Genomic DNA, 144179 nt, shown 5'->3' with positions numbered 1-144179 from the left:
AATATTCATAATGTGGGCCAGACTTTGTGCCGACAATCAAAAGTTTGGCTACGCAAGAATAATCTTGCTTCCAGATTTTGAGAATCTCTCGGGCAAGGGTTTTCAGTCCTTCTCCTGGAAAGCTTCTGTCCCGCAGAGTTTATCTCCAACCCCATTCAAACACACCTAAAGCAGCTGATCAAGGTATTCAGGGTTACTTGAGGATTACGGGCAGGTGTGTTGAAGCAGAGTTGGGACTGAAGTCTACAGGAAGGTACTGTAACCCTCTAGGAGCAGGGTTGGAGACCCCTGGGGAAAGGGTAAACAGATAATCTTTAAAAGGCACTCAATAACAAGTGAACTTGATTTCTTGAGGAGAAACACATTCTCTGCTTGTATGTATGAGAAGTTATCTCTATTTATTAATTGTGGCCTGACACCTTCCATCCATTTTCCAAACCACTTGTCCTATTTAGGGTCTATCCCAGCAACTTGGCCTGTAGGCAGGGAGACACCCTGGATCATGGGGTGTCCAATCTCGTTGCCGGAGGGCCAATGTCCTATAGAGTTTAACTCCAAACTGCCCAAACACACTTGCCTGAAAGTTTCTAGTTATCTTGAAAACCATGATTAGCTGGTTACAGTTTAATTAGGGTTAGTTTAACGAGTTCACACTTATATATAATTAGATGGAGTAAAGCTTTATGCGTATTTGGCGTGATGTCCGGGGGGGATTTAGCCCGAACCCAGAGTACTCCACCTGTGGTCGGACTAGTTTGAACTAAAGGTGTGGAGAAGGGGTGGTGGAGGGATGCTGATAAACGGTCAGCGAACAGAGGTAAGTCTGCTGTATATATACCTCTTATCGTTGATTAAAGCATCACTAAAGAAGATTTTTTACCTTATAATAATGTTTCCAAAATCGTTTCAGCGGTTCATCAAGTCGTAAGAGGGTGAAAGGCACTTCTGCCTTCGCTTTGCGGTCCTATATCTGGTATAACCACACTATGTAAGTTTGCCAGATCAGGTCGCGTTTCTGCAGTTCGAATAAGACATAAGCAAACTACAAATTTGGCTTGCTTTACGTCAAGCGTTACAATAGTCATTATTTAGTTTTTCTTCGTTTATGATGTCGGAATACATCATACTTTCATGAAATCATGCAACATACTCTACCTTGTCTGTGGACATCGTTAAACTGCGAGACTGCGTGCGACAGTAGGCTGCGGTTGGCTAAATTAGTTACGACAGCGGTAATGAACAATTCCGCTTCAAACCTGTAGGGCGACCGAACAGGAAAAGTTCTTTAGTGAATGCTCTCCACTCGTGTTAATTATGTTAATTGTCTAAACGTGGTCCTCCCGAACTTTGTTAATAAAACATCATTAATTTAAACTCTGAGGATAGTGGCCCTCCAAGAGCAGGATTGGACACCCCTGCCCGAGATGCACTTGACCAGTATGTCTTTGGATTGTGGGGGAAACCAAAGCACCTGGTCAACGCCAACACACGCAAACCTCACACAGAAAGACCTCTTGGCTCAGACGGGACTCAAACTGTTGCTCTGCTGCAACAGTGCCACCCACTGAGCCACCTGAATCGTGACTGAATATAATGACACAAACCAGCTGTACATTATTTTTAGTCAGATGGCCTATTCCTGTGGGAAGTTCTTCATCAGAATTTGATGTTGTTGGTTGTCGTTCAAGCCCTGAGAATGACCGGCCAATCATCCAATGTGTTTCCCTGCCTACAGCCCCTAGAAGTTGGGATAGGCTCCAGCATTCTGTGACCCTACATGGGACAGAAAATGGATGGATGGATGATTCTCATTGACATTCCTGGACTACCCTAGAACTGTACATATTGAATGTTTCCCTAACCTGACAGACAGTTTGTGGCTTGAGTCTCACAATTTGGCTTTATTACAACAGATTGCTCTAATAAATTGGGGTTAGAGATACAACACTTAGAATCCCTTGATTTCAGCTTTTTATATGTTTAAATGACTTTACTGTCATCTTTATGCAATCATCACCAAAGCCCTAATGCTCCCATGGGAATTTCACAAACATCTCTTTACTCCTTCTGTGTCATTCATCCATTTGAAACCATTAATATAGTGTCCAGACTTTGGCTGTACGAAGCAATAATATATCAGAGTGTTGCTCAGATTCAGATAGCGTTGATTAATAAAGCAGAGCGCTTAACTTTGTGTGGGTAAACACACTTTGTAACCTACACTTACATTTCTCTGTTGGATCAATAATTCATCGCCGGCGATGATTCTTTCATGAGACTTGCTGCACATTATTCATGCTGGGCTGCAGAAAGTAGGACACATATAGAGTGAGTGAGCTAGTGCTGCTAGCATAAGGATGAGAGTATCGCTGGAAACTCACAGGCTTCAATCGAGGGGGGAGGGGAACGCTCAAAGACGTCTAAATTAGAGAGTTAGCAGGTTTGTGGCTGACACAAAGATGGAGCGGGGTAGTTGGAGAACCTTGGTGCCCTACATTTGCGGTAGTCGGGTAGAGGAATCTTCTGTGTGTGGGATGAAGACATCTCAGGTGTCGAATAAATGTTCAGGCAGCAGTTTTCTTTGCCGTCGTTAGCTCAAGGGCAGTGTGTTTTCAGGAAGGTAACGGCACACACAGTGTGCTCTCGGGAGGGTGTGTGTTCGATGGAGGGAGAGAGAGTGATAGGATGCAATGTTTTCAGGCTGGAACAAGTGTCAGAAACCATCTGGTTTTATAGTTTGTGGCATATATATATATATATATATATATATACTGTATTTTCTTCAAGATAAATATATATATGACAACCATGACAGGGTCAAACATTTCAGCAGGCTTTTGGTTCCCTTGACATGATACAGAAGACGGGAGAAGACAAGTCTAACAGAATACATTGACATTCCAAAGGCATTTTTTGTTGTGGCCTCACAGCGACCATGTAATTGTTGCTGTACAGTACGTAGCCTGAATTACAATCACCATGTGCTTATTGTTATGAATTTACTTTGTGTTCCTCTAGACCAGACGGCATGCCCACAGTCTGTGCACTGCCGCCTGGTGCATATTGCTCAGAAAAACTGGCAAGAAATAGCGAATATTCACAAGCTTCAATCAGACTACCCAAATCACTCTTAACTCTTTCCTAGCCAGCGTTTTTTTTTTTTTTTTAAGTTGCCGGCCACCGCCAGTGTTTTTGGTCATTTTCACAAAAATGTCATGGCCCTCGGAATATTTTGTTGTATGAAAATCTGAACAATGCAATATGTAAAAAGAAAGAACATAGCCTTTTTTTTATCAACACTTGGTAAATTCCGTAAAAAAAACACAAAAAAAAAACATTTTGAGCGAAAAGCTGAGAAAATCATGTTTTTTCATCCAGATCAGATTCAGGACGATGAATAAAACACATATGGAGTAAATCGAGCTTCACAGTCCTATAGCTCGTCCCGGGCCGACATTTCATTCAGTAACATTAGGCAGTTTTGATTTAAATGCTGTTTAATATTGATGATCGCATTGTTTTTCGATCGATTTCTGCTTCTTCTTCGCCTGTGTTTTGATCAGGAGATTCAGTAATCTTTCAGAAGATGTGTAATACCCCCTACCGTATAACAGTGAAAAAACAGAAAGCCGTAAAAACAGCGACAGGGTTTGAGTTCAAATAACATATAGTTTGTTTTAAAATCACAGTTTATTCACCATTTTAGGATGTCTATGTTTCAGCTGTAATAACGGATGGTAATATTCTAGTTGTCCATTAAGAGCTGAAAGGTCAGCTCTCTCTCTCTCTCTCTCTCTCTCCGTGAATGCACTTGTTTCAGTCATAAACCATGATACTAGCGATGAATGCACTTTTTGCTTTCAGAAAGAGAACATATTTCAGGCTTTTGTGTATTGTAACAGGCTTTTACCATTGTTTCAGGTTTTAAAGAGTTTATTTGGTCGTTTTGATGCGATTTTTTCTTTGGAAATGTTTATTTGTGGTTTTAAATATATCCGGAGACATCGATTTTGTTGCCAGTTACTGAACTTTTTACTGGGTCAAGCGAAGAAGGCGATATATGACAATAGAAAAATAAGAATTGAACATCAATTCAAGTGTTAATTTGCAAATTGTGTTTCTTAACCTAGTAAAATCCAGAATTTTTATTGACTTTCGGTATTAAGGCTATGGGGGATCTTATTGAATTGATTTGGTGTTATAAGGGGGCTCTGTGTGAAATAATTAATGAGAGTTTACAGTTTGCATATGTTTTGGAATGATTTTTTATGGGTATTTATTTGGATATTTGATTTAATGAATGTTTATTTTTTTGTACTCGTGTAGGCAGTACTGAATGTATTAGTTTAGGTTATTTGTAATAAAGGTGTGTTAAAATTAAACTCTCTCTCTCTCTCTCTCTCCCAATGGAAGTGAAGAAATATGTTTCAGGTGAAAAACACAAGAGGTTAGTCTGCTTGATAGCTGGGAATAAACACAATCTCTTTCTTATGTATTGTATAGTGTGGTCCATTGTTGGCACACCTGGACTTTGTTATCAAGGACAGGTTTGTTCTTTCCTTCACCTCGATAACTGTGAGGACATGTTTTCATTCTTATCTATATTGAATGTCCCCTCATTGTGGTCCAGACGAAGTCCAACCTTTGCACAGGACAACAAGGCATTGATATCGCATGTGTTCTGTGATAAAGCGTCCCATGTCTGGTTTATGTTTGCGGAGACAATTGAAAGTCACGTTACTTATAAAATAGCCAATTATGAATTGTTAATGAGTTGCGTCAATACAATAGATTTCTCAACATTGATCATAATAAACAGAAATGTTTCTTGAGCATCAAATCATCATTTTAGAATGATTTCTGAAGGATCATGTGACACTGAAGACTGAAGGAATAATGCTGAAAATTCAGCTTTGATCACAGGAATACATTTTATATGGTAATAATATTTTGTAGTATTACTAATTACTGTATTTTTAATCAAATAAATTCAGCTTTGGTGAGCGTAAAATACTTTTTTACATCGTACCGACCCCAGACGTGTTTATCTTTACAGTTCTAATGACCACAGTTATATTCTTACAACATTTTACAGCCAAATGATCTATGCCGTCTTGTCAAATAAGATGTACAATATCTTAATAGTACAACCTTGTTTGTACGGTACATCGTGTTTGCAGAGCCTCCCAGAAAATCAAGCCATAAAAACAGAGGAAGTATCAGTTTATCATGATCAGATTACTCTTATGGCGTTTACAAGATGATAACAATCGTCTCCGTATCGACATGCACTCAGACGGTCTGATGACCGGGAATATATTATATGATGAAATAATTGTTTTCATAAACAAATTAGTCCCTTGAAATGGATACGGTCCCAAAGTGGACAACACGCTTTTACTGTAACCGGCTGCTTACCTCATTACAAAATTATATATTTATATTCATAAATGTATTATAAGCTAAAGGAGACTTTATCCATTCTGATAAGCCGGTAAAGCACATTTACTGCTTACCTTTTTTTTTTTTTTTTTTTGGCACCAAAGCGATTTTTGCTCTTTGTACTCTTTTTTTTTTTCTGCCTGAGGACAAGTTCAAAGTTTCCTCCTAAAGCTCCATTTATCACTATGTCTACTTTAGAGGTCAGAGAGCCCTTCAGAAAAGAAAACACCCCCCTCCCCGATGATATGCTATGAGGTAATGGATGATTTGAAGGCAAAAGTTGAGCTCGCTATCAGCGATTCGGCGAGGTATTTGACAGATAAGAAGTGTGTAGTGGTCATTAGCGCGTGAAGAAAAGGACGTACACAGAGCATGATGCAATCACACACCTGTGATGATAGACACATGCAAATAGCCGCGGCCGACCTTGCAAGGCGAGCTCTTTCAGGATCACTTGTATGTTTTCAGCTCATAGCATCTGTAATATGTATGAATGTCTAATCATAAATCTGCCGTCGCATTTTAAGATGCTTTGAATGCAGATACTGACCTTGTTCATGTGTCTATGGGAGTGCAGAGGGTCGTTCGCACGCCTCATTGGACTTCAAGGAGGAATTTCAGCCAATTTCCATTCATTGCAGAGCAAGTGAAGCGTTTTATCCAGTCTGTGCAGATTACTGTATGTTGTGAAAAAAAGAGTCGGATTTCAGATAGCTAAGATATTATCAAACCGTTTATTTTAAGAAAGATAGTGCAAGTATACATTTTAAGCACACGTAAATAAATACATTTAGGATTTTTTTAGAAAATGAAGTTTAGGAGTTTGTTACCAATTTAAATCTGTAAGACATGCACTGTATAATGATTTGTAATGCTACAATTAAATAAAATGAAAATGTGTACTGGTTCTTTATTTATGTTACCAGCCTGACATATTAAATTATAGTCAAAAAAAATACATAATCTTAAAAAAAAATGTTTTTATGTTTTTGTTGAGTAAAATGTAATCATATACTTTTAATAATCTCAGTGTGATATGAGAATATGGAAAAACAAGAAAAATGAGCACTTTGGTGCAGTTGTTCATATTTATATGTAATGGCCAAAAGGTAATTAAATTATTATAGCTTGTAATGTAAATAAATGAGATCTTTATAACTGTATTATATATGTATTATAAAATATTACGTACATAAATGCATATCATTATCAATTTCATACTTCACTCAATAATATGTCTCAATAAGATATTTAATTCTTAGGTTTATGATCAATGATGGATCATATTTGATACTCACAATTGATTGTTTATTTGGATAATCAAGTAAACAAGTTGCTTCAAACTGGAAGAGTTCAACATGAAATATCACTACAATATAAACGTTAGTCTTCTGTTTGCTTCATAAAAATCAATACATATTTCACAGTGAAAAGACACATCAAACATACAATTGCACTAAAAGTATTTTTCTTGCTATTTTTTTAAAAATAAACTATCAATCAGATGTGGTAGATTGTACAACATTTTTTTTTTACATTTTACTTATTTAGAGAAACTTGCATATAAAATGTAATTGAGTTCAAATACTTTCTTCTTCCCCAAATTCACTGTAAAAAAATATTTTCACGATTTGTTATCACAACTTTTTATCTTTTGTCAAATTAGCTTCGATAACTAATGTGTGAAGATAACATACTATTTTGAGTTTCTGTTTATTAAACCATTCTTCTCCATTGTATTAACTCACATTTTTTAATCACAACGAACTCAAAATAGTAAGGTAACAAGGTAACATTAAAAAATTTTTTACAGTGTTGTAACCCAAGTATAACTACAGCTATAAGTACCGTATGTTTGACTCACATTATTATTCTGTTTGTTGGTCACAACTTTTGGAAAGTGTAACGGATTAAAACAATATGCAATACAAAAATGTATTCGGCACTGCTCAAAAACAATTTACAAATGTACCGCTCAATACAATTAAGTAATATATTTTTTTATATACATGCGTTTTGTTTAATTTCCTGCACCAAATATCTCATTCCGTGGCCAATAAAGTGGATCTAATGTGTGCGTGGAGCCCTGCAGCTGAACTTTAGATGTGTGTAACAGGATTCGGGCCGTATGCGCGGGGCTAATCACTTCACAGTGAAACCCAGCGGTCGCATGGGGCGAGAAACCGCCTTTGATGTCCTGTGTGTGCATTGGGGTCAATTGACATCACACTCCCACAATTCTGCGCTAGTCCAAATGGCAAAGCTGGGGAACACACAGCAATTCAGCCCTTCGCTTTTAATAAAGCTGTCAGAGATGACACAGCCAGCCGGGGTCTGTGTGCGTGCCCTAACTCTCTCTCTCTCTCTCTCTCTCTCTCTCTCTCTCTCTCTCTCTCTCTCTCTCTCTCTCTCTCTCTCTCTCTCTCTCTCTCTCTCTCTCTCTCTCTCTCTCTCTCTCTCTCTCTCTCTCTCTCGTTCGGGATGAGGGGGATTATGGAGATGAGGCTGTCCATTGTTATAGACTGGGGAGCATTGTCTTTTTTCCACACGGAGCAGTCTGCAGATTTCCTCCGGTTTCATAAATGCCCTGCACTGATGAGCTGTCTCTTTGGGCTAAAAAGCACCTAACAAAGCTATTTAGCTCAGCTGTTAACTAGATGTGGCAGGCTTTGGCAGGAGGAAACCATGGCGTTTTTTTTTTTTTTTTTTTTTTTTACAACTTCCTCTTCTTTCTGCCCTTTCAAGTTTTAATTGCCCTTGTCCTGCCAAGTGCAGCCAGATCTTTCACCAGTGTCACGAAAATAGCAATTACGCAGCATGAACACGCATTTTGCGTATCAATTAAAATAATATCTGAGTTTGCGTTTTTTTATTTATTGGGAAGTGTAACACATTTAAAAATATGTAATAAAAAAATTACACAATTGCATAGAACGATCAAACAAGTCATGACTTAGAGCTGGATATACTCTTAAGAGATAATTTTAAAATCTAATGTATGGTAATATTACCATATAAAGTAATATAAAGAGTCCTTGTTTCAGTGTAATTAAGTACCATTAAATAGCTACATGTACTTACTTTAGGGTTAGGGTTAGATTAGAGTTTGGTTTAGGGTTAGGCTTTTAAATAGAGTTTGGTTTAGGGTTAGGCTTTTAAATAGAGTTTGGTTTAGGGTTAGGCTTTTAAATAGAGTTTGGTTTAGGGTTAGGCTTTTAAATAGAGTTTGGTTTAGGGTTAGGCTTTTAAATAGAGTTTGGTTTAGGGTTAGGCTTTTAAATAGAGTTTGGTTTAGGGTTAGGGTCAGAATAGAGTTTGGTTTAGGGTTAGGGTTAGATTAGAGTTTGGTTTAGGGTTAGGCTTTTAAATAGAGTTTGGTTTAGGGTTAGGGTCAGAATAGAGTTTGGTTTAGGGTTAGGGTCAGAATAGAGTTTGGTTTAGGGTTAGGGTTAGATTAGAGTTTGGTTTAGGGTTAGGCTTTTAAATAGAGTTTGGTTTAGGGTTAGGCTTTTAAATAGAGTTTGGTTTAGGGTTAGGCTTTTAAATAGAGTTTGGTTTAGGGTTAGGCTTTTAAATAGAGTTTGGTTTAGGGTTACGCTTTTAAATAGAGTTTGGTTTAGGGTTAGGGTCAGAATAGAGTTTGGTTTAGGGTTAGGCTTTTAAATAGAGTTTGGTTTAGGGTTAGGGTCAGAATAGAGTTTGGTTTAGGGTTAGGCTTTTAAATAGAGTTTGGTTTAGGGTTAGATTAGAGTTTGGTTTAGGGTTAGGCTTTTAAATAGAGTTTGGTTTAGGGTTACGCTTTTAAATAGAGTTTGGTTTAGGGTTAGGGTCAGAATAGAGTTTGGTTTAGGGTTAGGCTTTTAAATAGAGTTTGGTTTAGGGTTAGGGTCAGAATAGAGTTTGGTTTAGGGTTAGGCTTTTAAATAGAGTTTGGTTTAGGGTTAGGCTTTTAAATAGAGTTTGGTTTAGGGTTAGGCTTTTAAATAGAGTTTGGTTTAGGGTTACGCTTTTAAATAGAGTTTGGTTTAGGGTTAGGGTCAGAATAGATTTTGGTTTAGGGTTAGGGTTAGATTAGAGTTTGGTTTAGGGTTAGGCTTTTAAATAGAGTTTGGTTTAGGGTTAGGGTCAGAATAGAGTTTGGTTTAGGGTTAGGGTCAGAATAGAGTTTGGTTTAGGGTTAGGGTTAGATTAGAGTTTGGTTTAGGGTTAGGCTTTTAAATAGAGTTTGGTTTAGGGTTAGGCTTTTAAATAGAGTTTGGTTTAGGGTTAGGCTTTTAAATAGAGTTTGGTTTAGGGTTAGGCTTTTAAATAGAGTTTGGTTTAGGGTTACGCTTTTAAATAGAGTTTGGTTTAGGGTTAGGGTCAGAATAGAGTTTGGTTTAGGGTTAGGCTTTTAAATAGAGTTTGGTTTAGGGTTAGGGTCAGAATAGAGTTTGGTTTAGGGTTAGGCTTTTAAATAGAGTTTGGTTTAGGGTTAGATTAGAGTTTGGTTTAGGGTTAGGCTTTTAAATAGAGTTTGGTTTAGGGTTACGCTTTTAAATAGAGTTTGGTTTAGGGTTAGGGTCAGAATAGAGTTTGGTTTAGGGTTAGGCTTTTAAATAGAGTTTGGTTTAGGGTTAGGGTCAGAATAGAGTTTGGTTTAGGGTTAGGCTTTTAAATAGAGTTTGGTTTAGGGTTAGGGTTAGAGTTTGGTTTAGGGTTATGTTTTTGAATAGAGTTTGGTTTAGGCTTTTGCATAGAGTTTGGTTTAGGGTTAGGGTTAGAGTTTGGTTTAGGGTTAGGGTTAGAGTTTGGTTTAGGGTTATGTTTTTGAATAGAGTTTGGTTTAGGGTTAGGCTTTTGCATAGAGTTTGGTTTAGGGTTAGGGTTAGAGTTTGGTTTAGGGTTATGTTTTTGAATTGAGTTTGGTTTAGGGTTAGGCTTTTGCATAGAGTTTGGTTTAGGGTTAGGGTTAGAGTTTGGTTTAGGGTTATGTTTTTGAATAGAGTTTGGTTTAGGGTTAGGCTTTTGCACAGAGTTTGGTTTAGGGTTAGGGTTAGAGTTTGGTTTAGGGTTATGTTTTTGAATACAGTTTGGTTTAGGGTTAGGCTTTTGCATAGAGTTTGGTTTAGGGTTAGTTGCGTGTATTTATGGATTCTTTATACAGTAGTTATTACGTTAACACTTTATTTTTTACAATGTCCTTTGCACATTTTACATGTACTTATAATAATAGTAAATTATGCACAATTAAAAATTAAATATGGTAACACTTTATTTTGATTTTGATGGTCCGCTTTAGACATTCTACAAGTAACTTTGCAACTACATGTCAACTAACTGTCATTAGAGTATTAGTAGACGTCTGCTTAATATCTAACTCTTTATTGTGATGCTCCTCAACAGACAGTATACAATATATTATTGCAACTTTGCAACTAAATGACCATTTATTCCCGAAACTAACAGTTTACTAATACTCTGAGAGTTAGTTGACATGTAATCGCAAAGTTTTTTAGTATAATTTCTAAAGTGGAGCATCAAAATAAAGTGTAACCCATCTAAATTGTAGCATTGTGCAATTTAGCATTCTTCTTCTTATAGTTATTATTATATTTAACACGCATTTTAAAAATGCAACAAGAAAATGTAGCATACGACTGTTTGAAACCTAATTTGTGCATAGTTTGTACCGCTTCAGACACTATTTTTAATATACAACTTAATTTAGCATACACACTGCAATATGCAGTGAGCAGCAGCCCTCGAAACTATTCTGAACATAAGCCTTACAATAAAAACATGAGGATTAATTGAAAATAACAAATAAAATCTACATGAAAATGCTTTTGTATCATTGTATTTTTAAGCAATATGAACAAGATTAAACCATAACATGTGTGTCTAGTTTTTAATACAAATGAAATGTTGTTATACAATATTAATAACACAGTTATTACATTGTTATACCATCAACTTAAATATGTCCCTTGCATACTCCCAACTACGGGTAAAAACAATGGTGCTCCAAATGCCTTGTGAACATCACCGTGGATTTACATCGCAGAGCGCTTCCTCATTTCAGAAGTTCACCACTAATGACATTGTAAGTATCTAGACAGGATGAACCTCTATGCAAAGCAAGTGATGAATAAACTCATCAGCCAAGCCTCCTCCTGTTACTCTCCCGAAATCCCTGAGGTCCAATCAGTGTTGTGGGTTGTGTGATCAGAAGTGTATATGCATGTGCGACCTCGACAGCCACACGCCGGCCAGTGTAACCAGGATCAGAATACTGGTTTCTCTGTGCAGCCCTAAACTGTCAGTGTGATCAGAGGATAAATCCGAGTTTTACCGGTTTTCCGTGCACTGTGGAGACAGGGATGTTTCTATGTGAGATACTTGCACATGCACGGTAACAGACGGGCTTGCAATTTTAACAACCCACTCTTCTCCTCCCCCTCCCTTTGGACTAAGAAGATTTGTGGTTCAGACAGCTGGGCCTGGCAGTTCATGGCCCAAACCAACCCTCCTCAGTATTTAACAGCGACCCCAGACGCGTTTCTGAGTAATTATCAGTTGATAGATTGGTATAATATGCAAATATCTGCTCACATTCATGATGAATGAACTTTAGAGCTACATTTTGAAAATCCTAATGCAATAATATGTAGAATGATGCAATAATTGCGGCACACTGTAGTGAGAATTTCACCATGTCTTTGTGACAAAATGCATATCTGTGCCATATAATGATTATCCACAGCCACTAGTCCAAAGATGACACGCCGAGTGCTGTCGAGATCTATTATTCATTTCCACCCTGCATGTGTTATGATGGTTTTAATTAGAGACAGAACTTCTTTCTGACAATGTTTTGGAATAATGAAGCTCTGGATGACTCTGGTGTTAAATGTGGCAAGTTGCAGGCTGCAGTTTTTATAAGTAGTTAAACTACAGTAAAGATTTTCCAACGTGACATGAGTAATACAAAATTCAGTCACACCATGTGACTGACGTATACATTGTCAAAACATGTACACAATAAGCACATTCTCTCAAATTATTCATTTAAATGTTAGTACGTAGGTAAAGACACTTAATATAAAGTGGGACAAGCTTAGTAACATTACATTAGGGATGTAACGAAATTAAATCAAGTCATTCATTTCCAATAATAGCTGCTGATTTTAAATGATATTGCAATTTTTCAATGGGCAATTTTTTTTTTTAACCTATATTAATATTGTAATATAAGTAATTGCATGTATTCTTTCTTCAGTTGGCATGACTACATGTATGGAACCTCAAAAACAACCTGATCTCATGAGAAAACATAATTCTATTACAAGATGGTGATCTCGTATGAATTCACACCATTTTTAATTTGTACAAAAGCATATGGCCTAGCCCTCAGTGGGGGATGAGATTGTACCAAAATGTATGATTGACATCCTTTGAATTGATACAAATTTGCCTCCATTTTGTTACACAAATAGTTACGAATAACGAAAGGGTGTGTTGTCTATAACGTAATATTTTGCAGAAAAATACAATCAAGAGAGTTATAAAAATAACTTTTTGACCACAATAGGCTGTCATTAACAGGACTGTGTTTTTTTTGGTTGTTTAAATCTCTTCAGTCTCATCACACACTGAAAAACTGGACAAAAGATAGATATAAAACTTAAAATAGTTAACCCCATTAAGCACTGCAAATAACGTAATCATTTTAAATAATTGCATATTTAAATTCTAGATTAAATACACATCTCTTTAGCCAAGCATTCACATAACGCATCTCATAACATTACACTCCATTTATATAAAATGCAGATGACTATGTATAGCTTGAAATGTTATGAACAGCTAATGTTATGTATGCTAATTATTTCCCATTTGCTTTTCTGTTCGGTAACAAGAGATTACACCAGCTCCTGTATGGATCCCGCCTCTTATGAGGACTTCAGATGACACACACTCTGAATCAATGTGTACTTCTGCCAAATCTTCTATATATTATAATCACTATGATCACAAATGCTTTATTGAGCTCATTGTTTGTCTAAATGAATACATGATGTTAGCTAACTGCTTGATTTGTATTATATTATACCTTTTGTTAATTTTGACACAGCCACCTCTGATAACAGATTAATCTAAATTGTAATATAGAAAGATGCATTTTCTGATAAGCCGTTATGTATTGTGAAAAGTGCAGAGCAAATAAATGTGAATTGAACTGAATTGATCAAACCAGGAACATTGGTATAATATAAAACTGCGGCTGATTGATGGTGATTGATTATAAGTATTACAAAGTTTAAAAAGGAACATTTGTGCCGAGTACCGATCCAAACAAATGCTACAAATGTAATTTATAACAAATGTACATTTATTGCAAAATACGTGTCAATACACAAATTTTGGTAGTTTGAGATAGTAGTTATATATGCCATTTAAAAATATTTTCCACGCAGATTTCACAGTCGGTTTGATGTTGGTCATGTGGATTTGTCACAATGAACGACATGAACCTTTGTGGTTTGCTTCATATATTGCTACACTATTGACAATTGACCCTTCACTTGATTGACAGGTGATCTGACCAATCATACTTCGCCATCCGCCATTTTGTCGGACAAAGCAGTCATGAGAGTTAGTAGATTAACGTAGGAGGATTTGAACTTGAGAAGCGGAGTGTACTGACGGCTTTCCGCGGTTAAAACAACATTCCTTCTGATGTTCATTCATGTTTATTTGATGCTATAAATGAACTAGAAGGAAGAGATGATCGGTTCACGAGCAGCTTTAACTGAGGCGACACAGCGATCTGACACACACATTAAAGAGCCACAAAACGGTATTTATTGTTTAAATTTCTTTAAAAAATTTACCAAATTTGAAAGGTGAGACTTTGTTTAATATGTTTAATATAAAAAATAACCGAAAAGTAAGCTGGTCTGTCCTGTCTGTCTCCTCTCTGCTCTGCAATGTATTTTTCACTGCGTGAGAACATGGTGTGTGTGTGAGAGAGGTGTGCCTTGTCGGACATAGCGACAGTAACTAAGGGGGGCGGGTCTTTGCGAACGGTCAATTGACAATTTTTTGCCAGAGAAAACAAAAAGTTGAAAGGAATAAAATCATATCTTAAACTGAATAGAGGAAACCTAAAAGCACAAATATCCAAAGAGTCTGAAGTCATGTGGTTTGACTAGTTTGCTAGCATTGGTGTTGTATAACATCACAGGAACATGTTAGCCGAACCTCACCACGGGGGGTTAAGCCTTTCACCCACAATCCAGACAGCAAGTGGGATTTAGCAAATTGCATCTGATGAGTTGACTTGTAACGAAGAATCAGATTATGCAATTTGTGTAATAAAAAGTTTGCATTCAGCATAACGTCTTTCCATGTGAGTGAATCGCATCTGGCAGCGGTGTCACAGAGAGACGCAGTGTAGCAGACGTCTGGTCTGCTCGTATGCAGCTCACACACTCGCCATATGCTTGAGTTTCACAGTGTTACCTCAGGAGCCTCGAACATGCTCAAGGACTGGCTTAAAAACACAAGCGATGGATTGCTCTCAATATCTCTTTCAGGTTATTTTGAGATATATGTGAAGACAGTCATTGACTGTTGTGAGATCAGCTTAAAGCACGCACACACACACACACACACATTCTTTTTTTTCTTTTCTTTTTTTTTAGGTAGATTTTCAGTATATTTTATATAATATTTTATATAATATGTTTTGAGGCAAGTGTCTCTATTACTCTGAGGAGAAACTCATAGAGACCCTACAGAATGGTGAACGCAAGGGCAGAATGAAAAGGTGCTGCCGAAATGCAGGATAGTCCCGTCAAAACCAAATGTATTCACATAAATGTAGTGCAGAAACAATGTCTACTCAGAAATTCAGAGTAAATTACATAATTACAAATAAATAACACTTTTCAATAAACGTACAAGTTTAAAACTGAAACAGTGTTTTCTTCTTAAACATTATTATCCAATATTTTGTTTTATTTACAACTTTAAAAAGTCTTTTTTTTTTACATTTTATGTGAAGAGGGAAAAATGTTAGACCATCATCATTTAAACACTCAAGTATCAGCGAAGCTCAAGTGCTTTAAAAAGGGAATAAGTAAACTAATATCCATCAAAAAAGGTCTCTTCAATAGAAAGAATCAATAAAATAACGTTAAGTCAAATGAAATAGTCAAAGCCTAATGCACTGGATGTGCTGGTTCCGGCTGCGGTCACGTCCTCGTCTCATACATGCAAACCTGCTAATGCACTCGCATTCACGTAAAGCAGCCATGTTGACAAGTGTGGGTGAGTGAGGGCAAAACACAATATTTAGTACCTTTAATGTCCTGTAGATGGCGATATCACTTCTTCTGTAGCAGAAATAAACTGCTGCAGGAAAAGTTAGCTGCCCTGCAAAATGTAAGGAGTAACTGCATCACTCTTCACTCGTCACAAATGTACTGGAGTAAAGAGTATATATACTCATTCAAAAATGTAGTCAAGTAGAGAGTAAAAGTTGCTAATATTTTGATACTCAGTAAAACTACAAAGTAGCAAAAAAGGATACTTAAGTACGCCAGCGATAAGGTAAGAGAGGCTGCGCTGTATCATGAATAAGTCACGGCTGAAGGGCGCTGTTAGGCACGACGCGAAGCCAATAGATTTAATTAGCCAATAGATTGCGGCAAAGACTGTCTTTATGAGTGAGTCAGTCGGTAGAGAAGACTTTTACATTGAAAGGACTCAAACTTGTGATCACGGAGAAGGAAGACGCAACTGACGTACTATAGGTACGGAAAACCCCTTAACTGTTAAAAGGACAAGATATCGCAGCGGACATTCAAACGGATTTTTTTATTATGAATATAGGACTGACCTGAAGGAAAATGCTAGCCTAGAAATCTAGACGCACCCTAGCGGCAGCAAAATGTACTTTGCAGCCAGGGCAGTCTAGCAACTCTCCATAGACCTTCTAGCTGCAAAAACCTAAATTGGGTCAGGCCAATCACGTCGTGTATAGAGTAGGCCGGGGCGGGCTAACATATGACGACAGAGTTGCGACGGCTGCCACTTGAAAACAAAGAATGGCGGCTGCGGATGGAGAACAGCGGTCTTTCGAATCAGACTCTGGAAGCCTTGGAGTTAAGTTTTTCTTTAAGAAAAGAGCAAAGAACGGCACGGAGTTTTGCTGGACCGGATCTTTGCCGCTCTGACAACGTCACCTTCTTCGTTGCTCTGGTTGGTTGTAGCGCTATCCTATTGCGTGCAGAGGGATTTTGAGAGACAACCGATTATCCCGCCCCTCGGATTGAGCCGCGTCTATGGAGAGTTGCCAGACTAAACATCTTGATGTAAGTCTGGCTTGCCAGGCTAGGAAAATGCTATATCTACTGTAAATGCAGGTACACTTGTTTACTCGATCTCTCACAATACTCTACAATGAACAATACCAATGAGATCAAACATGTGTTTACGTTGCTAAGAGTGGTTGCTAGGGGTGTTGTGTAGTGATACACAGAACCGTTGGGTGAAGCGGTCATAGTCGTGTTTTATCGTGAATAAAACACAGCTATTGACCAATCAGAATCAAGGATTGGAATTTACCATTTTATAATGTAACTTATAGCATTAAAGGGATAGTTCACCCAAAAATGAAAATTCTGTCATCATTTACTCACCTTCAACTTGTTTCAAACCTGTATGAGTTTCTTTCTTCTGTTGAACACAGAAGAATATATTTTGAAGAATGTTGGTGACCAGACAGTTGCTGGACCCCATTGACTTCCATAGTAGGAAAAAAAGACACTATGGAAGTCAATGGGGTCCAGCAACTGTCTGGTCACCAACATTCTTCAAAATATATTCTTCTGTGTTCAACAGAAGAAAGAAACTCATACAGGGTTAAAACAACCTGAGGGTGAGTAAATGATGACAGAATTTTCATTTTTGGGTGAACTATCCCTTTAAGTAATTTACTTTACACCACTGGTTAACTGGTTAAAAAGGTTAGAGAGAAAACTAAAGCACCATGGTACAACAGTGCTACGCATGTTATCAAGAGAGAAACTCGTAACTTAGAGCGCAAATGGAAACAAACTAATTTAGAGGTCTTTAGAATCGCGTGGAAAGACAGTATGTCACGTTATAAAAAGGCTCTAAAAGCAGCCAGGGCTGAGCATCTCCGCAAACTAATAGAAAATAACCAAAACAATCCAAGGTTTTTATTTAACACTGTGGCTAGATTAACAAATAAACAGACATCACCTGAACAAAATATTCCGTTACATCTTAATAGTAATGATTTCATGAATTTCTTCACTGAGAAAATAGAAAGCATCAGAAACACAATTGTAAATGTACAATCTTTGACAGCGTCTTATGATTCAGCCTCAATTATCGCCCCTCAAGAACAACTACAGCGCTTTACAACTATAGGACAGGAAGAGCTAAATAAACTTATCACTGCATCTAAACCAACAACATGTTTATTAGATCCAATACCCACTAAACTACTGAAAGAAGTGTTACCTGTAGTGGAAGAGCCTCTTCTCAATATTATTAACTCGTCTTTATCTTTAGGACATGTTCCAAAAACATTCAAGCTAGCAGTTATAAAACCTCTTATTAAGAAACCACAATTAGATCCAAATAACCTAGCAAATTACAGACCCATTTCAAATCTTCCATTTATGTCTAAAATACTTGAAAAAGTTGTGTCCGCTCAATTGTGCTCTTTCTTGCAAGAAAACGATATCTATGAAAAGTTTCAGTCTGGATTCAGGCCACATCATAGCACAGAAACTGCGCTGGTTAAAATTACAAATGATTTACTTTTAGCTTCTGACCAAGGCTGTATCTCAATACTAGTTTTACTCGATCTTAGCGCTGCGTTTGACACTATAGATCATAAAATACTCTTAGATCGACTTCAAAATTACACTGGTGTTCAGGGACAGGCATTAAGCTGGTTTAGATCGTACCTATCAGACCGTTACCATTTTGTCCATTTAAATGGGGAAAAATCAAAGATAACGTCAGTAAATTATGGAGTGCCGCAAGGATCTGTATTAGGCCCCCTGCTATTCTCAATTTATATGCTGCCACTTGGTAATATTATAAGAAAACATGGAATAAGTTTCCACTGTTATGCTGATGACACTCAATTATATATTTCATCTAGACCAGATGATAACACTAAATTATCTAAAATGACAGAGTGTGTTAAAGATATAAAATATTGGATGACGTGTAATTTTCTTCTATTAAATTCAGATAAAACGGAGGTATTACTGATTGGTCCAAAAAACTGCCCACAAAACCTCTTACAATACAACCTTAATCTAGATGGACGTCCTGTTACTTTATCCTCTACAGTAAAAGACCTGGGTGTTATACTAGACCGCAACTTGTCTTTTGAAAATCATATTTCAAATGTCACAAGAACAGCCTTTTTCCACCTTAGAAACATTGCTAAGCTACGTAACATGCTATCAGTTTCTGATGCAGAAAAGTTAGTTCATGCATTCATGACCTCGAGACTAGATTACTGTAATGCTTTATTAGCTGGTTGTCCTGCATCCTCAATAAACAAGCTACAGTTAGTCCAAAATGCAGCCGCTAGAGTTCTTACTAGGTCAAGAAAATATGATCATATAACACCAATTTTATCATCTCTACACTGGTTACCTATTAAGTTCCGTATCAATTACAAAGTATTGTTACTGACCTATAAAGCCCTAAATGGTTTAGCTCCTGTGTATTTAAGAGATCTTCTATCGCCATATAATCCATCGCGCTCTTTAAGATCACTAAATTCGAGGCTTCTGGTCGTACCTAGGATATCTAAGTCCACTAAAGGAGGGAGGGCGTTTTCACATCTAGCTCCTAAACTCTGGAATAGCCTTCCTGATATTGTCCGAGGCTCAGACTCGCTCTACCAGTTTAAAACTAGATTAAAGACGCATCTCTTTAGCCAAGCATTCACATGATGCATCTCATACCTTTTATACTACAGTTAAATCAGATCAAATGCATTCATATTATGAACAGCAGCTACGCTAATTATTTCCCATCTGCCTTTTTTGTTGTTATCTCGGGACGCCTGTCCCGAGATAACTCAAATAGAGTCCGTCAGCTCCAGTTATGTATCCAGCCTCTCATGGAGACTTCAGATGCCCCAACGCCTGTGATGAGACGACTCGACGCCTGTGAAGAGACGACCCAACGCCGGCGATATGTTATGCCCTAAATTTCATGATTAACTAACTGTATTTTTGTATGTATATTTTTGAAATGCATTTTCTGTAAAGCTGCTTTGAAACAATGTGTATTGTGAAAAGCGCTATACAAATAAACTTGAATTGAATTGAATTGAATTAACCTTATTTGACACCCAGTCCAGTTATTTCTGCAACTGTTTTACGAGACGGCATATGCTTTCTTTTTGAAAAAAAAATCTATAAATAGAGTATCTGAGCAAATATAATGAAGACTTCAGGGTGTAATATTTACACTCAAGGCCCATTCACATCAAAGACGATAACGATAATGATAATTATAGTATCGACGACACCATCAACCCCCCTTAGCAACTAGTATTTACCTAGCGACATCCCCTCAGAACACCCTAGCCACCGCATAGCACACTGCAAACCAACTTTTACATGGACAAGCACCATTCACATTGCTTTTAAAAAATAAAAATAAATGTGTTTTTAAGTAATCCTCTTAGTTTCATTGAAAGACAAAATCCCCTTTGGATATGGAAGGAATTGAAAGCTTCCAAACGGCTTTTGTTTTCATCGTTAATGGAATCATGTTATGTGTAACAATGGGGTGATCAATCACTGCTATTCGTCACTGTCTCACTGTCAAGCTTTATGAAAAGAAAAGTGACCAGTGAGTCAGTGTGCCTCATGTTTGTGGAAAAGAGACACAAAGTGAAATGCACAATTAGCGACTTTAATGCCACTTGCTAAGTTTACAAAAGTCAGAAGTAAACTTAGTAATCAAAACATTAATATTGCTGTATGCATCCATGTCCTGTTACACAAAACTAGGTAGCACTTTATTTCAATGGTCCACTTTAGACATTGTACTAACCTAACAGTCTACTAATACTCTAATGAGAGTTAGGTGACATGTAGTTGGAAATAGGACTTATAGTTAGTGGAATGTCTGAAAAATGGACCATTGAAATAAAGTGTTACCCAAATCTAATTTAAAAACTCTTTAGACCTGAGAAAACCAAACAAATCCAGTCCAGTTTAGATTGTTTCTATCAGGTTCAACAGGTTCACAATACTTGCTATACACATTTTCTTTCAACTCAGCGTGTGCACCTTAAAGTGTGACATCTGAAGGGAAAAGCCACGAAACATGGAGAGTCGGTCAGCTTTATTCACTTCTTGTAAGAAAGTCTGTGTTTAACTAAATCTAAAACAATCCAATCCAATTTTATTTTAGTTTTAATTACTTTACATAAAATAAAATATAAAGAAATGACAGCTTTAGCGTAGGTTCTGCCAGGAAGACTCAATCAGTGTGCCACGTATTACTTCTCTCCTAACCAATCATGTGCTAACACTCACAGTATAAAAGATCGGTACTTACATTCGTCTGAGTTCGCAGATGCTGACGCTGCCAAGTACCTCCATCCTCCCCAACCACCACCAAGATGGTACCTTCCCCTTCATCCTCCCCACCACCACCAGGATGGTCCCTTCCTTAACCTCCAGGGGGGGTCGGCTGCGCCCCTGCCTTTGTCTTCAGGCAGGATATGCAGATTCCGCTACCCTCGCATTGCTCTCTAAGGACGGGGCCTACGCCAAAGAACTTTATAAATTCATGCTTGCTGGGCTGTTAATAAATATACGCTGTTATATCAATTTATCTCCCGAGTCTTTCTGGTAGAACTGTCACGATAATGTTATTTTGATATTCTGTTTTATTTCCTTTAGTTCCCGTTTCCCTGCTCTGTTTAGTTTCGGTTGCCTTGGTTTAATTATTATGTCCTTGTTTGTTCCTATATTATCTGCACCTATCTGTCATTATGCTTGCCTTGCATTTATACTCCCTGTTATGTGTAGTCCCTTGTCAGTTGTCATTTACATTTGTGTGGTTGTGTTTCTTGTTACTCTGCGATCTCCAGTGTTTTCCTAATTTAATTTTAATTAAAGGTAATCTTTTCTTTGGTAATCTCCTTTGTTGTGTGATTTATACAGGCAGCTGTTATTGAAGAACCGACCCTCAAAACAAGTGAACAAAAAGATGGACTTACCAGCAGTGCTCTTCCTCGACCCAAGACCCCTATTTGAGTGTTTGTGGTGGGTGTTGCTGCACAGCAGTTCCCCATCACCACCTACAAGGCAGAGAAGGAGCCTAACCCTACCGCAGAACAACCGCTAGTCCCTGCCACCCGGGTCATTCTGGAGTTGAAGTGCGCTGCCCAGTATATCCATGAGCCAGGCATGGACCACTGCCTTACTGACTTGTGGTCCGCGAATCCAGTTCCCTTCTGAGTTCCCACCCTCGATTCATCACCTTCCTGGCTCCATCTCCTCCGCTGATTCTATCCAGTCCCTGGTCCCTGGATCCGGCATCTCGGCTGGTGTCGTCCAGCTCCTCAGCTCTGCCCCCGCCGCTAATGTGCAACTCTCGGCTCCACCTTGGGATTCCCGATCCCCAGTTGGCACAATGTCTTGGATTCCATGGCTTCACCTTAGGCCTCCAGGCCCATGTCTCCACCTCAGCCTGTCAGCCCATCGGCTCTGCGTGGTTATGTTTCTATATTGTCTCCTTCGTTATGGGATTTATACAGCCACCCATTACAAGAAATTAAACTTAATTTATTTCAGCTATAAGAACCAATCCCCTGGATCTGCCGTCTCCGGTGGTGTCGTCAAGCTCCTCTGCTCTTCCCCCGCCACTAACTCCGTGCAACTCTCCGGCTCTCCCTCTGACTTCCCGATCCTCAGCTCGGCATGGTGTCTTGGATTACTTGGCTTAAACTCAGGCCTTCAGGCCCGTATCTCCGCCTCAGCCTGTCAACCAGTCGGTTCCACCCCTTGCTCTGCGCTCCCTCTGCTCCACCGTGGTCCATCAGCCCTAGGACTCTTCCGGGCTCCCTCGTACCTCCGGCTCAACCTCAGTCAGTCATTTCTCTGCTTCCGACTTCTGGCTCTCCGGCTGCTCCTCGACCCTTCACCCCTTTGTTTCCACCGGGTTCCTTGACTCTCTGTGGTCATTAACAATCCCATGGCACTTCTCATAAAGAGTAGGAGTGTAACCCTGGTGTCCTGGCCACATTCCACCCATCGGCCATTGCCAATCATGGCCTCATAATAATCCCCATCCATTGAATTGGCTCTATCACTCTCTCTCCTCTCTCCACCTGTATCTGGTGTGTGGTGAGCACACTGGCGCCGATGTACTGTGGCTGCCGTCGCTTCATTCAAGTGGATGCTGCACATTGGTGGTGGTTGAGGAGAGATCCCCTGATATGATTGTAAAGCGCTTTGGGTGTACAGTAGTACATATACATATATATATATATATATATATATATATAAATGCCTCATTCTATTCTTCACTCCGGCTACCCCATCATCCTCACTTGCCCCGGTCTGCCAATCCCCAGTCTCTGCCTTGGCCCCGCGAGCCAGTGGCTCCACCTTGGGCTTCCGGACCGGGCAGGGATGTCGCCTGGTCCGACGGCTTCTCAGCTCAGCCTAGGTCTCCATCACTTTTGGTTATGCCTCCGTCAGTCAGTCCTCAGGTGGTTCCGCCCCGGACCTTCAGTCAAAGTTCATGGCTCCTCCCGCCATCAGCTCCGCCATGGTGTTTCCCTCTACCGGCTCCTTCTGATCCCTGTCCATCACCTGCTTCACGCCCTCCTCCAAAGTCCCCTCCATCCCTCCACAGTTGGGTTAGCAGTTATGCCACAATGATGCGCCTTCCGGGAGGGGGAACTACTGGCACGTTTATGGACTCTTATTTTGATATTGTGTTTTGTTCTCTTTAGTTCCTGTTTCCCTGCTCTGTTTAGTTTTGGTTTCCTTTGTTTCTAATTATGTCCTCGTTATTTTCCTGTGGTTGCATATTATCTGCACATGTCTGTCATTATTTTCACCTTGTATTTATACTCCCTGTTATATTTAGTCGCTTTTTGTGTCTCATGTAAATTTGTGTGGTTGTGTTTCTACAGGTGAAACTCGAAAAATGTGAATATCGTGCAAAAGTTTATTTATTTCAGTAATTCAACTTAAAAGGTGAAACTAATATATTATACCGTTATTACTATTGTAAGTACATGTACTGTGCAACTACATCACTTTAAAATAGTGTTACCATTTATTATTTTAAAGCATTTTTTTCTGTAATAAGTACTCTTTTTAATAGTTTGCTAAACTGTACTTCTTTTCCACGAGGGGATTGACCAATCAGAATCACATATTTCAGAGAGCTATTATAAAACCTGTTAAGGTTAACCTTACATCATTTTTTTTTTAGTGTGTTAATGGTTATTTGAAGTGTCCTCTTATGTCTAACCATATTATAGTTTGCATTTTATCAGTCATGACTACCCACTGGCTTCTGAGTCACCCTACATCCCACAATGCACCAGTGTGCTGCTCTGAGATTGTGTGTGCTGACTCTTGGATTGTTCCTCTTCCTGTACTTTTGTCCAAGTCCTCTCTCTCTTAAATGCCAGGACACGATTATCAGTAGTGACAGCTCAGCTGTGTCTGCCTAAACCAAGCCTCCGCTCTGAGTGTGGTGGCAAAGACCCTGCTGTTTTAGGATCAGACAGCGTGGGTCTTTGCTGAAGCCTATGACAAGTCCAGTTCACTCTGCAGCTTCAGTAGAGTTGGGATTGCAATTATGAACGAACTTGAATTTGGATGCTCTCAGGTGGACTTACTCGAACTTGTCATTGACTCAGGCATTTAGAATTTTTGGGAATACAGCCGATGTAAGGTAAAAATAAATAAAAAAGTAAAAACAAAAAATTAAGATAACAAGAGTTTCCCACGTCTCCCACTCAAACCCAATTGGTTCAGGACTTGGACTCAGACCCACATTGGAACCATTTTTGACAACAACTGCCCTTAAGATTCACTACTTTAAAAAATATGCTTAAAAAAGTCTATGTTTTTAAAAGATGTTTCTTATGCTCACCAATGTTGTATTTCTTTGATAAAAAAAAAATATATATATTGTAAAATATTATTACAATTAAAAATAACTGTTTTATATTTACAATTTTTTTTATTCCTGTGATGAAAGCTGAATTTTCAGCATTACAATCACATTATCCTTCAGAAATCATTCAAATATGCTGATTTGCTGCAATTGTTATTATCAATGTTGAAAACAGTTGTTCTGAGTCATATGTTTGTGGAAACCGTGATATATATATTTTCAGGATTCTTGAATGAATATAAAGTTCAAAAGAACAGCATTTATTTTTTTATCGAATTTTAGCAATTTAAAAATATATATCTTTTTTTTTATTGTCACTTGTGGGCAATTTAAAACATTTAATACATTCTTGCTGAATAAAAGTATCAATTTCTTAAAACAATTAAATAAAATAATAAAAAAATATATTTAACTAAATATGTGAACCTGGACCACAAAACCAGTCACATGTGTATTTTTTTTTACATTTTTTATTGAGATAAATTAGTTTTCCATTGATGTATGGTTTATTATGATATGAAATATTTGGCTTAGATATAACTATTGAAAATCTGGAATCTGAGGGTGCAAAAAAAATTAAACATTGAAATTTGTACATTTATGTTCAGGATTGTGCTGCATTCACTCACACAAATATTTTTTTTTTATATATTTATGGTAGGAAATTTACAAAATATCTTCATGGAAAATGATCTTTACTTAATATCCTAATAATTTTTGGCATAAAAGAAAAATCTATAATTTTGCCCCATACAATGTATTGTTGGCTATTGCCAAAAATATACCCGTGCGACTTGTGACTGGTTTTGTGATCCAGGGTCACACACACACACACACACACACACACACACACACACACACACACACACACACACACACACACACACACACACACACACACACCCTTAAACGTACATTGAAGGAAGGACATGAGACTTTGAGGTGCCCAGTAAGCACCTTATAGCAACCATTTATCAATGACTCAGCAATGCATATCGTAACATCTTAGATTAGATCAATATTTCTTTAACACATTTAACCAGATTTAAATACGTTTGCACTTGTCTGGCCATTATTTTTTTTATTGTGCTCTGTTCTTTATTGTGTGATGTCACGTGCAACAGAAACAATGATGCTGTAACCCAACTCTTTCCTTCCCTGTTTTTGTTGACATCTGAAGACAAAGCCACGGTTGATGTTCTTCAGTTTGTGATTTTGAACTCAGGATCCGAGTCTGATGTTGGCTGCCGAAGAGTGTGTGTTGAATGAGGATGTTGAGGAGCGTGGGATGTGTCAGGAGGGCACGGCACGGGAATATGTATAATCATGCAGATGAAAGAGATTGAGCTGCAGTCATGGAGCCACATTTATCTTGTGGGTGGAAGTGCTGCTTCGGCTAAAATTTGGATTTTAAGAATGCAGTGAAAAATACAGCTAAAGATAAAAAGGCCATGCAAGCTTAAATCACATTTGTTTGGTGAATTCAGACTTTCTTTTGGAAATCGTTACATGTTCACGTTGCAGAAGCTTGTTGATTTAAATGGATAGTTTAATGTAGGTCACATAAGACAAATTACTATGCCATATTTTTACTGTTTTACTTTACATGGTTTTCTTACAAAACTGCATGTGCATATATATTGTAAACACAATGTAATTATCACATTTAAAAAAAAGTACAACTTATGCATTATCATTGCCACTAACATTTGACCTATTATTACAATTGTTCATATTTCATGAATGAATTGTATGTCCTCATTATAGATACATAACCACTATGCAACGGTTTTCCAAATAACCAGAAAATAGTTGTTTGTAGAAAGTTGGCATTGAACTGTCAAACCCTTTTGGTTTTAAATAGAACAATTATCACAGTATTATTAGATAGATAGATAGATAGATAGATAGATAGATAGATAGATAGATAGATAGATAGATAGATAGATAGATAGATAGATAGATAGATAGATAGATAGATAGATAGATAGATAGATAGATAGATAATATACACTAAAAAATGATGGGTTGTTTTAACCAAAGTTTGGGTCAAATATGGACAAACCCAACCGGTTAAATTTTTAAATTGCATTTTTAATCCAATGTTTGGGTTTGTCCATGTTTGACCCAAAATTGGGTTAAAACAACCCAGCATTTTTTTTAGAGTGAGGCTACTAAATATTAAACTATGAATAGGTATATTAGCCTACGTAGTTAATTATTTGGGCTTCAGGCATTTTATATAGAGGATACAACAATGCTTCATGGATTCATATAAAGTGCAAATATATCATCGTTACCTTTATAATGTAGGCTATCTAAACAGCAAGCGTTTCTTCATTAATCTCATTAAGGAAATTGGCGAGTTTTGGCGAATCAGTCAAACACGATCAATACTGACACGACGTGCACATAGATGTCATTTTTGAACATTATTCGTCTGACTTACACCTTCATTAGTCTAGATGAGTCTCATGTCATGAGCAGGCATTGATGTCTATTGGAGAGCTGTAATCGTTTACTCCTCCTCCTCTTCCTCGTACTGTCGGCTGTGTGCGTGTGTGTGTGTGTCTGACAGCTCCGCGTCCGCGACTCTCAAACACTCACCGCAACGTGCGCGCCGCTTCTCTCCGCTCAAATGTGTGTTTCTCCCCGCGTGTCTTCGGTCAGCGGTCCTCATGTCCCCCGGAACTCTCGCAGGATCGTTCCAGTGCTGATGTGATTTCAGTACGTTCATTCATTTCGACACATTTCTTCAGTCGACGAGTATGCGTTCACGGTGGAGTTACATCGCCTGGATTTGCGTCTTCAGTCTCGGCGCGTTCAGGACTTTCTGCATTCCTAGTAATGAAGGTAAGGATTGGGGAAATCTGGGAAAGGTGGTGTATTTGCAGGGATATGATGGTTGACGGGATTCCGCAAGGAGAACATACAGTTCTGGAAGTAAAGGTGCTTCAATGGTTCAGCAAAGAACGCTTTTCTTATTCAAAGCCATTTTTGGATCCATTGGGTTATTGGGTGGCTCTATGGTTGAGACAAAAACAAAAGTTCTTGATGTTTCATTAAAGGTTCCTCAGATTAGTGAGTTGTCTCAGATTTGGTGTCTGTATTACTGGTACACACTGGTTACTAAATTACCAGAACATATTTTTTTTAAAGTTGTTTGTAGAACTTAAAAAGGTTCTCCAATGATATCAGATTGTCAAACCCTTTTGGTTTTGAATAGAACCATTTTTTTAAAAGCTATATTATAACCAGGGTGCATATGAAATGCATCAAACCCGCATCTGATCTTCTCCAGAACATGTTTTATGGGTATTTTATGGTATAGACACGGGTACATGTGGGTCTCTAACATAATATTATCTACACAGGTTGAAATGTTGAAGCATTATGTAATATATTGTCCATAAAGCCAGCCATGATTTCACACCAGAGCAGAAGTTCCTGAACATCAGTGCTTACAGTTCACCAAACTCCCAGCCAGGTGTTGTTTAAAAGTCTCGTTCACTGCCTCACGTTCACTGAAAACACGGAGAGAAGTCATAAAGTGTATTGTGAATCGCTTCGTTTCCTTTGAACACGTTCAACGGGGCTTTTTAAAGACTTTATGAATCGTGCTGTTCAATATGAACATCCATTCAGATGATCAGAATGAAAGCACTATTCTTCAATAGTCTATTTTAAGACCTGTTGTAGGACACAGATCTTAAATGCTGGGATGAAAAGGAATGGATATGTAATGATTTCTACAGTGCACGGAGACAAAGCATGACATTTTTAAATATAAATGGTCTTTTCAGAGGTTAAACATGTGCTAAAAAGATAAAAAAAACATATCTAATGCATTGGACCACAATGACACGTTTGGTATAAATATGACGTCTTATTTTTGTGATATCTGAAGTGTACACGTGGGATGGCGAATTTGCATTAGAGGCGAAGAGACAAAGGAAACATAGAGACGGCGTGCATCAAAGTTCCCTAAATTTGCTTTGTAGTGGTCAGAGAACAATAAGCACCGTTCCATAATTTTACAGCTTTATTTCCCAGGATGCAGCAGTATATTTGCATGAAAACCCTTCCAAGCTTTTTGGACATTTTAACTAGTAAAAAAAAAAAAAAAGATTTCACCCGTGGTTATCATGGGAAATGTCAGCAAATTATCCGCAACTAGAATGAATGTGTTCCAATTTATCACTCGGGCTGAAGTGCGCGGACTATAGAATATGTAAATATTGTAATGAGCAGAAGTCAGCATATGGATAATGCGATGACAAGTGTGGGGATGAGTTGATTGATTGTACGCTGATGATGGCACAATAAAAACGAGAGCAGGATGGGGGGGGGTGGGCGCCGGGTGCCTACACAGACTGGCACAATGGCCCGGCAGACGCGCGAGGACAACGGACACTTGAACATCACAATGGCTGCAAGTATGGCAGGATTGGAACGAACCTGTCGATTCTGAGAGCCGAGACCTGCGGTGAACTGTGGTCTGTAGGGCAGAGTGCTTTAAAAACACTTGAAATGAACATGAACCATCATACCCGATGTATTCAGACTCTTTAACCTTGAGTAGTCCAAAGCAGAAAGGCAACAAATCAGAATATTTGCCTTAAATATTCTGCAAGAAAACGTCCCGCCAGTGTTTCTTGAGAATCTTTCTTTCATGGTTTACTTTGTTCAGTTGTAAAAATGTGTTTTCTTCCCCTCTCAGAGTTAGATTTCCATATATCGCTCCTCTTTAAATGCTTGTATTTGCCTAAGGATGGACATAACCTCTCTTTTATCTAGTTCAGAACTGTACTTCTTCATGCTAATTAGATTTATGGGATTCTCCCCAGGATATTTTCTTTCAGTTTAAGTAGGACAATGCACATCGGCGTCTGTCATTCAAACAAAAGACATTTAGACCTCATTTAGAGAGATTTAAATGCGCCACACAGACTAGTTCATTTGGTGTTAAAAGCAGGTTAAATGTAATTCAGTTTTTTTTTTCCCTTAGCAGATTTGTTTTAATGTGTATGAGTGAGAATACGTTTACACGACAACGATACGCTTAAAACTGAGAAGTTTTTCCTTTGTTTCCTTGACGCCACCATTGTCGAAACGATCCCCGTTCACGCGGATCCGCGAAAACGACTAAAAACGCTGTTTTCTGCTGCCAGGCCAGTAGATGGCGATGAAACACTATAGACTGAACGCGTAATACGCATGTGGATGACGTCAACATCATCATAGATGCGTGTTTGTGTTGTTCACATGGAGACCGTTTTCAAAAACGTGCACTTTGAAACCCGTTTTCAAAAGTTTGCGTTTTCCGGCGCCCAAAACGCAGTTGTCGACGCATAAAAAGTTTTACGTTTTTAGTTGAAAACGGTGTCATGTAAACAGCCCCTGAGTCTCAAATTTTGTGTTACATAACATGTAAAATCAATAATCTCTGTCTCCCATCAACTGTTGGCCTTATTGATAACGACGTGAAGTGAAATTATATATTTTTTAACTTTTGACTAATGTTTCTGATATGTTTTAAGCATCATTGTGTCATTTGTGTTGGTTTCTTAGTCCTTATAGCTTGTTGTTTTGGAGCCAAAAAGGATATGTCTATTGTGAGTCATCTCACACATGCTAAATAGTCTCGCCACACAACCTTTGATCAACACAAGGTCAAATTAAAATTCAGCCCATATCGGGCTGTGAATGTAAAGGTCATCTAATTAGCTGTGGCGGTACTCATTGGTAAAAGGTTCCAGCAGATAAAAAAAGGACCTGTGACCTACTCTGCGTATCAAATACTGGCACAGTAATATAAAAAAAGAAAGGATTGTTTTATAGACCGCTCGCATAGAATATGCACTCAATTTAAATAAGGGCAAAGATTAGGAAAGACATTATTTTCCACTTTCTATTATACTTCCTATAGGGTATATTTTCTATGATTGGTCTCTGTGTTCAGGCAGATTTTGATCAATATTGTAACAAGCCAATTTGATTTTGTAGGTATTCGGATGCTAAGTGTCTGGATAATATTTTCCATCTGGGATTGATTTTCAGGTGTGTTTTCACCTTTCTGAGGGGTTTCCCCCCCAAAAAAAACATACGAGACACTGTCATTTTAGTTTATCCATTGCAATGCACTCTCCCATCTGAATATTTAAAACATGAAATATAATATTATTTTGAATTTCACTTACATTTTTATGACACTTGTGGTTTCAATTTTGACCAAATCCTCATACATTTTTGATGATATTACATTATCAACATACTGACAGCATCTACAAGACTTTTACATGTGTGCAGATTTCCTTTAAGGGTTTATATGATTGCATTCATTGAATTCAGTGATTTTATTGTATGAGATTAAATACATTTTTAATAGCTTGACACTTCAACTCTATTTTATACACATGTGCATTCTTTCTTTACATATTAATGCCTATGAAAACAAATGGACTCAAAGGCTATTCTCAGACTGCAGATCTTTTCTCAGACTGTACCCGCTATATTAATTGCAAGTGATCAAATATTATTTGTGTGTCCAGAGACATAAGCACCTGCATGGGCTGCTTATATATAATAATGAATAATAATGAACTAATAATTAATAAAAAACATTTATAAAAAAAAAAAAAAAGTTCTGTCATGAAACTCTAGATGGCGCTGGCTGACGGGTCCTTTACTCAATCTGCTTACAATTACATCATTCTCTATAGGGAACAGCTGATTGGTTCCTGCTGTCTCAGTAGCCAATGAGCTCGCTGCTCAACCTTCAAATACTTGGTCAGAAACCCTCCAAACCTCCCCCTTCCCCAGCTCCACCTGTCAAGATCTGCTATGGGTAATTCATGTGCGCTATATTGTACAGCAGCAGCGTTTCTTGCTCACGGCAGCGTGTCGTGTGTGTATTGGCAGTAGCAAGTCCCGTACTTGCTCTGGACGTTGTATTAGTCATTATACTTGATTACTAAATTAGTAACTTAATTAAATGATCAATCACTTCAACTAATAATACAATCCTACCAGCCCTTTATTTAGACTAAAACTCTTCTCATTTATGTGGTGTGGATGGCGTTTTGAGCAGTATTTACACACCCTGTCATGCTGTTGGCTATATAACCCACTGCAGAGGACGCATATTGCAGCATTAAGGCTAATGATGAATCCATTAATTGATCGTCGCTTTAAACGACGATTGATCATGGGAATTTGTGTGAATTGACATCCCTACTGTGAAGTAAAGCAATCTGCATATAAATGTTCTTTTTATACTACTTTTACAGCTCCAGATCATTGACTTGTCCCCGTTTCTTGTTCTCCTGCAGTGAACTTGCTGGACTCTCGCTCTGTAATTGGTGACCTGGGGTGGGTCGCCTACCCGAAGAATGGGGTGAGTTCCACACACACATCTCCCGGTCTCTCTGCACTTTGAGTTAAGAGCTGGCTTAGGAGAACATCTCAAGGTCTCCAATTCCCTCGATGGCAGAAAAGACAGTTTCAAAGTGAAAAATAATAGAACGTGGCGAGCGTAGCACAGAGAGAGAGAGGTAGTACGAGAGGTCAGAGACAAACGGAGAAGAAGGGAAGCCCGTTTGTTCTAAAAGAGGCACAAAGACACTAAACCTGCTGTTCTAATTTCTTTGTGACACTCAGAATGCAACTTATTTCTGTCGAGCCAGCCGATTGGGAAACCCTTGCGAACAATGTGTTGAATTTTAATGACAAATGGCCAACTTTATATATATCTTTGTTTTCTATTTCCTTCTGTTGTTTGGCATATAACACGTTGAGAATACCAAAGTGAAGAAAGCTGAAGTTAGATGAAATGGGTTTGTCAGCAGAAAAGGAGCATAGGTGTTGAGTATCTAGGTTGTTTTTGACAGGCTGTCGAATGAATAAGCAGTTACAAACTTGTACAGAACGGGACAATAAATATCCCAGTGTTCTTTTAGGTCTGTCAGTATCGTGCTGTTTTTCTGCCCCCCCCCCCAAAAAAAAATATCTTAAAGGGATAGTTCACCCAAAAATGAAAATTAGCCCATGATTTAATCACCCTGAAGGCATCCTAGGTTTATATGACATTCTTCTCTCCGACGAATACAATCAGAGTTATATAAAAAAATCCATCATAAAAGTGCATCTATCCATCATAAAAGTGCATCTATCCATCATAAAAGTGCATCTATCCATCATAAAAGTGCATCTATCCATCATAAAAGTGCATCTCTCCATCATAAAAGTGCATCTATCCATGATAAGAGTGCATCTATCCGTGATAAAAATATCAATCCATCATAAAAGTGCATCCATCATAAAAGTGCATCTATCCGTGATAAAAGTGCATCTATCCGTGATAAAAGTGCATCTATCCATCATAAAAGTGCATCTCTCCATCATAAAAGTGCATCTATCCGTGATAAAAGTGCATCTATCCATGATAAAAGTGTGTCTATCCATCATAAAAGTGCATCTATCCATGATAAGAGTGCATCTATCCGTGATAAAAGTGCATCTCTCCATCATAAAAGTGCATCTATCCGTGATAAAAATATCTATCCATCATAAAAGTGCATCTATCCATTATAAAAGTGCATCTATCCATCATAAAAGTGCATCTCTCCATCATAAAAGTGCATCTATCCGTGATAAAAGTGCATCTATCCATGATAAAAGTGCGTCTATCCATCATAAAAGTGCATCTATCCATGATAAGAGTGCATCTATCCATGATAAGAGTGCATCTATCCATGATAAGAGTGCATCTATCCATGATAAAAGTGCATCTCTCCATCATAAAAGTGCATCTATCCGTGATAAAAATATCTATCCATCATAAAAGTGCATCTACTGTATCCGTGATAAAAGTGCATCTATCCATGATAAAAGTGCATCTATCCATCATAAAATTGCTCCACATGGCTCTGGGGGGTTAATAAAGACCTTGAGCGATGAGTTTGTGTAAGAAAAATATTCTTATTTAACACGTTACAATGTAAAATTCTATCTTTCGGCCAAGCGAACATACGCCGTCTACTTATACCTAAAGCGCAACTTGTGACGTCGGAAATTAGAGTAGTGTGTCATGGCGTAACGTAAATATCAGCAGTACGTTGCATTACTCGCATAAGTTGCACTTTACATGTCGAATTTTAAGTGGAATCCATATACGTTTGGCCGGAAACTACTTTTTACTTTACAAAGTTTTAAATATGAATATTCTTCTTACCCGAACGCATTGCTTCACTTCAGAAGGCCTTTACTAACCCCCCGCAGCCATGTGGAGCACTTTAGTCATGGATAGATGCACTTTTATGATGGATAGATGCACTTTTATGATGGATATATGCACTTTTATGATGGATATATGCACTTTTATGATGGATAGATGCACTTTTATGATGGATATATGCACTGATGGATAGATGCACTTTTATGATGGATATATGCACTTTTATGATGGATAGATGCACTTTTATGATGGATAGATGCACTTTCATCATGGATAGACGCACTTTTATCATGGATAGTTGCACTTTTATAATGGATAGATGCAGTTTTATAATGGATAGATGCAGTTTTATAATGGATAGAATATATACACATTTTTTGTGATGGATGGATGCACTTTTATAATGGATAGATACACTTTCATCATGGATAGATGACCTTTTATGATGGATAGACACACTTTTATGATGGATAGACACACTTTTATGATGGATAGACACACTTTTATGATGGATAGACGCACTTTTATGATGGATAGACGCACTTTTATGATGGATAGTTGCACTTTTATGATGGATAGACACACTTTTATGATGGATAGATGCACTTTTATCATGGATAGTTGCACTTTTATGATGGATAGATGCACTTTTATAATGGATAGATGCACTTTTATAATGGATAGATGCACTTTTATAATGGATAGATACACTTTTATAATGGATAGATGCACTTTTATAATGGATAGATGCACTTTTATAATGGATAGATACACTTTTATAATGGATAGATACACTTTTAAAATGGATAGAATATATACACTTTTATGATGGATGCACTTTTATAATGGATAGATGCACTTTTATAATGGATAGATGCACTTTTATGATGGATAGATGGACTTTTATGATGGATAGATGCACTTTTATGATGGATATATACAGTTTTATGATGGATAGATGGACATTTTTATGATGGATAGATGCACTTTTATGATGGATAGATGGACTTTTATGATGGATAGATGCACTTTTATGATGGATATATACAGTTTTATGATGGATAGATACACTTTTATAATGGATAGAATATATACACTTTTATGATGGATGGATGCACTTTTATAATGGATAGATGCACTTTTATAATGGATAGATGCACTTTTATAATGGATAGATACACTTTTATAATGGATAGAATATATACACTTTTATGATGGATGCACTTTTATAATGGATAGATACACTTTTATGATGGATATATGCTCTTTTATGATGGATAGATACACTTTTATGATGGATAGATACACTTTTATGATGGATATATACAGTTTTATGATGGATAGATACACTTTTATGATGGATAGATGGACTTTTATGATGGATAGATGGACTTTTATGATGGATAGATGCACTTTTATGATGGATAGATGCACTTTTATGATGATAGATACACTTTTATGATGGATAGATGCACTTTTATGATGGATAGATGGACTTTTATGATGGATAGATGCACTTTTATGATGGATAGATGCACTTTTATGATGATAGATACACTTTTATAATGGATAGTTGCACTTTTATGATGGATAGATACTTTTATAATGGATAGATGCACTTTTATGATGGATAGATGCACTTTTATGATGGACAGATGCACTTTTATGATGGATAGATGCACTTTTTTGCTGGATAGATGCACTTTTATGATGGACAGATGCACTTTTATGATGGATAGATACTTTTATAATGTATAGATGCACTTTTATGATGGGTAGATGCACTTTTATGATGGATAGATACTTTTATGATGGGTAGATGCACTTTTATGATGGATAGATACTTTTATAATGGACAGATGCACTTTTATGATGGATAGATGCACTTTTATGATGGATAGATGCACTTTTATGATGGATAGATGCACTTTTATGATGGATAGATGCACTTTTATGGACTTCAAAACAGAAACAACCATTCACTGCCATTATAAAGCTTGGAAAGAGCCAGGAGATTTTTTTAATATAACTCCAATTGTGTTCGTCTGTAAGAAGAAAGTCATATATGCCTAGGATGGCTTGAGGGTGAGTAAATCATGGGCTAATTTCCATTTTTGGGTGAACTATCCCTTTAACATCTTATCACGACATCACCTAGTTCAAGTTTGCTTATGCAAGAATAGTTCAGCGATCCCGCGCTTGATTTTAGTGTTGGGTCCCTGCTAAGCTATCGCTTGATTCTCAAGATTTTGATTAGAAAAGTGTATTTGCTGTGACTGTGCAAACACTGTGATTTCTCCATCCTCGATGCAGCTTGCTCGTCCCAGCTGCGGTTTAGAGCCTTTATTATTATCCAGCACGGCCTGCATCCAGTGTTTACAGTGTGCTGTTATAGCTTAATTCAGTTTCCTGTTGTGATGGTAAAAAAAAGAGGGCTTGCATTGTGCTTACCTGCACCTGCCCTCCAATGCAACAATACAGGCCGACAATAGATCCTAAAGTCTCCTGGCACGCTGAATAACACCTGTTATGAGAGACGATTATTCCTCCTTTGAGATGGAAATACAAACGTCCATGCGTGATATCCTGAATATGACGTGAGATCTAGGGGGCGATAAATCAATGTCAGATTCATCAGAGGGCTATTCAGATCCTTCTCAATGGCTATTGAGATTAAATGATTTTTGCTCTATTATTAGATGTTCACATTACTCAAGCGTGACACTTGCAGTTTATGAAGATTATGCCAACAAGGCCGGGACGCTAACTAGTCTTGCTATTATGCTAGAAGCATTGAGTTTTGATCGAACAGTTGATTTAAAAGGCTGACTGAATTGGTGTAGCTGTTATTTTCTTTCGTAAGTCAGATTTGTTTTGTGACACTGTTCATAAAGATATTCTATTATGTTACAAGAATCTTTTTTCAATACTTTCGATGGAAATGAATGTATACAAGGCCATTAGTGAAGTAGGACATTGTTAAGCCTCACAGTTTCAGACGATTAGGTAACGACTTTACTCATTTTTTAATCTATTAATTTTTCAAAACATGAAAAATGTAAGTTTGTATAATCAAATTAATTAAATGCACCTCTTCTATGATGAGCATGTTTTTATGAATTAAAATTAATTTATTTCAGTAACACTTTATTGCGATGGTCCACTTTAGACATAAGTAACTTTGCACGTACATGTCAACGTACTCTACTCACTTGACAGTTTACTAATACTCTAATGAGAGTTAGTTGACATGTAGTTGCAAAGTTACTTCTAGTCAGTAGAATGTCTAAAATGGACCATCAAAATAAATTGATTTAAATTGAGGGCGTAAAGTAAAAAAGTTAAAGATGATGGATTAGGGCTGTTAAACGATTAATCGCATCCAAAATAAAAGTTTGTGTTTACATAATAAATGTGTGTGTACGGTGTATAATTATTTTATATATATATAAATACACACACCTTCATGTATATATTTAAGAAAAATGTGTTCTTTATATATATAAAATATTTATAATTTATATATAATAGAAATTATATATAAATCTATATACAGTATATACATGCAAATATTTCTTAAATATATACAAGCATGTGTGTGTTTTTATATAAAATAATTATACATAAAATAACTATACACAGTACACACACATTTATTATGTAAATACAAACTTTTATTTTGGATGCGATTAATTGCGATTAATTGTTTAACAGCCCTAAGATGATACACTGACTACGTTTACATGCAGCCAATAACCCGTTCAAAACCGGAATATTAGCAATAACCCGGTCGCGCACGGCCATGTAAACACCGGCAAAAACCTGGATATGCTCATATCCCGGTTTTTAAAAACCGGGATATTATACCTGGGGTAACCCTTTTCTAACCCGAATATTTGGTCTTGTAAACGCGTTTCGGCATATCCCCATCAAAATGTGTGTTCTGCGCATGTTCTATTCACAAGGAATCTTGGTCTTTTGAGTAGAGACGGCGCATAAAAAAACCCGCGTGCAGTATAGCGGAAGTAAACAAGTCGAGGTTAACTTGGCGAGACGCAGCACAGCACCACACTTTTGGAGCGAGGAGGAGACCAATTTCTTTATTAGTGTGGTGAAAACCAAGAATATAATGTCTTTTATTGGATCAGTACCAGCGCCAAAGCGCAAACAAAGACTATCGCTATCTGCCCCAAACTATTCATTATCCGTGTACTGCTGCTGTTGTTGTTGTTGTCTTTCGATACAGGAAGAAGAATCGGAAATGACGCATAGTGTGTCTTAATGTTGTCCGTACGTCCAGACGCTAACCGTGCGTCTCCGTTTACATCGGGATATTGGCGACTGATTACACATTCCATGTATACAGGAGTAACTCTCTCTGCTCACGCATGTAAACGGGTTATCCCGAATGTTTCAGAAACCCGAATAGTGACCTTAACCCGACCATAACCCGAATTTTAACAACTTGTAAACGTAGTCAGTGTCTTGATATCATAGTGGAGAAAAAAAAGTATCATTGAAATAATTTATTTTCCAAAAGAAATCCTTAGAACTGATGTTTTATTATTATTTTCTAAAAAATAAAATAAAGTTAATAGCAAATTAATAAAAGTCCTTCAAATCAAAGTTTTGTGGTGCGATCAACATTCAGAAACCTGCAGAAAAAAATTTACAAAAAAAATAGAAAGTTAAAATAAAATAAAATAATTACATGATAAAGGAGACCCCTGTCAATGTCTCTTAAAATATCAGATAATTTAACATTTTATTAAATGGTTGTACTGTTATGTGCCCATAAACCTAATCATATTATTTTTGTTAAATTGTTCAGCTGTATGTACGTCCATTGTGTTTTTCAACATTGAAAAAAAAACTCTGTAGCTGATGATAATACAGTGACAATATCAGATGATAATATATTGATATGCACCATTATTCTGAATCATTGCCTTGTTCATCTACCATGGTACAAAAAAAAAGAAAAGTGGTGCGTGTGCAAGTGTACAGAGAGTGATGTTGAGTAGATCACCATTACAAAAAGGCGTTAGGCAAGGCAAGGGAAGGCAAGGCAAGTTTATTTATATAGCACATTTCATACACAATGGTTATTCAAAGTGCTTTACATAGAAGAAATTAAAATAATCAAAATAAATGAGAATAATTAAAACAGTTTAGAATAAAAAATGAAATAAAATACAGTGCAAACAGTCGGACGCACAGTGGCACAGTGCTCATTCAGTAAATGCTAAGCTAAACAGATGTGTTTTGAGTCTGGATTTGAATGTGGCTACTGTAGGAGCACACCTGATCTCTTCTGGAAGGTTTATACAAATTGCAGTTATAGAGAGAGAGTTCTCACATTAAATAAACCAGTTATATAATCCAATAGTTCTTTTGGACCCGAGGTTGGTGGTGAAGTGAGATTTGGGATTGATTATGTGAGTTAGGGAGGAGCCGCTGGTTTCTCGGAGGCTTGGGGTGTTTGTTATGCTGTTAGAGTTGACTACACTCACAATCATATTAATTCAACAGAGCATCTGGAGTGTGAGATGGATTTAGCAACAGCTCAGCAGTTTCAAGAGATTCAGTAAAGCCTGTCACTAATGAGGAATATGCCACATAAACCCTCTTAATTTATCTAGGTATTGGTTAACAGTTATTTGATGTTTTAACATAATATGGATAGTTCACCCAAAAATGAAAATTAGCCCATGATTGACTCACCCTGAAGTCATCCTAAGTGTATATGACATTCTTCTTTCAGACGAATACAATCGGAGTTATACTAAAAAACGGCCTTGCTCTTCCAAGCTTTATAATGGCAGTGAATGGGTGTCTGTCTTTGGAAGTCCAACGTTCAACGCGTCTCTGGGGGGTTAATAAAGGCCTTCTGAAGCCAAGCGATGTGTTCGTGTAAGAAACATATCCATATTTAAAACTTTATCGACTAAAATAACTAGCTTCTGGCAGACGACCGTACGCATCAATTTGCGGCAATAGAGTAACACTTGAACTTGAGGCACAACGTAACGTCAAATAAGCTTGTTATTTTAGTCATTTAAAGTTTTAAATATGGATATTTTAAATACACGAACGCATTGCTTCACTTCATAAGGCCTTTATTAACCCACGCAGAGCCCTGGAGCACTTTTATCATGAATGGATGTGCTTTGATGGACTTCCAAAGACAGACACCCATCCACTTCATTTATAAAGCTTGGAAGAGCCTGGACATTTTTTTATATAACTCCGATTGTATTCCTCTGAATGAAGAATATCATATATACCTAGATGACTTCAGGGTGAGTAAATCATGGGCTAATTTTCATTTTTGGATGAACTATCCCTTTAAGAGAAACCTAAACCACCGAAGGAATAGCATATTTTTACGTAAAACCTATATGGTCAGACATTTGCAATCTCCATCTTTGCTATATAACCTAGAGTCTCTGTATAGTCTAATGCAGCATCCTAATAGAAACTGAATAAAAGTGACTTATTTTGAACGCTCTTCATTGGCAGAAACTCCTCACTGAAAGCACTCCTTTTATGAAGAGCACATGTCTCACAGTTGAGGCCCAGATGTTAGCATGTTGCTAAGCTAACTACATCTCTCTGATATTGTGTCCTAACATGACCTGGACGATAATGCGAGTAATCAAAGTTATCTCTTCCATGTCAAGCCTCGTTTTTTTCTCAACCAACGGTGACCACAGAGAGCAACAAACCGTTTGGTCAGCTGTTTGGTTTCCGTTTATGCAGTGTTGCTCCAGGTAGCTCTGAACACACTGCAATCTTATTGAACCGAAGTAGTGCTCGTTATGTATATTAAACATGATAACGTGATTCAAGTATAGATGAGGAGAGACTTTTGAAGATAAGAATCAGATATTATATGACGCATCCTGTCAATTCCACAAGGAAACGTATGCAAATCATACCATCTTTTGAAGCATCATGGAAACATCACAAAAAGATTTGTAACAGTTGATGGACCCCATTGACTTCCATAGTAGGCTATGGAAAAAAGAAATACTATGTAAGTCATTGGAGTCAATCAACCGTTTGGCTACCCACATTCGTTATTTATATATATATATATATATATATATATATATATATATATATATATATATATATATATATATATATATATATATTAGGGCTGTCAAACGATTAAAATATTTAATCACATTAATGTCATAGTTAACTCGCGATAAATCGCACATTTTTATCTATTCTAAATGTCTCTTTAAAGTCCCATAATGTTTTTCTCATTTTAATGCTCTTATCAACATGAAAAAGTGGATCGGCTTGCTTTGTGCAAATGTTTTTTATTGAAAACAACATTGGCATCTATATTGTGTTCAATTTCACACTAACATTCTCACTTGGAGCAAATAATCTCTCACACAATGTAACACTGTCCATCAATAAAAGGGTGAAAGAAATACTGACGAGGTAATGTTACTGATATTGACGAGTGGGCGTAGAAACGCATCAGCTGTGTGTGTGTTTGACCATCATGTGGTATTTCAGACTGGACGTCCTGCGATGATAGCTCAGTTCACAACGACAAAACACACAGATCACGTTGGTCTTGTCAATTTAACCATTTGGCAACTTTTTAAAAGTAAACTTTCCATTCAGAATCTTATTGGCATCCATTTCGGCGTCTCGCGCTCATCATTCATCCACTAAAAAACATAACGATACGAGTTGTCCTAGACGTGGCTTGGCGCTGCGCTTCTCGTCCACTCTTTGGCCGGTTCGCAACCCCAAACAAGTGTGCGCCGTGCGTGCCTGTTGTTTTGTTTCTGGTCTAGCTTGTGTGGTGTTGTAGTTTTAATAACATTACTAGTTGTTGCAAAAGCATGTGAAAAAAACTGCAAGGTTTGCTAGGCGTTAATCTCGCGATAAAAAAATTGACGCCGTTAAAATGAGTTTGCGTTAACGCCGTTAATAACGCGTTTAACGGACAGCCCTAATATATATATATATATATATATATATATATAAATTAAGAATGTGGGTAGCCAAATGGTTGATTGACTCCAATGACTTCCATAGTATTTTTTTCTCTCCATAGCCTACTATGGAAGTCAATGGGGTCCATCAACTGTTCGCACATTCTTCAAAATATCTTCTTTAGTGTTCAACAGAATAAATAAATCCATAGGTTTGAAACAACTTGAGGGTGAGTAAATGATGACATAAGTATAATTTTTGGGTGAACTAACCCTTTAAGTTTTTGGAGTGCATTCTGGTTTTCTCTGGAAGTGGAGTTTGAGAGAAACGAGGCATAAAGAGATGGCACAATGTTTCTGCCTAAAATGCTGTGTAGGTAGGCAGCTCACTAGATTTCGGAACAGAACTTTTCTATAATAACGGTTTAAATTCTTGTTTGCATGGTTCACGTAGGGAACGCAATTGGGTTAGATGCTTGTTTTTGAAGACGCAGAGGCTTTTGGGGCTTTTGGATCTACAATCAGCAATCTGTACTGGCAGGTACATCACAAAATACCAGCGATTATCTTTTCTCCCCGGTTTGTTTGTTTTCAACCCTGGCTCCATGCTGCTTTCACCGCTGTCAGAACAGGCCAGATTTGCCAAGTCAACGAAGCGGTTTACAGGAGCTCAGCTAAATCCGGGCTTTGTGCAGGCCTAGGGCACCTCTGGCTCGCACCGCTGTCCTTTTTTCCACGTCTCTTACTGAAGGGGGAAACGCATTGACGTGATGCTCAACAGAGGAATCGCTTCACCCACCCTGAAAAGTCACATTCACATGTCCCACCACACTCTCACGCAAAGAGCCAAAATCATAGCAGGGAGTTGTTTTCCACCACGCTTGTCAGTCATGTTCAGCTCCGCCCCCCCGTGGACCCTGGGCGGCAATGACAGGGATGGCTGGGCGATGGTGATTGGTGGGTAATGAAGGGTTATTGTTTGAAAGTCAGCTGTGAAGCGTCAGTAAACAGCCGAGAAGGACGAGCTCTGGGAGTTGGGGTTTATGGGTAATGCATGCTTATGGCACATGCTAACTCACACTGGGAGAATTGAAGGTTTTAGGGGCAGAAAACATTGGTAAATAAGTGTGCTGTGATAGCGGAGGGAAGGATTTAAATGGAGAGAAAGAGAAAATGGAGAGGGTCTCGGTAGGGGATGAGAGTTTGAGTGATGATAGTTCACAGAAATGTATTTGCTGAAAGGCCTGACAAGTGAAATAGCCACAGAGACTGCAAGAAAAAATAAAATGATAGTTTTTTTTCATGTGGACGGTTGGATACATAATAGCATAGATGTACAGGCTGCGCTGACGACTGTTGTTAAAGGGTTAGTTCACACACAAATATAAATTACTCAGCATCATGTTGTTGAAAACCCATTAGACTTTCGTTCCTCTTTGAAATACAAGTGATAGATGCTATTTACAAAGTTAAAATAGCAGGATTTATTTAGATGCTGTTTATACTAATTATAAGTGGCAGATACTATTGGTTTCTTAGTGTATTGTGGTATTTTATATAACTATGCAATAACAACAAAATATTCAGCGTATGTGATTATATACATTAAAATCATAAATCGGAACATTACTTATCCCTATTCCTAAGTTCTTCTGTTTTACCATACACTTGATGTGTTCTATGTATGTGCTTTGATCATTGTTTATATGATAATAAAAGCCTAAATAGAGTGCCCCTGTTATGCTATTTTAAAGGTTCCTAATCTTGTTTTGGAGTCTCCAACAATAGGTTTATGTGCATCCTACATTTTTTATCATAATATACATTGAAGCATTAGCTCTTTCCTCACATTATCTGAAACGGTTCGAAAACATATTCTATTCAGTCTCTCTTAAACCCACTTAGTCTTTTCCGGGAGCCTCCTCTGCTCTGATTGGTCAGATGACCCAGTCTGTTGTGACTGGTCTACTCATCTCTGATTGGTCAGATGGCCCAGTCTGTTGTGATTGGTCTACTCGTCTCTAATTGGTCAGATGACCCAGTCTGTTGTGATTGGTCTACTCGTCTCTGATTGGTCAGATGGCCCAGTCTGTTGTGATTGGTCTACTCTGCTCTGATTGGTCATATGGCCCAGTCTGTTGTTATTGCTCTACTCTGCTCTGATTGGTCAGATGACCCAGTCTGTTGTGATTGGTCTACTCGTCTCTGATTGGTTAGATGACCCAGTCTGTTGTGATTTCTCTACTTTGCTCTGATCAGTCAGATGGCCCAGTCTGTTGTGATTGGTCTACTCTGCTCTGACTGGTCAGATGACCCAGTCTGTTCTGATTGGTCTACCTGTCTCTAATTGGTCAGGTGATGCAGTCTGTTGTGATTGGTGTACTCTGCTCTGATTGGTTAGATGACCCAGTCTGTGGTGATTTCTCTACTCTGTTCTGATTGGTCAGATGGCCCAGTCTGTTGTGATTGGTCTACCACCTACAGCGCAAAGTAGACGTTGTTCACGTTTAGCTAATGAAGAGCATATGTTTGCATTATGCAAATTTGTTACACGCCTACATAGGTTCGAGCAGGAAATAAGACTGGAATTACGGGAATTGATGACTCGTTTCAGGCAGAATCGGTTATTTTCTGTTAGTAGACAATAACATTTATCTGCGCTATGATGTTTGAAACTTTGCAGAACTTTTACATCCATACAGCTTTAAACACATTCGACATGCAACATTTTTACTACATTAAAATTTGCTCATCATGTAAAGCAATCTCTTCAATAGACTTTGATTGAAATGCTTGACTCATTGTGATAACTTAATTATTTTGATGTTGTAGACTTTAAGTGAAGGACATAAATGTCTCAGATTTCATTAAAAAATATTGTCATTTGTGTTTCAAATATGATCAAAATTCGTATGGGTTTGGAGCGACATGTTAATGATTACAATCAATTATTTTCGGATGAACTATCGCTTTAAAGTTCACTCAAAAATGAAAAGTCTGTCACCCTCGCTCTGGTGTCGTTCCTGACTTTCTTCCATGTGACACAAAGGTTGTTTAGTAGAATGTTAATGCTATTTCCTATTTAATGAAAGCATACTGGAGAACTTTGAAAATAGAAACTACTTGAATCGTTTAGCCTGAATATTAAACCTTTGTTTCAATGCACTAAATGCACCATCTGGTTTTAAGCTATCTTAAAGTCAAACCCAGTCTGTTAACCTCATCTTGATTCAACGGCACTAATTGGATTTATTCCCTCACCCCAGAACTGGGCCAATGTCAGACCCAAGACTAAACTTCTAATACACTTCTAATCTTGTTTCTTCTTCTTCATTTTACACAAGCCGTGGAACTCCAACAAACAAGTTCACTTTCCTATTTATTTTTTCAAAGAAAATACTTCCACGTTGAAAAATAAGGTGGACAGATGAAGGACGTAACATTTGTAACATTCACCAAACTGAATGGCAAAAATAATAAACTTCCCTGTGTGTAACTGGCCAGACAAGAACTTAGTCCCACCCTAAACTCACTATTGGCTGAGCCATTGTTGATCTAGGCATGTTCAAATGAACCGAACAATGCTTTAAAAGCACTACAGAGCCACAGTTTTCACTCAGAAATAATTGGGTCAAATTGACTAAGCCTTGCACCTGTGCAAACCATCTTTTGGCGTTACAAAATACTATCAGTATTTACCAAAGACATGCATGGACAAGGGTGTGTACACTCTAAGAGAAAGTAAGAAGACTATAATGAAATAGTTTTTACACACATTAAGGAATTCATCAGATTTAAACCGTATATAACAAATAAAGGGTGTAAGGATTGTCCGAATTTTTGTACAAAAAAAGTCAAGGCATGCATTAACATGCGCTAGGGCCACCAAATATGACAGGCGGATGTCCAGGTGTGCCATTTCAATCTTTGGCTTGCTATGATTCATGTTATCACTACACAGATGTGACGCGTATCCCTGTGCAATCTCCCTTTCCAATGTGTTTTTGTAATGAAGGCCTTTTCGAATGATCTATTCATCTTCATCCATGTGTCAGAAATGTTGTCGTCCTGGTGCCTGGTAGCTATTAGTAATGCGTTTTCACACGCGAGCTTGAAACGAATATCCAAACGCCCTTGGTTATCTGCATGATCCACATACACACAGGCCCATTTTCATTTCAAATGGCGACTTTCTCTAAATTGCAGCTTTGCCAATGTAATTTACCAGATCATGGCCACAGTGACTCATATTAGAGAAATCTGTGACACACACTTTTCCGTATCATTGTGGCACTGATGCATCGCCAAAGGGCTCTGTAGGCCTTGAATATGATCACCTCTGCTCGAGTTATATTCAGACGGTAATATGGGCGTTCGGCTCACTGGAATGTGATTAAAATGTTCCATTAGAGTATTGCAGTGTTAGCTTAGCAACATGCTAACCTAAACTCTGTTGGAATTAATGAGTCAAGTCATGCTATTTGCATATTCCAAATCAGTCACTTAATAGGATTTGTTTAGGTTAGGATGTTGTCTTAAAAGGCAGATTATCAAAAGCAAGAGTAGTAATGGCACTGCGAAACGGATTTATTTTCCAGCTGAGACTTTGAAATTGGATACAGCTCATGTCAGAATCGTATGTAAGATAGAAAACAGTGTAAATAAATTATTTCATGACAATATTTCGTTAGTGGACGCATTGAGTGAAGGAAGCGATGCTTATCTTTCTTAGCTGCAGAATGGAGGACTACGTGCTTTGAATGATTATTCACTGAATGGTTCATAATTCCAATGAATTATTGAATGTGCTTTGCTAGTAACACTGATTTCCTTGCCAAAACCGTGTTAACGTTTACATATAACTGAAGAATATTCTCTGCAGCATGCTCTTTTTTTTATACTGCTTATCTTGACAAACAGTCTCCCAATTCCTCAGTGAAGATTCACTCGAAACGCTAGCGAAAAAAAGTGTGCTTAATTGAAAGGTGTGTGTATATAATATATATATTGATATATAGATAATATAATATGAATGAATTTAAAGGCCACTTAAGTATACTTGAATAGAGCACACTTTCATGACTGTTTCTGGTTACACTTTATTTTAAGGGGTCTTTGTTACACCGTAATGATACAATTAGTACGGAGTAACAACATGTACTTACTCTAGGGTTAGGATTAGGGTTTGGTTTAGGGTTAGTTGCATGTAATTATATAGTTATTACTACAGTAACTACTTGAAACATATATAACAATGACACTAAAATGGCCATTACCCTATTTTTTAAGTATACTTTTAAAAAGTGTACTTTGTAATAATGTCAATACACACGCACACACACAAACACACACACACACACACACACACACACACACACGCTTAAGTGGGTCAAAAAAGCACTCTAAAGTTCAGCTAACTGAAAATTTAAACCATACTACATATTCATTTAATTACAATTTACACACAGTTTAAGTGGCTGAAAAGGTCAGACTCACTTTGCACTGAAGTATATTATTTTAACATCTATTATCTCCACAAGTACTCGCATTAAAAGTATGCTGAAATGTACTTCTTTTTCACAAGGGCATACTGCAAAACTAGATCATGTATAGTAAACTATTTCAAACCAAGTTTATAACTAGATCGAGATAAAGGCCCTGTGCTTGATCTATTTAATACATTTTGAAGCAGTGATGACTTTGAATTTAATAAATTAGAAACAAATGCCTGCCAACACAGAACTGCATAGTTTGTGCTCCAGTGCTCCAGTCGTACCACAAGAGCCGGTGAGTTTTCAGCGTGTGAACCGCGAGACTCTCCGATTAGCACTCGCTGGATGACTCCCAGTGGTCCAGACTTCAGTTCTTCTACTGTCCACACAGCTCACAATCGCTCACATTCAGAGAGTGTCAGGCAGAGGTAATACGAGGCCTCGGGAGGGTCTCTTTGGTCATTGACTGCGCTTTTGAAGAGCGCTGAAGGGCCGCTCGGGCCCTCGGGGTGCATTCCGTGGTCTTGCTTTGTTAACTGCCATGTTACAAGCCTCCTGACTGCGTAGATTATAGCTGGCAGATTGTTTTTCCAATCTCTCTGCCACCTGATGTATTGTTATTGAGCATCTCCGCGGACTGCAAAACACACAGCCGTGTTTTGTTAGATGTGGCGCTTGTGGTGTGTGAATGGATGCCACGATGTTCTCGTACAGTACTGTTATTTTCCCTAACACACACTTAATTATAAATCCTCAGTGTTTAATGGAATTGACTAACTTTACTGGCAGAATGTAAATTATTATGTTTTTAGGAGTAGGACCGAAATATTAGACGTGTGTGATACGACGTGTGAAGAAAATATAAAAACCATGTGACGTGTGATGTAAACAATCAGCTTGTGAACAAAATATTTTATTTTCCCAGCAAGATTTTGTCAAATTATGCGGAATATGTGAAAATGTATTTAATTTTGTGTATTTAGGATACATGCAATGCTAGATTAGCCTGGGTTTCCCCAGACTGCCTTTGCGCAGCGCGATTTTATTCTCGCTGAAAGGCAGTCTGGAAACCATGGACCTGATTTTCGCCTCGTTTAGGGAACCAATCACAGAACGGGGAGGGAGCAGCAAGACGATGACGACATCTTTGCGACACAACTAAGCAGTTTGTTTATATGGAGTCAACATGGCAGCAGACGCGAAGCTACCTTTTGATGCAGCCTTAGATATTGTTCTAAGTAGTTTAGATCGCAATTTTATTTAGAAAAAAGAGCAGCGTTTGGCGTTAAACCATTTCTCTACATACGTCATCTGGTATAATGGAAACGATTGGCTATGAGCTACATACAGGCGCATTTGATAGACATTCTTAGCACCCAATAAACGGCGCCGGCGCATTCGTAAACCACGCCTCAAATACGAGAAAATGAACATGTGGTTCCCAGACCCAAGTCTCAACGAGAATTGGGTCTGGCGTTAGCCAGGCTAATGCTAGATATCAAAAATGATCTTAAACATAATGACGGCATCAGCCATTTTATTCCACAAATTTATTCCATCACAGAATCAATTTGAAATGGGATTGTAATGATAATTGTTCATGACAGTTCGCAAAAAAAAAGTAAGTGATGGTGTGAAAAGGAGTTTTAAGGCACAGCGCTGAAAGTGCCCACACTTGAAGAAACACCCTTACAATCCAGTTCCACTTTTATTGCATCAGCCACTGTATGTATTTTAATATATAATTCCCAGATTGCACTTGACCCAAATGACATGTCCATGAAGTCCACTGGAGCACAGGCTGAACCATTTGTCATTTCATGATTCAGAGGGGCGAGCGCACCCTTTCCGGGCATCATGTGCCCTCAATGCACCCTTCAGCCGAGCACGAACATTATGTCACCCAAATGAAGACCTACATCTGGGACGAGGCCACTCTGCTGCTAGCGTCCTGGTAGCAGGACACTGGAAATGCTTTTTTTATTGCTTACGTTTCCTGTTATTTTCACATTGTAACAATGTTAAAGGCTTGTGGAAGGAGGAGGCAGGAACTGGTGTATGTTAAATATAAATGTAATAATAAAATAAGCATAAAGAACAAAATGAAAGTAAATTGACAGCCCCTCGCAGACTATATAAACTAACTTTTTAACTAACTAAGAGACTAAAGGTTCCATTTGGCCGTAATTTCCATCAATTATTCAATATTTTTGGGGATAAAAGTGATATTCAGGAGAATGCGTAAACAAAATTTGGATTTTCACCTAGTGACTTTTTTTGTGATAGCACCTAAAGAAAATATCATAAGAAACACATTTGTTTTTATATCAACCTCAAATTTGGAACACAACCTGGTCAGACATGTGACTTTTTTTTTCTTTTCTTTTTTTTACAATTTTAGAGCCCAAATTATTTTGTAAAATATAAATGTTGAGTTATACTTTATTTGATGGTGTCTGACGGTGTTCACAAGTGTGACTTTGTGGCATTTTGTTGAAAATAAAATAATTTCAAAACAAACTTCCTGGTTAAACATTGCACACTAGTGTGATAAACAGTTTTTTTTAAAAATATTATATTGAAGATTGACAAATTTATCCACAAATAATGCTTTTCACTCAAACACTGAGGTGCATAAGCTCAGATCAATGAGGCCTACGATTAGTCAGTTCCAAAAAGAAATACAAAACCGGACTTAATTGAAAGAAAACAAGTTGACAAAAAGACTGAATCCAATATTTGGTGATAATATAGCATAATACCAGATTTTTTTTTTTTTTTTTGCTGGCCATTTTAGACCGGGAACATCACAAGTGTAACAAGGTTTGGGGGGAAATCCTACAAAAGTACAACAATTATTCCAACATTTTGGGAAGTAGTTATACCCTGTGTAAGCAAAGTTAGTAAGTTTTAGTGTAATGCGTTAACACTAACTAAGATTTTCGGGAAAAAAATGTTTCTCTCCGGGTCAAAATTACCCGAACACAACATGAGGGTTAAATACTGAGTAATATTAATTAACAACATGTATTTACTATAGAGTACTATAGAATTAGGGTTAGGATTTGGGTTATTTGCATACAATTATGCATAATTTAATGTTATTGCTACAGTAAGTACTTGTAATATGTAACAAGGACATTAAAATAATGGGTTACACGTTATTTTAAGCTGTTATTGTTACAGTGTAATTATATATTTAAGTGCGGAGTCATATTAAGCAACTACATGTACTTACTAGAGGGTTAGGGTAGGATTAGGGTTTGGTGGAGGGTTAGTTGCATGTAATTATGTATAATTTACTGTTAATACTATGGTAAGTACATGTAACATATGTAACAAGGACACTGTAAAATATAGTGTTACCAAATAATGTGATGCCAAATTTTGTATAGCATAAAACATGTTTAGTAGAATAAATACATTCAAGTTTGAATAGTGCTTTTTCACATCTATGCTCAAAAAGGGGAGTGACCGATAACATGTTAATCTGCTTTTTCTCTCCTCGTGTTATAGTGGGAAGAAATCGGAGAGGTGGACGAGAACTATGCACCCATCCACACGTACCAGGTGTGTAAGGTGATGGAGCACAACCAGAACAACTGGTTGCAGACCAACTGGATTTTAACCCAAGGCGCCCAGCGCGTGTTCGTGGAGCTCAAGTTCACTCTGCGGGACTGCAACAGTCTTCCCGGAGGTCTGGGCACGTGCAAGGAGACTTTCAATGTCTACTATTACGAAGCCAACGACGACGAGAGAAGGAATATTCGGGAAAGCCAATACTCGAAGATCGACACCATCGCGGCCGACGAGAGCTTCACAGAGCTTGACCTCGGAGACCGGGTCATGAAACTGAACACGGAAGTTAGGGATGTGGGTCCGTTGACCAAGAAAGGCTTCTACCTGGCTTTCCAAGACCTGGGCGCGTGTATCGCGCTCGTTTCCGTCCGGGTCTTCTACAAAAAGTGTCCTTTTGTTGTCAGGAATTTGGCCCTCTTCCCGGATACTATAACCGGGGCCGATTCCTCACAGCTTCTGGAGGTGTCCGGGACCTGCGTCAACAACTCGGTGGCTGAGGAACCTCCCAGAATGCATTGCAGTGCTGAGGGGGAGTGGCTGGTGCCCATTGGGAGGTGCATGTGCCAGGCGGGCCATGAGGAAGTTAATGGCTCCTGTCAAGGTTGGTGAACATCTTCATTATTATGCAAATGCGAGCGCTGCCGATGCCACACGTGTGTAACATATTCCCCTTGAACTGCGTCTCTGAATGTCACAGACGACGATGAGAACCTGAACTCTTTGTGTGGCGTGGGTGGACTGTGACATTCATTTCACAATCTAGTGATTTTACGGTTTTAATTTCTCATGTATTATGCCAGGCGGAGTTTATATTTAAGATGTTCATAATGGTAGCGTGTGTATTTAAGATACTGCTAGTATTTAAGACACTTTCTCAGAATGGTTAGAAGGATTTGCGTGACTCAGTGGTGAGAGGCGGCGGTAATCATGCGGGGAACGGTAGAAGTGGGTTGGTAGAGAAACCGCTGTCAGAATGTGTAAGAATGACAGGCAAATGATTCACTGATATGAACAAGACAATCAACCTAACTTGATAGTCGCCCACTTCATGCCGGATACTGTTGTGTCTATTACACCATTTAGTTATAGTACTGCAACAAACTTGAGACAATCTAGTTTGAAATTTATGTGAAGTTTGAGCAAAATGTTGGTGCCTCACAAATATGAACTTTTCAAAGGAAATGTCTTCAAGTTTGACGGGAACGTTTTCTCTCAGATTTCTGTTGGGCTCACTGTGTTCCAGGAAACGGCATAATCAAACTGTAATGGATCACTCTGTATCAGTGTCCTAGAAAACACTCTCTCGTTAAAGGTGGGGTTTGTGATTTGCAAAACGGCCGGCAGAATTTGAAAATACACAACTCAAATGGTCCTACCTTCTTTCCTTTGACTCCACCCATTCAAAGAACATGGACATGGATGGGGGGAGGGGGGATGGTACGACCGATTGATTGACGCACTTACTGTCCAATGATTCTAGGTGGTCTTGGAAATGATTGGCTGGAGTTTTTCGAGTCCTGCCCGTTCCACAGATGATTAAATTGCTTAATTTTTATTTCAGTGCTTCTAACTCAGTGGGTGTAAGTGGGTTAGGAATAGGATTTTAAGTGATTTAAAAAAAAAATGGCCAAAAAAGAGAATTACATACCCCACCTTTAACTATAGACATGATTGCCATACGGAAGCTCATCTACTGTACAGTGCTGGGATGTAAATGAAAGAGTGCAACGTTTGGAAAGCTATGTGCTCTAATTAAGGCATATTGAATGTAAACAGCTAATAAATAGCATAAAAATATATACTTGGAGAAAAAAGTAACTTGTAAAACAGTAATTAAAAACTCATTAACAAAATTAAATAAAAGCTGGAACTAGAGATGCCAATAAGTATCGGCCAATAATCGGTATCGGCATTAAAGCTCTTATTTTGGCTATCGGCCGTCGGTCGATTGTTTAAAATCAGCCAATGATCAGTGCCGATTTTATCCTGTCAATCAAAAGGGTGTGGAAAAACGTGTCAGATCACACTGTGTGTGAAGAAAATCTCCTATAAGGCTTATTCAGTTAACCTTCAGTAGAACTAAACTTATTCAATTAAAAAATAGCAATGTTAATGCAGGCTTTATTTGACCTTACACTCAAAAAATAATCTGTTAAATTTACGGTAAATTACTGGCAACCAGATAAAAATACGGTAGCAACTAGAGGTCGACCGATAGTGGATTTTACCGATAACGATAGCTAGGTTGGGCCATACTTGCCGATAACCGATTAATGAACCGATAGTTTTTAAAATTGATACTGGATAAAAACAAACATAACACTCCAAGTAAAACAGTGCTGAACTTTATTATAAAAAAAAAAAAAACTGTATTGAACCATAAAAACATGCTAAATGAAATAAATATATAAATGTGAATAAATATTTAAGTCAATAAAAGACATTCATTCAAACTGAAACAAAAAGTAATACTCTAAATAACAAATAAAACCAGTTAACATTCAAAATGTAACTATTTAACTGTTCTTTTCAAGCCAACTTAATTAATAAAAAAAGTAACAAAATTTGTATTAAAGTGAAGATGAAGAAAGAAAAAATAACCGAAATCGAATGCTTTTCTGATTCGTTTATGTTTCTGTCGGCTGTATGAACATATCAGTTTGCTTACGTCTCTAGCTTTAAATATGCAACTTCTCTGCATATTTAATGCATAAAAGTGACCAGCTGGATATGAACTAATGCAAATATAGAGGTAACAATTGTGACATTAAACATTCGGGTCGGACTTACGTTTATGTTTGTCAGTGTTTTAACCGCTTGAGGTACTACTAATGTTAGCGTCCTCTCAGCCTCGAAGGCAAACAAACACACTGTTGTGCTGTTCTTTCTCTACTAATGCAGCATTTAGTCAACAAATTTATCACTTTATAATGATATGACAATGTACTGTATACATACATTTGAGCTGTCGGTGCTTTAACCGCGCGTCTGATGTCAGCGCTCTCCACGCAGCATGTGCTCTCAGTGCAGCACGCAGAATCACGTGTCGAAATAAACAACACGAGGCACGAGTTTTTATTACACCTCTAGAAGCCGCTCTTGTACTGCATCATGCCAGCAGACCCTTCTCAGCTCTGTGTAATGAATGACAGCGCGCGCTTCTCAGCCGCACCAGCAATGGACGCAACCAGGAAAAACTATCGGTATATATTTTTGCCGATAACGATAGTTCCACCAGTCAACAATCGGTGCCGATTAATCGGCAAAACCGATGAATCGGTCGACCTCTAGTAGCAACATTTTAGGTTTTACAGACATGGGGCCCTATTTTAACGATCTGAAACGCAAGTGTCAAAGTGCAAAGCGCAAGTAACTTTGTGGGCGGATCCCGGCGCTGTTGCTATTTTCCCGGCGGGATATATGACTCTTGCGCCCGACGCAAATCTAAAATGGGTTGGTCTGAAGTAGCTTCATTATTCATAGGTGTGGTTTGGGCGTAACGTGAAATAAACCAATCAGAGCGTCCTCTCACATTCCCTTTAAGAGCCGGCGCGCTTGTTCCATGGCGGATTGCTATTATAACGGCGGATTTGCCAGCGCACGCCAGGAGCGGTTCACAGCCGAGGAGGCCGATGTTCTCGTCAGGGCCGTAAAACACAGAGAAGTGACATTGGGGATGATGGGAGAAACCCACCCAAATTAGCTTCGGTTAAACAGGCGTATAATTTGGGTAGTAAATGTGTAGCCTAATCTAGATTTTTTTTTTCTTTTCTAGATAGATTTTTTATCTTTTTCACATCTTCACGGACACAACAATGATTTCCCTCGTGTGTTCATATTTTTCCTTGTAATAATGTATGATTTGCAAAAATGAAAACTGCTGCATCTGTTTATAGCCTATTAGAGAATCAAAGTGGATGCGGGTTAACATTATGGCCAAGCACGCGCCCTTAAAATACCATATCACTAACGCGCAACGCGCCACTGGTCAACTTTTTTTTCCTGGTCAATGGCGCAATTGCTTTCTAAAACTGGAAAATAGCACCATGGAAGTTTTGCGCCGGAACACACTCCTCTTTTCGCTAAACCGCCCCCGCGAGCGCAAGTTCATTCCCTAATTTACCGACGTGCGTCTGTGGAGGGAAAAGTCCGCTGTGCGCGGGTGCAAAATAGGAATGATACATGCGTCGGTGTTCAAAGTCAATTGCGCTGGGTGCAAGATAGGGCCCTTAATTTTAAATTTACAGTAATAAACCGTATTTCATTATCTGATATAATGTTAATTTACTGACCTATTTAAGTATTAATATCTGTTTTGTACCATACACTGACAATCAACAATCACAGCAGTGATGAGAGTCACATGATCAATCAAAGCTCAACACAAGAAGCTCTTCCACAGGAAAATTATACTAATATATTGAAGCTGCACAGTGTCATTCACACAAACATTAAACACCATCATGGTAACACACATAAATGCAATAAACATTAATTGAACAACATTAATTGTAACATAAAACCCTAATGTACATAACTGATTAGACTATGAAGAAACAGTTATTTCAACAAAAAATACATCAAATGTGAAGTGTCACGCAGGGAATTGTGGAAATGTCAATTTACGGTTTTCCACTGTAAATTATACAATGAGTACATTTTCAAAAACTGTAAATTTAATGGTATTTTACAGTAAAATTACATTAAATGTACCATTAGATCGATCACAGTTATGTACTGTATATAGTAAGGAAACTTTCTAACTTTGTCAACCAATTAACAGTTTTTGTTTTTCTCCCTACACTGGAATAGTTTGCTCAGCGTTCCCCCATAGATAGACGGCACGAATTAAACAATGATCACTCTGGCTTGAGAAACCAACATATTAGTATACTATTTAAACCCCTTTTTTCCGAATACTCGCGGGCGTACCCATCCGATGCTGTGCGCTGCAGGCTCCCATCGGACGCAAAGTAAGCCATCCCAGTCAAGTGGCCAAGCTCATCCTCATTAACACCAATTCGTCAACTCGCAGCCCACTTTTGGGTTTTTTTCTCTGTCAATCCGTCTCCTGTTTGCTCTCCAGTGCTTATTTGCTTTTTTTTGGGAGGGGAGTACTCTGGGTGAGGGCCAAATTCTGATCTCAGAGCCCTCTCCTCGGACAGCACGCCAAATACACATATTTTATACTATATCTGATTGTATGTAAGTGTGAACTTGTGAAATTGTTTTATTAACAAAGTTTGAGGGTAGTATGTTTAGATAATCTACCCAATCAGCACGAGAGGAGGCAGAGCCGACTTATCTCTGTTTCATGACAGTTATCTAGCATCCCTCCTCCAGACCAACTCCTCACACTCGATTATTCCTATCCAAGCGAGGGATTGGGGGGGTTGGCCAGATTCTGAGCTCGGACACCACGCCAAATACGCATATGTTATACTATATCTGATTATATGCAAGTGTGAACTTATGAAACCGGAGTCTTGTTTAGTTGAGCCAAGCGGCCTCTTATAACTGTCAATGGGTTTTTCAATGGCTCATGCCAATATCTTTACAGAGGAGTAGCCAATAAGTTATATAATACCGGTTTGAGTTCAAAAATTCTTTCACTACTAGCAGTTATTTTTTCTCTCTCTTTAGTTGCAGTTCTTCTAAATTGTTTAGATGCTGTGCAAAACAAGTCATGTTGCTTTCAAATATTGTGTTCTTAATGCTTTCACCTTTCTGTCGGCACGTTGATAAATACATGCAGTATTCTAACTTTGGTTTCTGTTGCATCCACAGTCAGCCTTTGATCGTCAACAATATTAACATTTAAATGGATTCATCTGTTAGCATGCTAAGTTGCAGGACGATGAAAGCACTGTTGATTTTCATTCCCTGTGAACCGTGCTTCTTGCGAGAAGACGAAGTGCGGTTTTCTCTGTAGTTTAAGTCTTAGTTATGATGGCTTTACCCAACCCCCCCATCCACACCACTGGAGCCCAGAGGATATAATGATGGCTCGGATGGGGAAGACAGGAAGTGATAGAGGGATCCACGCTCCAGTGCTGGAAGAGGGCAGTGTGTCCTGTGAATGAAACGGCTCCTTCATCCTCGTCCTCCTCTCTTCAGATTGCTTCCTTTGTCTGCTGCCAGAGTTGGCGCTTTGCGATAAGGATTCTTTTTGAGCGCAGTGTGATATTTCTGTGCGAATTAATTTCCATTGAGCTGTCCCGAGGGAATGTCCGGCGCTTCTGCAATGTAGGCTTTAGAGGGAGTCGGTTTGTGCAGTTGGCCAGGTTGCCAAGCAGACCGGGCGACAAAGTGTCGGAAACGCTTTCAATGCTTTTGTCTGGGAGGACGGGCTGCAATTCAGTGGGCAAAATGGTACAATGAGTGTGGGTGTGGGTGTGCAATGGTGTTCCTGTGCAGATGTTTTGTGCAAGCAATTATAAAATTAATGTAAACATGACAGTCACCTGAGATAAAGAGGGAAAGGGGTTGTCTGGCTCTTTAGGGAGACACACTGAATACATTCAGTTTGTCAAATAAACACGGGCATTTTATCAGAGCAGAAAATAAATAATGCAGAGGTTAATGGCTAAGAGGAGAATTTGCTCCTCTTGCAATTAGATTAGAATAGAATAGAAAATAATAGAAGAGAATAGAATGGATAATCTGAGCTGAACTGTGAAAGATTGTAGTTGGCCTATACAATTTTGTGCAATTACCCAGCTGGAAAGGCCTTAAAGTCGGCATGAAATGGAAGTTGTGCTTGTCTTTTCTTCCCTATTGTGACGTTTATGAGTGAAATTGCTTCTGGAACAAGATCAAATGTGGGCGGGCTTGATTTTGTCTGTGGGGAATTGATTGGCTGATTGCGGTTTGCTATTGGTGGATCTCATGTGATTGACAGGTTGCTCCGCCCTCATCATCAGAGAAGAGGAGATGCAAGAGGGAAGGGACGTTATTCTGATTAAAAGTTACGAGGCACATAAATAAAATAAATACAAATAATGATGTGCAATATACAAGAACTGTCCATTTTGATTTCATAGTGACTTTAAGGACTATTAATGAAATGAAAACACTAATTGTAATAACCACACCAAAGAATGATGATGTTATGTTTATTATAAAATGTGTGCTATGAGCATTATTGCATATTTAAATGTAAAGGATTGTGGTTGTCAGTGTTCATCAGCTAAAAAACAGCTCTGAAAATTATTTTAGTTACCGTATATCTGTACTCTGCTGTTTCACATTTGACTGGTGTGTCTATATCTATATTTGTATAACATAAAGCACATGCAGGTGATTATTACTTAGTAATATGATTATGGAGTCAAATCTATGCCATTGCCACATATATTTGCAAATCAATAAAGTATTGCAAAAGAAAAATCAAGTATAGGGCAATTTTTTTTTTGCAATGAAAAAAAACTATATCACAAGATTACATGTGACTGAAAAGCAGATTAAAAGTATCATTGCAAATTAATTAGTATGCATCGCCACTGAATATGTTGCAAAAAATCATTGATGCAAGAGATAAAAAATTATAAACGTTTTTTAGCTTCTTTTATAGCAGTCATTAATTTTTGCAATCAATTATATATTTTATTTTTGTTTATTTATATTTTGTGATCCTTTTTTGCTTATATATATATTTTTTTTCTTAGTTTATTTTTCTTCTGTGATTCTTCATTTTTGTTTGGAATTACATGTGGCATGAATTTGACTCCATAAAAGTACATCATCTCCATTGTGTTAAATCCAGATTTTATTCCAGTAGTTTCTGATGAATATATCAGATACCAAGATGGACAACAAAATATTTTGCCTAAATCCAGAGTTTTGATGTAATGCTATACTAGCATATCCTCTTAAAATCATTAAAATCAGCTTTTTCTATGTTTTTCGATCATTCATGTAATTTGCACCAAAATGAAATGCCAGTCCAGGTCTTCTATAAATGAACAGTGGTGGACTTAGCAATAGTTGGCAAAGACTGTCCTTAGGCCTGTGGAGGTGTGAGTGAGGGAGAAAACTCAGAGTAAGATGGATGCATGGAATGGCGTCCGGCCCTCTGTGGAATTCATTCGGGCTCTCCGGGGCTCTCCGGGGCGGAAGCTTTCAGAAGGAGCTGGATCTCCAATGATCTCCCTCTATTTTCATTCCTGTCAGCCGTTACTGCTGCAAATGTCAAACTCGATCCGGTCACTCGCTACATGCCAAGGGATAGAGCTATACTGTGGAAATGTACCAAAGACAAAGATATTTTGGAGAAGACATCATACTAACAGCATCGGGAGACGAGCACTGGCTGGGTTTTAGTGAAACGTGGAGGATGTTATTTCCACTGTGTTGTCTGGCAATATCAAACCTATTGTTACAGATTAATAACAGATTTTTAAAGGAAAAGCTTGTCCAAAGAATGTGTCATTATTTATTCATTCTCATATCGTTCTAAATCCACATGACTTTTTTTAAAAATATATTTTATTTTTCAATATATATTGCGTTATAAAAAAATAAATAGGGATTTTAACTAGACTGTAAAAAAATTATCTTTCTAAAATATTTGGGGTGATTAGGTTGGAGATTGTTTATGAATTAAAATAATAAAAAATATATATACTTTATACTGAGACTTTTTAGTGCAAACAATAATTTTAGGGGTGAATAGTAACGGTAAAAAAAAAAATTCACATTTGGGTAGTCTTTACAAGAACAAAAAAGCATGGAGTCAGAATTTAGAATTTATTTCGATATATCATGTTTTTGTGTACTTTAGCTTAGAAGCTTTAGTCAGTGTAAACGTTCCTTTTATGAAATATGAATGTTCTGCAGTGTAAATATTCTTCAAAATATATTCTAAAGAAAACTAGAGAGTATATTGTAGCATAGTGTCACAGCGTGGACGAAAATAAAGGCAGGATCTAGTCGCAACAGTTGATTGTAATGATAATAATAAAAATACCATCCGAATATCAAAATACAAAAACTCGGCGAACAGGACAACCATTTAATTTAGACTAGATCAGACAAAGAACACTACAAAGACTGGGCTATATACAAACGCAGACCAGTGAAAGGAAACGAGCAACGGGTGCAGTGCATTAATCAAACAATGAGTAACCATGGTAACACAGTAAACAGAACAGGAAACAGTGCAAAACCAAACAAGAATACTCAGACCCAATGTGACAGGGTAGTAGACAGGTTTTTTTGTCCTTTTTGGAGCTTAACAGCTTCTGGTCACTGTACTTGTATACCTTTTGTGCCAGAGAAACAAGCGTGCAGCCATCTTTAGAATTGTGTGTTTGTACTTCTGTTAGTGCGGCAGCTCTGTATATTTCTATGGCATCGCTGTTGAAGAGTAATTACTGGTCAAGTCGATTTAATTATTGTAGAGTTAATGAAAGTTATCATGAGCATTGTAATGTTTGAAGCGGATGTCATAACAAATGCCGGTAGACCGTAAAGATTTTAAATCAAGTGGTTCATTCATAAATCCATAAGATCTTACATTCATACTGTGGAAATACAAACTGTAAGACAGAACACAAGCGCAGCGCTAAACACAGGTCTATATGTGTTTGATGAATGGAGAAGAACAGCATGAACATCTTTTGTCTTCCGTGGAAGAAAGAAAGTCATGCAGGTTTGCAATGAGCAAATCATAACATCATTTTCTATTTTGGCTGAATTATTCTTGATATTTGTCATATGAACTGACAATTTCACAATCTTTTGTGGCATGTAATATCATACAAGTATAGAAGCCAAATTAGTGATTGATTTCTTTGAACGCACTGTTCATAAACGGCTCCACTGCTTTAGTAGGACGGTGATTTGATAGTGATTGACTACATTCGTCCCGTGCCGTCAGTATGAGGATTTAATAGGGTTTTTTATGGGCTCATTTGTAAGCCGCTACACCTGTGATTTCACCCACCGGTGAAGACTGCAGAGCGCTCGCGAAGATAGTCTTCAGAGTCGGGAAATGACAGCTTCATCCTGAGAGTCTTCTTCTCACCCCGTCTGTGGGCCATGCTGGGAAAAGACCAGCTCCACACACACACACACACACACACACACACACACACACACACACACACACACACACACACACACACACACGAGTGAATGACACTGCTAGAGCGCACCAGGTTGTTTTTAATTCTGCATTTCCGTGTGAGGTTTATACCTTTTTTTTTTACAGTTACTTCACAATCTCAATGCGAGTTGACATCGGGTTTCACAGTTGCATGTGCTTTATAGGCCAGACGTGTCTAACATGTCCACGGCTTGGTTTGTTATTTGTGGATGCCAGTTATGTGCGGTATGGCAGTTTCTGATGTGATTATGTGTGGGTGAACATTAAACATTGATCTGAGAACACTGAAGTGTTGTTCTTGAGCAAACTAGGTCTGCATCGACACTGAGGTCTTTGGAGGTTATTTTAGAGTTGCAGTCAAATGCAAATCAAGCATGTTTTGCCTTATTCAAACACACTGAGAAGCATTTGTTGTTTACATAAATGTTTCAATGACTTTTGTTAATTTTTTTTGTCAGTAACATAAACAGAATCTACCCGTTTCCCACCTCGATAGCAGAACAAGTGTTCTGCAATACACTTGGTAACACTTTACAATAAGGTTCGTTAGTATTATTGTATTAACTAACATGAACTAACAATGAGCAATACTTTTGTTACTGTATTTGTTCATCTTTGTCAATTTTAGTTAATTAAAATACAAATGTTCATGTTAGTTCACAGTGCATTAACTAATGTTAACAAATACAACCTTTGATTTTAATAAGGTATTAGTAAATGTTGAAGTGAATATTAACTAAGATTAATAAATGCTGAAGAAGTATTGATCATTCTTAGTTCATGTTAACTTATGTTGTTAACTAATGAAGCTTATTGTAAAGTGTTACCAGTACATTGAAGCTAACAATTATTATTATTATTATTATTATTAAGGACATAGTAGTTAAAGACAGCTGATATAAAGTGTGACCATATTTTGCTTTGGAATCAACGCTGTACCAAAATAAAAATGTTTAAGTTATTTGAAATTAATTTTATATGCCCAATTTCCATGCAATAAAGCTTAATTGGTAATATGACATGGCATTTAAAATTGTGCAAGTGCTTGAACAACATCAGAAATATGATATAGATAATGCATGGAATAAACACATGGAATAAAATAGCTATAATACTAATGAATTTTGTGCCAATTCCAAATATTTTTTTTAATCTTTCCTTTTCAAAGTTGATATAGCTATTCTAACTGTGCATGATTATATATTGTATAATTAGTTGCACTTTATTATTTGTATTTAGTGTTTATTTTTTTCCCCTGCTGTCCTTGATCAGACTAGACCTGTGAACCATTATTTTGGGGTGGCAACCCACCAATTGAGAATAACTGAATTAGATAAAATTACAGAAATGTTCCAATTATGTATAATTATCTCAAATTTGTGTCCCTATTATATTCCCCGAGAACACCTGCACGCGATTCCTTAATTCCTTTTTACAAGCAGCATGTGACAGTTTGGGAATGCTAATCACTGCTCTTTAAAATGGCTTTTTTTTCTCAGGGATTTGATCAAAACAGAAACCTGAATCGAGAGCTCCTCAAATCATCCAAATATTGATAAAACATTGACATTTTTGCTTTGACTGGATGATTGTGGAGCTTTCCATTCATATTTTACACATATATTAATGAAAATGTCTGCTGACCTGGTAAAAATGCAACTTTGACTTCAATTAATGCATGTTTTTTTTTTTTTTTTGCTTAAACAGTTTATCATTAACTTAAAGATTCCTAAAATATTTCCAGAGTTTCTAAATTGGAAGTCTAACATCAAGTGTTGTATCTTTTGATGTCATTTTTCAAGTATGAAGCTGTATATTCTGGATGTCTGTGTTTAATGTAATGCTGCATTAACCCTCAGACTGGTTATTTTATGCCGTATAATTTTGCATAGATAATATCAGGATTTAAGCTTCATTTACTCCATTTCCACTTAGTTTGCACCAAATATGGAGAACATCTACCGTAATTGATTATTCACAATGTCAGTTTTTGTTGTGTGAATAGTCCAGCGTTACATCCTTCTAAGCTCTTTTCATTTCTCACAATGAATGACAAAACCCAACAATGACAATTTTGATGCGTTTTCAGGCCTGCGTATACCGGCCATCAGCTCGAGATGACATGCTGTGGGTATTAGCAGACGTCCAACGAGATGTCATTGACATAATGGAATTTAGATAGCAGATTTGCTGTGGTATAAATCAACTTTAATCCGCCCCGCTATTCAAACAGAGCACTGAGGAAAAATACACAAGTTTGGCCTCAACAATAGCCGAGCACAAAGACTAACACTAGACGCTGCCAATCACATGTTTGCATATTGGCATTTGAATGTATTTGTTTAAAGTCACGTTTACTCACAGGACGCTAAACATAGGAAAGGGATGTTTATCGGCGAGAGTCGATAGCCATCTGGGGTACCATTGTTACAATTTATTTTGCGGTCCGTTTCTGTTTTAAAAATGCATTCTTGGAAAAGTAAGTTAATGTTTTCTCATTGGTCTTTGTTTGATGGATTCATTTTTTTTTTCCCGCCGTCTGTTCTAAATAATAATGTACCATAGATTTCACCTAGAGATGGAAATCTTAAAGGCCTCCTGAAATCAAAATGTAAGTTTTTTAGCTTTTAGTATGAATATGTTAGCCTTAAGATTATGAATAAGCTGGTGTGTTCCAAAACAATGACAAAATTCACATTTAGGAGATACAAGCATTCAAAACTTACAGTCTCTCACTTCCGCTGATCAGGGATGGATCACGGATTTTTATGACATCACCGCGGACTTCAGCTTCTCATCACATCTTCTGTCCAATCAAATGCTCTCTAGAATCTAAAGCTCCGCCCCCATTCTATAAACACCACCTGGCCAAAGCGACCAGTGACACGTCAAGGAGCAACATGGGCTGGAGACATGTGTCTGGTTTCTTAAATGCTTTTATTTTGTTTTCCAACTGTACGTTGGTTAAGAAGGAAATAGCTAGAATGTAATCACACCTCTACTATTGAATCCAACGTATCCTCAGCGCTCTGATTCGCTTCCATGGTGCTGTCAAGTACGACTTAAACGTAAACTAAACGCTATTGGCTATTTGAAAAGGGGGAGGAGCCATTCACTATGTCCCGCCTTAGCTTCCTGTTTCAGTGGAAATGACGTCATTAATGAATTTAGTGGTTCTCACATTCCAATTAGGCCTAATTAGTCAATAACTGTTCTGATCAATTCAGTGAGTTAGGTTTTTAGATTGATACACCAAAAATAACTAGCTTACAAGATTTATTCATTACTGAGTTATGGGCCTTTCACACAGGACGCGGTATGCGCGGGCTGCGTTATAAAACCCATTCATTTCAATGGCTTGCGCCGCGCAAGGACGTTTTGTTTCTGCGTCGAGCAAAGCGCAAGCGCAGCGGTGCGCATCATTGGCGTGCTCACGCGCACGCTGCGGTCAAAGTTCAAAATAGTTAAACTTTTGCCGCTGCGCTCTGTGACGATTACCAGCGCGGCCAATAGAATCGGGGGATCCAAACAAGCACGAAATCAAAATGGATGAACGGCTAGTACTGTGTGTGTCAGAACTTCTTACAACGGGACAGATACATGTTTGCTGCTGACCGAAAGGAGGAACAACAGACAATAGAGCTCCCGCTAAAAGTTTTTAAAACTCCGCCTACGCCATAGCGCAGCGCAGCGCAAATCGCGTTGTATCTGAAGGGCAACGCTGAACCCAGCGGCAAGCGCCACGCATACCGCGTCCTGTGTGAAAGGCCCATTAGGCTACTTTTTTTGATAGTAGCCTATCAAAGAAATGTATTTATTATCTAATGCCTACGTTTATCTAATGCCTACCTCGTGGTGATTTGTAAACCACAGTTAGCGTCGGAACACGCAATAATCAATTGTTTGGTCTTGAATAGTGTGTTATAGTGGATGACAACAGACTGCGACGCTTCACGACAGAAAGACAAGTAATTTTTATTTCTTTCCGGTCCTCCACGATGGGTTCTGTCACATCTGTGCCATTGACCAATAGGAGCACAGAACAAACTTGATGAAACGAGTGAGAGACGCTGGTATTGGTGCTGCTAGGTGGAATTATGCAATGGAGGAAAGGTTTGTTGAGCTACTCTATATCAACAATACGCCTGCCTTTATGATGTTCCCTCAAGACAAGTCCGTTGCAAGTTCCGGATTCTCGATGACATTACGCATGTTGTTAAAGATGGCAAGTGATGATTGGTTGGGCAGGAATGTGTAGTCTGACATGTTTTTTGTTAATGACATGACAAGAATTTTAGGAGTCAAAATCTCACAATCTGACACAGTGACTATCATAACGGACACAAATATTGTGTAGTCTGAACCCGGCTGAAGATGTTTATATATTGTTTTATTATGTTGCGTTGCCCAGTCTTTCCCACAAACATTCACATTCAATTAATGTTGAAGTTACACATCAACTAAAGTGTCATTTTGTTTGTGGTGATACTGTAGATGAGCATATAGAAGCAGTGCTACTGAATTGTAATGAAAATCAGTTGTTTCCAGTATTTAAAAAAGAAGGATTTCAACTGAATGGTTTATCCTTGTGAAAAAAGGGACACTTGTTGTATTAAATGTGCACTTGTAGTGTACTTCAAATCTTAAAAGCAAAACTGCACTTTAATATTATTTGTACATTAGTAGTATACAGGCAATTTAATATTAATGATAGAGGCAACCTAAATGTACTTAATACATTACACTTTCATGACCATGATTATTAACACACTTTTAAAAAGTGCACTTTGTGATGATGTCAAATTTAAAGTTTTATGTTAAAGTACATTTTTAAACATGGTTGTGTAGTGCATTAAAGAAGCGCACTTACTTTGATGACATTAGACGTAATTATGAATTTACAAACAGTATAAAGACATACTTATAGTATGACAAATCTGTCAAAAGAAGATATTTTGAAGAATGTCAGTAACTAGACAGTTGGTGGACCCCATTGACTTCCATAGTAGGGGGAAAATACACAATGGGCTCCATCAACTAACAAAATAAAGAAACTCCCACAGGTTTGGACCAACTTGAGGGCGAGTAAATGATGAGATAATGTTCATTGTTGAGTGAACTATCCCTTTACGTCCTGCTTAAGTGGTCAAAATCATTCTAAAGCTCAGCTAATTGCACTTAATATACATTTAAACTATAGTGCATTTGCATTTAATTACAATTAAGTTTCTGAAAGCATAGCATTCAGTTTGCACTTTGCACTGTAATTACTCTTTTTATAGTGCGCTAAAGTGTCCTTCTTTCTCACGAGGGTAGTGGTGCGTTCTGTTGTGTTATAAAAAGAATAATTGAGCGCATACAATTAAGCAACAGATAATCCATTCTAACATTTATCTCGATTCGCCCTTTATTAAATGCATGTCAAACACTCAACTTCCTGTTGTAATTAGCATCAGATCTATTTGTCAGGGCATTTATCAACCGCTTTCATCGTAATGTTCTCCAACCAATTAGCTTTCGCTAACTTACTCTGGCTTGCATCTTACAGTGAGCATCATGGTTTCAATTATAGGACATGTCTGCTATCAAAGCTAGTGTGGACGTTTTTTCTCTCTCTCTGGTATATAAAGCCTTATTAATCAACACTTCTTGTCTCAAAATGTCTATCTTTTAAAGGCGCTTATACTGAGATCCTTGCCGGCTCATTAATTGCCAGGCGCACCACTGTTTGCTGCATATTAATTACCTATTAGCCTTTTGCGCAACGCATTACGACTTTGGATAGACTCCCTGCCACTGTGAGCAGCGACGGTCCCGGCATCATCAATGAGACGCTGCAGTCACGCACGCTGGAAGCAAATCGCATTCGAGACGCAACCAGGCCAAAGTGCACTGGAGTGATTTGGGAATTTCATGGCCACCGTTTTGCTTGGACGGGTTGTGAGATAATATTTAGCATCTGTCATTGTTTGGTGGGGGTTTGTTTGGGTGCGGTGTTGTAGGATTCTGGGTAATGTGAATGTGTGGAGGTGGTTAGCAGCTGTAGGGGAGACGTAATGAAGCGGATCTCGATCGGCTTGGTATGCATGCTGTGATATTGTTTGCTGTGTACATTGAGGATTTATGTTTTTGAAAAGGAATAATGCTCAATAAGAGAGGAATGTGCAGTGCACAAAAAGTGTAGTTCCAGCAACTGTACAATCTCATTGGTTCAATGATATATTCCACTTAACTGTTTATTTAACATTTAATATTGCTTATTTGCTGCGATTGAGTCATATTCCAATTAAATGTCACAGGAAAATGTAACTAGTTTACCAGGTGGCTTTTTCATATGAATTTGTACACTGTAAAAAGTGATCAGTTGACTTGACTTGAGGACACCCGTTAACTTCATGCTTAATCGAAAAAATTAAGTAATGTGGAATTGTCAAGTTCACATAACTTATTTTTTTCAATTAAGCATTACGTTTATTTACTTAAAGGATAATTCCGGTATTTAACACCTTGAGTCTACATTGTAGTTTGTTTTGGATGAACAAGAGTGGTGGACAACATTTTTTTGACAATGGTTCCTCTCTCGAGTTTTTGACTACAATGTTAAATGGGTCCATGGCCAATTCTATTAGAGTCAATGGTCATGTCCGAAAATGCCATTAAAACAGCCAATAATGTTCGTTTACAAAATTGTTAAACTCACCAAGTGGTTAGTGGTGTTCGTTGATGATTATAAATAATATATCGTTGCAATATATGATTCCAATCCGTTTATTTTGCTATAGTGGAACTATTTTTTCAGACACTTCACAACCGTGTAACTTCCGCTCAATATTTGAATCTGAAGCGTTAGCACACTCCCGACCACTTGATGGCGATAACCGATGTTTATGTCTCGCGGGACACTCACGGTCACAGTCGAGTTCAACTTCATATTGCACTGGTCAGTGGTCACGTCTTTCAATATGGTTAGAATTTGTGCGGTCAAAAACTGCGGTAAAGAGCTCTGCTCGCTAGCCTTATGAGAAACGGAAGCGAGCAAAAAGACTACATCGACCAAATGTAAACAGCCCCCTTTCCGTTTCCGTTAGCGCATTTATATTAACGAGCACTCAGTCCTTCAACAGAATTCAATGGAATTTTACAAAATGACGAATAAAACACGACAGAAACTGTATTTCGCAACACTTTTTGTTTCTGGAAAATCAACTAACATCACTAATCACTCGGTGAGTTGCACAGTTTTGAAAACTAATGTTAAAGGTTGTTTTAATGACATTTTCGGACATGCCCATTGACTCCAATGTTAAATGGGTCCATGGCCAATTCTTTTATAGTCAAAAACTCGAGAGAGGAACCATTGTCAAAAAAATGTTGTCCACCACTCTTGTTCATCCAAAACAAACTACAATATAGACTCAAGGTGTTAAATACCGGAATTATCCTTTAATAATTTTAAGGCAACAGGTGGTTTACTCATTTTTTTTTTTTTTAAGTAAGTGAACTGAACACTTTACTGTGTACGGAAATGTATGATTTTTAGAAAAAACTAAGCTGGATGTAAACAGATCGTACAAAAACATATGAATTAAAATTTACAAATGAATTTGAATAATCCACCAATTAGACAAAACGTAAAACAGTTATGATGAGTTGCATATTCCATGTTCATGAAAATGACTTGGTTAAAACATTTACAGCCCAGTTAATAAGTGAACGAATGGCAACAATGAAGCCATTTTTCTAGTTTCACAGATAAAACACAGATTTGCTGTGACATATATTTCACTCTCTTGTGTTGGAGAGACACGGAGGTGATGATTGAGTTACCACCTAGCTGAATAGCGATAAGAGCGTGCGTGTGTGTGTGTGTGTGTGTGTGTGTGTGTGTGTGTGTGTGTGTGTGTGTGTGTGTGTGTGTGTGTGTGTGTGTGTGTGTGTGTGTGTGTGTGTGTGTGTGTGTGTGTGTGTTGAAAGAGCCTGGTGACAGTGATGAATCGAGCTTGTGAGCAGGTCTCACAAAAGACTAAGCCATAGAGAGGTGATAAACAGGATGGCTGACTATCAGGTGTGTGTGTGTGTGTGTGATAGGCCTATATGAGGACACAAATTTGTATAATGACATGATGATTACACTGGTATTACAATGTAAAGTGGTTTATTTGGTTTTATATTTCCTGTGTCCTCATAATTAAAATGGCTTTTAATAAATGTTTTATTAAGTTGTGTGTGATGGGTAGGTTTAGGGGTAGGGTTAGTGTAGGGGGAGAGAATATACAGTTTGTACAGTATTAAAATCATTACGCCTATGACATTTCCTCATAATGATAGGTACCAACGTGTGTGTGTGTGTGTGTGTGTGTCTGTTCACAGGTGCTTGTTGGCTAAAAATCTGTGCCAATAATCTTTTCTCAAATATATCTGGGTCAATTCAGAACAGCTCATCATAAAACATACTCTCAATGGTCATTCATACAGTATCTGATTCTGAACGGTCTGTGTTGTATATTATAATTAGTGAACATCAATAATTTATTTATTTAATAATAACTTTGTTTCTCATTTCGTATTGATTCATTTCCAATTACTTATTTTAGTGCTTTTTTGCTGCTAGTGTTAATTCTATATATTTTTTTAGTTAAGTTAAAGATTTTATAAATTAATAAAAACTGAACACTACATTTTTTTTTTTTAATATAATTAATTTAGATAAAGATAATTTAGTGTTAAGGTTTGATTAATTTATAGAATCTTTAACTTGATTTAAAAAATCTTCCAAGGCTGGTAGTTTTTACAAATACACACATTTATATCTCATACACTTTGTTCTGTTTATGTAATATTTTTGTCATGCTTTAGATACCAATGTGCTACAAGCCTAACTGTAGAAAACTGTGAAAACTGCAAATGATAATGCTCATAGCATGACTAGATATGACCTCCTTTCATTCTTTTAATCCAGATATTACATTATCAACCGTGCAATGTTTCTGTTATCCTGAGTGACATTTGGGAATGCTTTAATTTCTGCTTTGTTATTCTCTCACTATTGTTAACAGGCTTGCCATGATGCTCAAAACAAATCAATAAAGCCATGGTGTGATAATAAAAATATGATTATATGTTCAGTTTACAAATCAATACAAAGACATCGAAATGCTTTCAGTCCTAGACATCTATGCCAAATCAATAAGTAGAATAAAAAAAAAAAAAAAAAAAAAGCCTGTATGATGGAAGATTTCAGTATTGTGTTTCTGGTCTAATGTTGCATGACAAGAGAAAACCATTCTGTCCTGGTAAATCAGTCGGTGACTGACTTTAAAAAGCCCTGCATGGTTTACAAAGGGAAAAGGTCTTTGGGAAAATAATAAATACATAAAATAAGACTATCAAATCCTTCATTTTGGAGCTATTGGATTATAGCTTGAAGCACTTTAGTAAACAGAATGCATTTTTTTCTTCTTCTAATCTTCAAGGAGGCATCTGCACGGCTCATGAAACAATTTCATGAAATATGCATTTTTAGATATTTTTAAATATCAGTTCTGTGCTGGTTTGAGCCCAGCATGTCATAACGGATGTATACTTGTCTGGTGACTTTATTATGTAGATAAACTGTTGAACAATCTTGTCGCCTGAGCTGTTCATTTAATAAAGACATGTGTGGCCGATGGACCCGAGTGTAATGCAATCAAAGCTTCCTACAAGCTCCATTAGTGCAGCCCAGCACCAATCCTTTATTTAATCAAAACTTGTTTCGTTTCCATTAACACAGGCTTTTGTATCATAATGCTGCATGACATTTGTGGGGATTATGCAGTGTGGAGTTGAGTGAAGTGTGGAAAAATGCATTTTGCCATGTCGTGATCTATATCTGTCAAATTGCCATCTCTTCTAAATGGATCACGGTCAGATGACAAAATGTTTAAATGAAGTAGCTGAATCGACAGGCTGAATGTAATTACTCCAGTCTTCAGTGTCACATGATCCTTCAGAAATCATTTTAATATGATGATTTGCCCACCTATGTCCCTACCAAATAGGACCAGTAACATTTGGTGCCGTGACCCGGATGGGAGTGAGGTTTAGGGGGTTGAGTGTAACGGAGGCCAGCTAGTACGAGCTGTGTGAGTAAATCTCACTCCTTTGGCCTCAAGAGGTGCAACTAGAGACTGCGGTCTTTAGTGTGCCCGCTTCACATGCTGGAGACGCCGGTTCGAATCCCGCTTGGAGCGGGTCAGATAGGACCGGTTACATCAGCAGGACACAGGTTAATGGTAATTGCAAAGTCACTAAGATGTCTTTTATTAAGGGCCCGGCACAATGCAGCGTCAGGCAAGTGTTTTTTGCTAGTTTCAGCCCGACGCACTTTTTTCACGTCCTGCGCCACGTTGTTTATAGCAAATGCATTGTTCCCATTTGTTCGCCCATGGGCTGCTGGTCTGAAAATGAGGTTTGTTCAGGCACATTGTTGGAGCGTTGCTATTTTGAGGCAACTGAAATAGACTGAGCCATTGACCAACTGAAACCTGGTCTAAAGTCAGCGGCACAGTATATATTTTTTGTGTTATTTATAAAGCGTGTTAGTAATATGCGCCTATAGGCAGGGTCCACCACGCGCAAACACTCTGCTTAATACACACACAGGGACGCGCAGCAGCACACAAACATGCCATATATTGCAAATAAAATTATTGCAATGTAAAAGATTAATATTGTGTGCATAAAGATATGGTGGAATCCGGCTTGTCCCGTAGATGGTCTCGCTTTAACCTCGCGCAGGAGCAGATCCATTTCCTCGCTAGAGAAGCGTTGTTTTTCCGCTTGCAAATTCCGCCATGGCACGAGCGCAACTGGCTTTTAAAGGGAATGGGAGATGAGTCTCTGATTGGTTTCATTGTACATTACGCCCAAAACACACCCATTACTCATTAAGAGAATGGGGACGACCCTTTTAGACCATGCGGCGGGTGTGCCGACCATTTTTCACGTCGTTAATCTAGCAAAAGTGGATTCGGACACGCCCTTAGTGCACTTGCGCTTTAGACCATGCGCTTAGATCGTTAAAATAGGGCCCTTAGAGTCTAGTTAGCACAGCTCTGAAAGAACTGTAGGGCAAGTATGGTGATTTTAAAGGGATAGTTCCCCTAAAAATGAAAATTCTGCCATTTGCTCACCCTCATTTCATTCCAAACCTGTATGTATATTTCTTCTCTGTGGATTACAATTTTTCACCATACTAACCAAAAACAAGCAATCCATTTAGCTCATGCGAGGGTAGTATCGTCTAAATGCTGCCAATGGGGCAAAGATGATCTATTTACAGCCTCAGACAGGCGGCTACAGTTGAGCAAATCTTGCCTGGAGGCCATTGCGTTGGCACTGAAAAAGATGGATATGCAAGTCATGCAGAAGAGAAAAGTCATGAGATGGTTTTACCGTGCTTTTAGATCAGGCGATTTGGCAACAGATGAAGAGGAAATGACCATTGATAAATAGGGACAATTTGGCTTAAGAATATTATACCATCTCAATGTACAAATTACAATACGTGCTTCCTTTTCAACAAGACATTGGTATATGTTTGGTCATTTTATCTAAAATACTTGCTAGTTACTCTGCAAAGCTAGAATTAGAATGTGATATCTGATCAGAATCCATCTGACTTTGATAAGCTTTAGCATTTAAAGTGGCAGGAGACAAAACATCAGCGCTTGCTTTTAATAAATACTAAATTATCATTCATTGGTTTGGACACTAAGGGCCAGATTTACTAAACTGGGCAAATTAGCGTGAGCGCTCAATTCCCAAAAAGCGCAGATGGGAGTGTGAAGTTCTGCATGTGATCTACTGACGACTGTCAAATGAAAGAACACAGACGCAACCGGATCATTTCCATAACGACAAACGCAATCTACCAATTAGAGTCTGGTTTAAAACATGCTTCTTTTGGGGGTGTTGAATAATGGTGTAAACACCAGTAAACTGTCGAGCGCACACCTTAGTAAATCACCTTGCATGATTCATTTAAATACTCTGACTATACATTTTGCGTCTGAAAGGGAAACACCTACAAATGCATGTGCAATAAGGTCAGCCGTAAAAATAAACCTGTCCATGCCTTTTCAGCAATAAATGTGTCTTTAGTAAATCCTGGCAGTCGTTTTTTAACGCCAAAAGAGGGTTTTTGCTTTCGCAAGCTGTTCGAAAATCTGGTAAAATTGTACATAGTTATAGTAATGGTTCTTTGTGTGAATGGGCCTTAAAGCAATAGTGCTTGGCAGATATTTATAGGGCACATTTATTTAAAAAAAAAATTTTTTTGGATTTACTGTGTTGACTTACTTTGCCCATCCGGATGAATGACACCAGAATGCGGAGTTTAGCCGATCATAAAATAGATTATTTATATAGACGTTTTAAAATGGATGTTAAACCTCATTTGCAACTTGTTTACTTCAGTAATCTGGCACATTTTCAAGTAAAACCGCTTATCCAATAAGGTAAAAAAACAAGTCATGATTTTATCCTTTTAAAAAGGATTAGATCGTGGAATGCATATTAAAAAAGTAAATAGGCTCAGTTTTGATTTCATATTGACATTTGAGGCAAAGTAGCAAAACTACAACTTGCTTTTGGTGCATTAAGGGGACTTCAGGGAAAAGCATAACATACTACAGAAGCGCTGAATATAGCCCATTAATAATAGTTAGATGCTGAATGATATTATACATCATATTATTCCACATTAGCTGCCGGTTTCGGCTGGGCTTGTTCTCGCTGTGGCTCAGAGTTGGGTTGAATTCACAGCGCACCTCTGCTGTCTGCCTCTTAATGCACACCAGGGAGGCTTTAATTAATGTCTTTGTGTGCACTTTGGACTGCCGAGGCCATTGATAATCTATCTCTCTCTCTCCATGGCAATACATTATCTAAATGCATTTTGCGCTGACAGGGTGTCTGCTGTGCATAAGCACCTGTCCTGAATCGAGAAGCATTTAAGTATTTGCAAAAAAAAACAGATATACTAATTCCATTTGTCAGTGTGATATTGTAAGTTGTGGTTTAATGCTTTCAGAGCATGTTTCTGTGAAAATTGTGGAGTTTCAATGAGGGAATGTTTGAAGATTTATACTATGGCTGCCAACGTCAACGCGTAGCGGTTCAATTAAACTCCCGAGCACTGTTTGTTCAAAGCACCAGCTCTCTATTGAAATAAGCACCTGCTCTTTTTAATGAAGTTGTTGAATGTTTGACTTTAATGACTGAATTTTCTCATCAGCCCTGAACAAGCGGTACAAAGGCGCCGATCGATCGCATTAGTAATGTAATCGCCTCTGTATTGTGCTTGATATCTCTGCAGTCTGTAAGCCGGGCTTTTACCGATCAGCTCTTCAGACCAAAAGCTGCAGTAAGTGTCCTCCCAGAAGTTTCACCAAAGTGGAGGCTTCCACCTCCTGTCAATGCGAGCAGGGATACTACAGGACCGAATCGGACCCGGCCAACTTGGCCTGCACAAGTAAGTGCCACCTCCGTTATGTGTACCATATTTTGTATAATGTCTGTAATTTAGTCGTGATACCGTATTATTTTGCAGAGCCCCCCTCCGCCCCACGAAACGCCATCTCCAACGTGAACGAGACCAGCGTCGTCTTGGAGTGGACCGCCCCGGAAGAGACGGGCGGACGGAAAGATGTTCGATACAATATCCTGTGCAGTAAGATCAGCACAGAGCCGGGCCACTACGAGCCGTGTGGAAGCCACGTGCGATTCCTCCCCCAGCGGACGGGTCTGAGGAACACCTCCGTCATGGTCGTGGATCTCCAGGCTCACACCAACTACACCTTTGAGGTGGAGGCTGTGAATGGGGTGTCGGAACTAACTGCCCCCTTGCGCCAGTATGTCTCGCTCAATGTCACCACCAACCAAGCCGGTGAGTAGACTCGTCCCTCTGGGATTGTTCCCATTACATGCTTAAGCCTAACATGACAGAGTTCATACTGTCTGCTAGAGCTTAAAACAAGCATTTGCAATTCAGTTAACTTGTGCAGTGTGACGTATATCAGCGTAAAACTAAATTTGCAGCTGTAAGTTATGTAGAGTGGGGATATATTTGATCCTGAAACGCAAAACATGATCAGGACAGCCATCTAACGTTGACAAAGTGGACAAATTGGAACTGAGGGGTATATATAAGGGAACATGAAACTAAGGTATGTAACTTGGTATACACATAGGGGCTGTTTACACAACACCGCTTTCAACTAAAAACGTAAAACTTTTTATGCGTTTTGGCCGTTTGTTTACACGACAACGGCATTTTGGGTGCCTGAAAACGCAAACTTTTGTAAACGTTTTTTTTTTAAAGTGCAAGTTTTTGAAAACATTCTCCCTGTAAACCACAAAAATTTGAATCTCTGAAGACGATGATGTCATGCACATGCGTATCACGTGTTCGGTCTATAGTGTTCCATCGCCATCTACTGGTCTGGCAGGAGAATACAGCGTTTTTAGTCGTTTTCGCGGATCCGTGTGAACGGGGTTCGTTTTAACAATGGTGTCGTCTGTACGCCGAAAACTCAAAGGAAAAACCTCTCCGTTTTAAGCATATCATTGTCATGTAAACGTATCCATAGAAACACTGGGAATAAACAAAGTATTTAACAAGACACAGGTGAAACACATGAGGGCAAATAAAAAAAACATGGCAACAGAAGAGCATGAAGAAAGAAAACACAGAATACTGAACTGAGAACAGTGTAAAACTAACTTAAAGTTCAACTGAAGCAAAACACGAACACAGACCAGGCATGACATTAAGGCTGCATTTACATTGCATGGTTCAAGTGACCCAATTCAGATTTTTTCCTAAACGTTATTGAAACATTACGTTACTGAAAATGCGACGGTGGCGAATGACATCAACTACGGGTCACATGGTTTTTTTCAACGGCGCAATGGAGGATGAAGGTTCAACCCAGTGGAGACATGTTGAAGTTTTATGTCTTTTGAGCCTTTGGGGCGAAGAGACAGTGACTTTTAAACATTTCTTCTTGTAAAGAAGTGCCATTGCAAATTGTGCCGTTTTTGCTTCCTTTTTGGCCTAAACTTTTCCATGTCAGTATTTGGGTTGTTTCACCATGTGTGTTATGTAAATGCATATCAGATATGGGTTACTTTTAAAAGAAGACGACACCTGGTCGCCAAAAAAAAATAATATATATGTATATAGTCAACAAATATAGTCACCTGCAGTGTAAATGTGGCCTTAACTGTACTAAAGTCCTACTAAAGTGGATATTAACCCTTTTTTTCCACTGCAAACAACCTTTTGTGCAATGGAAAGATCAGGGAAACTGGTAAAGCATCTTCATGGAACATGAATGTCAATAAAAAATCTTTATTTTTAGGAGTGTAAAAAAAAAACAGTTGACATATTAAACAATATAAATGAGTTTTCTTTTCTACAGGGCGATATTATTGTTTAATCTCATTTCCCCCACCCACATGACCTTGTTTATATTATTAAAAAAAAGACAATTATTTCAGAGATGGCGAAAGTTATTAAATTTAAAAGAAAAATCATGAAAACAGACATTTTGATTTAGAATAATGTGCACAATAATATCTGAATTAAATAGAGTAAATCCTTATAAAGGAAAATTTCATTACCTGTTGCCTTTAACGTGATGAAAAAAACTAATTTGTTTACTGTACATTTTTTTTACTCTTTGACCAGTCAATTCACAGCATGTATGACATTTCCATGGTTGTCATGTTACCTCTTATTCACATGTATAAAAAGGGGGCTAACAAGGGTAACTGGCACTGAAACCTTTTGAATTCAGTGGCACCTCTCCTGACTGCCATTGACTTTTCATTAAGCTAATGATGACCCTAATGGACACTGAAGCGTAATCTGCTTTATCTGTAAGCGGGTCTGTAATTGCTGGGGATTGCCCAGAGACAGCGGGGTGGGGACTCCTGTGTGTGTGTGTCGTAGAAGTGTTAGTGTTGATAAGGCACTTTTGAAATGAAGGGTTTTGCGTGAGCCGAGTGGAAGTGGAATGCTGAGCGCTTCGCCTCTGCGGTCGGGATAATCCGCTCGGTCGATGTGTCGAGTAGCGGTCATGTTTTATGTGAACTGGATGGCTGGAGGCTAAGCGAGAGGTTTGGCTGGAGTTCTGAGACCAGATGTGCTCACAAAGGTGCTTTACTGTGTGAACGTGAATCGCTATTGAAATATTGAGGGGGAATTCAGGCTTCCACTGTGTCGACTGACTGAAAATCACTTTTCCATTATCTTGCTTTAGTCTTTCCTCGTTTGAAGCACAACTCTATTTGAAGATGTGTTGTGGGCAGCATTCAAAGCAAACACGTTCTGGGATATTACTACTGTGCAGGATATTACATGTTTGTCTTAAAGTGTTCCTATTGTGCTTTTTCAGATATTACCTTTCGTGTAGTGTGTAATATGGCTGTTTGTGAATGTAAAAGGTCTGCAAAGTTTCAAAGTGCAGATAAGTGAAGTTATCGTCTCTCAAAAGAAATAACTGATTCTGAACTGTCTGAAATTGAGTCGAACCTTACTTCCTACGTAGGTTTGTAACTAATTTGCATAAGGACAGCCTGTGGTCTTCATTGGCTGCCCACAAACAAACACTGTAGTTGTAGCTGAGGCCTGGAAGAGTTTGGTTCGTGTTGTGAACATGTCGAGAAGACACTGCTTTCTGTGCTTTGAATGCAAATCCACTTTGCTTCCAACGGATGAGGACCCGTGCTAAAAGTGATAGAGTAAAAGTGACGCTGACGTTACTGTTCGTATCACTGTGTTTCAAATGATGAGGAAGACCCAGAGCTGCTGTAAGCAGAAGACCAATCAGAGCAGAGTAGACCAATCACAACAGACTGGTCTACTCTGCTCTGAATGTCGGATGATCCAGTCTGTTGTGATTGGTCTACTCTGCTCTGATTGGTCAGATGACCCAATCACAACAGACTGGATCATCCGACATTCAGAGCAAAGTAGACCAATCACAACAGACTGTGTCAGTCTGACCAATCAGAGCAGAGCAGGCTCTCTGAAAGAAGAGGTTTATCACAAGTAAATAGATGATGCTACAATGTATATTATGTGATTTTATTTTTGTTTAGTGTTTTTGACATGCATGTAAACATGTTTCAAAACAAAATTAGGCACCTTTAAAATAGCATAACTGGGGCTTTAAAAAATAAAAATACATTGGATAAAATACTAACAACTTTGATTGAAGATGGAGATAATTTTGGTTAGTTTTATTTTTCATAATCTCATAATATCAGTGTTGTTATTGTTAACTAAAAGTATTAAAATAATTTACTTGATTTTAAATTAAGCTAAAATAAATTAAAATATATGAAAAACTCAAACTTAAATAAAATGTAATATTTTGCATTGGCAACTTATTGAAATATGTTTAAAATATTAAATTTCTAAATCCAACATAGGAATAAATCAAAGCAAAATAGTTTTTTTTAATTTTTTTGTTAAAATTGACTAATATAAATGACAAAAGCACACAACAAACTTACTCAAACTTAATTTAAAAAATAAAATAAAAAATGGGAGTTTTTGTTTTCTAGCTATCTGTTAATTTATTTTAATGTAAATATTTATAATCATAATGTTTCAAGCATAACAAGTTTTCTTAATAATTTAGTTTTAATTGTCAGTTTATAAGTATTCCCAAGTCTTCAATTGTACTGTTTGTCTTATCATATACCATAATACTAACAAAAAGTTTTTATGTAAATAATCAAGTTATAATAAACATGCAATACCCTTTTTAAATAAATACCGTCTTAGATTACAACACAAACATGTTAATTGTTTATTGTATCCTCTTTTTTTTCAAGAAACATCAAGTTTCTGGATAACAGGAATTACATATCAAATGAAGTGCTCCTGGCTGTGTAGTGTTGGCCAATCAGAATATTTGTCTCCCTGTTGAGTGATGTGCCAATCAAAGCAATGCTGAACCGCGAGTGACCTACACATCAATATATGAATACAGAGGTGTAGCTCAGGCTTGCAGACCCGCAGCGTAATAACAGGCGCAGGTGTGGCAGGCGTAAAACATTTATTTCCACTTTGCGTAATCCATTATATAAACTTGCAACCTTTACGTACAAACGCCGCATTGTAATATGGGAGAAATATTTAACATAATATTTGTGCCTATTTCCGTGCCGATGTGTCTCTGTCACAAAAGCACAGCAGATGCGGTTACAGAAACAGTCTTAGGGTGCTAATTTATTTCACCGGCGCTGTGAGGGTACAGTATCTCCCCCTGAAGAGACGACTTCAACATCTGCTCAGCTCATTAAGTTACTCTCAAATCAACAGAGGAATTATGCTCTTTAAAACACTATTAATTATGACAAGCAGAATGATAATTTCTGCAGCACGAGGCGAGCTGCCACGCATAGTCAACAAGGCTTGTGTGCGGGAACGTTAGCTCGCTAACGCGGATCTTCACAAAGACGCAGATGATATAAATTCTGTTTTTACTTCTGAAGTGGGGAGATTTTTAGAGCTGGAAGCAGATTGTACAGGTTGATCAAATGCTCGCTAATTTCCAGTGGTTTTGGAGCGAGCGGGATTTCAAAACAAACTGAATAGTTTGCAGGTGCCAGCGATTAGCGCTTAGCATTGGCATCCCTCTCAAGTGCTTTCCCTGATAAATGTCGACAGACGCATGAGTGGAGACATTTGTGGAGCTCTTTTTTTTTTTTTTGGTTAAATTATTTTGTGAGCCTTGACTGTTTTCTCATTGACTGCTGAGTACATGAAGTATCATTCTGAAACGAGTTGTGACACTAAGTATTCTCAAAGCCTCTCAGCAAAGCTCTTCTGGCAAGCGGCTGTGAGCACTTGTGCTTTACTGAACTCGACACATCCGTTTGAGTCTCTGCAGATGGTGACCCGGTCACTAGTAGGGAGCAACTAACTAAAAGTAGCAACACAACTAACTTTCAATAGTCTGATAGCCATCTTTAAAATAGTGTAGCTTTCCATTAGCATGCTAATTTCAACTAGTAGCGTCACATTATATTGTGCATACAGCTTTACAGTCAAGCAAGCTAATAATCAGCATCTCATGTACAATTTTAGACATTAATGTTAATGCTTTGTTTGTTTGGCCAGATCATATAAAAGCATTCAGAAGATTCATAATTTTGGTATAGTTAGCTATGTTTTGTTTTTAGCATGTAGCTACACTTCTAACTACATTGTCAAAAGATTAGCTTGGCTATAGTTTGACTACTTTAAATTATGAGTAGCTTGAATCTACAAACGTCAGTTTCAAAGTAGCTTCGCCAGCTCTGATGTTATTTAAAGCTATGATTTAACTTTATATTAAAAAACTAAATGTTCTTAATGAGATCCCTCATCCAAACCCTGTATTTACCAAATACACTTTGAATAATGATTTTCTAGTTGCCGGGATGCCAGGATGGATTTTGTTGGTGATTTACATACACTATTCTTCTATGTGTGTGTCATGTCATATCCATACACAGTGTAAAGTATAGCATGACACTGAAAGTGTTTTGTCACAATTAATGAGAAAACTTGAGCATGGATCATTTAAAACAGCAAAACTCCAGGAAAAACGGTTCTCCCAAGAAAATATATTTATTTGATATTTTGTCCCTCAAACTACACTCTTAGAAGAAAAGGTTCTAGGCGCTTCGTATTTGGAACCCCTAAAAGGTTTTAGGGGTTCCAAATACGAAGCGCCTATAGAACCTTTTAAGGTTCTATATAGAACCTTTTCTTCTAAGAGTGTACATTCATCTTGCGCACACAAACACAACCAAAAACAACGTTCTTCTGTAAGAAATATATACTGTATGTATATATGTGTTTAACTGCTAGGTGACCAAAAGTTAACTTATTTATTCTGACTATGACCTTAATCATCAACTAATGTTAAGGGCAAATTAGCGCTGGACTGTATCTGATAAAAATGAAATGGCCTATTCTGCAAACTGTCTTGCAAACAAGTGCTAAGTGATAGTTTAAGTTTAGTTATGTTTATGATTACCAAACTACATTGCACATTGATACAGAGTAACAGATGTGTGGCCACAGGTGTCTATATATCTTTTTTTTCCCACTACAGCTTTGAATATGTCTCTTCCAGTCTGATTTTAATGTATTACTTTTGAGTCTTTTTGAGTTTTAACTAAAGTGTTGCACAATGTATAACTATAGACATGTATCATTTAAATGACTGGGTAAAATAAGACATTATATGATAATCAGAAATGTTTCTTGATCATCAAATTATCATATCAGAGGGATTTCTGAAGGATCATGTGACACTGAAGACTGGAGTAATGATGCTGGAAATTCAGCTTTGATCACAGGAATAAATTATATATATTCACATAGAAAACAGCTATTTTAAATTATAATAATATTACTGTTTTTACTGTATTTTTGATCAAATACATGCGGCATTTGTGAATACTTCTTTCATTAGTGAATAATTGTGTAAGTGCATAATACAAATAAATAAATAAATGAAAATAAGATATAATTTATTAATTTATAATTTAAGATATACAGGTGAAACTCGAAAAATTAGAATACGGTGCAAAAGTTCATTTATTTCAGTAATTCAACTTAAAAGGTGAAACTAATAAAGACTCATTACATGCAAAGTGAGATATTTCAAGCCTTTATTTGTTGTAATTGTGATGATTATGGCTTACAGCTTATGAAAACCCTAAATTCAAAATTAGAATATTGTGAAAAGGTTTTCATAAGCTGTAAGCCATAATCATCACAATTATAACAAATAAAGGCTTGAAATATCTCACTTTGCATGTAATGAGTCTATATAATATATTAGTTTCACCTTTTAAGTTGAATTACTGAAATAAATTAACTTTTGCACGATATTCACATTTTTTGAGTTTCACCTGTATTGTCTGAAAATATATAAAAATAACTTTTATTTTAGACGGTTTTGCTTCTCAAGCACATTTATCGATCTAATTTGTTTTTCAAGTTGATACAGTATGTATCAGTTTGTGTTGTCCTAGAATCTGTGCGCTTCTTTCTATCCAGATGCTATATATATATATAAGTGCAGATATGTTTGGCAAACACAAGATTGTATTTCATAGCTAATAGTTCTCAGGCCAGGCCTCTGGCTCCATGGCACAAGAGTCTGTTGGCAGGAGTTATATCTCAGGCCTCGATTTGGCCGACGGGCCGCTCGGCTCTGCCAGGGGTTTTTCATCTTGCTCCTCGGCAGGGCTCCCCAAACAACACTTGTTTACAAACACACGGCCTGTCGAGATGGCGGCGTTGGCATCGATGCGGCGGCCGGAGCGGAGGAGATGACCTTTCTTACCCAGATGAAAACCACAGCCCGGCATGCTAACTTCAATCAAATTACATGCAAATATCCGCTTGGAAGATTTCCGCCTACGCAAAACCCAATATCGCCTGGAGTGGCTGTGAATTCGCCAGGAAGTGATGCTGTCGGGTTCTTGTTTGACAACTGCGATTAAGCTAAAGCGACTCGTCTGTGTGAAGCAAAAGACTAAAATAGTTCGCTACACGAGTCTGGTGTGGAAGGAGTGACATTTCTTGCTGTTTCGTGTTAGCGATTCCACGACTGGCACTGATCTCGAGCAGTTTCCCAGTTTAAGGATTCTCACACTAGATGAAGGCAACACTTCCCATTTGGAGGCATTAATCCGAGTGCTATCATCACACTTCCTCTGACACGTCTTCCCGGAGAAGGCTGGCGTTCCATCTGTTAATGAACTGAGAGCGGGACCTTTGCACTGGGAGTTGTCAACGGTGACGAGATCTGTTGAGGACTTTCATGTTATAGTATTTTGCAACTCACTGTTTTGGCAAGTGTTCTGGATCTTTGGCCTTTTGGTCATTTTCAAGCTGCGAAATAAACACTGTCTGGATTTATCACATTCATTAGATGGTCCACAATTTACTCAGCGAAGCATGTTAGATGAAATCTATCACTGAACTAAAAATAGGGCTGTGAAACAAGCTGTACTGCTTTTGTGTTGGCGTCATACTGTAGGTCTATGCCAAATCTGCACATTTGTGTTGCATTCCTGTGTTGATTCTGGGGCAATATCTGTGGAATTGGATTAAATGGGTTTTACACTCGTAGGGAAATGAAAGTAGGATCAAATTATTCCAAAATACTCTATAGGTTGAAAAGCTATCATTGATTTAATTGGACATTTCATGTAATTTTTACAGTAAAATACTGTTAAATATAAAGTTTTTTGGAAGTGAAAAAGATCAAGTGATCTTTTGCTGTAAGTTACAACTCGGGTGATGGAAAAGCTGATTCATCATGTGTATTTCTCTTTGTCATCTGTGTTTTTATGGTGGCTTTCAGTCTATTACAAGGGTGTAATAAACTACTTCAGTTAATAAATGTAGTTTCTTTTGAAGATTTGGATCAAACCATTATTTTCATATGGATTATTTTTATGATGTACATTTGTATGAAAATGTTGGTTGGACTTTTAATGGATGGACAAAAATTATCAGATTTTTTTTTTTCAGTATTCATTCTAATTTTTGATTTTAGTAACTTTGTGTTTTTGTAATTTTCGTTTAATTTTACTTTAAAGCTACAATATATATATATATATAATATTAGCGAAAACGCCACGCTAATATTGATCCTCGTTTTAGTTCTCCTTTTGTCCCAAACTGCTATATATATATATATATATATTTACTTTTTTCACCTCCCAATTTGGCTACTAAATTTTAAGGTACCAGCCATTCAGAACTTCTAGTAGCCAAAAACAACTGAAAAAAAAACAAAACAAAAAAACAGATTACATATGTCACAGCTTTACGTTGTATTTAATACAGTATATCATGATGACTCACGAGTTGAGTATTTAGGCTAAATATGCACAGGTTTGGTTTACACGAACTTCCTCTGCAAAGGGAGTAAACAGAATAAGTAGCACGCCAAATTGGCTAGTGATTTGACCCGCCACAGTGGATTTTTACCCGCATTTGGCGGGTTGGCAGTTGTTAATTTAATTGCGTGTGTGTGTGTGTGTGTGTGTGTGTGTGTGATTATTTTCTCACTCTCTGTCATACTTCATGACTATTTTGATGGATCCCCTGCTGATGTTTTTGTGTCGTGCCATCACCAATATAGATCAAAATTCCCTGTGCTGACCTTAAGGATTATTGAGAATCAATAACCCAAAGGGCCGCGTCTCCCGCTTGACTGAAAGTCAAACATTTAACAGGCTGCCAGAGCGTTTAAGTGGCCCATCTACCCTCCACAATACCTCTTTCCCTGCAGGCCTGCAGATCAGGTTGCCATAGTATACCATTTCAGGCTTTTAAGATAGGAATGATTACAGTTTTGTCTGGGCAAAAAGGATACAGTTACTCTTTGTTTGGGAAAGAGAGGATGGGGGGAAACACTTTTCTTTGCTTTCCTATGGTGGGGTTCTATTGAGCTATTGGATCAGCGCTTGAAGAATCGGCCAAAGAACTTAAACGCGTTTTATCTCCAGGACACAGTCCGACACTTCTGTTGAGGAATATAAAGCCGGGTTTGATTTCACCGTTCCACATATAGACAGATAGGGGCTTTTTTTCCTCATAAGACACTTCACACACAGTAGAGAGAGAGAAGGAGAGAGGGAACTTGGAAAATGAACAACTGAATTTAAAGTTTTAGTTTACTGTTAGTTTTATGTGAATATTCTACACAGGATGTGGGTTTTATAGTATGATCTGTTCTTATAGTTCAGTGCAACAACAGAGTAATGAACTAGTAACAGTTTCAAGTCTGGCTCAAAATTATATAGTGTACAGTGGCCCCAAATATGACATGCTTAGGACACTTTATGCACAGAATAAGACCATTCCAAGTATGTATAATACATAATTCGTCATTATGTTGTTCCAAACTTTTAAGACTTTCATTCATATTATTTTTAATATTCTCTCACCATTTTTTCCCCATCCATTGAAGTCTACAGAACCAATGTTTTCAAGCTCAATGTTTTTGAGAGAGGACTTTTACAAGAGGAGTTTTAAACAGTGTATTGAGACTCATAGCAGGCAGGACAAGAGATGGCGGGAGAGGAGGTGAACACAATCAAAGTCCCTTTAGGACAAGTCATTTGACTCGGCGGCCATCTTTGAAACGCCTCTCTGGGATGCAAGTGCAGCTCCTGTCTATTTGAACGGGGAAACATCAAATTCTCCAAAACTGTTCACCAAGCTTACGATTAAATTGCATATTTAAAATCGCCAATGGAATCTGACAACAACTGTCTCATAAATGTTGTTTCTAAACGCTTGAATCATGACAGAAAATGATTTTTGTTTAGACTGGATCAAGCTCATGCCTTTTTCCTAAGACTCTTGTGTTAATGTTCTTTTCATTCTGTTGTTTCTGTGTTCACAGTTCCTGTGTTTAGTTCCTGTTTCCTCAGTTCCCTAGGTTATTAAGTTGTCACTTGTTTGTTACTATGGTTACTTATTTAGTCCACCTGTGTCTTGTTTAGTTCTAAAAAAAGTTTATATTTAGAGTTCTATCAGGCACTTCATATGTAAAACTTTTTAGGGGTTCCCATCATGGGATCATTTTATGGATTTAGTTTTAATTCATGTTTTGATCAAATGTTTTGAACTAAATGGTTAGTAAACAACATGCTTTATCTCTAGAAAAAGTAAACGCCTATTAAACATGAAAATATCACACAATTATTTAAGATGTTTCTCTTTATATAGAACGTTTCAGGCATAAAGGGCTCTTTAAAATGGGTTCTAGAACCCATATAGAACCCACTGAACTTTTTTCTAAGATAAATGTATATCTAGCCATGTGGTTCTCTTTAGTTTGTCAATTATTAGCAAACTAAAGAGTTGGTTATGCTTCTAGGATCATCTTCTTGTTCTGTGTAATAAAGCATTGCTGAACTTCGATTCCTCGACTCCACTCTTCCACATCCTGCAATATGAAAACATATAGCCATTTCATACCATGCATTATAGTGATTTTAAGATACACAAAATGTATCATAAAATCGGTTTAATACTTAATGTAGAAATTTCAACCCAACATTTAAAAGCCACTCTTGCCACTTACAGTTTGAACTCCATTTGAATTGTAAAACTATAATGTAACACTGAATATTTAACAGTTATTGTGAGTAGTATCAGACAAACTGTTTTACAGACACAAGATATAAACTAAAATGGTTTAATTCGTGTTCAGAGTGATGGAAGGAGGTAAATCAGGACAGATTATTGTGTCCGCAATAATTAGGTTAGACTAAAATGAAAGGACGTCATTTCCTGAATCCACTTTCAAAGCGATTTCTCAAAGCAATCATCTAGTTAAGAAGAAAGACATTCTCTCTGATTGTCTCTATCACTGAAGTTTAGAATATTTCACATTTCTGAATTGCTTTTTTGCTCTGAACAGTATGAATCACATTAAAGTAATTAGCACAATGTGATATCTTCATTTAATTAGAATTGCTAAGGGGACGGACTTATCAAAAAGAGCTCTCCAACATGTAGACTTAGAAACTTTCAAATGACAATTACAGCACATTGCATCAGGACTTCACTGCATCACGCAAGAAAAGACATGTTCTGCCTGACTTGATGAAAAAAATTAAAGTGAGATGTAACTTTGTTCCCAGCTCCGTCTCCTATAACCGTGGTGAAGAAAGGCAAGACGGCGAAGAATAGCATCACCGTGTCCTGGCAGGAACCCGACCGACCCAACGGCATCATTCTGGAGTACGAGATCAAGTATTTTGAGAAGGTAAATATTGCATGGTGTAAAGATCACATTTGCATGTACAGATCACATTTTACCTTAAAACAAAGAAACAATATTATACAAAATTAAAAAAAAATAATTAAAAAAATGAAATATCTGATGACATTTTCTAAACTTTTGTTGTTTAAGCGAGACACTACAGGTGAATAGGGTAACATTTTATAATAATAGATATCACCATGAAACTTCCTCAGTTGATTACTTACACAAGTTCATAAATGTTTTTTTACAATTTTTTGAAATTTGTATGATTTATTATGCAAATGATGCATTATCATTAAATATGCGCAATTTTGCATATATTTTCGGTAGATAGATCTGAACATATGATAAAGAAAGGTGCAAAATTCCTTTTTCATTTTGATTACACACAAGATGAAAAAAGATGTTCAGAGGGATTTCAGGATATGCTTTCACAGTGGCGGGCCGTGCATTTCACACCTAGGCCTTCAGTGATGTCCACCCTGAATTAATAACTTTTAATAGTGTAGCAGCGCACGCACATACTCTCTATAATTGTTGTGAAATTCCTGTTTTTATTTTGCACCGGCAGTTATAGGGTTAATGCGGTGAGTTCGCGAAAGGCCGGGTAGAGAGAAACGAGCGAGTGAGTTCGGCTTTTGTGTACAGTGGTTCTTGCGTTCCGATTATAAATTCAGAAACGGATCCTCATCCCTGTCTTATCCTTCAATGGCTATAGTATTAATGTTTGAAAAAAAGAAGTTGTTTCGATCATAAATTTACAAGAACAATTAGGAAGAAAATCATATTCAGCACGGACAAAAACGGGGGCAAAAAAATGCATTATACTCTCCAAAACTGATTTTTTTACACAAAATCCATCCTAATTTCTTTCCCTTAAAAAGACTTGAATTACTTGGTTGTAACGTTACAGGTTGTCTGTGCTTTTCAGTCCCAACAACCTTTTCTATCGCCATCGAGGCTAATGTGCTGAAAGTCGAGTCTGTCCCGTCGTATTTCTGGCATAAGTTTTAATTCGCTTTAGTGCTGAGACGAGAGTGTCTGCTCGATAGAAGCAGTAACGTTAAACAGGGAAAACACAGCAAAACATGACGATGTGTAACGTTACAGCCGACACAAGCTCTCACACAGATTTTTGAACGATATCATTGAGATCAGCGGGACTTTTGCCTTCAAAATCAGTCCTGGCATAACTTTACATTGCAGTCTGTTCTGTTTTTACCCGGACAGATCGATAGAGCTCGTGACTCTGCGTAAACTGAATAAGGGCTTTTTTTCCGGTAGGTTTTAACCTGCTGGTGGTCGAGGAAGGAAATAAACATTATCTTGTGGGTTTAAAAACTATTAAATCTACAGGTATTTTAGTTTACACAGTTCGCTACAGATGCGATTAGCTAGCTCTGACTACCAGTAATAATAGTACACGCTCTGACCATCCAATCAAAGGGCGTGAAAATGCTTACGTTATTGTGTGCCTGCTAGATGGCCCCGGTGCAATCAACTCGATATCTGATTGGCTGATTAAATCTGACCGATTATCTGATTGGTTAAAGCAACAGTTTCATTGCCATTCATTTAAGCTACAGGCGCCCACACTATCGATTCTGAAGGCCTCGAGGCAGATATATTTGACCCTGGCAACACATGATGATGACTGAAATATGATTGGATAAAAGCACTAAAATAAATATACACTACTGGAAGCAGCGCAACCAAGAGAAAAGCTATGAAATTATGAGAACGGACTATTGGGAATAATTTAATACTCATTCATAAAAAAAATATATATTAAAGTGCAAGTCAGTGATTCTCATAGTGTTTAGGCCAGCAGAGAAGGCCTTGCTGGCCCTGACGGCCCACCACTGTGCTTTCATTACCTAAGAAATCAAAATATACTGTCCATAGCCTAAAAAAATAGATTTTCGCCATATTTCTTTGATTAAAATGTCACATAAATCAGGCCAGGAATGATTTATTAACAAATCCCTCTGAACATATCTGCAGAATACTGCTAAGTGTATAACTGGAAAGTTTGGTGTACATCGGTGCTACATCGGCTGAGATGTGTCACTGGAGAATGACAAAAAACTAATTTTGAGAAAAAGGCATTTAAAGATTTGTAATGTAAAAATTCATACTTTTTTAGTGGAAACAACTATTTACTGACACAATATCTTATCAAATCATTAGCAACAACAATACAAACCACCTAAATCTCATCAAAACGGATAAACGCAGCATTTATGGCCTTCAACTGAGCAGAAAAACAGTCAAAAACACACATCTAAATGTCAGAGCGCGTCACGTGATGCATCTGAACGAATCACGATGTCAGAAATTGACATCAGCCAATGAGATTTCGCTTTTAGAATTAAATGCCCATTGTACAGTACTTTCACGATTGGTTGCTGATTAAAAGGAAATGACCATATTTGGATCCGACAGCATTGTACAGAAGAGAGAGAGCTTCACAGCGGTGTGTGAGATTAAAGGAAGCAGAGAGAGATCGCGGAGCAGCGGGATGATTTAGAACGCCAACTTTTGTTGAATTTCAGAGAAATCTACAGACGCAAATAAACAAAGTGTAGTAAAATAAAGACCTAAATGTGTATTTACAGCTTAGATTTACAGCTTGGTTTGAGAATGTTTTAAATCAATGGTCCAGAAATCTGACCTTGGATTGTATGGTCAAATAACACAAATTTGCTTACATTTGATTACTGACCTAGAAAAAGTGTAGACTATTCCTTCTTCATTTTGTTTTGTTCAGTTTATGTTCTAACTAGGTCTGTCAGCAATTCAAAATTTCCATTTCATTTATTACATGCTGATTAATTAATCGAATACATACATATTGGCTGAAAAATGACCCCATGAAAGATCATCTGAAGACATTATTGTGTTAGATTAAAAAAAGTACAGAATAGACATAAAAAAGTAGCTGTAGGAAAACAATTCAACAGAATTTTTATTCCACATAAGATTAAGACTAAAATATGGCCTTTTTAAAAATTGTTAAGGAGCTGCATCTGTAGTTGCATTTATGTATTTTTTACACAGACTTTAATGCAGCTCAGATGTAGCATGGATATGAATGAAAAAAATGAATTATGTGTCGCTTGGAGATGCATAGCAGTTCTGCTATGAGCAGTTCAGTTCTGAACTATTGGTTATTGGTGAAGTTAAGCAAAAACAGACAATATTGGGTCTAAAATGAAACAATATTAGCTTCTTGTGTATTAAACTGTTGTATGAAGTCATTATCACAGCATATATTCAGGATATTTCTCAAGTGATTATCATCATATATAAATATGAGACCATATAGAGGCATTTTTTTTGCACTGCATTATGTTCATAAATTGCATGCAATGAAAGATGACAGATCTGCGCTTGGGCGGGGGGCGCTAAAAGCATTCATTTTAACACTTTGTTTTTCCATAATTAGTCGTAACAAATTAATGTGTTAAATCAACAGTCTTGCCTTGGCCTCTGGCTTTAAAAAATAAATAAATAATAATAACTACATATATTAAATCAAATAATTTTTTGGGCCTTTCTTTAGACTAAAATGCAATTTAGTTGTAGTCATGTTTTAGTAATCTGAATTGTTTTAGCTTTAGTCGACTATTAGTCGACTAAAAATGTGATTTTATTCGACTAAATGTACTACTTTATGATATTTATATCATAAAGTAGTACATTTAGTTGAATAAAATCTAATGGGTTTAGTTAAATTGTATTGCATCAACTAAGCATTTCTTTAAAATTCCCAAGCTCATTATAAACTCCTGGAGAAAACATCTATTAACATGTAAATATGAATGATATTAAGGTTTGAACATGTAATACAGACACAGATTTAACTGCTCTGACATACTGTATAACATGTCTTTATTTAAAAGTTCACGGAGACGGAGAGGCAGAAAGTACACCCTGTTTATTTTCTTCATTTTACAAAAGCATAATGTTTTATTTCGATTGTAAGTGGACACATAAAAAAGTAGACATTTAACAGCTTATTTTTTCATACTTCTTAAGTCTGTATGACAAAAAAGTATTTTAAAAGAGTATTTTAAGTCTATTTTGCGGCTATGTAAAAAAAAACCTAGCAAAACGCGCCGGCGCGTTTGCCAACCCCAGAGTGTTAATGACGGACAGTATCAGGTTTATTAAACTGCTGTCACTTTAAAGCCAATTGCACGTTCAGACATAACCGACTGTAATTTTGTGTGTATTTGTCCGTTGAAAAGATGCAAAATAGAGCTCAATTCAATACGGACTGAGCGCATAGAAACCATACTGAAATGTCTTCGGATTTATCCACATCAGTGATGCGCGGGTTGATCCAAAATGAGCGGGTGCCTGCGGTCACCCGCGGTTACGAGTCATCCAAAAATATTTTTAACGATATTCGGGTCGCGGTCGGTCGGGTCGTTTGAAATAAAGATGCCAATTAAACCTTTGTAATTTATATAGTACTAGACACAATTTTCTATGAAATACATAGGTCTACACTTTATTGGCTGAATAACTGCGCGAGGATGACGCACGAGCTCAGTCAGAAATGACAGTGGGAAATCCTTATTTACCTTTTGAATGTTCAGCGCGTTATTAACTTTTGAATAAAAGCTGACGCGGGACAAAATGCTTGATTTCCCAACACGTTGAACTGAGCAATGCCATTGTGCCATTTTAACAGGCTACTTTTAAACGCATAGGTCAGTAATGTCAGTTTATGTAGGGGGCGGGGGGGATTTTTGTTGGGAAAGTCGGTCGAGAGACGCACACTTCGATTAGACTGGATAAACACATGCAGCATCTTAATTGTTAAGAAAATGAAACGAAATAAATGAATAAATCAAGCCTTTATTACAAAACACTAGGCGATATCATACAGCATTCAGAAAAATGCGCACCCCTAGTTCCTCCGTCTATGGCCCATGACGCGATGAGCATTTACTAGCTACTTAAAAAAAACGCGGGTCAGGAAGCGGGTCGGGTACAATTTTCTTTCTTTTTTTTTGCGGTCCGAGTTGCGGGCGGGATAGTTGAAAACGTTGGTCGGGTGCGGGTTGTTTATACATTGACCCGCACATCACTGATCCACATGTCTGCTCTTCTCTTTCTCACAGACTTTACATTGTGTAATGTTTTATGAGACATGAAGCAAGTGTATGCCAACATATGTCCCGCCAGGTAGATCAGCACATTACAATTCAAATGTGCGCATCTACCACAAACGCACTACTCTACTTTTTATTCGTTGACGAAAATGTAAATAGATTTTCGCCATAGTTTTTGACCCTCAAAATTGTTTATTTAGTCATCGTCTCATTTTCGTAGGAAAATTGTGGCTTCAAATGAGCTGTGATTGAATGGAAAAGAAGGACCAGTGTATCAGCCATACGCCCGTACAACAACAAGAGGTTGAGTGAACGATGACAGAATTATTCCTCTAATGAAGTGACGTTACCAGCGTCTCACCAGACCTCCCCGCTGGCGACAACCCTCACAAAGCCTGAAACTCAATCCCCTCTCCGATCGCCATCTCTGATTGCTCCTCACCTTGCAGCATTTTCCGGCTGCTTTGTTGAGCCATTTAAAGACAGAATACGTCTGAAAACGAGCCTTAGCTCCTCATGACCTCAGTGTTTTGGACCGTTCTGTGAAACACTGATACGATGCACTTAGAAAAAGAAAAAGCTATGACGCCCCACACCCGGTCGTATGAAAGCTAATGGACGGAGCACTTAACACAGGGCTTTAAAACAAAGCCCATGAAGACCATGAAAGCGATCCTCTCCTCTGGCCCTAACACACACACCCTTTGCCATTCTCTCATGGGATGCAAGGCCTTTATCCCTCTCTGACTGTTTCTGTCTTCTCTTGTCTTCTGGTGGCTCTATAGGATCAGGAAACAAGCTACACTATCATTAAGTCAAAGGAGACGGATGTTTTGGTGGACGGCCTTAAACCTTCCTCAGCGTACATCTTTCAGATCAGAGCACGCACCTCTGCAGGCTACGGAGGCTTCAGTCGGCGCTTCGAGTTTGAAACAAGCCCTTACTGTAAGTGAAACTAGATTTTTTTGTAATATATATATCTGAATTGATTAGCCACATTCAAAGTCATTGTAAAATAACAATATATGCACTGTAAAAAGGAATTTGTTGAGAACACTTAAAAGTTCAAGCCAACTTTCTGCATTCAGATTTTTAGGTTCTCTCAACTATTTTCTTAAAATTTGCCTCTATGTACCACTAATTTGTTTCATGTCAATTTGAATTTGTTCGTTCAATAAATGCGAACTGCATCATTTAGCTGATTCGCTGTCGTAGATAGCAATTACATATTTTCCAGTTTACAGCACCTTTGGAGTCATGCATGCTAAGAAATATTGAGTTACCTACTTCTGTCATTAAACTCTAGATGGCGCAGGCTGATAGGTCTAACTATTTTGGTAGCGATCATGTCATTATCTGCATAGCACAGCTGATTGGTTGATGCATCTGCGGCCAATGAGCTGCATCATAACATTCAAACAAAAACCGATAGTGTTGCTGTTAGTTTGCGCCACGCTTTCAGAAGCCCTCCCCCTTCCCCAGCTCCACCTGTATAGATCTGCTACAGGGGGCTATTCATGTATGTTACATATGCAGCAGAAGCAGAATGCCTTACATGCTCACAGCAATGTCTGTGAATGTGTTGGCAGTAGCTAGGGCTGTGCGATATTGAAGAAAAATGCGATATGCGATAACTCCTTAAATAATGCGATATTCAATATGCGATACGATAATGCTTAAAGTGTGCAAAATAAACTTAAATTATCTTTCAAATATATTTAAAATGATATAACCTACATGTGTTTCACGTTCTTTTCTGACAAGAAAACATCCTTATAACTTCTGAAAGTGAACATCAGTGTTTTACTGTAGCATAAGAAGTGTTATTTTAACATCAGTGTAAACCACAGGGTTTCAGGTTATCCTACATTAGGTTTATTTAATAAAAGATACTGAATCATAAAATATAAAAATAAAACATTGCTTAGTTTTCACTGTATGAATTCAATATATCCTGATACTTATTAAAGCTAAAAAAAACTTTGTCTTTTGTTCATGACCCCATTTATTGCAAGCTGTTGCGATATGGATATTGCGATATATACATTTGCAATATTTCGATAAATTTGATATATTGCGCAGCCCTAGCAGTAGCAAGTCTCGGTATTTGCTCTGCAGCAGAAGCAGCGTAGCAGATCTATTCCGTCAAGACCAAATACATTAACATTGCCATATCCATTACCATGCCAATATTTATTAGCATATATCGCAATAATCATATCAAAAGACATAACTTTTGGCCACTTCTATATAATCATGTTCCTAATTGAAATCTGTTGTTACCTCAATGTATTTATTGGCTAAATAAATTATTTTGCATTTATGAACAAATCAAAATTTGAAAACAAATTAGTGAAATTAGTGACAAGCCCCTATATCAAAACTTTTGTGTTCCCCCAAGAAACTTTGCATTCGCTCACAAAGAACTCAAAAGGCTAAGGTAAAAGTTTCTCAGGGAACGCAAAACATTTGCAAGAGAATGAAAAAGCATTGGCATTGACATGTACTTTTTCCTCCGATCTCATGTTTGTTTCCATCACCATGTTCCTTTAGGGGCTCCGTATATACAGTGTGCTCTTAACATCACAACACAACAAATAACTACTGTGTCAAAAGAACAACAAAAGTGAGCAAACAGTAAAACGATAACCTTATAACAAAAACCACATACTTTATTCATGCTGCAATGCATGCTGGGAACTCACACACTCTTAACATTTGAGTAGTATTGTTCAATTGTTTGACTAATTGGGACAACATTTTGGAGGAATTATGTTGGTCCAACATAGGTTTTTATGTAGTTTCAAGTAATTCATATTTCTTAGTATTTGTGACTCAAAAGATTCCATAAACTGAAAAATGTTACCAGCAATTACCTATATATTTAATAAAAAGCTATGATGTTTTCTGACGGGCTCTCGATGTCTCTTCTCTCTGCCCCAGCAGTAGCGGCCTCGACTGACCAGGGTCAGGTGCCCATCATCGCTGTTGCTGTTACTGTGGGCATCATCCTCATCGCATTGGTCACAGGTTTCCTGATGAGTGGCAGGTAAGAACACACCATAACAACACATCGAACCAATGTGAACCTGATTTCACCAAAGGCAACATGCTCCTGCGTCAAGATCGTTGTTGTTCCTGGAACAACATTACAATCAACCAATCAGATTTGAGGGAAAGGTTTACAGATTATGTCATGTGTATTTCCCTCTGATCTTAGGTATAGGTTATGGGTAGGGTAAGGATTAGGGGTAGGGATAGAGTTTTTCGGTTCAATTTTCGGACGGGAATGTTGTTCCAGGAACATGTCTTACTCTGCAAAATCACAGTTACCTTTATTTGAAGGATAGCAGAATTCAAAGCAAAACATTTGACAATTTACGTTTGCTTTAAATTATGTAATATGGTTTGTTTTAAATGATAACAAGTAGGCTTCAAAAACTAACTGATAATAAAAAATAATCAACAGTGATCATCGATTAATCGCATCAAGTATTCATAAGCTGGTATTTCACACTGTATATTCCTAAACCCTGGGAAAATCATCGTATTTGCATATTTGCTGTGTCAACCATTGATTGGAAGAATCCAGCATGTGACCTGTTTACATTATTGCTCTAGCATTAAATGTTAATTTTGTTGGACATCAAATGTACATTTAAAATAAGACGTATTTAAGTATATATATATATTTATTTATTTTTGGAGGGCAACATTGGGCAGGATGTAGATTTTTTTTGTTCAAAATAAAATACTAAAAGTGAAATATGACCTTTTAAAAAAAAAAAAACATTTTCTTGATGAATCGATAAATTGTATACCTAATATATATATATATATATATATATATATATATATATATATATAGAGAGAGAGAGAGAGAGAGAGAGAGAGAGAGAGAGAGAGAGAGAGAGAGAGAGAGAGAGAGAGAGAGAGAGAGAGAGAGAGAGAGATTAGGTATACAATTATATATATAATACACAAATACACATATATATATAAATATAATATCATCACTTATTTGAGCATGTAAATTGATTTATCTGTCATATTAAGCTAGTCAAAGAGCTCGCAGAGGGAATTATCTACATCTCTGATCAGTCGTGGTTCTATAGTGGGGAAAATACTGCATGAAATATGTGCCTCCCGCTTCTTAATGTAAACAGCGGTGGGAGATTTGTTTTTACAATCACAAAACACAATGGCAGAGCATGACGAGGAGCCAACAACAATATCCTGTTTCATACACGCTGTCCTATTCTGCATTTCAGGCACAACATTTTCAAATGAGACCGTAATGCATGCTATTGTCCTCACTGGCTAGAGGAAGCAAACTGAGACCCGTTCTGTCTATAATAAGCTGCGCACCATTCGCCAGAATTACACTGCAAGTGCATTATGTAGTGTTCATCTTTTTATTTGCTCTTATGAGATGTTATGTTTATTCAAAATAAAAATTAAATATTGAGTTACGTTTTTAAGTGCACTACAATTCGGTACCATTTAAGTAGTTATTTTTTTTTTCTTTTTGCCAATTGAACATTGGCATTTTTTCTAGCCAGGGCTAACTAGCCAATGCTAACCTCAGAGAGTGTATTATATGCCCTTACACTATTCACCATATACTGCACCATCTAGTGTGTGAACTTGATAAGGTATTTTGTCATGCAGTATCTCACAGCCCCTTCCTCCTCCAGTACGTCATTTACACTGCAACATTTGAGTGTGTGAAGTCTAGAACATTCCAAACACTTTCTTTTCTGGTAAATTAATTGCATTGATGCACACTTTTTATGTTTTGGAATTTTCACTCGTACTATTTGTTCTATGGAATGCCGTAGAACAGTGCACGCAGTCATGCACGTTAAGTCTGTCCTCGCGCTTCACCCTTGAACCGAGCTTCCACCTTTGATTCACTGAGATTGACGACTGGCACGAAAGACCTCAAAATCAGACATCAGCCGGTGGAATTTCTTACAAGCCTCAAGATTGCCACTTGAAGGGGAGCTGGAATTGTTTAAGCAAGGGTTAGGGTGTCTCTCGAGGGTGTAACGGTTTCAAGCAATTACTCTTAAAGTGTGTATCAGTGTATCATGTGGGCCACAGCCTTGACACTCGCGTCACCTCATGTCACAGACGGTTTTGAAGCACGCTCTCCTGCAGGAAGCAATCAGGGTTGTTAATAGCCTTCTTGGCCTCAGTAGGTCAAGACTTATTCATGAACGAGCTGCAAGGGCAGCATCAGAAGGCTATTACAGCCGGCTGTCTGGAGAACAAGCTCTTACCGGACAGGGCTGTTAGTATGGCTGTCAGAGAACTGCAGTGATTTGAAGGTGATGGTGCAAAAATTTGGGGTTGAATCGAGGACAGTGGCTGAGAATGGGGCGCTTGGCCTCGCTTATTAAAATATCACTTGATAATGGGATTTTTTCACACACACACATATATATATATATATGTATGTGTATGTATGTATGTATATATGCACTTATACTATTCAGCAGGATAGTCTTTCTTACAGTCAAGATTTAGTTTTTGTGACTTAATGGGCCCTATTTTAACGATCTAAGCTCATGGTCTAAAGCGCACGGCGCAAGTGTACTTAGGTCGTGTCTGAATCCACTTTTGCTAGTTTAACGATGGAAAAAAAATTGTGGGCGCTCCCGGCGCATGGTCTAAAAGGGTTGTCTCTATTCTCTTAATGAGTAATGTGTGCGTTTTGGGCGTCACGTACAATTAACCAATCAGAGTCTCATCTCCCATTCCCTTTAAAAGGCAGTTGCGCTCGCGCCATGGTGGACTCGCTATTTACATGGCGGACTTTGCAAGCGGAAAAACTGTACGCTTCTCTAGCGAGGAAACGGATCTGCTTGTGCGCTTTAACCTCGCGTCTTAACATCTACGGGACTAGCAAAAAACTGAAACTAGCAAAAAACACTTGTGTTTCGCCTGCTTTATGATTGGGTCCATTATGTCAGGTTGAGTGATAGCAGAGTTCCAATCAAATTCAGCAGGAGAAAGTGGAGCGCAGGAAGGGGCGGGGCTTCAGGGTTGACATACGGGTCAGACAAACTCATCAGCTCTGCACTAGTGTGTGAAGTGTGTGTTCCTCCCCTGGGGCTGGAGCCATACAGACCCATCCCACGGGACCACACACACACACACACACACACACACACACACACACACACACACACACACACACACACACACACACACACACGCACGCACACGCACAATTGTCTACAATATACTCCTAAACAGAGCAGGGATCTATCTGAAAGGGAAATGGCTTGTTTGTATTTATATATTTTTTTAAATGGGGCATAAACTGTCATTCATAAGTATCCGGTACATAGTGAAATTGTATGTTCTACACTATGGATATGCTCATAATGAATACTAGTGTGCTGCATAATATACTGTATGCTGCCAAGGTACCAGTATGTAGTATGCATATATACTACATTTGCCATGTACACAATCAGAGCACACTGTTTGACATTCTGTATCCCATAATGCAATGCTCTTTGGCAGCATGCAGCATATATTATATACTATGATTTCCATGTACTGCAGAAAACTCCCACACTGTGAAATACTGCAAAAATACTGCAGTTTGGAACGTACCCTAGAATCATTATTAATCGTATTTTTAATAGAAATTAATGCTGTCATTAAAATTGTAATCATATTGATTACATGATATGTTGATTAATTTGTTTAGTTTTATTTGTTTAGTTTTATTGCAGTTAATATATAACACATACAAATAGAACATACAGTGATAACGTACAGGCATACAAACAGTTGTTCCCTTACTGTCTGTATCAGTTCTAAAGTGGATAATGCCTTGTTTATTCTAGTTGATTGTGGCTGGATGTGCACACACACACACACACACACACACACACACACACACACACACACTCACACTGCTGGCAGATAAAACAGTGATGCATTGGGTTCACTTAAGACTGCTGTCATATAGCATGCGTGCATGTTTGGATAGTCCTCTCTAGAGTATTCTTGTGTTGATAGCAGATAAAGCCATTACCAGCCCGTACCCACGGTTTACTTCCCCTCCTTTATTAGGCCATTCAATTAGTCGCATTGCATCTAAAAATGAGGGGAATGGGTGGAGGGGGTTGTTTTTTAGAGAAATGGCAAAAAAAAAAGGAAATATGTTGTGTAAAGAATAACGCAGGTCTTGTTTTTCACAGACGCTGTGGATACAGTAAAGCCAAGCAGGATCCAGACGAGGAAAAGATGCACTTTCACAACGGTCACAGTAAGTGTAACGGAAAGGGACAGACAGACACATGTGGGTTCACCCAGAGTTCAGTGGGCTAGTCCCATCCTCTCATGAGCTCTCTCGTCATGACGTCAAGGCAGTTCGGCATGAGCGAGTTTTGTTTTAACAGCACTTTTATATTATCCATTTACATTAAATCAAGGGATTTCCTCTTTTAGAAAAAAAAAAAAAATAATATATATATATATATATATATATATATATATATATATTTAGTTTTTGTTTGTTTGTTATGTTGCACAAAGTACCATTATCATATGTAATTATGGTACACACATTGGAAAAACATAAATAATGCTATAAATTAAAAATATTACATTCTATTATTCATTACAAGTAGTGTAGCCAAATGCCAATTCTATTGCCAATCAGTGAATAATAAAACTACTACTAATAATTGCTTTGTTAATAGCAAATACAGCAGCAACAACAACAATAATAATAATAGTCATAAATAATAATAAAAGTAGTAGTAGTAGTAATTATAGTTCTACTAATAATAAGCATAATAATAATAATTGTATTGTTAATATATACATATATTATTATTAATTAAAGTTATTAACAACCATACAATACATACATAATAATATTTATGCTAATAAATATTTTATTAATAAAAATACATTATTATCATTGATATAAATTATTATTGTTAATCATAATAATATTATTATCAAAATTACAAAAATACAAAAAACAATTAGTTATCACCTCATTTCTTTTTGTTAATAATAATAATAGTTTTGTTAATAATATAAAATTATTATCATTAATATCCATTATTTGTGTTAATAGTATTAGTATTATATAGAAATTCCCAAAAAATAAAAAAATACAACACCAATAATAACAATACAAATAATATTCATAATTAAAACAAATTAATATTATTATTGTTTTGTTGTTAATAATGTTTTATTAATTACAAAGTTATTAACATCATATTTTTTTGTTAATAATATAATTTGTAGTAATATTCACTAGCAATATAAGGATGATGTAAAAACCCCATACACTTTCATCATATGTTGTTTATTAACGGTTACTTGGACACCCATCCGTAATCTGAAAACCTCATCGTCCCATGAGGCTACAACCACACTAACCACGTACCCAATAATACAGTGGCACATATAAGTGTGGCATATTCTGGCTTATTCTTATTATGTAGTCCTAGAGCAATCCATCAATATGTTGTGCTTGGCGCAGCAGGAAGAACAAACACGGTCTCCAGAGATGAAACCTCCCCATCGTTCCTGCACGCTTCTCCTTCCGTGATATCACACGACCCAACCCCAGAGGAACCAACATTTCATCCTCTTTTTCTCTGTTTCTTGTCCTCTCCCGCTTCATCACAGTCAAGTTCCCAGCGGTCCGCACATATATCGATCCCCACACCTACGAAGATCCCAACCAGGCTGTCCACGAGTTCGCCAAGGAGATTGATGTCTCCTCTATCACCATCGAGAGGGTTATCGGAGCTGGTGAGTGAGTTATGTGCAAGTCAAACCAAACCGAATTCAAATTAGGTTGCATGTGAAATACTCACCGTCTAAAAGAAGAATCTGAGATGGTTCGGAGCCCCCAAAACTCATCTTTACGACTGACTGTTCATAGCATTTTGTGTGTGATAACTTTTCCCAGTGAAAATCCTTGAAACAAGAGGCTCGGGCTTAACATTTTGTATAAAATCTTGCTCTGGAAGTGTGACACTGCCAGACTTTATTTGTTCAGAAGCAAGTTCATACCTCAGTAGTTTTGCACTTTGTCGCTTCGCGAGGGAAATCTGGCCGCGCACAATGAGGCGTTTCATTGTCTGGCTCCTCCGCGCCGCGGTTCATTGACGGCTCTGCCTCCCGGTTGCAGGAGAGTTCGGCGAGGTGTGCAGTGGTTTGCTTCGGCAGCCGGGGAAGAGAGAGATCCCAGTGGCCATTAAAACCCTGAAAGCCGGATACACCGAGAAGCAGAGGCGGGACTTCCTGGGAGAGGCGAGCATCATGGGCCAGTTCGAACATCCCAACATCATACACCTGAAGGGGGTGGTCACCAAGAGTGAGTCTTTTGAATATGATTATTACTCAAAATTGTTGCGTGCTATCTTTATTTCAGTATTAGTTGGAAACATTATTTTGCTCGGTACTTTCACAGTATGAATAATTATTATTCATTACATCTAGTGGTGCCAATAGCAAATCATATCGCCAAGGGTGATGTAATCCTCAGTGTTATTGTTGTTATTATTATTATTCCACAGACTGACCGTGTAACAAGTGCTGGAAACCTGGCTGGTTTAATGTTTCTCTCTTGTGTTTGTTGGCTATAACTTAATGTGTCACATAATAATAACGCAGCAATTCCCTGAAATGAGTGTTGTTCATTTCCTCAAGGTAAACCAGTGATGATAATAACAGAATATATGGAGAATGGATCCCTCGACACCTTTTTGAAGGTACAGTTTCTTCTTTTTGGAAGTGCAGTCAATAAAGACACTACTATATCATTCGTCAACAAACATCGGTCTATGATATGTGTGGAAATGTGTAATTACACAGAGACAGTAGATTATCTTAGGTTACACTTTATTTGGTAACACTTCATTGTACAGTGTCCTTGTTACATGTACTTACCATAGTAATAACAGTAAATGATGCATAATTACATGCAACTAACCCTCCACCAAACCCTAATCCTACCCTAACCCTATAGTAAGTACATGTAGTTGCTTAATATTATTCAGTACTTAAATATAAACATTAAATACCTTAAAATAAAGTGTAACCCTTTATTTGAATGTGTCATTTGTTACAATTTAATTACACAAATAGGTACTAAGTAATATTGATTCATGTACTATACTATAATTAACTTATTCGCGTACTTACTATATGTCTAGAGGTAGGGTTTGGTTTAGTGTTAGTTGCTTAGTTACACATATTACTATATTTACAGTATGAATTGTTAAATGCCTCCCAAGGCCTCTCTTAGAGCAATACTCACACTGTTCAGTGCAATTTCTTGTTAATTCTCTTATATTTACTGTAAATATGTTCAATATCTGTAAATATGCCAATTCTGTGTCTTAAGGCCAATGCACACCGCACAGACAAACACCAAACAAACAAGTTGTCCGTTGGATTTAGAATTTGATGAAAAATAGCGGTCATGTTCACACTGCCCCAACACAGACACCAACAAATTATGAGACTTATTGTTGTATTTATATGTCTGGACTGGAAGCTTAATTTACCGAGAGAAATTCCTTTTGTGTGCAATAAAGGCAATAATATTATTTCTGATTCTGATGTAACAGGGACACTTTAAAATAAAGTGCTACCTTACTTGGAATGGAGTTTGTACAATTAGCCAATCTTCCTGATTTAATTTGATATATTACACTCTTATTTGATATATTACACTCTTCTTCATAGTTATTATGTGTCTTTACTGCTCCAACAGAAGAATGATGGCCAGTTCACTGTCATCCAGTTGGTTGGCATGATGCGAGGCATTGCTTCGGGAATGCGCTACCTCTCTGAGATGGGATATGTGCACCGTGACCTAGCAGCCCGCAACATCCTGGTCAACAGCAACCTGGTGTGTAAGGTGTCCGACTTCGGCTTGTCGAGAGTGCTGGAGGACGACCCAGAGGCGGCCTACACAACCCGCGTACGTGCTTCAGAGCATAAACACCGGCTAACCTACTACACCTCGCATCTATTAGCTACCTCCCAGCAGGCCTTTGTTTTAAAACCCTATTTAAATCCAGTGCCAATACCATCCTACTTTTCCTGAACTCTCTTCCTGCGCTCTTATAATGCAGTGAAGTATTGAGCTGGACTTTTCCTTCTCAGATCGCATTAAGGGCATTTTAGATGGTATGTGATCGTCTCCTTCACAGCCTAGCACCCAGAACTAACCTGCAAGATCCAGAATTTTCATCATGCAAATTGTGTTTAGCAGCCCTTTTTGCAGTGATTTGCATATTTATTTTAGTGAAGGGTGCTTAACTTTTCTGAATGCAGCCCCTGAATAGTTTATTACGAATTTGTAACTCTTAAAAAATTCTTAAAGTGCCGCTATTTAGCTTTTTCTAACATTCAAGTGCTTGTAACAAGTGCTGAGGTAGAGCTCCTCAGATATGGTAATGAGTGTTTTGTTTCTGACACATGCCGTAAGCGGTGGACAAATCACAACAGACTGGGCCATATTACCAATCAGAGTAGAGTATACAAATCACAACAGACTGGGTCATCTGACCAATCAGAGCAGAGTAGACCAATCACAGCAGACAGACTGGGTCATCTGACCAATCAAAGCAGAGTAGACCTATCACAACAGACTGGGTCATCTGACCAATCAGAGCAGAGTAGACCAATCACAGCAGACAGACTGGGTCATCTGACCAATCAAAGCAGAGTAGACCTATCACAACAGACTGGGTCATCTGACCAATCAGAGCAGAGTTGACCAATCAGAGCAGAGTAGACCAATCACAACAGACAGACTGGGTCATCTGACCAATCAGAGTAGAGTAGACCAATCACAACAGACTGTGTCATCTGACCAATCAGAACAGAGTAGACCAATCACAACAGACGGGGTCATAGGCCTGCAGTAAGGAGGGGTTTAGAGAGACAATCTTCTAACAAACCATTTTCAGACTCTTTGAGAAATTAGGTGATGTGCAATGGATATAATGAGAAAATTAAAGTGTTTGGATCTCTAATGCATGTAAACCTATTGTAGGAGATCATAAAATAGATGTTGTTAAAACATATCTAGAATTTTAAATTTTACCAGAGCAGGAAACAAATCTGTTCTACAGTGAAAATAAATGTTTAGTCCTGAAAAAGGAGCTGCTTTATTCTGAAAGAGGATTATTAGAGGTGTGGTGGTGGCTGTCATAATTAGCATAGTTTATTTTATTTTATTTTTTTTATTTTTTTTAATCCTCTTTGTTTTTTGTTTTGGTGTGTCAAAGTAACACTGAAGAAAGCATTTCACGTGTGTGGATGTGCGTGAACTGTCGACAAAGTAAATTAAGACGCGTCTCCCCAGTGCGCGAGTTGCCTACAGAAATTGAGAGCGCTAACACCAGGACAGTCAATTAGCGATTAGCATGCAACAGCCGTCCACAGACCGAACGCTTCCTGTCAATTTTCACAGGCTGACAGCATTCTCTCCCAGTGATAATCACCCATTAAGATCTTTTGACAAGGCACGTTTCTGATCTGAGACGTGGGACTCAGCATGCGCTTTGCCTTGCAGGGAGGGAAGATTCCCATCAGGTGGACGGCTCCAGAGGCCATCGCCTACAGGAAATTCACCTCAGCCAGTGACGTGTGGAGCTACGGCATTGTTATGTGGGAAGTGATGTCATACGGCGAGAGACCATACTGGGAGATGAGCAATCAAGACGTAAGTCGGAACGAGACCAGAATTCTATTCAATTCTGTACAAATGTGTCTTATTGGTGCTACATAAAGTCTTCGTAAGTGAACCTGTCAATCCCACTTTTCGAGCAAAGACCTGAAAAAAGACTTAAAATGTGTTAAATCTTAAATGCACTTCAATACTGGAACACACACTTAAGATTTGGTCTTTTTAACCCTCGTGTTGTGTTTGGGTCATTTTGACCCGGAGAGGATTTTCTTCTTCCCGTAAACGCTTAACGTTATCGCATATTGGACTAAGGGGCTGTTTTACACGGTACCGGTTTCAACTAAAAACGTAAAACTTTTTATGCGTTTTGGCCGTTCATTTACACGACAACAGCGTTTTTGGGCGCCTGAAAACGCTAACTTTTGAAAATGAGATTCAGAGTGCAAGTTTTGGGTACGTTTACATTTACATTTAGTCATTTAGCAGACGCTTTTATCCAAAGCGACTTACAACTGAGGACTACAGCAAGCGAGTCATCGTGAAGAGGCAAACATAAACAATCTAACGTTGTTTACATGACAACGATACACTTAAAACGGAGGGGTTTTTCCTTTGGGGTTTCCGCGTACAGACGACACCATTGTCGAAACGATCCCCATTCACACGGATCCGCGAAAACGGCTAAAAACGCTGTATTCTGCTGCCAGGCCATTAGATGGCAAAGAAACAATATAGACTGAACACATAATACGCATGTGCATGTCATCATCATCTTCAGAGATTCGCGTTTTAGTTTTTTACACGGAAACCTTTTTCAAAAACGTGCACTTTGAAACCCGTTTTTAAAAAGTTTCCGGTTTCAGGCACCCAAAACACTGTTGTCGTGTAAACGAACGGCCAAAATGCATATTTTTTTTTTACATTTTAGTTGTACCGTATTTTCCGTCTATAAGTCGCTCCGGAGTATAAGTTGCATCAGTCAAAAAATGCGTCATGAAGAGGAAAAAAACATATATAAGTCGCACTGGACTATAAGTCGCATTTATTTAGAAATTTATTTCACAAAATCCAAGTCCAAGAACAGACATTTAATCTGGAAAGGCAAGTTATTCAACTACACAATAGCACACAGAACAACAGGCTGAATAGGTGTCCGGCATGTTAATGTGACACATTAACAGTTATTCAGCTGCACAATAGCATAAAGAACATATACCTGGGAGGCTGAATAGGCTAAACTAACATTAGCCAGCGAGTCCAGGGAACTACACTAACCTTTTCCACTGGTGGCACTTGCGCTACTAACTTTTTCAGTTACTGGCGCAAAACATGATTTGGTCGCACAAATTATTTATAGTAAGCCGCTCTGGATAATAATAATGAAACTGTATTGCATACAGATGTGCTTTTTTATTTTACTTGCCATCTTTTAAACCACATGCCTTCTTGTTTTCTTTAACAGTGGTTGGGATAGATTTACTGCAATAGAAAATACAGTACACAATAAAGTGCAAAATGAATTTCTTTTGGATTTCAACATGCTATGGTTGGCACAGATGGGCGGACTCCTATAATAATATATTTTTTATTTCTTAAAGGGATACTCCACTTTTTTTGGAAATAGGCTCATTTTACAACTCCCCCAGAGTTAAGCAGTTGAGTTTTACCGTTTTCGAATCCATTCAGCCGAACTCCGGTTCTGACGGTACCAGTTTTAGCATAGCTTAGCATAGATCATTGATTCTTAAGGGTCCAGTAGCATTTCTTTCAAAATGACCAACGAGTTTCAATATTTTTCCTATTTAAAACTTGACTCTTCTGTAGTTAAACCGTGTACTAAGATCGACGGAAAATGAAAAGTTGCGATTATCCAAGCCTATATGGCTAGGAACTAGGCTACTCTCATTCCGGCGTAAGAATCAAGGAACTGTGCGGCCGTACCACTTGGTCGGTTTGCTTGACGCCGAAATGCAGTGGGGAGTGCTGCTGCGTCGTGGGATATGTACCCGTCTCTACACTTCGCGTGCTTCATACTGTCATTGTGAAGCTTCAATTTACATGAAGCTGAGCTTACATGGACACTTATAATAGGATTGACGGCTCAATCGGACTAAAAAATCTTCATGTAAACACCTAATCGATCGGATTGAGCTCGATCCGAATGAAATTTCGATCGGATTGAAAGGGGTGGTTTATTCCTTTTGTAATGCGATCGAGAGAACATGTAAACACTTGATCGGATTGAAAACCGAAACTGAACGGACTGTGCATGTACAATGACGTATGACGCGCGGAACGAGCTGTTCTTCCTGTTGAAAGTGTCATATAAATGAGTGTCCCGTCATTCTAAAATTCTCATTTCACTCAGCGCCTGTGAAGTGAAGCAGGACAACGTCCCACCAGTAATTGTTTTGGATTCTCATCCACAGACGACTGGTTTTGGCCGCGGGGAGGGGCATTTTTACTGCGTGATAAATATAAGCAAAACTGCAAAACGGTTCAATGCTCATTGTCTCCAAATCATGACCAGAGACGGATTAATATTACGTCTGCTGTTTAAAACAAATAAAGAACCAATAGAGGAGAATAGTTATGCGCGAACAGCGGGAAACTCTGTATATTTGTGCAGTGTGCGCATGTCAAAAAAATCAATTCCGATTTGAAACGTGTGACATATAAACGCGCACATCAACCCGATTAGGCTACTTTATAAGTCGCGGGGCTGAAGCCAACTTTATGTGTTGAATGCTCAGAGCACGTTATAAAACGTATTCTTAAAATACACATTTCTGTTTTAATAAATGCTCATAGTAAATCATAGTATATTGCCTAAAACATATAGGTACAAAAATAATCAGTGATACATTTGCGACCCAATAAAAATTAGGGTCGCAATGGGATTTCAAAAGGTCGCATATGCAACCATTTTTGTCGGAGTGTAGTTCCCTGGAGTCCAACAAGTTACCGGTCAGCAAGTTCCCCAAACTCCAGATCTCATCCCTCAACACTGAATCCATTGAGTTCTTCCTCGGTGTCGCTTCTGAACAACTCCGCTAACTAGAGCGCCCTCTCGCGGCTGTAGACGGTAATGTTTTCTCTTGGTTCATCTCAGTCAGTATGAATAAATGTTGATATATAAGTCGCACCGGACTATAAGTCGCAGGACCAGCCAAACTATGAAAAAAAGTGCGACTTATAGTCCGGAAAATATGGTAAACAGTGTAAAAACGCGAATCTCTGAAGACGGTCATGCACATGCGTATTGCGTGTTCAGTCTATAGTGTTTCATCGCCATCTACTGGTCTGGCAGCAGAATACAGCGTTTTTAGCCGTTTCCGGGGATAACGGGGATCGTTTTGACAATGGTGTCGCCTGTACACGGAAACCCCAAAGGAAAAACCTCCAGTTTTAAGCGTATTTTAACCCACCTTGTTACACTTGTGGTGTTTCCGGTCAAAAATGAAAAATTATAAATGTTCATAAATGTAATGTTGTTATATATATATATATATATATATATATATATATATGTAATTGCAAACGTCCTACTGGTGGGATTTTTTTTAACTTTTAGTAATAAATAAAACAAAAATAATTTAAGTATATTTTATAGGAAAAACACTTCAAAATTTTACATTTAAGTCAATGTGCTCCTTATAATTGTTTGTGAAATTAATAACAATTTCTGAGCGACAATTGTTTCTACACCAATTATTTTCAATGTAGCTGCTATTTACATAAATATAATCCTATCTTACATCCAGTGATTATATAGTATGCATTTCTGAAACAATGCTGTGTAGGGCAGCGTTACAGCCTGAGTGCAGTTTTACCCTGCAGTATTTTAACTCTACAACACAATAATTGCTTCCCATGGCCGTTTTTAGCGCTCGTGTGCTCTCGGATTTGCCGTGGGGGAAATGAGAGCGATAGAATGCTGATGTCTATAAATGGATCAGGAAGTGAGGATAAACTCTGAGCTAAACCGACACATCGAACCCCATCAGTGGGCAGAGATCATGCAGATTTTGGGGTTGGGTTGGGGGTAGATCCCACCGCGGTACATCTGCCTGCGGTCGAGTCAAAGGTCACGTGAGAAGAGGAACACGCGGGATGCTGGGTAATGGGTGTTTGGGTTGAAAAGCAGGTTTTGGCCACAGAGATTTTCTGCACAGAGAGAGCATCAGATCCCTGCAGACTGAAATCTGCCGGGCGTAATGGAGTTCGGTGTTGGACATTGTGTACAGTAGCTTTTAGCAGACGCTCACAGCATCTATTGTTTCTGTCTCTGGCTGAACACAAACATGATCTCTCTGGCACACATCCCACGGTTCTGTTTAAACATTTGGATAGACACTGAAACACAGCATGTAATAATGAATGGACAGCTTATAAAGCATAGTGTTTTTTTTTTGTGTGTTTTTTTTATTATAGTTTTAGTTTTATTATAGACATTATTGTTAATATTTTGAATTATTGTTAATGATACATGATTTTTAATATTTTGAATTAGAATTCATTTTTATATTTGTAGCTTTCATGCAAATTTTTGTAGAATTTTTTGTATTTTGTTTAATTTATTAATTGCTTTTGTCATTTTATTACTTTAAAAAAAAAAATGTTTTAGTGTTAGTTTATTAGTTAGTTTTAGTGTTTGTTTATTTATAGTTAATAATTTTGGTGCTTTAACTTATTTCAGTTTATTGCCAAGGCATCATTTCTAATTTTCGTTTAGTTTGTTTTTCAACTAAAATTTATATTTTATTTCAGCTTTATTCCTATAAATTATTTGTAATATTTTTAGTTAACGATAATAACCCTGAGTGTAAGTATATTTATTAAGACCAATAAAGCTGCTATTTATTTATTTATTTTTTTTTTATTTTATTTATTTAATGAAACCTCAGTTTAAGTTTATAAAGTATTGTATTTATAATAAATTATTAATTAAATGACACAAATTCATAAATAGAATGTCTAATTTAAGAAAAAATATTTTGAGATTATTTTATTTGGTCAGAATCTGAATCTTGATAATAATTTTATACCACAGCGAAATGCAATGAACAATTTAACACACTAATTAGTTTAAAAATATACATATTTATATAAGTATTAACAAATTAAATTATAATAATAAAAAAAACTCCATTAAGTAAATATTGCTTGAAGTCTTTCATTAATTATTCAAGTAATATCAGTGATGAAAAACAAAATAATTAATTATGTTATGCTTTTTTTTAAATATGTTTTAAATGTAATTATTCCTGTGATCAAAGCTTAATTTTCAGCATCATTACTCCAGTCTTCAGTGTCACATGATCCTTTATTTTATGCTCAAGAAACATTTCTAATTATTATCAATGATACAAACCATGGAGCTGCTTCATATTTCTGAATCTGTGATAGATTTTTTCAGGATTCAATAAAGTAAAAAAGTTCAAAAGAATAATTTATTGAAAATGGAAATTAAATATAGCTATTTGGTAAAAATGTGTTATTACAATTTTTTTTTTTTTTTAGGTGCACATAGTGTACGTATCAGTGTCTATCCAAAACAAATCAAAATACACACCTAAATGTTAAACACAAATGTTAATGTTGTAAACGAGGACCATTGTCATTACTACAGGCTATTGAGTTGTGTTTGCATATATTAAGCCATTGCAGCTTGAGATTGTGAGAAGCACATGCCGAGCAGCCGCCTCGCTGTCTTTTGTTATGTAGATGCGCATGTCATATGTCAGCGCGTGAGATGACAAGTATATTTGCAGGCAGAGATGAAACGCAAGGCGATGCGCATGTTTTTCCCAGCATATCCCAGAAGGAGGTGCACACAGCAGTCATGGTTTTATCAAGCACGACTGACCTTTTTTTTCCTCCTTTACAGTTGCCAGTGACGGCTTCATCTGCGCTCACATCACATCATTAATCTGTTTCACACACACTCGGGAAGGGAAAGTTATTTGATGTTTTATTTCACAGTTTCTTGAGGGTTCCCCTCAGATCTCGGCTTCCTCTGCTCAGCCAGACACTTGTGTGTTTCTCTCGCTCGCTCGGTCTGTCTCGGCTCTCTCTCTCTCTCTCCGTGAGGCTTTTCCGCGAGGGAGCCGCTGTTGCTCTTTGTGATGTGGGAGTGAGGGGGGGATTTTATTTTAGCTTGGAGGAGAGGAGAGGAGAGACACTCTTTGTTGATTCAGAGTTCGGGTTTATCTTGCCAGTTTTTTGAATCTCACTAAAAGTTAAACTGATCAAATAGACATTTTGAATTCACTCTGTTGCACAACATATCTGTCTATTCATGTTCATTTATTACAAGCTCAATCTGAAAATCCATCCTGAAGAATCTTCTGATCAAAGTAGGCTACAGTAAAAACATTAATATTGAAAAGCTATTATAATATTAAATAACAGTTCTGTATTTTAATTAGTGCTAGGAAATGATTAATCGCAATTAATCGCATCCAAAATAAAAGTTTGTGTTCACACAATATATGTGTGTGTACAGTGTATCATTATTTGGTATATATCTATATAGTATATCAGCCTGTTCTCACCCAAATGCGTCTCTATAGCACGCAGTGTGTTTATCGTGCAATTTATACGCGAAAATGAGTTTTTACGTGGATATGATACGCAGTTTTGCGCGTGCATATGATACGCACTTAATTTCGTGATATACACACGCACCCCACACCACTAATCCTACCCAAGCGTATAATACACACGCACCCTACCCCACCCTAAACCCAACCATGTGCTATCCATGCGTATACTATGCACGTAAAAACTCATTTTCGCGTATATATTACACGATAAACACACTGCGTGCTATATAGACGCATTTGGTGAGATCGGGTTGAGTATATGTAAATACACACATATGCATGTATATATTTAAGAAATATTTGCATGAATATATTGTATGTATGTATATATATATATATATATATATATATAATATATATACCTATAATTGTATATAAATATAAATAATGTATGTATAAACAAAAAATGTTTCTTAAATATATATATATAATACACACACATGCCTATATATGTGTTAATCCTCGCAATAAAGATATGTTAATAAATAAATAAAAATAAATATATATTTAAGACATTTTTTTTTAATATATAAATTTAGATTTATATACAATTATATGTGTGTATATACAATATATTAATGCTAATATGTCTTAAATATATACATGCATGTGTGTATTTACATATACTATATATATATATATATATATATATACATATGTGTATATATATATATATATATATATATACAAAATAATTATCCACAGTACAGACACACATTATATTGTGTGAACACAAACTTTTATTTTGGATGCGATTAATTGCAATTAATCGTTGCCTAGCACTACTTTTAATAGATTTCAAATCAATTTAAAACAATCTTCCATGTCACATGATCCTTCAGAAATCATTGTAATTTACTCATTTACTGCTCAAGAAACATTTCTTATTATTTACATTGTTAATCGTAAAGCTTTTTTTAAAGATACTTTGATTAATAAAGTTCAAAAGAACAGCATTTATTCGTAATATATATTTTTTTTGTAACAATGCAAAAGTTTTACAGTCACTTTTGATCAATTGAATGTGTCCATACTTAATAAAATTATGAATATTTTAACCCTGTATTGGGTCTTTATTTTTAATATAAGTTTGTTTTGTTTTTTAGACATTTTTACTGCATCGAAATGATGCAAAACTTGGTAAAGGTTTTGGCACTTGCTGTGTGAACTCAAAAAAACTAATAATGGACATGGTTCGAAAAGGTTAAATGGAAAATAAAATAGTCACACTTGTATTGTTCAAAAATGACCACATCGAAAATGAATGCGACTTGCATCTAGTGGAAAGGTTTGGTACTGCACACAAACAAACTCTTGCTGAAAGCTCATATAAACTTGTTTAGATTTATAGCTTTGATTGTCTGACAGTTTTAGAGTAAAACTTGGTTTGGAAAATCTATATTTCATATAAAATAATTCATTTAAAATATTTGTGTGCAGTTTTTATAACAATAAGTATAAACATTTTATTACTGTTTTCAAGTCAACTTTTTAAAAACGTTTTTTTTTTTTCACTTCAGAAATACTTTGCCAAGAGTTGTCTTTAAAAAAAGACCAAACTTAAGTCTGTGCTCCAAAGCACACGATTTACCTCATTTAAGTTATTTAACTACTGCGTAAGTATAATTTAGTACCATAAAGTCCCCTAAAAATAAAAAAAATATGAAATAAAAAATATTATCCAACTAAAATAAAGGACAATGATTAAAATAAAAAAATTAATAATAATAATAATAATTTGTTCATTTTAGTCCGACACGAGCAGCAACAGAGCAAAAAAAAAAAAAAAAAAAATGGGACCCTAAACTTTGAAATGTTATGTACTGTTGCTGTTGTTGCTGCCTATTTAGAGCATCCAAATAAGTCACTATAAAGGTGCCAGTTAATGATGCCTAGGAAGCCATCTGCCTCTGAAAGCCATAGATGGCAAGGTCAAGTGTGTTGACTTTGCCACCTGCTACCCAGCAACGATTCATGAACCAGAACAATCAGTGTTTGGACACATCATATATTTATTATGGAACATGATGTAAAGTGGTTGCAATCATTTCTGTTGTCTCAGGTGATAAAGGCAGTGGAGGAGAACTACAGACTCCCGGGCCCCATGGACTGCCCGACCGCCCTCTATCATCTCATGATGGATTGCTGGCAGAAAGACAGGAACAGCCGGCCAAAATTCGAAGAGATTGTCAGCTTATTGGACAAACTCATCCGCAATCCCAGCAGCCTGAAGGGTCTGGTTAACCCATCTAACAGGTAGACAACCCGTCGTTATTGTTTACTTTGCTCACGATTTTCATTTGTGTAACTGTCCTTTCAATAAACGTTCTTTGTTCTCGTTCTTTATCGTTCCCATTAGAGCATATGCTAATTATGTTGTTATTTACGGCATGTGATTGAGATCACAAATGATGTGACGTCTGTGAAAAATTGATAACCGAGGGTTAACCACCGCGCTACACGCTTGTCACAGGAAATCAAGGTTTAATGACACTTGTGACAAATACGCACTCACATTTCATGATTTAATGTCGCGTTAAACAGAAGTGACAGTGTGCAAATGACTTCCAATTACTGTGATTATACGTATCGAATACATTTGCTGCACGTGGTGTGTTCTTCATTCTTACACGTTGGAATCATCCATTATCAGTAATTGTGTTATGCAGTTACATTCAAGTTTAATATGAAATTGATTTGGAGTCTGGGAATGTTTCGGTAGCGGTTATTGCGCCGTAATTCTCTTTCTTTGCCCGGGATGATAATATTAGCAAGTGTGGCCAAGGGATCACTGATTATATTAATATGTATAGTCATAATAAAGTTTGATTTAACTTGCATAAGAAAGCAGAATTATAAGCTTAGTTTCATATGAATATGTTCTGAATTTTAAGGCAAGACACTATATAGGCAAATGCACTGGACAATTTTGAGATGTTGGGCTGTTTGGCTTTTCGTAACCTTTTGGGGATAAAAGAAAAAGCCTTTTTGCTGTGTGCCCCGGTATCGCCGTCGTTGATCGGTTTCAGAACCGCCAACACCGTCATTGATTGGTTTCAGCACCGCCAACACCGTCATTGATAGGTTTCAGCACCGCCAACACCGTTGTTGATTGGTTTCAGCACCGCCAACACCGTCATTGATAGGTTTTAACACCGCCAACACCGTCATTGATAGGTTTCAGCACCGCCAACACGTTGTTGATTGGTTTCAGTGCCGCCAACACCGTTGTTGATTGGTTTCAGCACCGCCAACACCGTTGTTGATTGGTTTCAGCACTAACAACACCGTTGTTGATAGGTTTCAACACCACCAACACCGTTGTTGATTGGTTTCAGCACCGCCAACACAGTTGTTGATAGGTTTTAACCCCGCCAACACCGTTGTTGATAGGTTTCAACACCGCCAACACCGTTGTTGATTGGTTTCAGCACTAACAACACCGTTGTTGATAGGTTTCAACACCGCCAACACCGTTGTTGATTGGTTTCAGCACCGCCAACACCGTTGTTGATAGGTTTTAACACCGCCAACACCGTTGTTGATTGGTTTCAGCACCGCCAACACCGTTGTTGATTGGTTTCAGCACCGCCAACACCGTCATTGATAGGTTTTAACACCGCCAACACCGTCATTGATAGGTTTCAGCACCGCCAACACGTTGTTGATTGGTTTCAGCGCCGCCAACACCGTTGTTGATTGGTTTCAGCACTACCAACACCGTTGTTGATAGGTTTCAACACCGCCAACACCGTTGTTGATTGGTTTCAGCACCGCCAACACAGTTGTTGATAGGTTTTAACCCCGCCAACACCGTTGTTGATAGGTTTCAACACTGCCAACACCGTTGTTGATTGGTTTCAGCACTAACAACACCGTTGTTGATAGGTTTCAGCACCGCCAAAACCGTTGTTGATTGGTTTCAGCACCGCCAACACCATTGTTGATAGGTTTCAACACCGCCAACACCGTTGTTGATAGGTTTCAACACCGCCAACACCGTTGTTGATTGGTTTCAGCACCGCCAACACCGTTGTTGATAGGTTTTAACACCGCCAACACCGTTGTTGATAGGTTTCAACACCGCCAACACCGTCATTGATAGGTATCAGCACCGCCAACACCGTTGTTGATTGGTTTCAGCACCGCCAACACCGTCATTGATAGGTTTCAGCACCGCCAACCCCGTTGTTGATAGGTTTCAGCACCGCCAACACCGTAGTTGATTGGTTTCAGCACCGCCAACACTGTTGTTGATCGGTTTCAGCACCGCCAACACCGTTGTTGATCGGTTTCAGCACCGCCAACACCGCTGTTGATAGGTTTCAGCACCGCCAACACCGTTGTTGATAGGTTTCAGGCGGCGGAGTATCAGTCAGAACCTTTCTACAGGATCTTTTTTTCAGGGTTCCTGGTGGGGTTTCTCAATCAATTCGATTGGCTCCTTGGGTTCTGCGAACTATAGAGAAAGGTTACAGAGTCCAGTTCAAGTCTCATCCTCTTTGTTTCAATGGCGTCCTCCCCACTACGGTGAAGCCAGAGCACATTCCCTTGCTTTTACAGAAGTTTGAAGTCTCTCCTGGACAAAAGGGCCATAGATAATGTTCCCCTACAAGTACATTTTTGGTAACCAAAAAAGACTGGGGGTTGCGTCCCATTCTCGATCTCCGTCTTTTGAACTGTACTCTTCGGATTTACGGTTTCAAGATATTGACGTTAAAACTTATTTCTCAAATCCAATTTGAGGATTGGTTTGTTACGATATACTTAAACTATGCATAAGTTCATGAGGTTTTTTTGGCTGAAGCTTACCAGTATCGGGTTCTTCCCTTCGGCCCATCCATGTTTCCTCGCACCTTCACCAAGTGTAACCTGTAGTGCAGGCATTCTCTCAGTATGGCGTCATGGGTATTATTGTTCCCATAGCGTCAACACAATGACAAGGCTTCGATGTTCCCTCAAAATGGAACTGAACATTGGATACTGAGAATGGGAACGAGACTCCACATTGCGTTACCATACTTCAAGTATGTCAGCGTGGCTTCTTCAAACCAGTGAACCTGGTGACGCTGTCGCAAGCGTCACCTGACTTTGCCTGTGGCCAATAGATTACCGTGTACTACACGTGATTCAGACACCGGCTTACACTGCAGGCGTTCCCATAGCGCCAACGCAATGATGCGCCATCTCGTTTCCATCCTCAGTAATGTTTTCTTTATTTTTTTTATTCAACAAATCAATTTACAATTTTATGATTATGTGAAGAATTTTTTTGTGTGTGTGTGTGTGTGGTCTATAGTATTGTAACAAATTTCGAGGGTGAAAAACGTACAATATTTGTGATATTCCTTTTTTCTTTTTCTTTTTAAAAGCCTGTTAGATGGTACATTATTCTGCTCGTGTCAGCTCAGATCTGTAAAGGTTTTTAGTATCCAGCCTTCACCTAGAACTTTAATGTCAGGTTTATGCATCCATTTGTTCACCACTGTACCTGTCTCTCCCACAGAGTGTCCAATTTATTAGTGGAGCACGGGAGCCCCGAGGGCTGTGTATTCAGATCGGTGGAGGAATGGTTAGAGGCCATAAAAATGGGTCGATACACCGAGCTTTTCATGGAAAGTGGATACACTTCTCTGGAAGTAGTCACTCAAATGACCTTGGAGTAAGTCATCTGTTGTGGAGGACATTGAGCCTGTTTGCTGTTCATCTACTGTTAAAATGACCACCATTTCATGTTTTGTCTTTGATTTGGATGCACTTTCTAATAGTTACAGCGTAGTTTACATGATCTCTTGAGCATTTCTCTTGAGCATCAAATCAGCATAATATAATGATTTTACTTGTTAGGCATTTTTTAAGGTCTTTTCTTTCATTTCGTTTAACAATAAACAAATGTAGTGGCAAAAATAGCTTTAAAAAAGACGTTTTACATTCATTATTAGATAAACTTGATAAACCTTGGTTGATTCCAGCTTTTTTAATCATTATCCATGAACCCTGATATAAATATATTTGATAGCTATATGTTGTTCTTTTGCAGAGATCTTAGGAGGGTTGGAGTCACTTTGGCCGGTCATCAGAAAAAGATTCTCAACAGCATTCAGGAGATGCGAGTCCAGATGATGAACGCCACTTTGCCCATCTGACACCTGCTTCAGAGGAACTTCCAATTGTAGCCTAGCACTTTCTACGGACACTTATTTATTGAGCGGAACTATTTAACGATGAGATCCGATGCTAAAGAAAAAAGAAACACTGGATAGATGGACAAACGGTTACGGTTACGGTTTCGTTTGTGCAAAAGCCTCCGAACTAAGAGTCACCGGAGGAACTTGACTGAAATGTTGAGTTGTTGTTTGGAAAAGTGTGGCACATCTCCAGGTAGGACTACTGACTTGGGATCAGGTGTCTCTGGGCTGAATGTATAGCGTTTTTCCATGACCTCATTCAACAATATTATTACCTCCGGAATTCCACAAGAGACCAAGGTCGGTTTCAGCTCGGATGTTGTTCTCACCTTGGGCGAAGTTCAGGCAGTGAGACTGAAGTCATATCACGGCTGAGGGAACGAATGGCAGTGTTAAACAAAGCAATAGTAGATTTCGAGCTTGATGTTGATTTTTCTTTCTTCTAAAATGTTGCTTCCTTGATTCAAGAAGAGGACAAAGAAACGGACAGGATCATTTTCCTTTTGCACAATATATGTGTCATGAAGGGCGGAGGAAATGTATTCGTATTTGAAAATGTGACACGTTTCCGAACCACACGTTTATTTAGTTCCACTGATGTTTTGATGTTTTACGTGTAAATAGTGTACAGTTGCGTAGATAAAGTGGAGCTCAAACGCATCCATTCATGTTCATGTGGGGTTGATATACTGTACTTTAGTGCGCGGGTGGGCTAACATACTATGTATATTCAGTCCAGTCAATAAATGTTTATATTGCCTCTCAGTGCTTCATTAGATAGAAAATGAAAAGTTGTTTTACCATTGATGTGTAAACTCTATTATATTTTGCTACCCATACTTTTGCCTCGCTCAGTTTTTCACAGCATGGTGAGATTAAAGTCAACATGAACTCAGAACGGACCCGATTTACTTTCTTAACACAGCTTTTATTGTGCAAAATTCATTATTGTTTTCATATATCTGTAGAACCTTTAAAATTCAAAATATAATTAGGAAATAATTATAGATTGGGATACTATGAAGTGCATCACGTTAATGAAGTACACTGGGTTGCGAATATCGTTTCATGTTGACTTTAAGTTGGTTTAATATGTCTATTACATTAGCAAAAAACAGTTCAAGTAAAACATATGTGCCGTATCTGAGGTCGGTTACTGTTGACAATAATCCAGATGTTTGGTTATATGGCTGTCAACGAATACTTTCAGTACATTTTGACTTAAATAAGATTTCCCCAATTAATAGGAAAGGGTAAACACATGAAGGCTGCCTAACTTCTCAAAAAGAGCAGTAAAATAAGTTTGAATTGTCTTTTTATGTACACTGAGGTATAAATTGAAATTATCGTCTGTTAATCGACAACATGCCACACATGCATTATAGATATGGGTTTTATAATAAAAGGAAATGTTGAATGTTCGGACTCATATTCAGAAATTACAGGCATTAGGTCATTTTTAGCCATATTTTAGGTTCATAATTGTTTAATACAGCACATTATTTTCCTATTAACACTACTGAAAGGCCACAAGATTGTATTAACAAGTGCTCAAGTATGTCACATATTTCTCAAAACCTCTTATAACTGCTCATAATTATGGTCAGTGTAAGTATTTCCATTAAAATTAAATCTGGCAGATATGCATTACTTTTAATTTCTTGAAATTGAATCCTACCACATAAATAGCAGCATACTTCTCCTAATATCAAAGTTAATGACATATTTTCAGTTAATTTGAGTCTACATTGATTTGCACTTATACATCTGCTCTGTTATATAATGAGTGAATATTATTTGATGTGTTGCAATGAATGTTACTATAAAATACTTGGAAATTGGTATTTTATGCAATGCAGTTTCTCTTGCACTGAAATTCACTTGGGTTAACCATGTATCATATTAAGTTAAATATCATTTTAGATTGAATTAATACACGTGTTTTAACCCCATTGTATTTTCAACATAATGGCAAAAAAAAAAAAAAAAAAAAAACGTTTTAATGGATTTGAAAAAAACTGTTTGACTGTAGATTGAAAAACATTTTAACCCGACCAACCACACGCCATGCTTTAATGCTGCAAAATCCTTGAGTGTTTTCAGATTTGTGGCTGTTGTTTATTGTAGTGATATTTCTTCATAACCACTGGTCATATCTGTCAGAATGAAAAGCCAGATTAATCATGTTTTCAAGCATGTTTGCCCCATTATCAGGTTGTTTACTTAGAATATGTAAATTTGGATAACTTTCAGTTGTAGCCATAAACATAGAACAGTTGCCTTTTGTTTGACATTTATGATTGTGGTTACGCAAAATACATCTAATTCACACTTGGAAATGTCAAATGTAGCTGCAATTAAAAAGCTTTCTGATTCGCACAGAAAATCGTTCTATAGCCGTGTGAACTTTGGGGTTAATGGCAAGCACAAGGTTTAACAATTTTGTAGAATTACTGTATAACCTCACACCATTATTTGGTCTTTGTTAAATGAACCCACCACCCCAAAAATCATGTCTAAAATCACTAAACTGACTAAAATAATTTTAGCATAAATCAGTGATGTTGAGTGCATCAAATCGTTTCCAAACATGTATTCTAATACAAAATGATCAGCATGGTGTTGGTGGGCTGCGCATTACAAATGCATTTTATCAGCAAAATGAATATATTGTTTAAATATTTCATCATATTTGGTCCAATAAAGACAGAGGGAAAAGAATGAAAAGCACAGAAAAATAAAAGTGTAGTTTCTATGTGATAATTGTTTGTCTATTACCTTCTACTGTGTGTTTTGTTGTGTAAATGTCTTTTGTAGTGTAATATATAAAATTTTATATTTTTTTGTAATAAACTGGAGAGAAACCCAATATTGCTGAGTTCTCTATGCAATACTAGCTGATATTCACCAACACCAGGTGATGTGTGGAAGTGGGGATATCCCAGTTGAAATGTCAGTCAATAAGGCAAAAACAGAATAAAAATTACATATTGCCATTCACTTTGAAAACAGCAGACAAAAAGTAAAAATTAAGGTATTGTTATATAAACTTAATGTCTAATGATAAAGTTTGGTTTTACATTTGACATACGGTAGCTCTATACGCTATGCTTATTGAAAACTGGACTTGCCGCCATCTTGGAAGTAACATCAAATGACACGACAGGCTGAGATCGGGGTTGATCGATCGAGTGGTATTTCAGACGTTATTTCTAAGTGGGAGGTGGGAAAAATCCAAATTCAGAGCTGTCTGGAACGTAGCATTATGGTTCGTTCTATTATAGTCAACGAACCGACTCGGCCCTCGGATATGACGTCACTTCCACACTTCAAGCGTTCTGGTACTCACTTCCTGATCACCAGGCGTAGTGCGCAGGCTCAAACTGAGCTTGATGACGAGGTTGTGACGTGAGCAACGTGTCTGACAGCTGTCAGTCTTCTAGTCGCTGTGCAGAGAGAAATCTGAATCATTCCCTTCCGGATCTCTCAGAGACGGAGAGCGTGAGCATTAGCTGTCCATGAGCAGCAGGAGCAACTTTATCACTCTCTATGGGCTTCTCCCTTCACTTTTTCAGACTTTATGCCTCCACGTCCCCCCGATTGCCTGCGAGCTTCTCCGCCGGTCTAAACGGTAATTTCTCGACTGTGCGACAGAGAGTCGAGTGGTTGTGACGCAATCGTTAGCATATTTTTACAAAAACTGCTTAATCGGCGCCATAACGTAAGATACAAGGTAAAGGAGCCTTTTATACATTGTCGTGTTTCTTTAGAAATAAATAATGGACAAATGGAGTCTTTAAACGTCTCAGATGTAAAGTTATTCGCTGTCAAAGTGACGCCAAAAATGAATGGGAGTCAATGGAATGCTAACAGCAGGTGATGGCTTGATAGCCAATGGCGGCCCCCGGGGAAGCTTCGGTTTCCGGCGGATGGATTACCCCCTTGGTTTTACGCGTCCGTGTTGGAGAAAAAACATGGACGCCACCCGGAAAGCTATGGTAGCACTGGCCGAGTACCATGCGCTCCAAAATAAGTATGTGCTTCACCTAGTTTATCTTCTGTCAGTAACGCTAGCCACGTTAGTAACACCCGTTTGAAACCAGGCTTCATTCAATATTGCACTCACAACAAGACCGATTCCCATACCCACAGGCAGTGATACGGACGCAGTAAGGTATTGCAGTAATATGAGTGATTAAAATCATCATTTAAACAACCGAAGCGGTCCAAAAACAATGAAAACAATTCATACTTACAAGTCACACAGGGCGCAGCCATCTTAGATTCCGTATTGGAATTCTTGCTCGGTGTCCTCATGGTTGTCCGACTTCCAAGCTGGGAAATCCGAGGAAAGGGGGCGTGTTGGTGCGTGTTGCTTGGCAACGTCTGTCTTCTTAGTCGAAACTCTGACACAGATAAATAATAGAACGCACCATTAGTTCCAGCCCTGATCAAACACACCTGCCTGTAATTTTCTAGTAACCCTTAAATAACTCCAGGTGAGTTTGATCAGGTTTGTGCTGGAACTCTGCAGGACAGTGCATCTCACAGCAGACCTGAAGAACCCTAGCATTCAGTGTTTTCTGTGGGCAGTTTTCTCTTTCAGGTCAACTATTGCCAAGGTGAAGCAACAGTTTGAAGGGATTTTGGTGATCACGTTAGTCACAGTTTGCTAAACTGTATAGACATGCTTATCTGGCTGCTTGAATAATTCACAATAAACTAACACAATTAGATTAATGGCACATTTGAAAGCAACTGTATCGCCATCTTGTGCACTGAGATTCTGTGCAGTTCCAAAAACACATATTGCATTTAATGCAACATCTGTGTTTATGCCCTTGTGAAAAAAGTGTGCTTGATTGTAACTAATGTGCATTTGTAATTATTATATACATACACACACTATGTGCCCTCAAATAGGGCGTTATATAAAGGGTCAGCCATTTGTAGTGGTGTCCGAAACCATAGTGGATGTTATTGAGTGCACTCATTCAATCCCATAATGCACCACAATAACGAGTGTACAACTGATGTATGTTCAACGGCTGTCTGAATTCACTCACTCGTTTTCATTCACCTCTTCAGGGATGTAATGTAACCTCTAATGTAGGGAGTAGTGATTTAGGGTTTAGGGGGTGATTTCGGATTCAGCCTATGTCTTAAGTACTATGACCAACTAGCGGTTAGTCAGGGGGCAGTCTTGCTTTTTAGAATCAATTTAGAACAATCTACATTTTTATGTACCTGACTTAGAACAGTTATGAATAGTCTTAGAGAAAAAAAAAGGTGATGAGTAACTTTTAAAACAAGTCTTAGCAGTTTATGCAAGCAGCAACTGGGACTCAAGAACCCTCATCATCAGCACTATATAGAGCACACACTTTTCCTCAGTCGTGACCTCGTTTGATTATACAGACTGCTTGTCTTGCTGTTTAGCTGCTTAATGTGTCTACCCTGGTAACCACTGCTGGTATCTCCAGTCAGTCATACCTCCAGTCATACCTCGTTTTAGTATTGTTCCCTTGTGTTTTTGTTTTGTGTGTGTGTGTGTGTGTGTTGATATGCAGCACGTTTGAACTTCTTCAAGAACAAATGAGGTTCATTCTCGTGTTACGCATCACGTTTGAGCTTCAGCAAGAACCAATGAGATTCACTCTCGTGTTACGCATCACGTTTGAACTTCTTCAAGAACCAATAAGGTTCATTCTCGTGTTACGCATCACATTTGACCTTCTTCAAGAACCAATGAGATTCATTCTCGTGTACCGCAGCACGTTTGAGCTTCAGCAAGAACCAATGAGGTTAATTCTCGTGTTACGCATCACGTTTGAGCTTCAGCAAGAATCAATGAGGTTAATTCTCGTGTTACGCATCACGTTTGAACTTCAGCAAGAACCAATGAGGTTAATTCTCGTGATATGCAGCATGTTTGAACATCTTCAAGAACCAATGAGGTTCATTCTCGTGTTACGCATCACATTTGAACTTCTTCAAGAACCAATGAGATTCATTCTCGTGTTACGCATCACGTTTGAGCTTCAGCAAGAACCAATGAGGTTAATTCTCGTGTTACGCATCACGTTTGAACTTCAGCAAGAACCAATGAGATTCACTCTCGTGTTACGCAGCAAGTTTGAACTTTTTCAAGAACCAATGAGGTTCATTCTCGTGTTACGCAGCACGTTTGAACTTCTTCAAGAACCAATGAGGTTCATTCTCGTGTTACGCAGCACGTTTGAGCTTCAGCAAGAACCAATGAGGTTCATTCTCGTATTACGCATCACGTTTGAACTTCTTCAAGAACGAACGATGTTCATTCTCGTGTTACGCAGCACGTTTGAGCTTCTTCAAGAACCAATGAGGTTTATTCTCGTGATATGCAGCACGTTTGAACTTCTTCAAGAACCAATGAGGTTCATTCTCATGTTACGCAGCACGTTTGAGCTTCAGCAAGAACCAATGAGGTTAATTCTCGTGTTACGCATCACGTTTGAACTTCAGCAAGAACCAATGAGATTCACTCTCGTGTTACGCAGCAAGTTTGAACTTTTTCAAGAACCAATGAGGTTCATTCTCGTGTTACGCAGCACGTTTGAGCTTCAGCAAGAACCAATGAGGTTCATTCTCGTATTACGCATCACGTTTGAACTTCTTCAAGAACGAACGATGTTCATTCTCGTGTTACGCAGCACGTTTGAGCTTCTTCAAGAACCAATGAGGTTTATTCTCGTGATATGCAGCACGTTTGAACTTCTGCAAGAACCAATGAGGTTCATTCTCGTGTTACGCAGCACGTTTGAACTTTGAACGTTGTTACTTTGTAAAGAAACACTTTTTGCCTGCGCACATACGCATTCTTCTACAAACAATCAAAATGGCTAAGTCATCAATCATATTTGTATCGGCGGACGATGAGGTCGGTTTATTAATACAAATGTCCCTGGACTATAAAGTGGAAAAATGTTAGGAAAATATGGACTGGGAGTCAAGTCAAGCACTCATGCCTATAGACTAAACACGTATTGACGTCACCATTTTCACAAATTTGCATTTCTGTAGTTTATACAGACAATAATATACCAACAAGCATTGCAAGTTAATGTGTAGAATTTCCCTATTCAGTGTTCAAGTCATTATTGTACACATATGTTAGGGGACTCAAAAGGCACAGATTCTGTAGAATAACCCAGAGATATAGAAGTTCTTCACTACTTCTCTTCATCACTCATTACTTTAAACTATAAATGTACTATGTATGATAATATAACCTCTTATGTATTTCATACCAATCCAGTTGTTTGTTACGGCACAGAGTCTCATCTAACCATTGCGCTCCTTTGGGAAATCACATTGCTAAAAATCGCCTTGGGTGTTAATTATCAATCCCTGTTTCTCAACCTCAAGGGCAACGTCATATATCAAATATCGAAATGGCCAAAGATTCCACATCAGCAATACAAGAAACCTCTCTGTCCCATTTATCTGCTAGTGCTGCCTTGCCTAACGTCACATTTGATTGTTCTTTTGATGGCTCATTGCTTGCGGCACGGGCTGTCTGTTCTGATGTTGGAGGTGCGAGTCCCTGGACAGTGTCTTTGGCTGGTAATGCAATTTCCATGTATAGAGGTGCCACTAGACCCACAACCCCCTGGGTCATTTATGAATCATTTGGATTTTAATCATTATGAATGACCTTCATCAGCGTGTCTCCAGTCCTGCCAGCATGAGGGTTTATGTGACTAGAAGCGTATTTTTGTATCGTCTCATCTTCCCGATAAAGTATTTTGTTCAACACAAAAACGAACCTCTACATTTCTGCGAAACTCCAAAAAGATAATTATATAGAAATCACTGCAGTTTCCAGCTGAACTGAACAGTAGTTGCAGTAAAACACAACAACTTTTATTCTTGCAATGAATCCTGTGAAACATACACCTTCAATGTTTCTCACATTATCACAGTGTATTCGCTATAGTTTAGAAAATGGTAATAAAATATAACAAGAATTCAGTTATCAAATCAGTTGATATTTCACTGGTTTTGGCCATCCTTCTGTTAGATTGTCTCACAAAATAATTAATTTGAATAGCTGTCAGCTGTTAAATTTAAGTACACAATTAGATAATACCAATTTAGGTCAACCAGTTACCAAGCAATGCTTAATTTTGTTCAGTCTGTAGTGTAAAAAGGTCGCATTAGCAATTAAAGAAAAAACACTTAAGCAAAACATGGTCAAGTCAAAGTGTCTGAATAATGTTTGGTCCCAATTTTTTTTAAATAAATGTTACTGGTAGTCACTGTATGAAGAATCTTCACTTACAATAATGAACTATAGTTACGAAACGCAGAGGTGGACAAAGTACACAACTTCCTTACTTGAGTAAAAGTACAGATACTACTGGTCAAATATTACTCCGTTACAAGTAAAAGTTGTTAAGACCGATTTTTACTTAAGTAAAAGTACAGAAGTACTCATTTTTAAAAGTACTTAAGTATAAAAGTAAATGTCAATGCATTGTTTTATTATTGTTGCATTGTTGCATGTAATAGCCAATTTAGAGTACCGTATGCCTATGAATCTATGCCTGCTACCTTCATATCAATATCACATTTATTTCCAGAACACAGTTCCAGTCGTGGGATTGAATAAGTCACTCAATAACGTCCACAATGGTTTCGGACACACAAATGGCTGTTCCCAGTTTTTTGGCTTTTAGTATGAATATGTTAGCCTTACTGTTATCTATAAGCTAGTGTGCTCCAAAACAATGACAAAATTTGCATTTAGAAGACCAAAACCAACGTTGAAAATTAAAATCATGTTGATGTCAGAATCCAATGTCAGATTGACGTTAATCTCCAATGTTGGACAGACGTTGTATTGTGGTTGAAAATCGCTTGACGTCAGAAACCAACATCAGTCGAGTTCTGACGTCAACCAGAATTTCATTTCCAACCAAAATGCGACCCAAATCATCCCTGACGTTACTACTCTCTACTCAAGGCCCTCGACAGAAATGTAGTGGAGTAAAAAGTACGATATTTGTCTTTCAAATGTAGTGAAGTTAAAGTAAAAGTTTCCAGAAAAAATAATACTCAAGTAGAGTACAGATACTCAAAAAGTGTACTTAAGTACAGTACTCAAGTAATTGTACTTTGTTACTGTCCACCTCTGACGAAACGTTACGAAAGTTTCGTTTGTCGAACATTTGTATGACAACATATGTGTTTACATTGCTTTAACTAATTCAATTTTTTTATAAGTTACACAAGGTTCAACTAATTTTTGAAGTCAGTTTAATGTAATTTAAGTTGAAACGACTTAATTGTTTTAAGTACAGTCAACTTGGATGTTTATGGCAGCAACGTGATCAAATATTTCCAAATTCACGCTCATCTGTTTCGGATAAAACTGAACACAGTTTTAGTGCTACTCACTAGATTTCCCTTTGAAAGTGTCAGGAAATGTGCAAAAAGCAACATAATATCATTTTGCAGAAATGTGGCCTCAGGCATGGTTTTTTTTTTCCAATGAGCTTGGGTTAAATTATTATTATTTATTTTGATTGTAGCCAGTATTTTTTTTCTTTTTTGCTACATCATAAATATAATGCAGTGTGAAAGGCCTAAATAATAAATATTGCATATTCATGTACATATTTATTATTTATATTTATTGTTTATTATATTTATTATTATCATCAATAACATTAAATCTTTAATTACATCGCAAGTTGTAGAATAGCTCACCCAAATAATGTATCTTTTCCCATTGAACACATATTTTAGTAAAAAATGTTTTAGCAAAACATTAGCTAAAAAATAAATCCACTTAGCTCTAATATTAGCTTAGTGCTAAGCTCTTAAAGTAAGCTTTTTTTTTTGCCACACAATTCATCCTAAATACCATTTATCCACAAGTACCACCTAGCACCAATAACCTTTGCCATTCATCTTATCTTGCAACCAATTATCAAGTAACCTTTTTTGTCTAGCGCATGCTAATCTGCCTGTGTGGTTAAACATCCCTCCTGCCATAAACAGCCAGTGCAATTACGTGCCTCTTTGCTCCAGGCTCCTGCTTTATTTCCCTCTTATTTGCCCACCTATCCCCTCATATTGATCTCGGCCACGATGTGTGATCTTAATAATTCCGCCCTTTGTCGCTAGCCTGCGCTTGCCAGCCTCTGTGGTGTTCATCGAGCCCTCAGGCACAGGCCCGGGAGAGCCCGAAAGGTGTGTGCCGATAGACCGCGCAAGTGTGTGATGAGGGTCATTGTGTTTGTCACTTCAGCAGAACTCTCAAGGTCTCCCGTGTTTTAAAAGCGTGCTATCCCTGTAGTAAGTGTGGGCGCCGCTAAATTGCTATTGTCAGCAGGGGAGCTGACAGCAGTATTAGGTATGTTCCGCTGGAGGTCGTCCAAGGTGAAATGAAATAGTAGTTAACCTGTGACATCCCCGAGCTAAGGCATATTAATAATGGCCAATGCATGTAAGGACCGCCATTATTTCTTTCTAATGAGCACTGTCATTGGTGTTCAGAGGGCACGGCGAACGCTGCTATCTACTCCCTGAGCTGTTCGGTTTAGAATTACACTGTTTCTATGTTTTTTTTTTTTGCATATCATAAAGGATTGTTAATGTGTTGAAGCCATTGGGCCCTATTTTAAGGATCTAAGCGTATGGTCTAAAGTGCACGGCGCAAGTGCTCTAAAGTCCTGTCTGAATCCACTTTTGCTAGTTTAACGAATCTAATGAGTAACAGGTGTGTTTTGGGTGAAACGTGCAATAAACCAATCAGAGTCTCATCTCCCGTACCCTTAAAAAGCCAGTTGCGCTCGCGCCAAGGCGGAATTTGCAAGTGGAAAAACTGAACGCTTCTCCAGCGAGGAAACGGATCAGTTTGTGCGCGATGTTAAAGCGTCAAAGAGGGAGATGGTCCTCGCTGCAGAACACAAAATCCAGTGGGAGGAGTTGGATCCAGGTCCAACTCCACCCACTTTACATACCCTTGTGCACTGTTGGATTTCTGTGTACACCCTTTATGGAGCGGGTCAAATTGACCCTAATTGGATTCAATACAATTCCTCAAAAATTACACTATGAAAAACAACAAAGATTCAGGTACAAATTGTAAACTTTTAATATCAACATTTGTCAAACATTACAAAAAAATATATATATGAACATATGATTTATGAAAATGTTTTTAAACTATTTTTTTTAAAACAGTTTTGTTTTGACAAAATTTGATTATTATAAAGTAATAGTATACTGTTTTTTTTTTGTTTTTTTTATGTTTTCATTTTTTTTTTTTTTTACATTTTATGCTTAGAACATCATAATTGAACAAATAAATTGAGCTGTATAATGAAAATAATGTTTACTTTTCCTAAGTTGGCTCAACTTTTATTTTGTAGACTCATTTCAATAAAGTCAAGAAGTTACTTCTGACATGATGTGTGTTTCTGCATATGAATTTCTTGCACTTCACACACGGTGCTGGTTTTGCTCTCGCACTTGGATGGGCACACCTCATATCACAAGTGCCCTGCCATACATAAAATAAATGTTTTTATTTTGTGTCTGTACAGTTTCTTTTGAATAGCTGCCTATGAGGGTCACATTGACACTATTAGTAATAGTACGAACGTATAGTAATTTTGTTTGTATATGTCAAAACACATCAAACTTTGCATGCATGTTCATAATGATAAATGAAAAAAAGTCACAAAATATCAAGAAAAAAACATCTATTACTAATGGTTTAATTTTATTTCAGGTAGCTTGAAAAAATAAATGATAGCTAATTTTTACAATCTGTGGCTGACAAAAATATTTTTCTGTATTGAAATAAGCATGGAAAAGCTAATTGTTTAGCTTCATAAGGTAGTAAAAAGCCACAATAACAACATATAACCAATAAATGTTATTATTTTGGGTCGGTACAGTTGCCTTAGAGCGTTAAAATATGTGGGTCAAATTGACCCGCGAACATCACGAACGTATTAGTAATTTTGTTTGTATATGTCAAAACACATCAGCAGCATGTTGAAACTTTGCATGCATGTTCATGATGATAAATGAGAAAAAATGATATCAAGAAAAAAAACATAGGTTAACCAATATTTCCAACAACTAGAAAATTGAAACGGGTCAAATTGACCCGCAACATAACACAAGAGCTAAACCTACCCATCTCCACCCCCTGATCCCTAAACCCACTCCTAAACCTACCAATCTCCACCCCCTGATCCCTAAACCCACCCCTAAACCTACCAATCTCCACCCCCTGATCCCTAAACCCACCCCTAAACCTACCAATCTCCAGCCCCTGATCCCTAAACCCACCCCTAAACCTACCAATCTCCACCCCTGATCCATAAACCCACCCCTAAACTTACCAATCTCCACCCCTTAGATCTGGATCCAACTCCACCCCCTGGATCTCGTGTTCTGCAGTGAGGTGCTACTGTAAAGAGCAGATCATCCACGGGACAAAGAGTACGAAGCAGTCGTGACTGGCTAATTTGTTTCTTCAACGATGCATCGGCGATTAATCGGCGTGCGTTTCAGTTGCCTCAAAAAAGCAACGCGCCAACAATGTGCCTTAACACACCTCATTTTCAGACCAGTAGAGTAGAGTATCGCACAGGTTGTGGACCACAATGCTTTTAGCCCCTTTTGGACATTGTCATAAAAAAAAAAAAGAGCTGTTGGAAAAAGGGTTTGGATCGGCATCAGGGTGAGTAAATAATGACACAATTTTCATTCTTGAGTGAACTTGTTCTTTAATCTACAATAAAAACGGTCCCATACCCCAATGTCCTTGCTATTGAATTAAACTTCCTTTAACACAGGCATATAAATGCTTATAAAGCTGGTTTTTGCTGAATGACACAGCACTTTGCCTGCGGTGAAGCAAATGTGATTGCAGCCTACTTATTCTGCCTCACTACCCAGAGACACTCAGGCTTGGTTGCGGTATGCAGACATATTCAAAGTAATGAGCTGTGTGGACGTTCTTGTAGCAGAAATCACTTGAGAGCTCCGGTGGCAGCCATAAGCCACAGCATGAGTTCACAAATGATCGTCCTCATTATACTGATGAGCGAGGGGAGTTTTCAGAGCCAGAGTGGTCCAGGACGCTCCATCATCTGTCAGCGAACTCCAGATGGGAGCACTTTCAAGAGCAATCAGGGACGCCATGTGATTCATCTGCATGGACTCACAGTTATGCTTTAAAATGGCGTTAAAAGAGAGTCATATTTCAGAGTAGCATTGGGGGATTATGTTGTATCTTGGGAACTCTGATTACTCAATTCACTGTGTTCTAGTTTAATTTTCCTGGAATTGGCAACAAGAATGCAAAGGTCTCACTCATCATTATAGTCGTATCATATCATCTATATTTTAAGCATGTGCATTTTCAAAATGAGTGAGTGGGTTGCCTGAACAACTAAAAAAAATGGAGGAATTGTTGATTTGTTACTCTAATGCAACAGCTGTTTTCAAATGTAGTTGTTTGATTAACGTGTTGTGAATAGAATACAATGTAAGTTTCTTTGCGCGTGAGTTTATTAACGTGCAGTGACAATGGCGGATGCACAAAGAAATCACGGAAAGATGAGCGAGAAGGAGAAAAAGAGTTCACCTTTCCACGAGGAGACAGCGAGTGAAGCGGCACCTGTGGCATCCCATTTCCAGGGATATTTCATGCTATTTAATCACTGAACTGTAGTAACGTATCCATATCTGATGAAGGACCTGCGCCCCGACATGACGACAACGCACCTCTGAAGTGTTAAAAAAAAATCTGTATTATGAATTTTTAAGGCCAGACCAAGTGATTTGGTGAGGTCAATTTGTAAAGAAAGACTACACGCCTGCGCATATATATATTCAAATGCGCATACCTATAGACTAAACACGTAACATGCATGTGCACGCCATCAGCGTTTTCACAGATTCGCCTTTTTTTAAGTTTACGCGGATATGGTAACGCCATAACAGTTTAACAGTTCAAAGAGGGTGCTATTAATGTTAAGGAATAATAATCAGAAATGTTTCTTGAGCATCAAATCATCATTAGAATGATTTCTGAAGGATCATGTGACACTGAAGACTGGAGTAATGATGCTGAAAATTCAGCTTTGATCACATGAATAAATTACATTTAACTTTATATTACAATAGGAAACAGATCTTTCAAATTATAATTATTTGTAATCATTTCCAAATAATGCTGTTTTTACTGTGTTTTTATCAAATAAATGAAGCAAATAGACAATGACCACTATGGGTGAATTTGGTTCCTTGGTTTCCATGGAGTCAACTAAAATGTGCGATGCTTAAAGGAAGGCAGTGATGTAGATACAAATCATTCAACGTATCTTAAATGTTTCCCTAAATAATAATAATGAAATGCTTTTGAAATATCTGTACGTGATGGCATTCAATGAATGATACCATCAAAATTGTTCACAATCTGTGGCGCTATCGACGCCTCACTTTGTAATTCACCTTGAGTCACTTGACAGTGAGAAATGAATTTTGGGCATATAGTGGCCAGAACCAGAAGGTTAACCTTTCATCACACTTTGTATTTGCTCTGTTCTACAGTGGCGCCACTAATGGCCATAATCGATCATCAAAAAATGGTGTAGCAGCCTCGGGTGACTTTCCTGCAGCAAAAATACCAATATTACCTCCCACCAAGTCATCAATGTAGTCAGCTGTATTGTATTTCTGCACATTTTTTAGTTGGTTTAAGTGTTTTCTTTGGGTTTTTGAGGATAAAATGCGGGGGGGAAAACAGGAAGTATGTGTTAATCTATCTGATACTAACTGATACAAACTAAACATTTTAATATATCAAAGATCTGATGTAATGAAGATCTCTGGTAAAATCAGCAATTTCTTCTATGAAATCGGCTTATTCTTCCTTGAAGTCAGATGAGAAACTGCCCGAAATTAGTGGCCAGCTAATTGTAAATTGTATATGTGTCAGTCTGTAATTGAGCCCTGTGAATTTGAGACTAGTATTTAAACCGTCAAGGGGCAGAGTAGTCTTATTTATGTTCACAGTATACCAGAATCAGGATAGTCGTGCCAATTTTACTTTTATAGTTGTAACCTTTAGCCTTTTAATAGCCAATTTGCCCTGAGGAATATATATATATTACATAATATAAGGACCTTTTCAACAGGGCATTCAAACCGTGTTGCAGTAAATATTGAGTCCTGAACATGACCTAAAGAGATTCCCTTAAAAAGTGCATCCTTTTGAAAAGTCGGTGTTTAATTTGCACAGAATGAAATAGTCAAGTGCCCCATTTGAGCTTTATATCCACAATCATCCTGTTGCTTATAGCTTTGCTAGTGTGTGGAATAACGTAATGCTCCATAAGTTTTCTACAATATTGTAGAAACTTGTTGTCATTCTGAGCTCATTTAAGCGATCGTGAACATGTTGTAGTCTAACTAGATGCTTTGGACCTTAAAACAATAGCTTAGCGGATTGTTTATTGAATTTTCTGGGTGATACACACTTGAAACGCTCCTGTAATGTGGCATGCCTATTAATGTGCGAGATGTAATGGAATCTCGGGAAAGGTAGAGCCGAACACAAAGCGCCTGTGATAGCGATTCTATTATCTAGGTCTTGCTTCTGGCACCTCATGAAACATGGATGAGTTTTTGCCCATAAAAGACTCAGTTTCCTTTTGATTTATACAAGAAATAAATTCTGAAAAGGTGAAAAGTCCAACGGATGCATATTTTATGTGCCTTCCACGGGCTAATGCATTTTAAATAAGCATCCCTAAAATAGAAAAATAAGTGTTGTAGAAAAGGATTAGACATTAACAAAATCTTTTCTCACATTTTGTCAGTGATCTATTTGGGTTTTTAGTTGCAAGTACAAGTCGACAGATGCATGAATGGGCACAATGAGAGTGTACTATGAAAAGTATGTGGATGTCACTGATGCTTTGTGTATAATCCAACAGACACATAATGAATGAATGATGCCGCCAGAAAGACAACACAACAAACCATAAATGTTACCACGAGACAATAAACTGAAGACACAGAGGGCTTAACAACACAAAGGAAGATCATCAATGGAACAGGGAACAGGTGAGCACTAATAGGAAACCATGACAACGAATGGTTACATGAGAACACAGGCAACCATATAGAAACATGGCCGCCATGACTAGAACGATAACTATATTAGAGTCTATGCAATGCTCTTTTCTTTTCACACCCTTACAGTGGGAATACTTGCTGTCGAGTACACACCTTTGTGATTTTCTGCCTCCTCGCGAATGTCCTCCCTTTCTCCTTGCCATTTCTGCTTTGCTTTGCTCCCCCAAAGGATGTTGGGTAGGACAGTGTCTGGAACTAATGACCTGATGAAGAGAAGGAGAGTTGATGAGAGTTCACCTCCTCCTGGGGAAGTGTAGCGATACACTGCCATGGCTCTCGTGAACAGCTGTCTTCACAGGACTCCGCAGTCGACTGACAAAGACAGAAACTCCTGAAGTGATTTTAGCACTCACTGTCAGGCACATGACAACTCAATTTCCAATCCAGTTGGGCTGGTCTCATATGCCTAAACCATGTAAAAAACACACACACACACACACCACACACACACACACACACACACACACACACACACACACACACACACACACACACACACACACACACACGCACACGGAGTACTAGCAGATTCCATTAAAGCAGGGCTATGCAGTTTCGGGAATGTATTCGCTGTATTCTCGCTATTTGCTCACAGCGCCCCCTACAGCTTCGGAATAGATATTTGACAACACTGTCGAAAAACTTGTTGGCGACTCTCAGATACCAGAGGCTAGTAGATCAATGACATCAAAGCAGACGGGACATTCTTTACAACGTCTTCTTCATTCGGGTTCGAACAGCGTGAGGGAGCGCAATAATGACAGAATTTTATCAGATTTTTTTTTGCCGTAAAGCAATTCGTTACATCGCGAGAACTGATATCACGCGATACTTTCTGACGCGGCGGCCAGTGCGATAGGGGGGTGCGAGACGACCACCATTCAACCCGAAAAAAGTAATATAACCATTCCAATGACTCCGAAGCTGTTCAGTTAAGGTAAAAAAAACCTGCATAGTTCACCTTTAACATTGGGAAACAGAATGGAAACGTTTACCCAGTCTCCTAGGAGACCAGACTCAACAAACTGGTTTTAGGCTGGATTCAGGTGAGTTTTGTTGAGTTTATTAGAAATCAGATACTATTTAAATACTGGTTGATGATTTTTTTTGTAAATGTAAAAATTAAGAAATAGTATCTTGTAAACACTCTGTGTAGTTAATAGTAAACTGTCCGTCACTAAATACATTCTAAACGGTTTAGGGCGCTAACATTTTTTTATGTTTTTGAAAGAAGTCTCTTACGCTAGCTAGGGGAACAAAAGAGGCTTATTACGAATGTATTTTATATTGCACAATACAATGTGGAAATATATTGAGCCCACCACCACTTTAACAGCTGATTATTTCGCTATACTTCACATACAAAACTACAACAATCAGCAGTCAGGTCTCAGCATCACAAACCAACCACATCCACAGCTAACAATCTCCTCTCCTCTCACAGAAGTAGTAGTCTCGGAAACACTTTAGTTTAGGGTCCAATTCTCACTATTAACTTGTTGCTTATTAGCATGCATATTTTTAGGATATTGGCTGATTATTAGTACTTATAAAGTGCATATTAATGCCTTATTTTACTTTGCTGTGTGGTATCGGAGCATTGTTATGAGTAAGTCTACACAATGACAGTATATGGAGCTGATATAGTCTGTTCTGGAAACCATTCTGTATTCATTATTAATCAAAGTGAATGCTATATACTGTATGTCAGTATAATATATATTTGACATGAGGACACATAATTGTCTTGACATATTGAGTTACAACAAGAAAATAAATAAATTATTTAAGAAAATGGAAGTGTGAGGTTGCACCAAAATGCCATTGAATGCTTCTTAACAGGTTTATGAATTTGAATTAATCTTATGTTCATTATTCCAAAATATATATATTTTTCAGTTTTGTGTCCGGTATTGCCCCGGTCCTCAAGATTCAGTGATATTCATTCTTTCCACATCACTGCGCATCTAAAATACTGCATGTTTGCTTTTGTATTCAGTGCACTGACTGAAGCGTAACTCTTGTCAGCTCTCCCCTGGACTTGTAACATTAGCATGAGCAGAAAGACTCACAATCAGCTCCCTGGGTCATGAATCAGTATATCATTTACATGAATTCAGGCACTGGTAAGGACAATAAGGACCCTGGCTCACTACACATTGGGACATGACAACATCCTCATTGTACAACATCACTACTGGTATTTATGAACAACAACAGAACTGAGATTTTTCTGACATTATCTTTTGTATGTCAATTAGAGTAGATTATGATAAATAAATAGATTTTTACATATACATGTAACTTTTTAGCGGTAATTAAAATATAAATGTTATCCTAGATTATGTTCATGTCACAACTCGGCTGTATACAAATGCACAAAGATGAAGGAATCAGGTTCAAAAGTCTTTAATAATCCACACTGACGACATTTCAAATAAGGCAGGCAAAATAAACAGAGCCTGAGCTTCACGTCGGTCCTGCCGAGGCTGAGCTTCACGTCGGTCCTGCCGAACCTGAGCTTCACGTCACGTCTGCCGAACCTGAGCTTCACGTCAGTCCTGCCGAGGCTGAGCTTCACGTCGGTCCTGCCGAGGCTGAGCTTCACGTCACGTCTGCCGAACCTGAGCTTCACGTCAGTCCTGCCGAGGCTGAGCTTCACGTCGGTCCTGCCGAGGCTGAGCTTCACGTCGGTCCTGCCGAGGCTGAGCTTCACGTCGGTCCTGCCGAGCCTGAGCTTCACGTCGGTCCTGCCGAGCCTGAGCTTCACGTCGGTCCTGCCGAGGCTGAGCTTCACGTCGGTCCTGCCGAGGCTGAGCTTCACGTCGGTCCTGCCGAGGCTGAGCTTCACGTCGGTCCTGCCGAGCCTGAGCTTCACGTCGGTCCTGCCGAGCCTGAGCTTCACGTCGGTCCTGCCGAGGCTGAGCTTCACGTCGGTCCTGCCGAGCCTGAGCTTCACGTCGGTCCTGCCGAGCCTGAGCTTCACGTCGGTCCTGCCGAGCCTGAGCTTCACGTCGGTCCTGCCGAGGCTGAGCTTCACGTCGGTCCTGCCGAGCCTGAGCTTCACGTCGGTCCTGCCGAGCCTGAGCTTCACGTCGGTCCTGCCGAGCCTGAGCTTCACGTCGGTCCTGCCAAGCCTGAGCTTCACGTCGGTCCTGCCGAGGCTGAGCTTCACGTCGGTCCTGCCGAGGCTGAGCTTCACGTCACGTCTGCCGAGCCAGAGACTGTTCCCTTCACGTCTGCCAAGCCAGAGACACTTCACGTCACGTCTGCCGAGCAAGAGACTGTTCACGTCACGTCTGCCGAGCCAGAGTCTCCGGACAAGAGGGCCGCCACCATGCCAGTGTCTCTGGACAGGATGGGCGACGTCGAACCAGTGTCTCCAGGCAGGATGGCCGACGTCGAACCAGTGTCTCCAGGCAGGATGGCCGACGCCGAGCCAGTGTCTCCGGACAGGATGGCCGACGCTGAGCCAGTGTCTCCAGGCAGGATGGCCGACGCTGAGCCAGTGTCTCCAGGCAGGATGGCCGACGCCGAGCCAGTGTCTCCGGACAGGATGGCCGACGCCGAGCCAGTGTCTCCAGGCAGGATGGCCGACGTCGAGCCAGTGTCTCCAGGCAGGATGGCCGACGCCGAGCCAGTGTCTCCAGGCAGGATGGCCGACGCCGAGCCAGTGTCTCCGGACAGGATGGCCGACGCCGAGCCAGTGTCTCCAGGCAGGATGGCCGACGCCGAGCCAGTGTCTCCGGACAGGATGGCCGACGCCGAGCCAGTGTCTCCAGGCAGGATGGCCGACGCCGAGCCAGTGTCTCCGGACAGGATGGCCGACGCCGAGCCAGTGTCTCCGGACAGGATGGCCGACGCCGAGCCAGTGTCTCCAGGCAGGATGGCCGACGCCGAGCCAGTGTCTCCAGGCAGGATGGCCGACGCCGAGCCAGTGTCTCCGGACAGGATGGCCGACGCCGAGCCAGTGTCTCCAGGCAGGATGGCCGACGCCGAGCCAGTGTCTCCAGGCAGGATGGCCAACGTCGAGCCAGTGTCTCCGGGAAGATGGCCGCCTCCACGCCATTGTCTCCGTACGAGAAGGCCATAGTTCTCTGCCTAGGACTCATCTGCACTCATTATCACATTTACCTGTTTCTCATTTTCTTGTTTAGCTCACCCCATATAGCCTGGTTAACCCCATCACTCAATGCAAAGTTTTGTATGTTGTTACACTGTATTTCTGAGCGTTTCCACTGTTGTCGTTGTTCCTCGTTCTTGATATCTGCCTGTGTCCTGGTTTTCCCGTTCCTGTCTCACCCTCTGGATTTGTTTGTTTGTATGGACTGCCTAGTTGTGTATGACCCTTGTCTGGATTTTGGATTACTCTATTAAACTGCATTTGAATCCTCAACCTTCGTGTCTCGGAGCAGTTGAGACGTGGATCAGCCATTCCCTGACCTTTACAGTAACAACATTTAACAGGATGTATAACTTTAATGATGTTGTCAGCAGAGTCAGTAAATGAAGTAGGCAAGGTATTGACATTGGAGACACTATTGGTGACACATTGGGGAACACTGACTGCAGATAGAGTCATGAAATACCTGCTTAAAAAATGAATCTCTAGGCCAGCTGCCCTTCCATTGGAACATATGGATGAGAGTCATGGCTAATAACAGCCATCGCTACACAAAGGAAGCCATCTGCCTGCCTCACGAGGGGATCAAACACACTTCTCCAGCCAGAGCAATATCAGTGTGTGTGCAGGCCAACACCTGGGGTTCGGACCCAGTGTCTGCTGGTGAGCACACAAACTGAACGGGCAATCGAGTACCAGAGTCTGAGGTAAATGATTGTAATTAGTGTAATAGCCTGTAATGCTAATAATAAATGCTAATTAATGCATTAATTAACAATTATATATATATATATATATATAATGTATATATATATTGTATTTCTGTTATGTGCTTTTGTCATTTTTATTAGTTTCTGTTAAAAAAAAAAGTTTTTATATTTTACTTATTTTTTTATTTCAATTTTAGTTTTATATATATATATTTTTCATCTTACGTTCAGATTTTATTTTATATTATCTAAATTCAAAGATGACTTTTAATAGTTTTATTTTCAGTTAATGATAACCATGACTGTAGATTTTGGCTAATTTGAGTATTCACTCAGTAAGCGTAACTGTTTGAATTGTGGACTGTATTTATTAATAAATGTGTGTTTCACATAAATTAAATACACTTATTTGCATGATCAATATTCTAACAATATTTTAAAAGTGTTGCAGGTAACAGGGTTGAATACTTGAGCTTGACAAAAGCAGCTCACTGTAAAAATAATGTGGTAACGGGATTGCATGCAAACTGTGGGCAGCTATTGTAACTTTTGTGTCATTTTGGTCGCTTGACTTTCGATGTATATATATATATGATGTCATTACGTTGCTGTCATTACTTAAAGATCATGGCTTCGAGCATCGATATATCTGCTCTTTCCAATGAACACCCAATAATGCTGTAATCTCAGACAAATTAATCCAGATATTTTAATCAAATCCGCAAAATTGTTTTAAAGAACCAAATTATCCAGAGATTAGTTATCACTTTTAGAAGATCTGACATCTGTCAGTTAATCTCAGATGTGTTAAGCGAGTTACGAAGAATTGACCCATGGTCTCACTTTAAAGTACATTGGATGTGTGCATTTATTGCTTTATAAAAAGTAACGAGACACACATTTGTATATTATACACTGAAAGAGCCGAGCAGTTTTATTCTTTCATTTGCACGTTTGATGTTACATATCTGAATGTTTCCCAGATGGTTCACACATTACAGCACGTTCTACAAACTTCAGGCCAGTTTTCTTGCATGATATTAGCATGCTTTACACACAACCCTCCCAAGAGTCTCTGATAAATATTGGTCTGGTTTACCGTTACCCTAATGCTCTCTCTCTGTATTATTGTTATTGCTGTTCATCCTTGCCATTGTGAAGAAGAAAGAAAGTTTGAAGAAATGTAAAGCGCTTGTCTGAAACGTTTAACGTCTCAGCCATGTTGAGTGTGTGTGTGTGTGTGTGTGTGTGTGTGTCATTGGCATGCATGGCCGCGCTCTGCTCAGCTGTCGCCGGTTGGTTGAGCAGGTGGGGAATGACCATCTGTAAATGAGCTGTTTCGCTCACAACAATGAAAAGATTGATGCAATTAATTTTTCATTATGTGCCTTCACCACGGATCCTAATCATTTTAAATCGTGCGTGTGAAGAGCAGAAAAGTTGCATTTGTAACAGTGCGTTCCGACAGCTCCAGTGGGAACTTTCTGAAAGGCTTTATTATGTGTGCATTAAACAACCTTTTTGCCTTCATCTGGGCTCTGCGATGAAGCCTGATCAAAAGCTATAGTGCAACTAGTGTGTTTTTTTATTTTAATAAATAAAACTTCTGGGTGGGAATAACATCATTCATATTCCTTATTTGCCCGATTCCCTAAAAAATGCAGTATGTGCAAGGAGAAAAGAAGTCAGACCTTTTCCCAAAGGAGCTGTGAGTCTGTAGAGTTTTTTTAGTTGCTGTTGTTGGCAAACAGAAAAGGTCAAAATAAGTTCATTGCATCAGCTTAAACTTTTGACAAAAAGAATAAACAATCTGCCAGACAGAGTACTGGAGGATAGCATGTGATATTCATTTGCTGAAGTGCCCTATAGGGGGCCCTCAAGAGACAGTGCTCCGGTATAAATGCCTGAGGAAATAGAAGTAGAAGAACTACAGCAAAAGTCTGCAGAAAACATCTTCATTATTTTTCGCCTGTTTACACCAATTGCTGTTGCAAATGATGACACTTTACTTTTAAAGGAATAGTTTGCCAAAAAAAAAAAAAAGATGTAATTTACTTACCCTCAAATCATTCAAAACCCAAACTACTTTGTTTCTTCTGTTAAACAAAAAGTTTGGCAGATTGTCTGAGCTTCTGTTTTCCATGCAACAATATTGGATGGTAATTTACACTGTCATGTTCTGCAAAATCAAACCTTAAAAGAATCGTCAAGAAGTGGAAATTCACTGCATCTTTTTCTAAATGGTTAATGATCTTATTGTGGTTGATTCATCAATGCATGTTTTATTTTTTAAGTTTCATTCCTCTGCCTCCATTCAATCAACAACCGATGGATAGAAAACATTTCATCCCCTTTTTTCCCCATAAACATTTTCATTTCATTCAGATTCAGTCACAGCTAAAAAATAAAAAAAATATAAGTAATAATCTGTCGCTACTTCTGTTCAATCGCGACTTTCAAAATAAAGGTTCTTTATTGGAATCCTTTCTCTGGAGGTTCTATGAACTCTTATTTTTAAATTATTTCCCAGTTCCTTTAGTTCCTGTTTCCCTGCTCTGTTAGTTTAGATTTCCCTGGTTACGCATTATGTCCTCGTTTGTTTATACCAATTAGTTTTAGCTGTGTCTAGTTTGGTTTTTGTTCTACCCCTGTGTAACAAGGTTCGTTGTTATGGGAAGAAAAAGGCGGGAACCGGCGAACATTCAACAGGTTTTAACAAGTAAATAAATAAATACAAAAATGAAAGTATAAGCCAGCAGCCCCTCGTGGACGACTTCTGGCCACACAAAACAGAAACAAAACACAACATAAAATCAGGCCTCTCTCGATCTCCACGGTCGTCGCTCCTCCTTTATGCTTTCGCTCCTCCGTGAGAGATAAGAGACCGGTGCGTCGTGCAGGTGTCGCTCATCAGTAATCACGCCAATCTCGTGCCGCTCTCTCACGTCCCTCGACCTCGTCCTGCTCGCCACATACCCCCTTCACCCCTTGCAGGCCGGGGGGTACTCACAAGACTGCGCTCTACTCCCCCCTCCCCCTCCCTCCGGAGGGGGACCAATCACGGTGGCCGCGGCACGTGGGGGTATGGCTAGACGAGGCGAGAGAAAGGAGACGGAAGCATTGAGCGCTTTCTCACTGGCCATAATCCACCAGCTCCCGTGAACCTTCTATTTCTTCCCGACTTACACGCTGATGTTCAGAAGGCACGGAAGAACCCGTATTCCTCTCACATTCACCGTTTCCAACATTCCAATTACGCGAATGTGGAGGGAATGCGAGAGCATGGGTGTGTCGATGCCCCCCATTGAAGAAATATTTGCTAAGCTATCTTTCAATGGGGGAGACATCAACACTGAGAGCTCCGGCCCTACCATCTAGACCACTGAAAACCACCTCATGTCTAAATGGCAGGACACACGAGACATCGGGTCAGGCTGGTGCTGCGCTGCACATGGTGGCTGTGTTGCAGGCGTACTAGGCTGATCTGCTAAGGGACTTGGACCAGGGTCAGGGTCTAACCCCAGGCGCGGTAGCAAATTTACGCAGCACCACAGATCTCGTTCTCCTTGCCACTAAACAGACCGCCACCGCGGTTGGCCGATCGATGGTGGCGATGGTGGCCACAGAGAGGCATCTGAGGGTGAGCTTGGCGAGCCCCAGTCTTGCCCTCTGAACTTTTTGGGACCTCTGTTGAGGCGGTGGAGGAGAGGTGAGGGCTGCATTTCAATGGTTTATTCCGTGCCGGTCCAAGTCCACACCCAGACAGCATGGGGGCCCTTGCCCATCTCGATCCGAGGATCACAAGGAGCAGGTCTCTGAGACGGCGTGAGTCAAGAAGGAGGAGGCAGGGGGCCGGTGAAGCAGCCCCAGACCAGGCGTGGGCATCCTGGCGCGGGCAGAGGCAGATAAATCGCATCCTTCCCTGTGCCCACCTTCCTCTTTCTCATAACCAGCCCCCCCTCGGCCGCAAACATCAAGCCCAGGTGACGTCATGGATGTTGCCGGCCAATACGACTGCCGTGATTATACAGTACTTCAGTCAACAGTCACGCTGAGGCTCCGCCATGGCACGAGCACTGGCTTTTAAAGGGAATGGGGTTGTACAACAAGAGGTTGTAATGCACAACATAGTGACAAGGGTCCTGTATCTTCGCTGAACTTCTTGCTCACTGCTGTAACAAACTTTTAAAACGGAGAAGGAGGGCAGAAAATGTAGGCTTTACATGGATGTGGTCTGCTCTGAATTGTGGGTAATAAGATACAGTTCAGATGCCCTAGAGCGACAGATCAGCAGCACGTCTAAATCCACAGTCATTTGCATCTTGAGTGCTGCCAGACATGTTCACTGCGGTGCGGTCCTCATGAATACAGAGCAAGTTTAAAAATGCTTGCTTGCCTCAATTAGACTGCTAACATTATGAATTTGGACCAAAGGGATAATTATATTTTGTGAGGATTTGAATTGAAAATAATAAAGTTTGATAGAGACGGGCTAATCTGAGAGCAGTACACAATTTCAGAAGTATCTCATTTCAAGTGCATATATGAACACAATAAATGAAATTGGTCCCATTTGATGTTTCAATTAAAATTAATTTGACCATGTAGTCTATTAAAATGCTTCTTTGTCATCTACAGCTCGATAATCTGTTTTGTAAGTCACAATACAGTCTTAAAAATAAACGTTCTTTGTCCATAAATGTCCATTCTCTGGCCCAGAGTTCTCAGCAGCTGGATAAGCGCGCTGGCAAAGACTGGCGCATTTGTATTTCATACCGTAGAGCTCGATTATCAGCCCCACCGTGAACATCAAACCATATCTGGGCCAGTTTAACCCAATGGTGGAAAAGCAGCTTATGGTTCCATGAAGAACCTTTAACATCCATGGAATTATTAAATTGCGCTAAAGGTTATTTTGGGTTCTTTAAATTATTAAATTATTCTTTAAATATATATATATACAATAACTATTCATTGAAGGGTTTGGGAAGCCCAAAATGGTTATTCTATGGCATCGCTGTGGAAACCCCTTTTTGAATTCTTTATTTTTAAGAGTGTATGCATGGAGGAAAAAAATGTTACCTTAAAAATGAAAGGTTTCTTTTGAAATCTTTAGGTTCCATTACAAGGTTCCATTAACCCTTTGGCACCGCCGGCGGGCCCATGGCCATTATACATTTAAAACAGTAATATCCTATACTAAACCTAAACCAATATTGACAAACTATATATCATTTGAAAGTTTACAATCTTTAATTTTTGGTGACTGATTTTTAAAATACATTACAAAGGAGCTGTAATTTATCAATTTGCAACAATAATATTGTCATACTCCTAACGGTCCCTACACACCGGACGCGAATAGTGCGTCAGGCGCGAGTGATTTCAATGTTAAGTCAATGCAAAGGCGCATAACGCGTCTTTGCATTGACCTAACATTGAAATCACTCGCGCCTGACGCGCTATTCGCGTCCGGTGTGAACGCACCATAAGGCGTGTTCAGGCCTTTATTTTGAAATAGTGATGAACATGAAAAATCATGAAAGAATGGTAGAAACCTCAGTTTGTTTTCATGCCAAGAGTTCAAAAGATAGCATCCATTCAATTGTTTT

At 38.2% G+C, this 144179-nt stretch overlaps 1 protein-coding gene across 1 annotated transcript; it reads left to right on the top strand.

The window, feature by feature from the left end:
- The first annotated feature begins 27138 nt into the window (after window positions 1-27138).
- Window positions 27139-119492, top strand: epha5 (EPH receptor A5). Its single transcript, XM_079600038.1, has 17 exons — window positions 27139-27510; window positions 31989-32053; window positions 50868-51531; window positions 74399-74554; window positions 74633-74968; window positions 86773-86897; window positions 92809-92968; window positions 94970-95072; window positions 99247-99314; window positions 100700-100825; window positions 101208-101393; window positions 101729-101790; window positions 102798-103007; window positions 104610-104759; window positions 113394-113587; window positions 116838-116993; window positions 117372-119492. Exons 1-17 carry the CDS (start codon window positions 27426-27428, stop codon window positions 117475-117477), a joined length of 2952 nt encoding a protein of 983 aa, XP_079456164.1. The 5' UTR covers window positions 27139-27425; the 3' UTR covers window positions 117478-119492.
- The last annotated feature ends 24687 nt before the right edge of the window (window positions 119493-144179 follow it).

The sequence above is a fragment of the Phoxinus phoxinus genome, assembly GCF_949152265.1.
Source record: "Phoxinus phoxinus genome assembly, chromosome: 23".
NCBI lineage: Eukaryota > Metazoa > Chordata > Actinopteri > Cypriniformes > Leuciscidae > Phoxinus > Phoxinus phoxinus.
This window is presented reverse-complemented; position numbering and strand designations above follow the sequence as displayed.

What these genes read in the sequence shown, in the direction of transcription:
- epha5 (XM_079600038.1), top strand. Translation starts at nt 27,426, where the DNA reads ATGCGTTCACGGTGGAGTTACATCGCCTGGATTTGCGTCTTCAGTCTC. An exon ending in GTTTGAAACAAGCCCTTACT is followed by an intron (nt 92,969 to 94,969) that starts GTAAGTGAAACT and finishes CTGCCCCAGCAG; the next exon opens with TAGCGGCCTCGACTGACCAG. An exon ending in CTGGTTAACCCATCTAACAG is followed by an intron (nt 113,588 to 116,837) that starts GTAGACAACCCG and finishes TCTCTCCCACAG; the next exon opens with AGTGTCCAATTTATTAGTGG.